We start from the raw sequence: 144,179 nt of genomic DNA, 5'->3' as shown, positions 1-144,179 counted from the left end.
TCTCCACGGTATCTCACATGCAGCCATGCTTAGACCATTAGATAATGTGCAGAGGAGAGCAAAAACAATATTTATCATAGATGTAAGCTGACGGACCCATTTTAGCCCGCTAAAATTGGCTTTGGCACATACTTGTTGCTGTTATTCTCTCGGTGTGTCTACAGCAATGTTTGCCTTCTCTTTGTACTGTAGGTTTTTATCCTCTGTTTTCATTCTCCCCCCTTTTCTGCCACACATCTGCTCTATAACAAAGTCATAAAGCATTCCTCTGCGTTTTGGGGAAAAATCGTTTGTGCAAACTTGTGCTATAAAGTGAGTTGGCAACACTCCTGAAAGTGTCCAAATATTTAGTCAAGAAACAATTAAAACGACTACTTGGTGTCCTAAAATAAGCAAAAAAAAAGTATAACTTTACGTTTGAGAAACGCAACCATACCTTAAGTGCCATGAGCTTCTTTTCGCCCGCTAACCACAAAGCGTGTGTGTGTGTGTTTTGTACGACTGCCAAAGCATACCGAAAGGTTTTAAGTTGACTTCCTACCTTCCAGGCAAACATTGGTTTAAGCTCATTTAAGAAAGGTATGAACTTGCACAAATTTCAAACTCCCCCCCCCCGACATCAGGAATCCATCACAAAATGAACATTAAATCATCTTTATTATTTTTGTTTTAGACACGGGTGTCTAAGCGCAAGCAGGCGCTGATGTGCCGTTACTGGGGAAATTAATCTGAACGCTGCCTAAGGAACAGAGCAGATCTTATACAGCGCTCTAATAATCCAATATATTTGTCTCCTGCCCTGTGTGCTTTTAGGAACTCGATACATTTATTTGGTAAAACATTTCAAATGCAATTACTGTTGAATATATTTCTGCCTTTGGACTCTTCACATATCGAGTCTCACGTGTCTCCGCTCTACCTCCCAGGAACTGAAAATGCACCGACGTTGTTTAGAATAGTTGTCACAAACGAAAGCCAACGCTGCTGGAAGGTGAAATTCTTTAGAAAATAGTTTGGGAGAGTGTGATTTAATATGCTGTCATCCAGACTGCCACTATTTTCCTTTTGGTGATTTATTCAAGATGGACCCGAGCGCTCCCATCCAAACATGTGATCCACATTTTAAAGCATTACAGGGGATATTCCACTAGACAAGACATTCAGAGCTTTATTTTATTTATATTTTTTTTCCTCTTTGTTATAGACTGTACATAAAAAAAAGTGCGACATCGTCTTTTGGTTGTAACGTGACAATGTTTGAAACTATTAGTTTAACAGTTTACGGATTTCAGGCACGTATTGGACGATCCATTTTTCTATAAATGTTGTATTGAAGGGCAAGAAGTTGCCTCATTTCCTTTTAGTCTTTTTGTTTTCATACTACTGTGAAAGCAACTATTCCCCAAGCTAGAAGTCCTGAAGTTTTCACTACAATAGAGGATTTTGAGAGATATCCCAGAAAAGTGGAAGAAGAGACGGCTTCCGAGTATATCATGTACAAGAAACAACTCAATTTCTGGGAAAAAGGAGCACCCCAGGGATTAGAGTTAGGCATGAAGAAGAAGTGAGGTTAGGATTAGGGCCAAGATGACCTGGGAAGGCCATATAACAAGTAAAGGCTATACTTGGGCATCATTTCTTCCCAGTTTGAACTCATTGGCCAAAATTAAGGTCCGGGAAAGGGCTAACCGTTCTTGTTGCAATCCTGGTGGCTAACCGCTAGGCTACATCCATGTCTTATTTACAATCGACGCCTTTAAGGCCACCACTCGACAAATAGTGTGTTCTCAGGCCAGACGAACTTGAGCATCACTTGACTCCAATGAACTTCCAGAGAAAGACGGCAGCGGCCGAGGGGAGACACCGCCAAATAACAAAGGCCCCCGGGGGAGCGAGAACAGAGAGTACAGAGAGTACACATCGGCTCATTGTCTAATTAAATTTACAGTGAGTGGAAAGGGACCAAGAATGGAGACATTGTTTTGGGGGCATCTGGAAAAAGCGTGCGGTTCCTCAAAACTCATTGTTCCGCAGAGGGAAATAGAATTGGTGCGTTTAGGAGAGGGAAGAAAAAAGGAAAGGAGGGAAAGCATTTGTCATCATAAATGGACATGAACACATTTAAATATGGGGCTCACAGCAGACGGTGTGATCTGCGGTCGGTCCGGAGCAGAAAACAGTCCCGACCGCACAGGGAGAGAGCGCGAGAGCTGCGAAAGTGCTTGTAGATGCAGATCATGATAAAAAAAACACAACACAATACACAACCATACCATGACTGATCCAAAACACCAGCAGCCATTTTCCCTTGTACTGCTGAACTCTCTTATCAGCTCTTTTGTGTAATTTGTGTAAATACACAGGCTCAATGGACCGCCGTGGCCTTTTCATTCACTGCCACGGTTCTTTGATGAAGCACAAAGGCCTGCACGTCTCACTGATCATCTCGCAGGGTTCAACACATTCGCGGAGACGTGAGAACGTCCGTCTCAGCCAATTTATCTCCTTCATCGGTATATAGTCGACCTGTCAAAAGAAGCCTGTTCTGATGTCAAAGCCAGGGCGCTGCGTGCGTCGTCGTCGTCTATTGACTGGATGTTTGACCGTGAATCATCATCATCATCATCATCATCATACTTTTAAAAACTTTCCACCGCAGCCCCCCGAGCGCTGCTGATAAAAGCGGGTCATCGAGGACGTTTCTCACTCAGCCCGTAAAAAAAGAAATGCGAGCTTGACTTATCCTCGTCCTCCGAGTGGAGTAACATTTTTCGACATGGAAGATGTCGGTCAGATAGTTAAAAAGGGAATTTACTGGATGGAGAGCGGACACAAATGTTAGTCGCTCAACGAGAGAATAATGCGCTGTTGGTGCACATGTTCATGTAAAACTCCCTTCATGTGCAGTATTTTGTACTCATTGTGCAATTCTTAATACTTCTATATACATTTTACACTTAATGGAGCACATTTGACACTTGTGAATTAAATTGCCCCTTTGGTAAATGAGCTTTGTGTTGTTTCTTCTGTAATTTCATTGTTTTTGGTATTTAACCTCTACCATACGACTACTTCATGATCTCCAGAGGGTGAATCATGTGACTTCGGGTTGAAATTCGAACATATCTTATTAGTAATATGCATTTAAAATATCCTTCGATCTGTCCATCCTATAATAGAAATTGACTGTGGCCACTTTGAGAACATCTCTGCACAAACAGGTTAGTACAAACTATGTACACACAATGTGACAAACACAATGGCTACACAGGCAAAGGCAGAAGAAAACAGAACTAATTAAACCTTTTAAGGGTTTTCATTAAATGCCCTTAAATTCTCCTACTCTGAATCAGATTGTAAAGCGGTGGAAAAAGCTGCTCATGTGACGTTCGCAGGAATTACTCAAGACTGACGCTCTCAGGGTTTGATGCTCACTCGGGTTTTTCCAAGTCTGTGATTTGTCAAGATAAGGGCCGAGCAACTTGTGGACGACATAGTCGAGTTGAGTATGTGCAGGGCTTCTCGTCCGAGGATTCGTTCATGTCATGATGCCTTTAATCTTCCAGAGGAACAAACCCTCTCGTGTGGAACTATCGACTGTAGCTGTGCGGCGCACACAAGCGGACATCATCTTACCCACTTCCGTCACATCTAGGTTACTGCGTCAACCTGCGGCTCCAGTGGGAGCAAAGGAAATTGCCCTACTTGGGTATATTTAGATGCAACAGTTAAAGAAACACTACCTCAGTGATGCGGCCAGTACGACTTGGAAAAAGAAAACAACGTGCTGATGAGCGATTGCACAACTCGCCTCTTCTGTTCTGTGAACAGATCACCCACAGCTCATTGCAAAGGGATTGTGTAACTTTACACTTTTTTTCTGTCTTTCTTTTCACTTCACCCCGGTGTCCCGTCATTCTCTGTCTCCCCCCCCCTCCCCCCACACCCTTTGCTCTCGTGTCTTCTTCCTCGCTAAGTGAGTGACTAAATTGACTTTGAATGGCTTTTTAAGAAAGCCAGGCCTCTGTGGTTTGGACAGTATGCGATGGTCAGGGAAGCGGTGTTGTCAAACATCTGTGTTAAAGTGGATATTATTATTTCTCCCTTTAAGAGGGAAAGTTTGACTTTCATAAAGTGTCCAGATCAAACTTGAAAGAAAGCACGAGCCTCGACTGAGTCTGCAGAAACGGGAGGTCCCGCCTTTCTGTGCCTCATTCCTCATTTTTTGAGGATGAACAATGACATCCATTCACTACTTAAAGCTGTAATAGTGAATATTGTTTGATGTTAATACTTTTTTGCATCATGGTCTACCACTTTGCCATCATGATGGTTTTTAGACATCAATAAAATACATTTATAAAATGGAATGAGAGGATTCCAGTGCAAACTATAATGGTGTGGTGTGATCCGAGCCAAAGGAAATCCCTAAATTCAAGAAAATACCTACACATGGGTTTTAACACATGATGCCAGTGGTGTTCCTTTACTTTGAAAACTATATGATGCATTTCCACAGTGGCTGAAGAGGCAGGTTGCGGCACTGGAGCAGCTGTTACTCCCCTCTCTTAAAAGAATGTAAATGAGTCCAAGTGCCTTCATCTGCTGGGGATCTTTTGTTTGAGCTTGTCAAAACAAGACCCAACTTCACTTTGAGGTTATGACCGACAATACGTTGCATCACAAGGTAAACTGTAGTAGCATCCTATAAAATATGACTCCTCCAGCATCTGCACTGATGTGTCGATGAGATTAGAACACACACACACACACACACACACAGACGTACCCCCCCACACCCCCGCTGATGCTGCATTACCTTCCCTGTCCACACAGGTCCTGCAGGAATTATAGTATCGGATGACACATTCTCACACTCCCATTCGCGCGTGGGAGAGTGGGGTTGTTGGGTGGGTGAGATGGCACAATCTGGCCTCACGTGGCTATGCTGCCTCTGTCAGAACTGGCCCACATGGATAGGGGCGCAGACACCTCCACAGATTATCCGCAGAGATGTCCGTGGGTGTGTGCAAACTGTAAGAGTATGCAGCGTGTAAAAGGTGCATCTCATTGTGCAAAGCGATAAGACCGAAGACAAGCTCAGACGGTCGACTTGGTTCAGATGCTTCGCAGATCCTCGCGAGGGAGAGGGCAGAGACGTTTTCCCACACAAAAAGAAATTGAAGATTAGAAGACAGCAGTCGTTTCAATGTCAGAGTTCACAGAGAAGCTCGATAAATCGAGGTCTTTCATATAATTTGACTTCCAATGGCGATGTGTCGCCTTTCAGCTTGATATTTTGCAGTTGACGTGTCATGTCACAGACCAAAACAACTTGATACTAGCGCATGGATAACCCGCCCTAATTTGACCTGTAACCTTCTTGCTATGCTATGCTATGCTATGCTAGCCACTGCTCTATGTTAACAGCAGTCAAACGCAATAATTTGATATTTTCTGACTAAGCAGCGGAACTGCTGTCAGATTTGTGGTGCTAGAAATCCAGTTGTCTTTGTTTTAGTTGTCAAAGAGCTTTTTTTTTATAGCCTTGAGCACGATATCCATTTCAGTCCATATTTTCATCCATATTTCCCAACTTTTTTAAAACTATTCTGTCAAAACAAAGTTCTTAGACTCGAATGCAGTCACTTAACGTTCAGTGCTGGACTACACTGCTGTGAAGTCCTTAGGTTTTTGTGAATGGTCTGTGACGTTAATGCGACCTTTGTTGGAAAAAAACCAAACAAAAAACCTCCTTGTGCTTTTACAACAGCCCCATGAGACTCATTCCACAGGTCGACAGAAAAAGGGTTAGCGTGAAAGTTCGACCCCATCATGTGAACGGACTGACACAAGGACATTTTACAGTCGGAAAGAATCACACATGCCTTTGAGGGCAGATTTTAGAGACTCCTTTGCACTGCATGCGTGTACGTGTGCGTGAGCGCGAGGACTTCCACTAAATCTGTATGTAATCCATTTCCCACAAGCATCTCGGTACCACCGGTTTTTTACGACACCACATCCACATGCTCAGCGATGGCTGGCAAGTAAACAGACATGTTTGTGATGTTTATTGTTTCTGGCTTTTTTAGTTTCGCCATGAAAAGTGCACCGTCGAACCACCCCCACCGGAGCAGTGTTGATTATAGACGGATCTGGTTGTAACAATAGACCAGAGGAAAAAAAGAGCAACCGCATAGTTGTTAAAAAGCACAAAGCTTGTGGTTTTTGTGTGTGTGGGGGGGAAGTAGGCGGTTATTTTGTATGTCACTGATACATCTTTGACTGTATTGTCCTGAGGCAAGGAATCTATATTGCCGAGGCAAAAACACAGGGGATAAACGTGATGAAAAATAAATCAAATGATCTCATTCTCTGGCAAAAACATTACTGGTGAAAAATAATCCAGTCTGGATTTTTAAGGTAAAGAGTGTAAGGACATTTTTTTTTTTCTTCTTTCTTCAAATTAAGTGGTCCATGTCACTGGGTGGCTTGTTATTAGTGTCACAGACCATCACTCTCAGCGTGGATTAAATCTCCTTAAAGAGCCTGAGCAATGTCCCAGACTAAACTCCATACGACAGGATTTAGTGAAATGTGTCTAAATTAGCGTGTGGTAGTGCCTTAATGCCCTTTTCTTTCCTTTAGCATTTTTTTTTTATTATTCCTAGGCCATGTGAAAGGTACAGCCAGCCAATACAAACTGGATCATGTTAATAGTTCCGTCACTAATGGATGTTATTGTTCAGTAATATGAGAATTCGTTGCCAAGCTCTGTCATGTGTTAGCGATGTGGGATGTGCAAATGCTTGTCACTGTATACCTGGCTTAAAAGGTATTTTACATGTGTTACTTTTTTAGTGTTACAAAAAAGTAACACTTTTTTGAGTTTCATGGTAGTGTTCATCATTATGAAATAAAAAGTCATATAAAGTTCTTTTTAGCCTTCACTGACATGAAATGCTGATATCATGCCATCAAGTTTCAGTAAATTCAAAGTGCAATAAAGTCTCCCTTAAAAAATTGGTACAGATCAAAATAAGTGTTCAAATAAATAATAGTTATATTAAGTAGTTATAACATGGTTTCACAGGTGCAAATGTCGGCCACAAGAGAAACGATATTGCCCGAAACACTGCAAAGGTGTAAAAGACACAAATTGGATGAATTGAATAACACTTATTTTTTACAGTGTATCTGGAGGCTTCTCATTCCGACGCCAAAACAAAGCTTTATCTTGAGATCCGACTCCCGCCTCAAAGCTATAACTTTAGACAAAACCCAGGTTCATGCCAACATACCACAGAATATCCCTTCATCTGACAAGAGTGACACTTAGACTTGAAAATACTTTGCGGAATTAAAGTAGTTGCTGTAATAGAATTAGCCAACTGTGCAGCTGACGGCACCTGACACATGAGATAAGGGCGGAAACATCCATCAGCGTAATTAAATCTAACGTTAACGTTCCTACATCTCCATTGGGATTGGAAACACATGTGTACTGTGAAGGAAACCTTTGTCAATAAGTTGATCATTGGTCAATAAAGGCTCCTAGTTTACCAACTCTAGTCACCTCATTGTGCTTTCATTTTGTGCTTTGCTATAAATCAGTTTCTTAGCGCAGCTGTCACTGTTTTTTCCCCCCAAGTGATAGATAATTTTTTTCATCTTGGAGTTAAATCAACAACAGATACATTCCATGCGTCATATCTTGCACACCTGGTATGTGGAGTTTAATGCACTGAGAGCAAAAGGAGTGTATGTATGTATTCCCTTTCAGATATGCACATCATACATGTATGCAGAAATATTTTATGGAGTTAGGAAGAAACTCACAGATGTATCTTCACTGTCTCCAGAAATTTGTAGCTGGAAAGGAACATTTTATTTCAAAATATGACAAATCTTGGCATCTAAAATGCCATTGTTTAAAAGGCAACATGCTCAAATGAGTTCTTCCAATAAAAAAAAGTGGATGTTATGGGCTGCATTTCCATCACACAAAAGCTGAAAAAGGAGAAAGGAAGAGCATGTCACAACAGATCAGCCATTTCTTAAAGTCGGAGTCGCACACTAATGGCAACAATGTGTTTTTTTTTAATCTCCCTGCAAGACGCCTCTGCAGCCGATCGCCATATGCGCTCAAGGCTCGCTCCACTTGTGGGCCAACCCTGCAATTTTCCCAAGGACAACTGGGGAGTTATTTCCACGCAAGGCTCATAAACATGAGGGCATCATTTGATAGCTGTGAGCAGGTTCACGCGTAGTTCAGGGGAAGAGGGGCATCATTTTCATAATTAGCCCTTTCAATAAACTGCTGAGGGCCTTGGCCATGATTGAGACTTTTGAACTCTGAGTTTATTAGCGCCATTAGGCCAGAATCAAATCTGGTTTGACCAGTTCCTGTTTAATTTTTTGTTTCTGTCCTCAGGTGATAGGTGTGCTTACGTGTCTGTATGTGTTAACTTGAGTCAAGAGTCGATTAGGGTGTTTAGAAACAGAAATTATGTCATTTAATTATATCATGAATTCAAGTGCACATTCATCATCTTGCTTTCATCCGAGCAATGCCGGGCAGTAAAATGGTCGGTGCTGCATAATGGGAATCTCTGAACTACAGTTGAATTGATTGCTATGCAATTTTGTGCAGACATCCATGGTTCCCAGAGGCTTAAATGTAATGATGTAACTTCATCAGTACTTTGTGTTTAGCGCTAATTTGCAAGAGCTAGCATGGTAACGCCCTATGCTAGGCCATACATTTATTTTTCCAAAGTGTTTTAGTTCTGTACCAGAAGTAATACTAATACATCTAAGACAGTGGGTAACTGTGTCATCTTTTCCAAAGGTCTATATTTCTGCATGTCCAGAAAATAGTCAACTGTGTCAAGTCAACTTTATTTCTCGAGCACATTTAACCAGGGTTGACAAAAGTGCTTTACACAACAAGTACAACAAGGTATAAAACATAATTAGTGTTCCGTAGTTTGGGGGCAGCTACAGTAAAGCCTTGATCGCCCTGGGGTTTCTAAAAGCAACCTGTCATTAGACCTCAGAGCTCAGGATGGGGCGTGAAGATGAAGGAATTCAGAGAGGTAAGATGGCGCCAAACCATTAAGAACTTTAAAAACCAACAATAACATAATAAAATTCAATCCTAAAATGAATAGGAAGCCAGTGAAGGCAGTGCAACAGAACTCTCTCTCTCTCTTCTGGACTAGTTGTAGTTGTTAGTTGGTCTAAACCTTAGAGCGTAATTTATCGACTTAACTGAAGAGATTTGCTTAAATAAAATTTAAAAGCACTGTCAAACGGACGCCAAGGCTTTTAACAGATGAGTGAGTCTAATTTTGGGGATAGACGGCTCAATTCACCCACATTCACTTGATCAGGGTGACCAAACACTAAGACTTCTGTTTTGTTCTCATTTAGGTTACCAAAGTTTAGAGTCATCCATGTTCTAATGTCATTAATACAGTCAAGTGAGGGCTAGAGAGAGTCCCCGTTTGCCCATTTAAGTGGCAGATACATTTGCACATCATCAGCAAAACAATGGATACACCTTTGAAATATTGATCCCAAAGGTAGCATGTACAAAGAAAACAGGATGGGACCTAAAACAGAGCCCTGGGGTACACCACAAGTAAGTGGGGCCCTCTCAGAGGAATAATGTGAACACAGAAGCTATGATTTGCCAGGTAAGACTGGAACCATTTCAGGGCAACACCCTTAATACCGACATACTTGTCCAGACGGGACAGTAGGATAATGTGGTTGTCGTCCGTCTTATTTAAGCAACAAGAAAAAAAACAGCCTCAATTAAATGATTTAAAGCATACTATCATTTGCAAGCCACAAACAATTTCATCCATGATGGCTAACCAGTCTGTGTGGGTGACGACAATAACTGAAGCCATTTATACTCTGTGGAGTGTGTCGAGTTTGGTGACGGTAGGATCTTGTCTCTTTTTGCAGATGTGGTCAAACTACGCCCTTCAGCTCTTGCTGGGGATGTTTTCAGCCAAGCATGAAGCGGTTGGGATGAGGATCAGCACCTACAAATCTAAGGCTATGGTTCTCAGGGTGAATTGCCCATTCCGGAACCGCTGCTCCTCCACGTCGAGCCAGCTGAGGTGGTTCAGGCATCTGGTTGAGATGCTTCCCTGGGGAGGTGTTTCGGGCATGTCCTTCTGGGAGGAGACCTCGGGGCTGACCCAGGACACGCTGGAGGGATTATATCTCTTGGCTGACCTGGGAACGCCTCAGGATCCCTGTGTAGGGGCTGGCAGAAGTGGCTGAGGAGAGGGCTGTCTGGGCTTCCTTGCTAAGGCTGCTCCCCCTGCGAGCAAGAAAAGCGGAAGACAACGATGACAACATTTATACTCTGTCATGATAGAAATCTCTCATGTCACATATCTGTAGAATTTTCTTGTGTTGCATATGCCGTCATATTTATATAGACCTCCTTGGTTTCTTGTGCTCCCACTGTCCATTCAGTGATTATCAAAACAAAAAAATGGCACATATATAAATACAAATAAACAAGCTGACACTACTAATCTGAATGATGCAATGTACACTGGCAACTGAAAGGCAGCTGGAGGTTTGTGGTTATACCCGATGACTGAAAAGTTTCGTTGGAGCATAGATTGAAAAGACTTGGTGACAGTTTTCAAAAACAGTGCGAGTATAAATATATAAATTTGGGGCTTCATCTTTCTTCTTGAGGGATGTCTCGGATTATTTGAATGCAGACTGCAATCAGATTTGTGACCAACAAATCACATTCAATTTCCTTTTTTCCAGATTCCGGACATTTGAAATGTCAAGTGTCAATGGAGAACGAGGGTCGTGCTTTAGTCGCTCTCTTAAATGTATGCATTTATGCTGTGCTGTGTTGTCTTGTCTTTATTGGCGGCAGGGTGAAGAGGACACAGAGGCGTCAAGGTGCCTCTCTGTCTGTCAGATGTTTTATTCATTCCCTGTCTTACATCCAGATGGAAGAGCTTTGTTACGCAGCCTGTCGTACAAATTCTTCAGACATAGGTTCAGAGTTGGGTATGGAAAGAAGGAAATTGACAGCTACTGAAGACACGACCATGGAAAGAGAGAGATCTTTTTCTTTGAGACAGCGAAACAGACCGAGTTGAGGAAAGGCATATGGCCCGTCACCTAAACCTTTACTTCATGTAAAGATTTAGGTGGATGTCCTTCTCCTCTGTGTTTGTGCAAATGAAGAAATGAAGGGAGGCAAGATGAGTATTACATGGAGAGCAGGAGGTTTTGGGGGTGCTCAGACAGCATGGAGAGGTTCCAGAAACTGGGAGAGCAAAGGGCACGGAAGGTAGACGACAGTGAGAAAGAGTAGAGGAGTATGGATTGGATGGGAGGTGGGGAGGAAAAAAGAGGAGGGGGGGCTGCTTTCAAGTGTCTGGGACAGATTATCCTTGGAAGGCAATCAATCTTCCCCAGGATTTGGACGACTGCAAGAGGGGGCTAACACACACACAAATACACATGCAAAGATCACCCCTCTTAACCTCGTCCGGCTCTCTTTTTAATCTCTCTATCTCCTTCCACCCTCTGTCACCTTTCCTCTCCCTGAAAGATTGCTCCCTCTCCAAACTTTAAAGTCAATTGTAGATAATAGTGTTTTTCTCAAGGTGTGCGTTTGAACTTGGGGTCCCCTCTCAGACATGTGGCTGCAATTTTTAAAATGTAGGGGAACAAGCAACACACAGACAGGGAAGGAGGGGCTGAGACAGTGTGGTGGGGTTTCCCTTTTTTTGCCATAAGAATGCATTTAGCTGTGTGGAGAATCGCTGGATCCACATGCTGGTAAATAAGGACGGTCTGATCTGCATTTTGTCAACCGCTTGGGCCTCAGTAAAATGTGGCATCCTGGCTGGAGTTCAAACATTTATAGCTCAGAACAAACAGACAAATGGTGTTGTTTTTTTGTCTGTACTTGTGTCCTTGTAAGTTTTTCTTTAAGGTCATTATTATTCCATTCCTCCTTAACAGCCAACTGTCTCCAAATTGAGGAACATACCGTGCACAGTATGTAATGTCTGCTATTAGGGGTCTAAACAACAAAACACCTAGTTTGATGACATCTGGAAGCAGGGTGGAATCATGGGAATTGTTGTCTTGTTTAGTTCAAGAAAGGGTTGGAGAGAGTCCCTGTCCTGTTTCTCCAGAGTGGCAGATACAGTTGCACATAATCAGTATCAAAGAATACATGTACAATGCAGCATGTACAAAGAAAATAGGATGGGACCTAAAACAGAGCCCTGGGGTACACCCCAACTAATGGACAACACAGAAGCTCTGATCTGCCAGGTAGGACTGGAACCATTTCAGTGCAACAGCATTAATACAGACACCCTTTTAAGAGGGTGCAGTAGGATAGTGTGGTTGTTGTGGTGATATGGAAGAGGTTTAAAACCGTATTGAAACTTGTTTTATATACTTATATACTAGGTGACCAAAAGGAAATGGTCCGTTACCTTCAATAAAGATACAGAATTTAATGGATTTAAAGAGTCTTGGAATCGTTTTGGCAAGTGAATGTATACTGCCCAACAAATGACACGACAGAACCTCAATGTTTTTAGCTCTTTTGATGCAGAATATGCGCCATATTATATATTTAAGTGCATCTACTTAATATGGATGCCATGATGACAGGTCATGTACAAAGAAATGAGAGCATTGACTGCAGCTAACAGGACATGGTCCAACATGCAGACAAAATATGCTGAGTGAGAGAAAATTGTTTTAATAAGCCCGACATGTCAAATGAACAAATCATCTTAAAGTGATCAAGATAAAACACTCCATAATCTGGATTATAATCTACAGATTATAAAATACTACTATAGCAATATGTAGTAAAAGTTACAGCTTTGGTGTGTAACTTCTAAATAAAAATCAATGTATGTTGCATTGAAACTTTTGTCAAATGAGATTAAGGCTCCACTATCAGTATGTGGTGTTTAGATCTCATGTTGCCCACGGTGACATATCCACACTGCACACAGGAAGTGATTTGATGCATTTTACACGACAGTACTTCTCAAATAGTGGGGCGGGTCCCCCTGGGGGGACACAGTGAGGTGTCGGGGGGGGCGTGAGAGGCAGGGCAGGACAACTCATACAGTGGTTTATACAGATAAATAAATGAAAATTATCAGGTTCTCAATAGTATTTCAATTTGGGGGGGCATGAAAACATTTCTGTCCTCTGGGGGGGGGCATGATAGAGAACCACGGGGCTACGAGCACAGCACACGACTGAAAACACAAAGAAGTGCCCACAAAAAAAAGTTTTAGAAGTGAATTCTACTGCTTAAAACCCCCAGATATTCAGCAGTTTCATGAAATAAAAGCTTCATGCTGCGCTTGTATTCACACAAATGCTCCCTCACTCAGGTCTGATAGTACTGCTACTACATTTTGCAACAAAAACAGAACATTCATTTGTTTTTCAGATGCTAAAATTGGGTGCTGCTCAGACAGAGGACCAGCCTCAGCACAGCTTACAGACAAACTGGCTCTGCAGACTTAAGTAAGCTGTCATGGAAAGAGAACCAGCCAATCAGGAGGGCGCTGGTCAGAGGCACAAGGTGTTTTTAATGAAGTCGTTAAGTGGACAAAGTCCTCAGGGGGATTCTGAATGAAAAATGTGAATAAAGGGAATTTATTCACATTTTTTAAAGATATAGACCACATTGTCACACTTTATTTATGGTACACTTGCTTGTACTCCTTGTAATGTTTTCTCCATGATGACATGTCAAAACAAATGTGCTGCTAAACAGACTTTTGTATACACACACACACACACGCTCACATAAATATATTTTTCTATTTTTGCTCTGTTTTGGCACTTGATATCAGTGCATGGGCCTTTTTGTATTTGATCGGAATAATTCAGGATTTCTCTGTTCCTCTCAGCAGTGCCACTGATTAACTTCATCAGTTGCACCTGTGCTTTTCTTCCTGTGTGTCTGCTGAGAATTGACTTCATGTGTAGAAAAGTATTTAAAAAAAAAAACAATTTCTCTTATCATATCTGACATTTATTCATTTATACTGTGATTCACTGCTTTTTTTTATACTTTATTAAACTCATATCTTTATATTCCACGTGAAATGTAACCATGTAGTTTGACATCCTCGGCTCAATCTGGCATCAGATGACGTCTGAAGAGTGTTTTTTTTGTCACTAAAGCTGAAAAGTTGAGGTCTGATTTTTGAAAATGTTCAATTCTGAAGGGTTTACTGCACTCTTAAATATGTATTTTAGCATTTTATATCAGTTCATGGGCCCTTTTTGTGTTTCTTCTGAATGATTCCTAATTTCTCATCAGCAGCCATGGATTATAATGTGTAGAAAACGTGACATTTTAACGCAGCTGTCCCTCATGACCATTAACGACGCCTCTGTTCCCCTGCCACTGATTAGCCTCATCAGTTGCACCTGTGCTTTCCTTGACTTGCCACGTCAATGTCTCTGCTGTGAATTCACTTCATGTTTAGAAACAAGGAAATTCAATTCCAGACAAACATAACCGAAGCAGAATTACCAAAAAATATATACTTTACTTTTCTTGAATTTGAGTATATATGATATGAGTGTATATAAACTCATGTAAGAGGGCATTTCCATACTTTCTTAAACTCATATTTGTTATATTCCACAGGAAACATTGTCAAACTTGGCTCAGTCTGGCACCAATTTGTTTTAAAGTCCTGTCTGAGGTCTGATTTTTGAAATCTTGGATTCTGTGTGTGAAATTGGTTCTTAAGTTCTCCAAAAACTTTTGGAATGGAACTTTATAGAAGTATAGGCAGAGGTTTCAGAAATGTCTGTGTGTGTGTGTGTGTGTGTGTGAGTAAAAGTGCCGGTCTGTCATTCTTCGGTGAAAGAATTGTGACTGAATTACACAGATTATGTTCACATTTACAAAATGTTTGCAGAACTGCCACGACTTTGACAGCTGTTAGTGTTTGACCATTCTTGCCAAACCTCTCCTGATGTTGCCTGAATTTGAAAAAGAAAAAAAAAAAGCCATATTTTTAAGGGGGAAGTACAGCACGGCCTTAGCGAAGTAGAAATGTGATAATTATCTCTTGAAACCATGCAAGACCGTGCCAGAATAAGAACTCGCTTTACAGTTACTGGCAACATTTCAACGAAGGAAATATTAATTGACACGTTGAGTAAATGTGTCGCCACAAAGCCGAAGACTCCAAAGTGGTTTTATGCAAAAAAAAGGTCCTCTTGCAACACGTTGTTACTTCTGCGTCTACTTTACAACTCGAAACATGTTCACCTGCTTAAAAAAGCGACCGTGACGGCAACTTGCTTCCAGAGGATTACAACGTCTGAACGATGGCCTCTCAAATGGCGAGACGAGCTCTTTTGATTTGAGTGATGAAATGTAGGTGGATGAGTTTCACGCACGGTCAGTTTTCAGACATCCACTCGATTATACAACTATTCCCTGTCCTTGAAGAATGGACTCCTTGTTGAGAGGCCTGGCCAAGTGTGGCTCGGCACTAAATTAAAGCCATGGATTGCGAGTTGAAAACCCAAATCCCGGGATTAAATATCTCTCCTCTTGCTGCGTCAGAGTGATTGATTCCCAAAGTGGCAGAGAGAGTGTTTCGGGGCTGGATCTGGCAGACGACAAATCCTTTCACTGTGCTCACCTCACTGAGGGATGGATGCCGGTTTCTGCAGGGCAGGGAGATGTTGGGGCAGCAGTTGAAGGAACTTAAATCCTTGGCTCTAGATTTTGAGTGCTTAGATCATTGGGAGCATTTTTAAATGTGCTAATATGAGGAGTGTCTTCAACAGGAAGACCACACACACACACACACACACACCGATTTTGTGCACCTAAAGTGTTATCACCATAACCAGTGAATCCTTAAATTAAAATCTTAGCCCTATTAGGACCAGTGTTGGTCTACATGGGGTCAAGGTCAGTGTTTATGCCAGAAAAGGTCCTCAAGAGATAACAAATACAAGAAAATCTCTCTCTCTCGCACACACGCACACAAACACACATCTCTGTTCAGTTGCCAAGGCTAAGTGCCCTGAATCTGCAAGATCTCTATCAAATTTACAGACTTCAGAGGGCAATTTCGCAGTGTGACTGTGACTGCGCACGCGTGTGTGTGTGTGAGTGTCTTCTTGTATGGGTGTCTTTGTGAGCTCCAAACAACTTAAAAACCAGGATGTTTTGGGCTGCTCCTCGCGTTAAAGGGGATTGTAAGGGTTAGGTTTAAGGCATTTAGCTGTATCGGTTAAGGTTAGGGTAAGGGGCTAGGGAATACACGATGAGTGTCCTCACTGCGAATGCTGTGCAAACATTTGTGTGTGTGTGTGTGTTGAAACTCAGTCTGTGTTCACTCAACTCGGACCTCTGCCACAGCATTTGTTAGCATTTCTTTGTACTCAGCCTTAAGACAAACATCTCTTGGCAGATCACATCACATGGTCTCTCTCTCAGCCACATACACACACACACACACACACACACACACTCTGTGGTCTTCTGTCCCTGATTGATAAGATGTCTGCTGCGAGGTCTATCTGATCATTTCAACATGGTCGTGTTGACTGTGGCTTAACTTTCCCCCCGTCTTGTGTTTCTTTCGTTGCTTTCGCGCTGAATCACCGTTTTTTAGCGTCTCTTACTTTGTCCACTGAATTTGTTTCTCACTCCGCTGTGATCGCTTTGATCGCTGGTTAGGCCCAAAAAAAGAGAAAGAAGAAAGAAATATTTATTCTATCGACTTCCTGGCTGAGAAATGATGCTCACTTTGGATGAGAGCGTCAGGGAGACGCTTAAGATTTAAATATTTATACACTTTTAAAAAAAAAGTAAGGCATCACGAAGAAGCTGGCAAGAGTTCACAAGATTCTCCTTTTTATTTTCATACATTCCGATTTTGTTTCCTTTTTGCGTGTGAGTGTTTAAAGATTTATCAAGATTTTGTTTTCAAAACTCAATTGAGGATCATCTGGTTGCTAGTTCTCAGTCCAGGTCCTTCTTGGAGAACTTGTTCGATTCGCAGTCCTTTTATGGCGCGCACAACTCATGCGACGGTCAAAGCCACTCCATAGAGACGCTCCATACACAGAAAAGGCTAAGTCTATATTCTAAAGACTCTAGTGGTTCAATTGTCATGAATAAAGGAACATAAGACTTTGTACAATGCTTTTATTTACTTATTTAACCATGACCTTTGCCCTGTGATGGACTGTGCCCTGCATGTCACAACACTAAACAAGATGACCGTTAGATAAGAAATGAATGAATTGTGTATCTTTTTCACATTTGAATTACACAACAGTAGTCAACACACACACACACACACACACGAGCCAGGCGCAGGATCAGTGGGCAGCACTTATCGTGGGCAATCAGGCATTGGGTGCTTTGCTCAGGGGCACCCCAGAGCCTTGGTCCTCCCCGGGACTTGAACCAGCAACCATGGGTTGAGTATAGCTGTGTATTTGACTGAAAGGAACCCTCCGGCAGGGAACTACGGTGGCCTTCACATACCAGAAAGGATGGTAAACACCGCTTCCCAACGCTCTCCCACTCTTTTTTGCTGCCTCGGCGATGAAACCCAAAAGGATTTTTAGTCCGAGTTGATATTTACAAGCTTTAAAACACTTATTGCTGTTCATTTTTCTGTGTTTCTGACAAACAACCACACAGGCTGTGCACTGAAACTGTCATCTCACCAGTTATCACTTTAAATATAAACCTAACCTCGCTCCCCGTCAATCCGCTCGTCGGTATACAGCCGTGAACCGCTGCCACTCTGTTTTGTTTCCCCCCCCTTCAACCCGTTTCTGTCTGTCAAGCTCTTCCACGACAGCAGACAGACAGACAGACAGACAGACAGAGAGAGACTGGTTTTGGCTCGTCTAACCGTCAGTATTTTACTTTCCCTCGCAGCTGCTGGGGGGGGTTTCATTTAAAGTTGGGGGAAATTCTTAATGGCAATACCATGAATCATAAGTTGCTGCCTTGATAAATGTTGAGGGAATGCCCCGTGGCCTTTTCAGTCTCACCTCTCTGTGCCCTCTAGTGTCCCCCCCCCCCCCCCCCCCCCACACACACACACACTTTCTCAGTGACTACTCGTCTTCTCTACCAGTGATATAATGATAAGCCGTCTAATGTGACCTTCTCTTCCTCTTTCATCAGTCTGAACTCATTCCTTTATGACAGACACTCTGCAGGGATCTCCCCAAAAGAGGCCCGAGCGTATGTATATATTTGTGTTAGACAACCGTATACGATACGCTCTCCCCCTCATATCCTGGTGAACTACGATTTCCCTCCAACGTCATAAATCCACCACAAAGTGAGACGCCGAAGATGACGCCGCTGGCAAACACAAAGCCCGTGAAGCAGCGGGACTGCGCCCCGAAGAACGACGGATATTGTTGCTAATGTTAATGGTTGTGCTTAATGAAAATGTTTCCCCGTTCTCAGCTTTTCAACGTCAAACGTGATAAATCAGCTCTAAATGTGTGCACGTGCAGTGTTCGGTCATCACTTATGACGACTGATGGTCTTCACAAGGACAGAAAGATGAGAAAAATGGGTACTTATTTATACACACCATGCCTATAAGTCTAAATTAAGCTGGTTCCTTTTGGTTGATATGAGTTTTTTTTTAAAAACCTGCTTGTACAGTACATGTGTTTAGGCAGAAAAAACTATTTCCAAAGAAGAAGAAAAAGATAATTATGATTTCCGTCTCTTTTCATTTTAGTAAAGAGGAATTCTGCAGTATTTTCCAGCCAGACAATAAATCCGAGCAACATTTGTGGAATAAGAAAATGCTTTTCATTTGTCACGAGCAGTTAAGATTTATATCTGACTTTTTATAGAAACGGACGCAAACATTATTAAAGAGATGCCGAAGCAAGATTAAGAAAAACAAATCCAAAGACTCCTGCAGAGACTGTGTGGCTGCGCTGCGTACGTAAACGGTGACGTCGGTGTGCTGACGAAAACCTGGCGATGGTGGGCACACGCTCTGCGATTTTAGCCCATTTTGACCCAATTTTAAGAATTTAGTGAGCAAGAACTGATCGTCCACAGCTGTTTAGGAGCAGAAGATGGAACACCTTTGCCTTTCATCTCACTGTACCTGTGCGTAGTGGCCAACAGACAGCCGATTAGACTTTTATTTTGAGGTTTCGGCACATAAAATAGCCAAAAACAACATGACCAACATGCTTCTGCCTTTTTGACATTGTTGCTTGCAGATGGTACAGAGGGTTCATGGGTCACTTGTACACGCGATCACAAGCTTTGGCTCTACATTTAAGACCATTTACTCTACTAGTGTGAGTTTGCCCATTTTTACTGTGGAGGATGTTGAGTTGACCACTAGTATAGTATAAGCATGCTCAATTTTCCTAATGACATGTGCACTTTAATCAAGCTAAGGCCATAGTCTGACTAAGACCGGCAACTGGACAACTTGCAGAGTTCCTCCACATACATGCGGAGGAAAATAAAAAAATCAATTTATTGGCTGTGCACGCCTGACTCCACCTCCGTAGGTGGCGCTGTATCTCTCTATAAGCGAGTGCATAATGACTCAGTTTGCTGTTGACCTTTTACGTCACGAGATGGACGTTGAGATGGATCGTGCTGTGGTTCTGTAGGTTTTGTACCTGCTGTACAGTCGTGATACAAATTAGATCGAGCCTGGCTCTTGAGAAGAAAGACGCCGGCGTATTTATATATATATATTTATATGTCGTCTCCTTTTACTTCTGGGTCAAAGACCAGGGAGGACATTTTGGCGCTTGCACAGAACGCTAAGTCCGACTCCAGTCCGACTAAGCGTATACATGCAGGAGTAATCGGACTATCGATTTTAGTCGGATTTAACGTATTTAAATGACATTCAAGAAAACCGAATTCTTGTCTTGTATAGTCATTTATCAAGGATGATTGTGCAAAATAATGGATCACAGAATTCCTAATCCTTCATCCTATAATTACTCAGAAATGTCATGTGAACCTCATGGTGCCAAAGAAAATTCTTTAGAACATTTCAGGAAATAAGTCATGTCAATAACACAATGTACGGTCATGTGACTGAATTTCATGCACTCATAGTTATCACTGTCACCAGTGGGTGGCACTTTGCTTAGGGCTGAAAAATGCTGCCACTGCATGTGTTTGCTTTATTGACATTCAGTCATTTTCCTCTAACAATGGAACAAAAAACGAGGGACTGCAGATGATGATGTTTCCATAGCGACAAGGAATATATCTGATGTGAAAACCATGAAGTCGTTTGCGAGCGGGCGGAAAAAAAAATAAAAAGGGCAGTTTGGAAATATGCACTACAGTATTATACAAAGTCAGCTTTGAACGGGGGGAAACGTTTTCACGGCCTCATTTAAATGTCACACCGTGGCTTCAGCCACAGCTTGTCATTCTGTCTGAGTGAAGTCACTTTCAAGTCGCTCTCATGATTTCCCCACTTCCTTTTGTCGTCCGTCTTCTCTTCCTCTCCCACTCTTGCTTTGAGCACCTTTTGTGTTCACATCTGTTTATCCTCTCACGTCTTTCTCGTCCACTTTCTCCGGCTCTGACTGTGTCGCGACGACGACTCCTCTGTCCACACCCGTATTATTGAAGTAGCCCTTGAAATTTCATCAGCCTAATGGATGACATTTCCTCAGACGGAATCCGGACATCATCTCCATGATGTCAACGGTACAAACTGCATGTCAGCACTGGATACATCCGTCTTCTTGCTGTGTGGGCCCCCTTTTCCACGAAGACACTGTCCAATGGACGACAAATATACTTGACAGACTTTTAAAAAGTCCATGTTTTCAGACAAATGTTGACAAACTTGTCCGACTTCCAACGATCAAAACATCGCCATGTCATACCGGCGCGGATTATCTCACTCTGCTGCGGTAACTCTATCAGTCTTTGTGTCTCATTAGGTGCACACACTGACCTCTGACCCCTCTCTGCTGACCTGCTCCAGGAGCTGCGTGTGTGGCGTTTAACAGTGAGCCAGCGAGCAAAACTGACAGTAAGATCGTTATCATGTGAAGTGTCTGGAGAAGAGTTTGGTCACGGTAGCAAATGTGAAGAAGGTGATTTTATTTCCTCCCAGCTCATATTCCGTGTGTGTGTGTGTGTGAAAGGACCAACCAAGACTTGTAGGAAGACATTTTGGCAACTTTAAAGGGCTTTTTTAAAGGTTAAGACCTGGTTTTAGGGTTAGGTTAAGGCACAGGTGTCAAACTCAAGTACGCAACCGCGTCCCACATCCGGCCCACCATGCAGTTGTATTCGGCCCGTGAGATAATACGTCTTTTACCACGGCCTTTAAGTTTAGTTGGGCTCGTCAAAGTAAGGGGCTTCTATGAGTGTACAAGAATGTCTGTGTGTGTGTGTGTGTGTGTGTGTGTGTGCGCCTGGTGTCCCAGTACCTCAAGGTCCGATAATCCACTTGTCAACTGACAGTATACTCAAGAGAGTGTGGTCACAGTGACGGCCGCCGCATGTGTGTGTGTGTGTGTGTGTGTGTGTGAGATGTGGGACATTCCTGCCATACCAGACAATCACGCAGATCAGGAGACACACAGAGAGAGAGGGAGAGAGAGAGAGAGAGAGAGAGAGAGAGGTAATAAAACAACAGAGAGGGGAGAGAAGTCACAAGTTAGTGAGTGAATCCTATCATGTTTCTTGTGCTGTTAGAGGGGAAAAGAAGCAAATGTAAGAGACAAATGTGTGATACAAAGGTGTTGACATCCAATCAGCAAACACAGACGTTGGAGGGGACACATGAGTGAGACTTAGAAAGAGATGGGTCAATAAATGTAACTTTAAATTGGTTCATTTGGCGGGGAGAGTGTACATTAATAAGCATTTCTGCAAATGTAACAGAGGTAGTCACTGGACAGAAAATAAAAGCAGCACGATAAATGATCAGATATCTATTTAAGTGACATTGAAAATAGTGTACGCACAAGACGGAATACAGCGAGCAGCCACAGGATAAACAAAAACAAACTATTGCCACCTGCTGGTAAGAAAAGTAATCAGCTGTCGTCAATGCGTCGTGTGTGAGTGTATTGTCATTGTTTGTGTGTCCTGGGCATAGAATTTATAGAAATAATGGACATAACTTTCTGGTTTGAAGTGACGCCTATAGGAAGTAGGATGGTATAGCAGTAAGAGGGCAACTCCACTGGTTTTAAGTGAAACATAAGACAACCATACCTTTGCATATATGAAGTCTATGGACCTGGGCCTTGCACTAAAAACTGTTTTGATGAGGAACTGATTCAACTTCAGCTCTGTGTATGTTGCATCAAGTAACCAAGCAAAAGAACGACTCAGCTGTCTTTTGGCTCGTCCTTTGGTTTGGTTAGTTTTTCTTTAGAGAACTTTTGGTCCTCCTCTGTAAAAACGCTTGAATGAAGAAATTGCAGTGTAAAGAAAATGAAAAGCAATCTGTGGCTTTCCAGCATGTTAGCAGTTAGCTCAATAGCTCCAGTTAACAAGGTTGTTTTTTTTCCCCCCAATCTCAAATTGAAGCTCCACTGAGGTTCTGCACTTTTGTCAAAAATCCCACATGCTACATATTACCAATTGATTTGATCTGTTACCACTTTATTTTTTGGCTCTTTCGTTCTCATTCTCTAAATCAGGGGTCTCAAACTCAAATGACCTCGGGGCCACATGAGCTTCAAGTCTGGTCAGGAGGGGGCAGCTAAAAAACTAAAGGTCAAAAACTGTGTGGGAAAAACCAACCGTTCAGTAGGGGTGAGCAATACTAGCTCACAATGACATATAATAATGAAAAAACACTTATGATGCAAAATGAATCTATATAAATATAAGAAAAACACACTTTTAAGTGGTCACATACTACCGATTTGGGGGGTTTGAGTACCTCTGCTCTAAATCATGCTGGTTATTTGTTGTTCAGCCTCTGGAAAGTGCATCTGAAAAGCAATCGTGGGCCTTGGAGTGTCATGAACTCACAAACGTCTGTGTGTGTGTGAATTGACAAATGAGCACAATCCTGTGCGAGGCGTTGCCAGGCAACCCACGACAGCCCTAATGTAAGTGGAGACGACAGGATTCCCAAAACACCCGAGAAATCGCGGTTCGCCGTATCATGTCTGTTTTGTAACTTAAACCAGAGATGCACGCACACACGCACACACACACACACACACACACACTGGCTCAGGCTCCGCGGTCAGATTTATTACATCCTCCAACACAACACAGGCAAATGCTCGTGCATAGTTGTGTGAATGGGAAGACGAACGGTGAAGCCATAAAAACGGAGAGACACAGACAAAGCTCAGCTGACACAGTCATGTGCGTTGTACCCAGCTTTGCCATGTGACATGAATCAGATGTTGTACCACTATCAGCGCACATGAACGCACAGTGTTTATGGTTGGTCTTCTCTCCGGCTCATTTCCTCTCCGACTTGACCTTCTTGAATTCAGATGGTAAAACCCACACACACACAAGTTCAAAAAGCTTAACTTTTTCTTGTCGTTTTTATCTCGTAGGAAATGAGAGCCGTGTCAACTCTGATCCGATATCGGGCAGTTTTTGCTTTCATGATCCAGCAGGTTCGTGTCCGCTGCGTCTTTGGTACTTGGCAACAAACATCTCTTTATTGATTTAAAGCGCTCCGAGGTATTCGGCCTGTTTTTAACTGCTCTGTCTTATAAATACGACATCCTCCTCCTCCCGTTACAGTGTCTTCAATCAAAGCGATAAACAAAAGTCTTGTTTCTTGTATTTTCCACTTAAATTGTTGTCTCTCTCATCAACGTTCCCCTAAATCACCCTGTCATTGTCTACCTCCCTCCCTCCCTGTTGCTTGGTTGTTGTTTTTTTTTTTTTAAATTAATTTTGCACCCGAGCTGGAAGTTTCTGGGCAGAGGCTGAGCTTTCACAGCTGAGTGAAAGGAAGAAATACTGCCTTCCAAAGTGTTCCGCAATGAGTCCTCTCCACACTTACTCAGGGAACCAGCAGGACGCCTGGGCCAATGTGAAAAGCATTTCCCTGAAAGTCGTGAAAAAACAAAAACACACACACACATTGGTCACTTTACTGGGTTACACCGTTACACCGTGAGTCTGGTGCCAGAATCCTGTGGTGGTGGGATGACCCCCGTGAGTCTTTGGGAATCCATACAGTGCTTTGCAGTTTTTTTCCCCCTTATTTTCTGCAAAGAAAAGTTAGGGTTGTGGGGTCGGAACATAAAAAAAACTCTAGAGTGCATTAAAAAAACATGAGGTCATACGTGTGAGACATGAAACCCATTTCCAGTAGTCACGTTTGTTCATTAGCGCTTCCAACAAGTCATATTAAAAGAGTTATGACTAGAATAGGGGTAGTTTTTTTGAAAAATTCCCAACATCAGTTTCCCGAGTCGAGAAATATCTTCATATCTTCAATTCCGCACTTTTTAGACGCACTCGTAGGAGGACGGGACCTCATTCCCAGAACGTAAACAGTGTCCGCCATCTTTGCTAACAGTTATGCTAACAGGAATGAAGATATTGCTCGACTCAGGGGAAACTGAGCTTGGGAAGCACACTTTTTCTTATTACTTATTACTATATAAGTACTATTATATATATATAAGTACTACTATATTACTATATATTACTATATACTATACTATTCCACCCTTATTCCAGTAATACAAAGCTAAATGCTAATCGGCGAAGTATTCAAAAGGACAAAACCAAACTTTATCGACACATTAGTGAGGAAACGGCCATCAGTAGTTCAGTGAGAGTCTCGTCACTTTCCTTTCAGTGAGCCAACATGTAATCTCAGGCAATGTGTGGGCCATTAACAAGCTTGTTAGCTGACGTTTTTTTTTTAATCAGCAGCTGATGTGAATTAACAGTTCAAAGACGACAGAATTATAATTGAAATGATATTGCAAGTGAAATTAAAAGAGTAGCTACTTTCCAGACTGGACCAGGGCCAGAACCCTGGTCATACTTCCGGAAAATAATGATCCGTGTGAGCAAACAGCAAAACCATAAAAGTCACAGCGTGCAGGCGGCAGGACGCCTGCACGCTCAACACATGGCGACACACTTCTGACCCAATTTCCAACAATCTTCTTCTAATACTGTAATAATAATAATAATGTGAACAGAAAACTCCTGGAAAACACACATTTAGTGGAGTTTAAGTCAGAAAAGTGCCTCCGAAAATACAAAACTTTACATTTACTGTACTGTACGCGCCGTCGTGAGATTCGGTGTTTGTGAAGGGCCAACATCCCGAGGCATCCGCGAGTCAGTGCGTCTGATATATTGAGGCGAGGAAAATACCTGCCAGAGAGAGATCGTATCAGCTCTTTACCTGCAGCCCATCCCAGTCCATTAGTCCATCATCCTTCTTTCTCGCTGTAACATTCATCATGTTTATGTGGTGGATCATTTGTGCGCCGGCACCTTTCTGACTGCGTCTCCTTCATTCCCCCCCATGTATCACATCAAGACGTTTTTCGCTCCGGGCAATCACTCCGACGACAGTGTTGTTGTTGTCGGTGGCCGTTATTTCCTACTTCGCACAACTTCTCAATTATTTCAAAAGGTTATGTCATGTTTTAATACTGTTGAGGACTTATAATCACTGATTTTATTGCAGTAAGTCTGCTATGTTTTATTTATTTTTTTAAATGAACTGGGACCAGGACACAGGTTTTCTTCTGGTTTCCTCCCGCAGCCCAAAAAAACCTGCAGATTTGAGGATTAGGCTAATTGTAAAATTGTAAATTGACCATATTATGAGAGTGGATGGTTGTGTGTCCCTGTGATGGACTTTCGCCTTTCGCCCTATGTCCCTGCGACCCTCGTGTGGAGGATAAAGTAGTAGAAGAATGAATTAACGAATGAATGGCCCCTTTACTTGGACTTTTATCCCATTTTTGCTCTTTATTTATTTTCTGAAACAATTTAAAGTTGTAATCAACTAATAATAAGCCACTTAATAGACCTTATATACATAGAAGTCACATCAAGGCATAATTAACACATTCATTATTGATTTTAAGACATGCACAAGCTCTTAGTCCTGGTCATAGTTCATTAGTATATCTAGTGTTAATTATGCTTTTGCTGTACTTATTTAGGACTTATGAATAGTCAATTAAAGCTTATTACCAGGACTTTAAAATAAAGTGATTCCATTTAGAGATTACACTTTTTTTTCCCTGACGCCCATGACCTGACTGAACTCGAGTATCCTGTAATTTACCAGAGTAAGAGTCGCTTGGAGAGAGATGGTGTCTACATTTGCAGCCTTTAGGAGAAGCAGAGAGGAGACGTGATGCTGCATTCGTCTGGAATGTGGCACCAGTAACACAGATAAGGAAAAAAGCGGCCGAGACGAGCTACAAAGAGAGCTAAAGGCTTCACACCAATCATGTCGGTGTCTTGTTCCCTCTTTCTCTCCCACGGCACACTCCTCGTTTCTCTCTCTTCCATTTTTCACATCCTACGCTCATGCCCTCTCCGTCACTTTTCACCCCCCTTTTTTTTCCTATTTTTTCACCTCCTTCAAGGAGTTGTGTGTCATTCTCTGAGTCGTGGTTCGGCTGAGAAAGAACAGTCTCACACCAATCCACAGAGTAACTCTTGTTAATGTGGGCATATGAATTATGTCCTTGTGTCTGCCCACACGTTCCTTAATGACCCTGCTGTGACCTTCCTTTCAATGCAAAGAAACGTAAACACCCATTCACAGGTGATGTGTTAGATTGCCGGCGATTGACTTTCATTTTTTTAATTTCTTATGTACAAAACTCCTTGTTCAGAGGGTTCAATAGCAAACCCTGTATTGTATTGGCGACGTAGGAATGAGGAGACGCACCGAAACCGCAAGGAGCGTGAAAGGGCCCCTCCTCCTTTATCTGTCCGTCTTGCCAGCGACCCTCGTTAGTCACCGAAGTGTGCCGAAATGAACTCTGCGGACAATCTTACTCCATGTCGAGGGATTCCTGATGATGATGATGATGATGAATCCAGTGTGTGTACGTGTGCATATGCACATACATGCTTGTGTGTCTGTGTCCACAGCTGGAGTCTTCACACTTTGTTCAGGAGGGTGGGGGGGGGGGGGGGACATTAGTAAATACTAGCTGAGCACACCACATCCTTTTCACCCTAAAGCCCTGCAGGTAATGAGACAGAGGTGGTGCTACCTCTGGAAGGGGCAGCAGGAGATGACAAACAAGATTCACTGCCAAGCATTTCTCCTTCGTCTTATCACCTGCAGGCAAACAAGAGGAATCACTTTAACGTCTTTAACACGTTTTTATCGTGGAGCGTATTAACCTGCAGCTTTATTTGAGTTCGTTAACTCGGTTTAACCAACGGGAAAGTTTTATAGAGAAAAAAAAAACTTTCTGTTACAGTATTTTATCGTCCACGTTTGGTGAGAATGCTCCCAGCTGCTTGTGAAATGAGAAACAGGAATGCGCCGTGTGTGTTACAACAGATGTTGAACGGACCGTCGAAACCCGCTGTCATCAAATTCAGTATTGGAAGTGAATAGAAAATACACCAATCATTGACACGGATCCTTTCTGACCTTTATGACCACTGACCGCCAGCGGGAGTCAAATCACTACCTTCAGTCAGACCAGCGTTGGACTCAACCTGGATATTCTACCATACAGTTCTAGCACAACTCGGCTCGGATTGACTGGACTCAAGTTTCTTTTGCTTTTCCATCAGCGATAGTACCTGGTGCTTCTTTGAGTACCTGTGTGTCGTCACTGGAAGAGTCATGAGTGCCAATGCTGAACTGTAGACCAGTTAAAAAGACTTAAAAAAAATCCTGAAAACATTTAGCAAAGACATTTGTAAAATCTCTACAGTATCTGGCGTATTTAGCATTAGCACTGCCTAAAGCGGGCTAATCGTGAGCCGAATCACACCCGGTTCAGCCGTATTTTTAGTGTCAGGCGGAGTCTGCGCTCCGGTCATGCAGGAAGTACTGAACTAATATAAAGATGACTGGAGTTGCTGCAGCTTTACTGCATTAAGGAAAAATCAAACCGAAGACAATTAATCAACAGTGTCTTGGTGCATCCTGTTCTTTGGCTTCAGCATTAAAAGACACAGTGAGTTGATATTTTCATATTGGGTGCGCGTTGGTACTGAAAATAATCCCACAAAACACCCGGCCGCGTCAATGTCCGCAAATCGCACATAATTCCAAATAAGCGTCCTTTTTCAAAAACGGCAGCGCTGAAAAACGTCAACGCGCACGTCATTCGATATTGAATGGGATAACGCTATTTTGTTTCGGAGCGGTTATGTAGCAACCACATCCTTCTCTTTCAGAGGAGTCTTGTTTTAAATCCCCTCGGTCTGATTTCTCTCCCCGATGCTGTTTGTCTTTAGCTTAGTGGTATAACACTCCACATCCTGTCTTTGAAGCTGAGAGAGAAACAGAAAAACACGGAGAAGAACATGCTTATGTTGTTTGCTTCACGTGCATGTACGTATCCCGGAGCCAGACATTGTCCATCCCGACTGTGCTCTGGGTCGGAGCCAGTGGCTTGTCAAAATGAAAGCTTCAAAAACACATCATCAAGGTATGAAATACCTTCTCTCCTGCCAAGTTCTGCCTTATGGAAAAGCGCTCGCGAGGCAGCGTCGTGGTTCCGATTAATGTTGTTTATGGCACAGCGTGGGCGCCGGTATCCCGCCGTGACTGACATTTTACATTAGCACTGTAACGTAAGTGATGCCAGAGCGCAAACGCTCGTGTTTTCTGTGGCAAAGGAGATGCCAAGTGAGGACAAGGCAGCGGGGAGGAGAGCAGCACAGAGGAGAGCTAGCTGTTAGCAGACTTAATGGGAACCAGACCTGCTGGTGGAGAGGTAATTAAACTGCACAGCACAATGGCGTCACCACTTGTAAAGTCTTCAACAGAGGGTTTTTGTTTTTTTTTTGTTTTACCTCCCAAATCTTCCTTCTTTTCCAATCAATTCCCGAAAAATCTGTAAAACTGAATTCAACTGAATGTGGTGACGGAGCTCGTGTGTGGATTTAAGAGCTGTAATGCCCACCAAGTCCCCGAAGAAAGATTCATTTGGTAAGGTAACACAAATTATGCAACGCTTAGTGTTTGGACCGCTGCTGTTTTCCTTGCTCCATTTAAAACGTCTACACTGCAAGTCAAAGCGTGCGTTTATGGTCACGTCCACTGAAGAAGTTCATTTTGCAGGGGAGCGAGATCTGCCAACATGTTCCTGTTTTTCGTATTTACCAGTCAGAAAACCTCACAAATGTCTTCTCTTTTTCTTTTTTTTTTTTATTCCTCTGTTTGTAATTTAGTTCTTGGAGGCAGACTGTTCAGGTTAAGGTTTGCCAAGTTTAATCCAGTAAATGGATGTCTTGTGAAGTTAGGTTTGCAGTTCAAGTGGCAGCTGTGTTCAATGACGCTTCCTGCAGCACTCTGGTTGTCCAAAAGACTTTAGGTCCCCGTCCCCCCCCCACCCCCGTGCAAACTTAGCCCTCTATTCAGAAAAATCAATGTCGGGTGATAACAGCGTACTAACTTTTTAACAGTGACAAAGGACGGAAACCCAGCAGACATTTTTAGGCCACTGCTACGTTCATGGCCTCGTTTCCCAGTTTTTGCACATTACTGTACACTGAGGGAGGTGGGGGATGAGAAATCAATGGATGCAGCTTTAATGTCTTTTGTTTTACAATAAAAATTCCACGGTGAGCAATAAAGTTATAGTGTACTGTAAATACATTAATCCAACATCTGGCAGGTGATGTGTGTGTGTGTGTGTGTGTGTGTACACATGGAGGGACGACTAAATGAATCTCATGTCAGTTCTTGTTTGAGTTCAGTAAGAAGAGAAGATGAAGTAGAACCAAATTACAATCTCAAGTTCTCCCCGTAAAATGCAAATGCATCATCAAACTAGGTTTTAAATGACTGTTTTGATTGAGATACTCAAGTGGCGGAAATGATATACTCTGTGCATGTATGTCAAAATGAAACAGTCATAAAACTTTATCACTTGCACTTTTCTTCTTCTTCTTCTTCTTCTTCTTCTCACTCGCAGACAACATAAGAACCCAAAGGCTCTATGTGTGTGTGTGTGTGTGTGTGTGTAAGCCAATCACCCTAAGGAGGGTGTTAGGGTTCAGGGGGCATCAGAGGGGTGCAGGGTCATGACCTGCGATGTCACGCTCTAATTGTGATTGTCATGTTGATGGAGAGGAAAGAGACTGGAAAATTAGCAAGCTAACATAAATTTTAACGATAGGTACTGGGATGTACAGGGATATGTGTGTGTGTGTGTGTGTGCATAAGGGCGGGAGTGGAGGAGAGTGAGTTATTTTGTCCCGGGGCAAACGGAAACATTGTTCCACAGCCACAGCTCTTGTCTCTTAAGTGTTTTTGCTGTTGTGGGTGGAATGCTGCGGCGCTGAAGTCACAGGACACAGTTTGACACCAGGAGGAGGAGGAGGAGGAGGAGGAGGAGAGGGAGAGTTGGAGGTGTAGTGAGAAGAAAAAAAAAAAAGAATGAGACAATATGAGAATAACATGTCCCACAATGAGTAACATAAAGACAAAGAGCCAGAAAGAATTATTTGCCTCCAAACCAGAGAGTTGGACATAAAATAAACAAAAGACAGATACGAGAAAATTGCGTGCAATGACAGACAGAAATGAAGAATTAAGGCACAGTTAAGAGGAAAAGATGCGGCGAGACAAATGAAAAGTGAAGACGAGAGAGAGAGAGAGAGAGAGAGCGATGGTTCCCTCCCCATGCCTGTCATTTTTTCCCTGCAGTCTTTCCTTCTCAACTCCGGGCTGTGAATATCCTCAGGCCAGCCCACCTTTGGAATTTACAGTCCGATGGGCCTGCTAATAAAACACATGTGGACTTGTAGAGGAATGGGGAGGAACAGCGGCCTGAGAACAGCCTCTCCTCTGTACCCGAGCATATATATATATATATATATATATATATATGTATATACACACATATACACACATAGTATAAGTGCAGGACATACTGTATACCTGCTAATACGTGGGCAAACTCACTTCTTGACGTGGGTCAAGAAGAGCCTCTCCGCTTCAAACCGAGCATCACAGCTGACTTCAGTGACCTTGAACATGAGCCGTGGTTGTTGGTGTTACAGCAACTGCTGATTTACTGGGATTTAGAGGGATTACTTGACTGGGATTTTCACACACACACACACACAACAATCCCGAGGGGTTTTTACAAGAGAATGGTCTGAAGAAGAGGAAATATCCACTAAGTGGCAGTTCTCTGAGAGAGGGGGAAAAAAAACGCGCGCACACACACACGGCGTGTCAAATCCTAAAGTGCATGAGCTACAGTTTGCGAAAGACAAACTTTACGAGGTGTCCTGTGTAAACAGTCAAGTGTTCGCCGTGCTCGCGACGAACGAGGCTCCCTCTGGTTCGCAGGTGTTAATTTGTGATGAAGGAACTTATCAGCGTATGACATTTTTAGGAAATAAGGGGGGGTTTTTATATTCGGTCCTCTGGGAACAATAAATGTCCGAACCGGATTTAATCCAAATCCATCCAAATGGTTATAAAAACCCAAGTTTTATTCAGAATATAATCGTCAAGGTCTATAGATTGTAACAAGAATAACACACATTATTGCCTCGGTATCAGCCTACAACGGACATAAAAAGAAAGGCTGTTGCATGGGATCAATTAAAAGCATATATTACAAATTTGTAATGGATCACTGGGGTATTAGGCTACAAATGTTCCACACGTGTGACTGATTTGTCTTTGGCGGCGCATTAGAACGCTGACCAGGACAGAGCTGCCCTCCAGTCCAGCTGAAATCAGATCTAATAACAACGGACGAGAGGATCACGCTCAGCACTTCTTTATCCCTCCGCAAAAACGAAGGCCTTTACGTGACGCTAGAAATAAAATGTTTATGAAGCACGTTTTAGTGTTAGAAACAGGTGTTTTGTTAAAAAAGGAGAAGTAAGAAGTGAGGAAGTGCTCTCATGGAAAAACCCTGGAGACAAAAATACTAATAATGGCTGATCTACGCAGGAGATAAAAGATGCTAAAAGAGATATGATGAATTAAAGAGGTAAGAATGTTGAAGGACACTAAAGGGCAGAGCAAAAATAATGTGTTACACCCTAAAATTGAAGAAGAGAGTACAAATTAATAGCAAATCTCAGCTAAAAGTCAGATTAAAAAGGGCGACCCGCCTTTAAGTTCCTTTTTTTTTAAAAACAAATATGAACATGTTCTGCGGCTCTCAGGTCTCCAGGGAGGCTCGATTATTGTATTAGTTCTGCAGATATTGGAATTTTAAAACACGTTCATCTTCCTGCCATGTCCCGGGGGGAAACATGGCAAAATCTCAACGTGGAAAACAACCAAAAACAAAAAGCTTAAAGAATGAAATCACCTTAACCAACCAGTTAAACCAGAAACTACCTTAAATCTAACGATCCAGTAAAGGACAGTAGTAGTTAGGCTACAACCAACGTAAAGGCTTTGTGTCTGTACTGCTCTTGTCTCTCTTTTGTCCTGTCCTGTGATTCATCCTCCAGCTGTCCACTAAATGTGTCCTTGCCGGGCAGGTATACGTTCAAGGATGATCCCCCTGCGTCGAGAGCTTGCAATTAAACGTTTTTATGTACTTTCCTCAAGGGGAGCGTTTTTGTCTGTGACAGAGAAAGGGGGGGTGGCTTCACGCAGGGACCCTTGCTTCCCCAAACGCGGGGCCCTTTTTCTGAGTTTTGTGAGACTCCGGGGGGTTTGAGTGCAGAGACACAGAGACTGAGAGCACTGTCACCAAAAACCTCTCCAGCTCCACCTCGCTCCTCATGAATCTCCCGGGTCCTGGGAGAGTCCGCGAGATCCATGTGTCTGTGCTGCAGGAATATGCTCCAGGGTTGTTCATCTAACCCACATACATACTTACATACATCACCGTCCTACACGGAGTAATGTAAGTGTGGAGGAGACAGAGAGCGACAGAACATGATATGGTAAAACAATACTTTTTTTACATATGTAGACCTGACAAGAAGAAGAAGAAGAAGAAGAAGAAGAAGAAGTATAAAGCCACTATTGCACAGCAGCATTGTCTTAAGGTCTGCAGGGTTAGTCTTTGCACTTTCTTTGAAATTTTATTTGCATTCCGGACATGTTTTATGAGTCGATTTCTTATGGGAAACAAAAGGGGAAATGTCCCTTTTGTTTCCCGAGCTGACCCACATCATCTGGACCTACAGATGGCTGGGATCCAAATGGGGTCAAATCAAGGCTAAGACCCGCTCTGTATTATCATCATTATTATTATTATTATTAGGACGAGGGCAGTGATCGTATAGAATGTCTTAATGTACAGCATATCCAGAGTTGGACATGTTGCCAAAGTAAAAGTGAAAATATAACATTGAGATTATGGAAGAAAAACATAATCTTCCAGTTGTAGTTGGACAGAGCATCACAATTAGAATCTATATATTGAGGTTGGGGGAGGAGGGGGGATGGGCAGTGTACAGTTAAATAGAAGGCGGGGTTTGAATGGTTTTGAGGGGAAACAGTCGAGCCAAGACTCCAGCATGTGGGAAACAAAGCAGGGTTGTTGTCTTCATTCATCGGCATCAGTGGACATTAATTAAGTGAGACGCTTGAATGTAGACTCGGCGGCCCCCTTACGGACATGCTTCCATACAGGCACGTAGAAAGCAATTAAAATGTGATGAAGTGATTTAAAAGGGAATTCATTTGCTCTTGAAGAAGCAGATTTTGGATATAGAAGTTTGAAAAAAATGCTAATTTTTACACTAAATAAAGCACCGAGAACAAGAGAAAACATCCTCAAATTTTTTTTTTTATTCTCCCCCCCGTGTATAAATCATAATAATAACAGCAGCATAAATCACACTATATCTGTAAAGTGTATCTATGGCCAGCAGGGGAAAACTGTGTCACGGGTTAAAGTATGTCATTTTGCCACAGGTGCGCGTGTTTTAACGGCTCGTGGGTTGAGCGACGTGGCACCTTGACAAACGACAGGCTGGGATTGATGGGCTTTCGCTTCGGGACGAATGAAACAGTCAGCCCGAGTTCAGACACATCTGTCTGTCTGTCTGTCTGTCTGTCTGTCTGACACAGAAAAGGCCACCGATGGAAGCGAGCGTGCGAGGTTTGTGCTCTCGGCTCAGCGTGTGTGAGAGATTTTGTCCATTTGAGGTTTAAAGGTCAAAGGGAAACTGAGCAGAATGTAAAGCACATGCAGTCCATCTCTGTTAGAATCTATCAGGGGTGTCCAATAAATCCAATATTGATCCAAACGACCTTCGGAATCGAAGAGTGGCGTCACGCGGACGTGCCAGAGGTTGTGGTTGTAGCCGCCGTAGCGCGACTACAAGTTTCCTCCTCCCACGAACATGGAACTGCTGCCAACTAACAACAACCACCACGGCGACGGCGGACTCGAACCCGCCTCCCGCTTCTCTGAAATCACCGGTGTGGAAATATTTGGCATTTGCCGTGACTTTTGGAAAACCACAGCGTGTAAACACACGGAGCAAAGCACAGGACATCTCCGCGTGCGTCATGAGGACGTAGACGAAACTGCGAAAACAACTCTGTCTAACTCTTCTAGGTGTCGCCTTCCATGTATGATAATGTTATCGGGAGGTCAGAGGTCAGATTTAGTACCTTAACAACAGATTACTGGTTCTTCTATACCAGCTGATAAATAAGAAGGGGTTAATGTGCCGATTATGTAAGAGCGTGTCATACCGTCGCGATCATTCTGAGTGGATTGATTGGCCGTGTCACGCTCACAGCGATACGAGGCACGAGCATGTGACTGGATGGATTCATCGGACATCGACGCATCCTTGAAACTCTCACGTAAAGGCTTTGTGTACAGGGATGAGAGGGGGGGGGGATTAAAAGTATTAAAACAGTCAAAACATCAGCGGCTTTGACACAAATGGTTCCCCTGCAGAAGTTATTGCGATGATTGAATAATGGTGGGAAAACTGCGCACACGCTTAAAAAAATAAGAGCATCATAACAGTTTAAAATCTTTGTTTGTTCTTGCTCTTCGAATAATCACCTCACAGTAAAGCCACGTAATGGACTGCACCCCCCCCCCCCTAATCTAGAACACAAAGGGCTGACTAATCCGGGCCTTGCAGAATTTGGAGCAACGCTTGTTAAAATGCAGCAGTTTTTTTGTTGTTTTGTTTTTTTTCTTCTGTTAATGAGCTCGCTGTACAAGACTCTCTCAGCTCGGTGCCAGGCTTTAGCCACATTACTAACAGTGACTCTCTTAATGTGGTTGACGCGGGCTGACAAACTGGAGTCAGCCCGTTGTCTATCCTGTTAATTAACCTGTTTCTTTTAAAAGTGCTTTTTTTAAATCAGTTAGATGTTGCATGATGTGATGGATGTGTGGTTTCAGCTTCTCCAAGTGCGGCGCAGCACTTTTCTGTATCGCGCTTCGGGGCAACGACTGGTGTGTGTGTGTGTGTGTGTGTTCGCAGAGGTCTGCTAGGATCTATCCGACGTAAATTTCGTCATCTGTGCGTTTCTGCTTTTTCCGATTCGAAAGTGAAGCGCGTGTGTGGAGTAGTGAAACGCTGAAAAGAATACTTCACCAATTTGGATTTAGCGTTGTATTACTAGAATAGGGGTAGTGTTTTTCAAAAATTGTGCTTCCCATCCTCAGTTTCCCCTTCGTTGAGAAATGTCTTCATTCTTTTCTTTGTTACGCGCCCACAAAGAAAGCAGCAAGGGTGACTCAGGAGAGGAAAATAAATGCTATTATAAATAGAAACAACAATCTCTAAACTGGAGAAGAGGAAAGATGACTGACGGAAATAAGCGACAGTAAATGCAAGGGCAAAAGAAAACTTGCATTTCACTGCCCTCAAATGTCAATTCTGTGTGGATAAAAAAAGCAAAAAAAGGTGATCAAATTCATATACTCTGCAGATTTGACCAATTCTCCAAAGCTTGACTAACAATTCCTGTAATGAGGAAAGGATTAAGTAAATGATTAGAATGACAATGCCTCACATATTATTTAGTATTGGCAGATTATTATCTGCGAATCCATGGTCCTTTTCTGCAGCCTCCATCAAAGCCTCTTTGACAAAAAATGTGCAAGTTTTGGATTTTGGAACCAGCAGAATCAGCAAAACCATTCCTACATTCTGCCCTGAGGTGTTTTTTTCTACTTCTCAAATGTCAAAAATGCAGCCGAAACAAAAGTATTTGTTACTGTTTTGTATGTTTTACTTCGACCCCCCCCCGTCCAAACTCGCCAGCGAGTGAAAGAATTAAAAAGAAGTCAAAGAAAATGTGAAAATACTGAGCAGAGTTGTGCCAGAAATGTTGTTTATGTGCCAAAAATAAAGCAAGAAGAAGAAAAAGAAGAAACTGGCTCGTTCCCAATCATGCCAATGAGAGCCAAAGTAAAAATAAATAAATAAAATAAAAAAGGGCACAGGCCGTACCTTATGGTCACCACCCCCCCCCCCCTTCTTCCTTTTTCCGTTACCTCCTGGGCCTGGAGAGTGGCTGTGCTGCTTCATGTACTGTGCACGTTTGGCCCGAACATTCAATTCATTGTGAATCAATGGGGTGTAAATGACGAGCACGGACACAGCCGAGCATTAAGTGATGATCTGCCGTAAACAAAGGATCAGAGTGTGTGAAGGACGGACTGGAGAGCGTTTAAAACCATCACAGAACACAGAGGGCAGGTCAAAGACGAGATTGTGTTCTCTTCGTGCCATCAAATTGATCGCTTTCACGAGTGTTGTATTATTTTTGCTCGCTCAGGACATTTAAATCCATTCAGTCAGGAGTGCAGGATGTTTAAATCAGCACATGTTTGGGTTGTTTTCTTCCTCCGCTGCCTAAGTCAACATTAATTGGGCCAGAAAGTTCAATGAATAGTGTCTTTATCCCACTTGGATCACTGCAGCTTCTACTCAAAAAAAAAAACATCTCCTAGGGTGGTCGAGGCTCGGGAGCAAGAGCGCAGCAGAAGTGAATTACTGACCCAAAAAGCTGTATTTTCATTTAGAAAAGGACAAGATTAGAGATGCACGAAACTTGAAAACCAGATTTGGAGGCAGCGCAGTAACAACATTAGAAGGCCCTGATGCGATTAGCGGCGTGGCTCGGGCACGTAAATGTGACTTTAAGAAGGACTGTGGCGCTTCTTGGTAGCAATTTGTTTAAGTAGCGGAGGTGTACGAGTTGTAGGGCACGGGCGAGCGAGACATAATTGAACATGATGTATGGTTTTCTGCTGGACCGGGAGCCGGCCGGCAGGAAGCGCTCATCCATCAAACCAACGTGCTTACATCTTTAGTGTCTGACCGAACACTTTAAGCTGTAGTTAATTTGATTGGGCATTTCCAAATCAAATTTGGAACGACGGGTCTATTAAGTCGCCCTCTTTTGTGTCTCTGCATTTTGACATTTGAAGGTCATATTGTTTTTTTCAGGTTGGTTATAAAATGTACTGCCAAAGTACTGCGGTCATGAGATACATACAATATACAAGTTTAGCGTTTATGCTAGAAAACACTGCTACGTTTCATGAGAATAGGCTGAAACTGTTTCAATGGCAGTAAAAGCAAGTTGTCTTCTCATCAGAAGTAACAATTCATACAGCTTCTACTGCTTTATCCTCCACATGAGGGCCATGGGGGGGGCGTTGGTGCCAATCCCAGCTGACATGGGGCGAGGACAGGTCGCCTTGGAAACGTCCACCAATGTAAAAGGATTATATAAACAGATACTCACTGAGCATACATGAAAATGCTAATGCTCTTGAAAACCCAGCTCTTCCAAGAGCATCTTCTGTGCTAGCACTTACCTTACCCCTACCCCCTCCCCTGATCGCCTTCTGCACTTGGATCAGTCCACTGTTCCCATCTAGTGGAGTAGCTTATTCCTCGCGTGGATAAAAGCCTCTGCTAAATGCTTAAATGTTAAATTAAAACTAGGGTTAGAGCTCAATCCTTGCCCCCATCTGCCCCTGCGCTGCCACTTGACAGGACCCATTTTCAAAACGTAGGACAATCTTACATTGTTACGCACTGCAGCTTTAAGCGTTGGAGTGAAACTGCTAAATCTCCACCTTTTTCTAAGAACTCTCTTGGCTCAGAAAACAGGAAAGTGTGACCTCAGTGTTTGTGTCACTTCTGCTGCGGCTCCAAAACATTTCACAAGCGTTTAATATCGCAGGCATGACCTCGTGAAAGCCTTTGTTTCGCTGGCGGTGGACTGAGGTCACTCCTGTCACGTCCTCGGGGCTGATCGCACGGCTCGCTGCAAAGAGGGCAACAGTGCACCTGAAGAGACTCTGAGCTGATTAATTAGCAGAGCTGGTTTTTTTTTGTACAATGAATAAATCTGTGGAGGTTGAATTGGAAGACTATTTCCCCCTCTCTCTTCCTTGGTTGGCGCTGTCAAGTTCGATGCCGTTGAGTCAAGCCTTGCCGGTCTGGACTGTCGCCACCGGTTCTCTTGAGAGCAGGTGACCTTTGACTCCGCGGTAGCCTTGAGTTCGTCACCCATTGACCCCAGCAGTTACAAGGGTGCATTCCCAATGAGAGAGGGTGGAAGGCCCTGCAACCCCCCGTGACCACAAACACAAACACATGCGCGCACATTCACAGGCAGAAAAACATATTTTAAATACCTCACTCTGCCACTACAGTCAGCAAAAAAAGAAAAACTGACTTGTTTGAATAATCAAGTTGGACGTTTGAAGGTTTTTTTCAAGAATGTGATTAAATTTCCCCAGAGTCACAAAGTCTGGCACGGCTTTATTAATTAGCTCAAAGAGAGGCAAATGATTTATGACCCGAGTCTTTGGTGTCAGGGCTTAGAGTTGTGCAAATAGGTATCATTAGTGTGTGAGACGCTCTAAGTAGTGGCCATATACATAATGAACGCTTTCATTAGGAATCAGTGTGTGTGTGTGTGTGTGTGTGTGAGAGAGTGGTGTCTGTGTTGTGGCAGCATGATATCCACGGGAGTATGCACGCATGCTTGTGTGTGTACTTTTTTTTTTTTGATTTGCTTTGTTTTTCCTCTCTCTCTCTCTCTCTCTCTCTATCATCAGGGTTACTGTATTTGGCAACAAGCAACAAGGTTTCATCAGCGCACGGCCAAGTCTCACACGCAACCACCGCTCTCTCGCTTTTCCGCCTGTTCTTTCATCCTTCCAACGCCAAATAAAAGTGGGGGCATCTGTCATGACATTAATAGTTTAAGTAAAAGCACTCGATGTTTCTCATGGGAAACCTCTGCCTCATTATGTTTTGGGTTTTTTTTTACACACACACACACACACACACACACCCTAGCTGCAGGCTGCTGGTTCATGGTTATGGGCTTGCAGTGGGTTGATAACTTACCAAGCCTTGCACATACTGTAGCTTCAGGGCCCCCAGGTATACTTCTGCGTACATGCTGCACACGCAGAAGTGCGCGTTGCATTGCATCGTGGACCCTGGTATACAAGCACGTCAGGGTCCTGTCGTGTACGCCCTTCACCATTGGGTAGCGGTACAAGTCTGGGAACGCAGGGAACGGGACGCGTTCCTACTAAAAGAAGAAGAGAGCGATGCTACAGCTCCCTCGGACACGTCTGGTTTGAAGGGCTAAAAAGCAGCGGAAAGATCCGGGGGGGTCAGCCGGTTCGAGGTTCGTCAGGTCGTGGCTCGGATGACTATCCTTTGGCGACTACTTCTTCTGTTTTTTCTGCTTGGTAAGTGGGGCTTAATACTTCACCCATTAGTGGGGTGGAAATTCAGTCCATGCGCAGCCAATAATACGGGGTGACATCATATGACAGCAACTGTGCTGCATCTTGTCTTCCTTTTGCGATAGTCCCAATTGTGATTTTGCGATTACCACTGCAGCCCTAATAGATGTACTCCGATTTTCAGATTTCAGTCCCCCATTTTGCACAAACGTCTTTGTAAACATTCAGATATTAAATTAGCAACGTCCCCATTCATACTGGCGTCAGCTCGTGGCAGACGGCAACAATCTCACTGTAATTTCTCCAGAAACGGCCTACTCGTGTTACACTCAACCTGTCCTCCAACTGAAACGTACATATGGGTCGTTTTCTGAAAACCCCTGAATGCGACGTAAAGGTATGTTTTTACTAGTATTTTCCAACTCGAATATGCACAGATGTTACTGAGGGTAGGGTTAGGGCAAAAAGAAAGGGTTAGGTAGTAAAAATTAAAAAAATATTAAAAAAGGTGGTATAGTTAGGAATCGAACCATTGTCGACCACACTCCGGCACAGTACTCTCACCACTGAGCCGACTGCAGGTGCCGACATCAGCGAAGCCACTAGATACCGTGTCTAAGGCGGAAGTGGTTGCTGTTATGTATACAACCGCTAGGGGCACTGGTTTTGAAAACGTAAACATAGGTCGTAATTCCTGCATACGACCTATATGTACGTTTCGTTGGAGGACAGTCTGGTTACACTATAGCGCGTCCTTCTTCAAATAACACGTCTCATTGACTCTTCTTTACCCCCCCGACTGACAACCCAGTGACCTCCTCACAGCCACTCTTCGGCGTAACGGGAATTTATTCAGCACAATCGCGCTGAAATCTCAATTTCATCAACACGCTCTGCGCTACATTAGTGCTGCTCAGCTGCCTGTGGATGAAACCGCAGTGACACACATGCACCTCTCTCCCAGTCAAACGCTCACGCAGTGACGGCGCGAAAGCGGCCAAATAACTGCAGCCAACACCAGTTTGTCATTGACAGAGTGAGTCGCTCAACGTGTCCGTGTTTGGGTGAATCCGTACATCCTGCAGGCTGGTCCGTCAGTTTCTTCAAGCTGTGCCTCGAGCTGCCTTTTTTATACTCAAGACTACAGCAAGTGCTAATGTTTGAGGTGAGATACAGAAAAATGAAAACAAGCAAAGCACCAATCATATGGTTATTTATAATTCCACGATCTAAAAATATCTGATTCTGCTGCATTTTGTTCTCACCGTGAGACAAACGACATTTAAATAGCTCTCAGAGATAAATTACCAAAATGAAACAGTGACTCCTATTTGGGACACAATTAAGAGCATATCCACAGGGGCATCTTCTGATGGCTTCGGTCCTTGGGGACTCATTGATCTCAGCGGGCAGGTTTTATCTCACTTCCTGTCCTCCCTGCTGCTGCACGCAGATGGTTGAGTGTCTTCAAACAGCTTAATAATAATAATAATAATAATAATAATAATAATAACGCCATTTTAAAAAGCTCTCTTTTACGAGGGTGGGAGATTTGAACTTTCGCAAAAGCATATTTCCTTATCAGTTATTGTTCCCTCACTGTATGTGTCTTTTTATCTTTGCCTCAGAACACACACACACACACACACACACACACAGAGACTCTATGGGAGTTGGCTGCCATGTTGCCTCATTGTGTGTGATGCCAAGGCAGCAGCCTGGTTGCAGCAGCGACTGTGAGTCACAGCTCGCAGGAACACAGGAAGGAGCCATGGCACCCGCTCATTAACAGCACACGTGTAACGCATGTACGTACACAAGCCACAGGAGTCCACGAGGAGAAACCAGGTGCAAGTGCAGCTGCAGAAGTTTCTCTGATTCAGGTCGGATGAGTGTGTGTGTGTGTCTCCAGAATCTTTTTGTCTGTCAGGTCGTGTGTTCCGTGTGTTTATTTCTTCTTCGTCAATTTCCAGGAATCCAAACGCACTGAAGTACTGCGGCCTTAAGAGCCAACGCACACACAATCAACAAACAAAAATTCAGCCGACGACCGCATTAACAGCTCTGGTGCCGTCTTTTGTTTGCATTCTTCGGCGATGGTAGGTACGCCGCGCTTGGGTGCAGAAATCCATGGTGGCACGCCACATGCGTAGACGCGAGCGCCTTGTGTTTACACCTGGGCGACTGCACGCACACGTCAGTGTTTGCAGATTGCATTAAAAGCCCCCATTAGCGATGAAGAGATCCGATAAGACTCATTAGTACAACCTGTGAACCAGCTGACCCACATAGCAGAGCACTGCAGGTTTAGCAGCAGCACCACCATTCAACCGACAAGTAGTCGAATGAGGAACTTCAGATTTAGACCTTTATTAGCGGGAGTTATGACACCACAAATATGACCTAAATTATTCATAAAGTACAGGCAGTAATGCTACCAATGACAAGGAGCAGGTTGAACCCCAAAATGCCCAAATCACTAGTAAGAAAGTCTCAAGGTTTAATACAGCAAACAGTGGTAGAGACTCAGTATCAGAAAACAGGAGGCAGACTTTTAAGTCAAAAGGTAGAAAACTGGTCTAAATACACAGGGAAATACCACAATGAACAGTAATGCTGACACACTTCACCCTAAGGACAAATATGAACTGGCAGAGAGCATGAGGGAAGGGCAGGTATATATGTGAGGGGAGGCAATCAGACACAGGTGAAACTCATTGGGGCAGGTGCAGCTAATCAAAGGGGCGGGACACACAGCAGGGCAGGAAGGGAAGACACCTAAAGGCAACGTGTACATTTCAAAATAAAACAGAAAAAAAAGAAAAATTAGACATAACAAATATGGGAAGCAAGATTGATTTCCATTAGTGTAATTTCATGAAACACATTTGAAAGGATAAGTCTTGCATGAATTACCCTGTAAAGCTGGGGTAGGCAACATATTTTGGTGCTTTTTTTTTAACAAACTAGTCCTTAACAAGAGACTTGAACCAATCACATGGCAGTTTAAAGAGAGAGGATGCTCTTATTGGCTGCTTAAACATAGTCCAGTCGGTGCTCATTTGGTAGCAGATTCTCAGGACAGAACCTTGATTCCAAACTGTTTGTACTTAAATCCTGAGGATAAGTAGAAACTAACGCTAACCATCAGTCACCTAAGGCTCCCTTTGCACAGCAGCCATTTCGACAAGTTTTAGCAGGGAAAGCACACGTGTTACTGATCACATTCATGACTCATGTCCAGTTCATGTAATAACTAAAGAGACAGCGAGCCTGCAAGCGCTCCGAAAATGAAGACGATAAACAGACGTCATTAATTTGATTATACTGTATACACTTGTGCTAGCCATCAAAATGGCTGCTACGCAAAATGTCCGTTATAAATCAAGCGCACTAATTTCGTTCTGCAAATGAAAAAATCATGGATGTACATTAACAAGCCCAGCTTTCCTGTCAGAAGGTCACTTTCCACAGCTTCCCTGTTGTTGTCACACGGAGTCGAGTAGTGAAGTACTTTGGCTGCTCTGCTGAATCGGCCATAAATCACTGTAATGGACGTGTTTGCGGGATGTTAGGATCCAACGAGTCATAACTCATTAATGTGGCCTGCGCTGCTCATAAACAACATACGGGGGCATCTTTACTTACAGGTGCTTTGTCGGGAGATGTGCTGTGGGAATGTGGGTGAATAAAAGGCTCCGGCTCCCTCACTCTCTACACACACACATTCACCTGAGCCCACCTGTGACTGTGTTATTCTACCCCCAGCAGCAGCCCCAGGAGAGCTCAGGCAGGTGTCACATTACATCGCTGACACACTTTCCCATTAGCCACAGCTCATTAGAGTAAGCCGGCGCCTCTCCACACACTAATCACTGTTTGAGAAGTCCTGCTCTCGCTCAGCCCGAGCTGTTATTGCTTCAACTGAAAGTTGAGCCGCCAGTGTTGTTGACTTGTAAAACTGTGCTACGATAATGTCAAGTGTTGAGGGAACTGGAGAACTGTTGGCAATAAATCTGAATAAACCTCTTTTTGGCCTTTTTAATCCTATATCCATCATAGACAATAATAACCCAAGTCTGTAGGGGAAAGAAAGCAAGAGAACACTTGCTCAGGTTATACACTACAGGACCGCCTGTAGTCCTGATTACGGCATACACTTTGTCAATTATGCGATGACACAGCATTTGTTTTATTCCATGGTCGCTTGAATTTTTGCCAACTTGTTAAAAGGTAGGGTTGGAGATCCTGGAAAAACAGTTAGAGCACGGTTAAGGTTTCCTTTCTTCAGACTTTCCCTTCGAAGCTCCGCCTCCAGAGCACAGGATCGGAAGTATTCGGTACTTTTTGGTGACGCCGAGTTTTTTGGGACGCAAATATTCAAGACTCGCAAAGACATAAAGTCCGTTTGTGTCAGTTGTCGCCACCGTTCAAAAGCAGCATCCAGGTTCTCTCTGGTCGCTGCATCAGCCTTTTTCTTGGCGGTAACTTTTACCAAAGTATGAAAGGGTCCATGACTTTGAGTAGAAATATGGATTTCAGTGAGTGTTCAGTACTTCTTTTCGAAATGCTTTTCTCCAGCACATCCCAACGATTCTCAGTGGGACCGAGGTCTGCAGACACATTTGTCCTATCAGGTATCGCCGCATGCACCAAAATTTATATGAAGTTGTCGCGTGCACTGCCAAGAATTCTCCCATCGTGCTGTTACCAACCGTTTTTATATTTGCACACACTAAATCACATGGTAATAACGTTACACATACATGAATTCTTAATTTAATGGAAGGGAACCACATGGGAATGGAATTATTGTTTTATTAGGGTTATTGTTTTTATTATAACTCAAAAGTGGGGGGAGAAAAAAAGAATATTTCCTCTGTAATTTATATATAATTTTAGTGTGAATCCCCTTGTGTTACAACATACCTTCCTATGTGTGCAACTCTGCCAAGAGTTCCAGTGTTTGCTCTTTATTCAGTCCAGTGTTTGTTGATCTGACTCTCCATTGGTCTCCGAAGCAAAACAAAATCCTGCCCCATTTATGACACGTACAAACGGAGTGATTCAGAGTCTGATTATGACGGTGTCCGGACTTGGCTCAGCGGCTGCTTTCAAAACTCCTCAGACACAAATGAGAGATGACAGGAGGTTGGAGAGAGGGTTTGAGACAGAATGATAGATGGACCAGGCAACAGAGGAGACATATTCAGTGGACGCAGGCCATGAGTTCTGCTGAAGGGGGCAACAGGGGGAGCTTTCTGAGCTCCTCCTCTGGAGAGTTCCAGCCCCTCCTCAGGACTGAGTAAGTCTCCGCCATCCTTCATATTCCCCCATGTTCCCTCTCTTTTTATATCTCCCCCCCCCCCCCCTCCCTTGATACTCCTCCATCTGTCTCTTCTCTTCTCTTCTCTCCCCTCTCGCTGCTCTTCTCCCTCGCTCCTGCCCTCCGCACAGAGGTGATGACAGAACATCCCGGGCATGTGTTGCACAGACGAACCTCCAGAGCTTGGAGAGACACACACACACACACACACACACACACACACTCAGCTATGCACAGGCGCAGAGCACATGTTGAATGGATTAATTCTACATATTCACCTTCAAGTCCAGAATATCTTATATACCTTTTTTTGTACTGAAACTAGCAGGTGAAGCTGTTAAAAAAAAAAAAAGGCCATTCCACCTTATTGCCTTTGCGAGTGTTTTTGTTGCACCTCTGTGTCACGTGCGTCACCTGTGCGTGAAATGTAACTTCACAGATGCACCGGAAAGGACTTTAGTGGTTTCTATTTTACGTCTTTTACTTCAGTGTCTCTAAACGTTGATTGTTTAAATGATGTGAATCATGAAATAAAGTTTTAAAATGTAGGGATTAGTATCTAGATTTAAATCCTATTTAATCGCATGACTGTAATAATGTCAATAAAACAAATGTCATGTTTGGGCTTCATTTCTTTTTTATGGGGAGAACAATATTCGTTACACAGCTGGAGAATGAAGTTTTGTTGTGTTGTGTTGTTAACTGCTTCATATTTCATATACTGGTCACAGAAAGCGGTATCATCGCATCCCTATTATAAAAAATAAGGATAAAACCACGTTCAGAGTCATTTGAGCCAGTATAACAGCCCAGAATAAAGTATAGTATAGTTTGTCCCAGGCCAGAGTATATATATTTATTTACACAGTATATTCATTCACTAATATTTATAAACAGGAACAGGAACATGGGTTTACTTTATGGTATAATCTCCATTTTAGCTGAAAATAAAACATGTTCTTGGAAGTCATCATCTATTTTAGTAAGTTTCAACAAACTTTTGACTATCTTTACACAAGAGGGGTATAGTCTGGCCTATAGGCTAATTTATACTCCAAGGCCATAATATACCTGGGGTATAATCTAGCTCTTTAACCCCATGTTTATTCTGGACGGGGGTGTATGCTACACTTGGGTGAATGCTGATTAAAACTGTTATTGCACAGTGAAAACACACTGCAATATTGAATAACTGCCTCATTGCAATTCTACAGCGATAAAATCCTAATAAATCCAGGCGGTCCGATGGTCACAAGAGGTTTAACGCTGATGAAAAACCTTTTCTTCCTTCTAACCTGGGATTAAACTGTTGAAACTGAATGATAGGACATTTTGTGCCATTGAATGAATCGCTTTCTCTCTTCTCCCTAAAGCGAGAGATAAAAGCTTTTTGGTGAGAACAAAACAAGGACATTGACACCGAGCTCTTGTAAATGTGATTTTGAGATTAAACATGACGTGCTGTGAGCTGTGGAGATATTGAGGCGTGGAGGCGACACTGCAAAACGGAGGAGAAGATCATTCCCGTGCAACCGTAGTTGTTCCCGAGTCATTTGTAACACACTTTACGTGATGAAACTTCAAGGTTCCACTCATAAATCAGGAGCGTCCACATTCCTGTGTGTGACTGAACACAACCCGCCACATTGTTATACTGTGTCACCGCTCTGTTATTAAGGTAATGACTGTACTTCCGAGCGAACATCATCTAATCATTATCCGTGCTCCTAACTTCTTAAATATTTACAGAAGGTTTAAAAAAAAAAAAAATGCTACGTTACTCTCCTGTAGCTAAAAGGCCGACTTGGCAGCCGTTGAGTGATTCCTTTGTGTTGACACAGCGCTACAAATGTCCATCTAATGATCTGTGATTCTGCCTTAGGTCGCCACGACGCTGTAATCATTGATCGTTTTTCCCTCTATTCCAGTAAAGCGCAGGAAAACAAACATTCCAGTAATAAAAAAAAAAAAAAAACACTAATAAATCCAAGCCAAATGATCCAAATACCTTCTTCTGGCTTGTTTCTACCTTCTTGACTTTTTAATGATTGATGCAATTGGTCCCCGTGTGTCGAGATGACCGTACAGATGAGAGAAATATTACTTTTCTATCTGGATTATGTTGTTCTCTGGCAGCAATGACACATAAAAAGTCAAGACTGTTGCGCCACGGCACCACAAAGCCACTGGAAAGTCCTGGACTTTCATCAAGCAACTGATACAGCATATGCAAATATTGTTAAAACATTTTCTTAGTCATTTACACTGGTGAGTACCAGACATCATGCAGCAAAAAGATGCATCAAACTGACTCGGTGAACTCCAAACTACACACATTAAATCAACATGATTTGGTGCAGGATTCTGCGCCATTGCCAGACGTATCTTTGTTGCCAGAAAGTGTTTTGTTTCTTCTCAAAGAAAATAATGGCCGCATTATCTGGCCAAAATCTGCACTTGTTTTCCTTCTCAAGCCCGTGGGAGCCTGCATGGTTTTTCTGCTGAACAAGGCTCTGAGTGCATGTTTTCCCTGGGCGTAGTTTGATAGGAAGGCGTAAAACACAGGATTACATCATCACCGGACTTATCCATGTTTCCATATCACGTGAAACGAAACACCTCGAGGAGTCGGAGCGGTCAGCGGTCAGTCCGTCACACATTAGAGAGAACGTCCATGTGTCGGACATGTGTTTCTCATCGGGGTTTCGTTGCGCTTCAATTGCCAATCCGAGCCAGCTTCTCACCTCTAAATCCTGCCGGGGGTTTATGTGCAGACGTGGAAAAGAAATAGAGTTGTCTAAGGTTGCACGATCCGGCCGAAGCAAAGAGAGGCATAACACTTCTGAACACACGCGTCTGAATGAATGAGAGCCAACCGCTCTGCAAGCCATCATTTTTATTCATCATTATCACTCTATATTTTCCCCTTTCTGCTGCTAAGATAGTAAAAGTAGTCTGGCTCTGCATGAGGGGAAGAGAATCTGTTCATAAAAGGTTCAAGCTAAAGAAATGTGTAAGTTAAAGCTGCAGTGTGTAACTTTTGTTGTCGTTATCATTTGGTCTTTATGAACAGAAACAACTTATATGAATTTATTCTGTGTGTTTGTCATCTGGAAACAGGCGTTACTATCAGATAGGGTGATTGTATGTCAATAAATCCAGATTTTAAATACAGTTACATTCCAGTGCAACGTCAACAAGGCTAAATATAATGAAAATCATAATCTTTAACCAAAAGACATTTCTTAAGTTTATTACAAAAACGCATTGATTCTATTAGTCAAAAATGACCCCACTCATGGAAGAGTGTAGGTATTGGTAGGTCCTGCATCCAAGGGTTCATTCGGAATAGTCAAATGACTCCAAGTTTGTGTCACACAGACATGTACCAGAGGTTCCTTGAGAGATGCCGCGAGGAGAGAGCAGAAATAACACAGACAGACTTTCAAATAGACGTACATTTAACTTGATACGATGCAGCTTTATTCATTTTTTTATTGGCACCGACTCTACAGGAGTCCAGAAATGCTCTGCTCTCTGGCAGTTAAGTTAATACTGTGCACTTTGCAAGGTATTGTTCTCGGATCTCAGTTTGTTTGTTTTTGAACTACTGTGAAGAAATACTTTTGTTTCCCCGTTCTGTCACACATGCATCATGATATATCTTGAATGATATGGTCCTACGTAGTATCGTCGTTATCATGGACACAAATTGTATTGTAGTGCAGTCGTGTGGCCTCCTTATAGACCTGGGGGAGCATTTGGGTGTATACAGCAGCAGCAGCTGGAGGCGAGAAAAATCAAACTGCTGAACACGGAGGTTTTTGAGGAGGAGAATGAAACTTTTTCAGAGATTTTCTTTGCGATTTGTTTGCAATTGCCAATAAATCACTCCCTGAGTCATCAGGATTGGCTGCACTCATTTCGCAACGTGGCGTTGGGGCTTATATTTCAAAGTTAAACACTGTTTGAATGACTTTCCAAAAATGTCACCTGGCGGGGCCATTACACGGCTACTCCTCATCAACTTATCACAACATTAAAAGAAAAGAGAGAAAAGTCGGCAACGTGGATGGATAAAATTGCACTAAATGGATACACAGGCAAATTAATGCATCGGCACAAGAGACACGGCAGCGTCTTCCGAGATGCCTCGGTTAAAGAGACCTTCAAAGAGTTTGCAAATTGAATATTTTTTATCTGTCTTTGACTAACTGCAGTCTGGGGGCTGCGGGGAGGATTCGACATATTTGGCTCTACATGCAACAAATTCAGGCAGGAAAATTCATTTCTGGACTGTCAGAGACATTTGTTTTCTCTGGCCTCCCAAGGCGAGAGGGCAGCTCGAGGTCTTTCTTCTCCTCTCCTTTCTTTTCTTTTTCTTTCCTTCTTCTTATTCTTCTTAAACGGTCATCCTCTCCAGTGTTGCTCTCGGCTGACATGTCCCTTGAATATTACGTGTGTCTCTGTGTGTGTGTGTGTGTGTGTGTGTGTGTGTGTGTGTGTGTGTCGGAGAGGAATTCCTCAGTGTGGTCCAGGAGCTACGTGCTGTCACAAACTTCCTCCCTGAGGCCAAACCCTTCGGGAGGAGGGGGAGGAGTGAGTTATTTGAAATATTTTTCAGAAGAAAAATGCACGAAAGGTTCACACACACACATTTGTGTGAAACATGTGCATGCGTCATGCAACCAGAACTGACTAATGGTAAAGATGTTCATGGTGCAAGAAAGCAGTTCCCACATCTACCGTCATTCTATCTGCATGTGTTTGTGTGTCTGATGTTTGCTTTTTAGCTCGCCTCAGTAAGCGCTGAGCCAAAAGTCCCCCCCCCCCAACCCCCAGAGCCCCCCGCACACTAACAGACTCACAGACTCTAGTTTGTATTTGTTGGAACTCCTTCTCGTAAAAGCGTGTCGAAACAAATAAATGACACAACTGTCACAGGAGTGAGTTTGCATTTGGAACGACGAGCCCTCACTCCGCCGCTCAGTCCCCGGACCAAACACACCTCGTGCCACGTCGTGTGCTCGACTCTCTGAGGAGCCACAACACAAAGTTGAGCTGAAGTCCAGTGATATTCAGTTAGTGATTCAGAGGTTGACGCTTAAAAAAAAAAAAAAATCGCTGCCTCCAATTAACATACGCTCTTTTTTTACTGCCCGTGGAGTTGATCATGTACGGTGGTCTTTGGGTCAACAGAGGCTTAAAGATTTACACAATGTCATAGAAGAGCGGTTGTGCATTAACTCAAAGAATGAGGTGCTCAATTCAGGATGCAGAGGAGGAGAGAGTTGCTTTTCCATTAGCGATAGTACCTGGTCCTTGTTTTTAGTGCCTGCTCTTGCAAGGTTCCAAGCGAGCTGAGCCGATACTGTGCGTGACGTCGCCAGACTGCCGTCCACTGATTGGCCAGAGTGTCGTGGCTGGAAGAGTCATGAGCGCGGCGTCCGACTCAAGAATCAAACCGAACAACTGCAAACTGTAGACGAGTTAAAAAAAGTCCTGAAAACATGCGTTAATCTCCAAAGAGCCGCATCGCAACCCCTTCTGCCATATTTGTGTCGGATGGAGTCTGTGATGCGGTCATGCAGGGTCAAGTACTGAACTAATCTTTTAATGAACTGATTCTAACGATTCAGTACACAGAAAACAACTGCTTTACAAGTCACTAGTCACCAGTTTGTTAGACTAGTCTTTTAACATACTGATTCTAATAATTCAGTACACAGAAAACAACTGCTTTTCAAGTCACTAGTCACTAGTTTGTGTGACTAGTCTTTTAATGTACTGATTCTAATGATTCAATACACGGAAAACAGCTGCTATACAAGTCACTAGTCACTAGTTTGTGTGACTAGTCTTTTAATGTACTGATTCTAATAATTCAGTACACAGAAAACAACTGCTTTTCAAGTCACTAGTCACTAGTTTGTGTGACTAGTCTTTTAATGTACTGATTCTAATGATTCAATACACGGAAAACAACTGCTTTACAAGTCACTAGTCACCAGTTTGTGTGAATAGTCTTTTAATGTACTGATTCTAATGATTCAATACACGGAAAACAACTGCTTTACAAGTCACTAGTCACTAGTTTGTGTGACTAGTCTTTTAATGTACTGATTCTAATGATTCAATACACGGAAAACAACTGCTTTACAAGTCACTAGTCACCAGTTTGTGTGACTAATCTTTTAATGTACTGATTCTAACGATTCACTACACGGAAAACAACTGCTTTACAAGTCACTAGTCACTAGTTTGTGTGACTAGTCTTTTAATGTACTGATTCTAATGATTCAATACACGGAAAACAACTGCTTTACAAGTCGCTAGTCACTAGTTTGTGTGACTAGTCTTTTAATGTACTGATTCTAATGATTCAATACACGGAAAACAACTGCTTTACAAGTCACTAGTCACTAGTTTGTGTCACATGTGAAACAAAAGTCACAGCAGTTTCATGCAGCCGTGCTGTGATGACTCCGCCCACATTGATGAGATAGGATAGTGATGGAAAACCCTACCAAACCACGTTGTGTCGAGCCGTGCCAGTTGATGGTGGGCATGAGTCTGATGCTTGGTGCTTCAGGCATCTACTATATGCAGTTTGCAGAGTTTATGTCTCCACTGCGTATCGTGCAAGTCTCCCCCCTAACAGCACGGTGGCATGGTCAACATCTTTATAAGGTGCAGGGAAATCACTGTGCCACGAGCGAATGTTTCACCAAAACAAGAACAAAAAACTGCTGCATCCTGTGTTTAGCCCCGTCCAAAAAGAACACTTGATTGTTTTTAATAAATAACAGCGAGGCTTTGTGTTTAATCCTCCATAGCAAAATGATTAGTGAAGCCAAACCATGATGTGAGAGAAGGAACATTTGAAAACGAAGAACTCAGAACGACTTAAAGTTAATATTTACTGTTAATAGCGTGGCTTTCCCCGAGTTGATTAAGAGTCAGAAACAAAAGTCACTGGCAACAAGTGAAGATGCTTTTACCCACTGTGATGATCCAAAGTCTAAACCTTGCGTTACAAGATCCTGAGTTTGGGATTTCAGTGTCTTACGAAGAAGGCCCGAGGGGGAGACTCCACTCCACTGACTCTGTGAGGTGATACGTTTGCTGTTGTTTTTGTTTCTCACCAATCAATAGTTTATGTGTTTACCCTGCTTTGGATTTACATGAATATTTGACTTTAGGGTCTGGATTGTGGACTGAAAACACGAGTTTTTGTGGTACAACCAACGTCTTTGATGGGAAGCCTTGTTTCCACAGTTGAACATTTAAAGTCACTTTTACTCACATCGCCCCAAAAGCCACACATTTGGCTTTACAACCTTTACAAGGAAAGGAGGCAAAAGGAATTTATTCTCCGAGAATAAAAAAAAAATCATTAACCACATGTCTAAAATATGAAAGAAATTATGGCTCCGCAAAATGTTTCCAGCTAATCAGTAGTACATGTTAAAAAATCCATCCAGTTCTTTTTCTGTCGCACCAGATGATTTGTCAAAAGACACAAATCCAGAACCAGATGTTGGAAAACCCTTAAATCAGAAAGTACAATCTATTCACATTAAAAATGTTGCAGACTTTGCAGTTTCACGCTCCATTTCTCCGCAAACTTTCTCAAAAAAGCTGCCAATAAATCCGTCGTGGAAGTCAAGTGCGAGTCTCTCGGCCACTAATTGTGTCCAGGAGTGGGCAGTTATGTGGCCACTACCGTCTCCTTGAGTCCATCTCAGTGACCACCTGACCTTATATGGTCAATCACTCAAGAGTTCAACAGCCAGACTCTCGGTGGTTCAGATCCCCTGACCTAGTGCTCAGGTATGCCAGCTATGGCAGCTTCACTGCTGGAGGTCCTACTTCAGGTCGGAGGCAGCGCACACAGGGGACGAAGGCGTGTCTTCAGCAATGAACAGCAGCAGCATCTACTTAGCGGGATTAACGTTTAACCAGCGCACTCGCTCGCTGTCGCACACCTGTCTAAGAAAACAGTGCACCAGTGAGTCACAGGAGGCTTTATATGTGTGTGTGTGTGTGTCTGTAGGGGAGCATGCACACACTGTTGATTTACCTCATTCACCAGTAACAACTCAGAGGTGGCAGGAATTTCAGAAATGAGGAAAGACAGTGTGTTCCAGTCCATTCACTCATTCAGAGCCTTTCCCCCCCCCCTCATAAAAATACCTCTGGTGTCATACCTCGTCTAAAAACGCTGGATAAATGGTTGATTGTCATGTTCACTAAAATGCTCCTCTCGCCACACGCACGTGTTTTAAACTTGACATCTTTGCTGAGATTGACACATGTTTTATTGCATTTACTGTCTTTTAACCCTTCGTCATGTCCTCCCGATTGCCGTACACCTTTTTGTCCTCTGGGGTCAAAAATGGCCCCGTCTGGTTTGACTGTTTAAAGAGCACAAAGTATAAACTATCCCCAAACTATCTGTGTTTATTCCAACTCATTATCTGACACATAAAACACGTCAACATTCATTTCCAAAAACATTTAACCCTCTTGTATATCGTCAAATTTATCAAACTACCGGAAAGAATGTCCTACCTACGAGAAAGATGTTCTTACATCATTTAACCATTGGGGTCAGTGGACAGGTAGACATTACCAGAATTTTTTTAATAATATAACATAAAATTAAAATAATACACACATTGAGAAAAAGTCCCATGGTTTTCATATGTTCAATCCAAAATGGCGGACTTCCTGTAGGAGTCACAGGGAAGTTGTCATCGACTTTTTTGATTGTCCCGACCTAATGAACGTGTGTACCAAGTTTCGTTCATGTACGTTAAACCTGACTTCAGATGACCTAATAGAAGTTTTTTTGCGGCCGCTATTAGCCCCTCCCACTTCCAATTTTTGACGAACATTCCCCGAAACCACTTTCAGACGTAAGTTTTCATCAGGTGTGATGTTCAGGTTCTCAAAAAATGCGAAGTCGCAAATTCCTCTCGTTAGATATTTTTAGTTTGTCAATCAGATCAATTAAAAGAGAGACCAAAGCAAAAGACACAAAAGAGCCTTTTAGAAACTTAACAAATGAGGTGAAACAAACTAAATCAGTAGATCAGGTGAAGAAACACTACCATGGCAACAGAGCATGAGGAAACGAGGAACACAAGGAGTGGGAACAGAGCAAACCTGGACAGAACAGATGAACTGACAAAGACTAAATACACCGGGGAGGGAGGGAGGGAGGGATAATTGAACACGGGCGACACTCCTGAGACACAGGTGAATCACATCAGGGTGCGGCAACACAAGGAAAAACAGCCAAACCCCATAGTTGATGAAAACAAAAGAAAATCTAAATCACATGTAAGTTCTTAGACCTTTTTGGCAAACTCATAGAAAGTTCCAATAGACACAACACAACTTTACATCTCCACACCATTTCTGCACTTGTCCAAAGCGACGATTGAATCCCTGGTTTCGTGCGACCGACCGTTAAAGTGTCTTTCTCCCACGTTTGAACACAAAGTCTCACTGCCAACGAAAACAACAACAGCACGGGTATAATATCGTGCATTTATGGCCACAACAGAATTTGAAGAATGTGCCGTTTAGCTGCTGGAGATTCTTCCAGTAAGTGTAACCGAACCTTCCTTGACTCGAGTGCACTGATGCGTCTGATGACAGCACAGTGATAACAGTGATAACAGTGATAACAGTGAAAACCCCCCCCCCCAACCCCCCACCCCCCCGTTCTGCCTGTGGTAACAGAGATGACACAGGTAGATAGACAGATGACAGGGGGGAGAAAGACAACATAGATTACAGGTAGATAAACTTGACGAGTGATGAAATCCTACGTTTGTTTGTTTGTTTTTCTCCCCAAGATAAAAAAAAACAATATGACACATGATTTATTAAAAAATATTTGTCTTTCTCCCTGGGAAAAAAAAGATATAATAAGGGATGTTTATTTGACTGAGACAGTCACGAGGGCGAGGATGATTCAATTTACAGTCTCCTCCTTGTGATGTGTTCTTGGAGAAGTGGATCGCTGCAAAAAAAAAAACACTACTTGATTGACAGTTTTCCTTTAGGCCAAATCTGGAACCACTTTCCTCCATTCTTAGAGGGGGTGGGAGGTTTTTTGAGAGATGGGTTATACCAGGTCAAAGTAAGAAGGGGGCTGTGGGTAATTGAAGACAATTTTTTTTGTGACTATTGCTTCATGATGTCAAACTATTTAACCATGAGCTCAGTCTCAGCTGGCTACTCGGGGTCATACACATATCCACATTCACAGTTTCCCTTCATGGTTGAGGTGCAAGAACAACTCCTGCTGAACATCATTGCTCAGGGTTAAAGGTCACCTAAATGCACAAATTCATTAAACACGTTGACAACTTTCAGATTAGTCCTGAAATCCTCACTGTCGAATCCCAGACCCATTAACTATTAAAAGTATAAAAGTTCATCACCAAGGACTGCTCCTTGACGGCTGAGCGTGGTGCAGTTCAGGCGAGCTACGCTGATAAGGAAGATCATTTTTTGCCTCTCATTGTTCGCGTTATCTCACAAAGCACGCGTTCCCACATCAGTCTGGATTGTTTTCAAAGCAGGGTTCCCAAAAAGAAACAGAGGAGGAGGAGGAGGAGGAGGAGAAACAGCGGAGATAAAGAGGGGACGGATCAGCGATGTACGACGTGCCTCGTTTTCTTTTTTTTTCCCCCAGGATTCACCGGGTGCAGAGGCCCTTCCTTTTGTGCTCGCCATGCCGCGCTGACCCTCGCGCTTCCTCTCCCGGGCTGCATGTGCGGGCCTGTAGGTTTACCCTTTATTGCCCCTCGCTCTCGCGCTGCCTGTGTCTGCTGTAAATAGGGCTCAATGTTACAGATGTCACAAAAGAGCCGAGGCACAAGCACAGAGAGCGGTTGTGTTCTGCGCCGAGGCAGAGGGGGGAACAGGTGGAAAGAGAGCGACCGTGGATCGGATTTCCTATTAAAAAGTCCAGCAGCTATGTGTGTTTTTCAGGTGAACTGAAAGAAAGTGTTCCGCACACTCGTTTGCATCATACAAGCCACTCCTTTGCTCATCTCTTCACTGCACGCCAATGAGCTGACGCTATTTCCACTCCCGACTTACAGTACAGCGCAAGTGCCTCTGGATAAGAGAGCGGCTGAAAGGCTGAAATGCGGGGGTTGTAAATCAAGCTGTCAGACGCTGTTGAGCGCAGCAGTGAGGAGGGTGAGGAGGGTGAACGAGGGCGTCCGTGGGTCCCTCGCTGTGTGGGCCCTGACTGGCTCGCTGGCAGCTTAAAGGGACAATAAGCCATACTGTTTGACCTGCTCTGTCTGTCCCGCTGCCAGGTTCACAGACATTCAAACGTCTCTTGTGCCCCCCCTCGCCTCCCTCCCTCCCCTGACTTCACAGCTCAAACTCCAAATTGAATCCAAACACTCTGCTCCACACACCAGGGACCTGCTGCTGCTGCATTTTGAGACCTCATGTTTCTTTGCTCTATTTTTTTTACATTAAACTATGACACAATTGGACATTACTGCCTCTACCGCCACACTAGAGCATAATTGGCCAGATTTCGGTCCCGATCTGGCCCTTCCGACGATCGCGAGTGCCTTCCGATTAGCCGATTTTAGGCTGATTTAAAGCCTAGATTATTCGGCCAGATTATCCTGTAGCGCAGCGTAGTCGTCCCAATTTTCCTCAACATCGCGACAATGTTTACGACTGAACAGCGATTGGGGCGTGAGCAGAAACCCCGCAACAACCAATGAGAGCGAGTTGACCGGTAAACGGATGTTGCGCACTTTGGTTTAGAACCCTAACTTGTACAAGCCAAGTCTCCTCAGCCAGGATCACGCATGTTTCTGTGAGATTCCAAAATCCCAGGAAACTCCTCCCTGAAATGGTTTGATTAAACGATTTAAAGACGTGTGTGTGGCGCGGCGTCCTGACTGGATCGTCTCGTCCGTGCTTTCCCGGGTTTAGAAACTGTGGTCTCGGACGTTTTTTAAAATCAAGTCAGATTTGAAGATCCTCTAGTGTGGGGCGGGCTTAAACATTGAGTATGTCAGAATTAGTGACATCTAATGGTGAGACAGCAGAATGCAACAAATGGAGGACTCTTCCTCTCGCCAAATGTAGCAAGGTCTTCGCCTAAAGTGCTTCATAAAACTAAATTATTTCGTAATTATACACTAATACACATGTATATTTGACTTCTGTCAATGAACTAAATGTCACACCCTGGACATTTTAAACCTGATTGCACAGTGTAACACAGTGTAATAGATTTCCTGCAAGTCTTGCTCTCGCCGTGTTTTTCTTTGTGGGGAAGAAATGACTCAATTTATAGCACAAAGGGATCTGCAGTATTCAGTTACCAAAACAAATAGGAGAGGACAGCTTTTCCCGGGGGGGTCAACTGTGTCCTTCATGCAGGTTGGCTTATTATGACTAAACAGCTTGAGGGCAAAAGTACCTGCATCCTTATTGGAGTCTTCATGTGTCACAACAGTGACACAAAAACGGAGAGCACTGAGGACGTGATCTGTTGCATATTTAATTGAGGCTCAAACGATCGGCTCCTTCAGAAAAAAAAAAGACCCGTTCACCTGTTGGAACAGTGTAATCTGTCAGTGTCTCGAGTGTGTGGGCGAGTTTGTGTGGAGAAGATAAGACCTCTGTGTCGTTCACTTTCCACGAAAGCGGCAGAGGGTCGTCTGACACTTTAACGCTGATGAATGGGCCGAGTCTGATTATTGAAATGCTGGACATAGCGACGCGGTTTTGTGTGTCAGGCCCGGGCTTAGAATAACTAACACACACACACACATCCGCCCTCCACACATCACGACCGGGCGTCAGCGTTGAGTTTCAGGAGGCTACTGTGCAGGCGCTCGCGTGTCACACGGGTCACAGGCAGGAAGAGAAACCGGTATGTTCACCGAGCGACCTTCGTGAGACTCCATAAATCAGATCAAATGGCTGCTGCTAAACTATTTCTGCTTTATTTATGAAGGAGCGGTGAGCGGCTTTTTTACGGCATAATTGCTCACAAGGCCGGGTTCCCGTCAGCCGGCTTTTATGCAAATTTGCGCACACAAGCGCCGGAGTGGAAACGTGTGAAATTAAAAAAAAAAAGTTTTTCAAATATTGTACGTTTTTACACCTGAGGGAGGTAAAGGTTTAAAAAGGTAGATGCGAGGAAATGGCGGACACATGATGAGGAAACCACAGTATGAAACAAAATAGAATAGAAATACTTTATTCATCCCCAAGGGGAAATTGTTTCAACAATACAATAAAAATATTATAAACATAAAATGTAAAATAACAGAACCAGAAAGAAAATCTTGTTTATCAAAGTTAGCAAGTTGTGCCTGTGGTGACACCATAGACTGTAAGTGGGTGTTGTCTTCTTTGAGGCCAACCAGGAATTAAGAATATAGTGAATAACCACCAGGGGGCACCACTGTCGGGTTGCTAAAAGAATCAAAGTCTGTTGCTGCTTTTCCACGACACACTTCTAGCGGTTTGGGTACCAGGCACGTTGTTTTTCCAGTGTACTGAATCATTAAAATCAGTTCATTAAAAAGATGACTTGAGTGCTTCCCGCGTGACGACCGAAGAGGTTGGGATGCGGCTCACAGTTGCTAAATACACCAGACTCCTCTGTGAAATATTGAGATTTTATGTTGGGATGTAGATTAACTGTAAATGTAGATTAACGCATGTTTTCAGGATTTTTAAGTGTTTTTAACTGATCTACAATTCTGACGACACTCTCTGACCAACGTAGCATTTTAGTATCGGCACCAGAGGTACTATCACTAATGGAACACAAATCGAGTCGAGTCGCGCTAGAACTGTATAATGGAAAAGCGCCATATGGGAAAATGAGCCTACCTCTCACTTGATTTACAATGTTTCCTCGACATTTTGCCGCAGAGTTTATGGTCTCCGCTGCTAGTTCCAGGTCTTCTCCAATAGAACATGTCCATTTTGTAAATGTAGCTCTTGAACAAACTCCCGATATTGACTTTTAAACAGATATTTCATGCACATTTGAATGTAAACATAGCTACTGATGAGCTCACGTGACGTGATGTTTGGTGTTGGTCCTGTATTTTAGTTTTGTTTCTTGGAAATTTATAAACGAAATCAAGAAATGTGAATGTATAGAATGTGCTGCTGTACATGAGAAGAGAGAGGAACCCATTATTGGAGAGGAGGGAGATGGAGGGGTGGAGGCGTTGGGGAGGGGAGACGCTATGTTTGAGCCAATAGGCGCAGAGCAGAACTAATGTCATTCCTCGACGCTTTAGTTCTGTGCCAGAGCTGTGCAGCGCTCAGCCTGGTGTGCGTTTTCCTTCCCTCTCTCTCTCTCTCTCTCTCTCTGTGTTTAACTTTGCACACGACCATGCTCTGAAACACACTCTGCTCCACTCTTCATCCACTGAGCTGCTGCTGAATCAGGACTCCCAACAGCACCTCGCTGTGCCCGCTGCTCCGCAGTCAGCCCGGATGTCTCCTCCACCGGCGTGATTATTATTTGTCCATTTTCCACAAAACCAAAAAAAAAAGAAGAAAAAAAGGGGGAATATTCAACCTGAGCCCGGACCAAAGTGTCGCGTTTGTTGCGAGGTGAGTGAGAAGTTTCATTTGAATTACGTCTGAAATGGTGCAACTTTAAATCGCACAAAGCTGTTTGTGATCCAGAAAAAAACAAGCTTTTTTTTGGAGGGGGGGGGGGGGGGGGTATTCGTGCGCAGGCAAATATGGGAATGATTTGTCTCTGCATGACTTCATGGCCAGACACACGAAAGTTATAGCTGATGATGCGCGGCACAGAGGGAAAGTGGATCTGTGGCGGAGTGACAACAGTTACTTTAAGTGTGTGCGTGTTTGTGCGTAAATACGCACGAAATGAAGGGTTTCGCATTTTGGTGTCCAGATGTGTGAAGTCAGCTGTTGCTTGTCACTCAGGTGGTCTCTCTCTCTCTCTCTCTCTGTCTCTCTCTCTGTCTCTCTCCACACTGTCATTATTTCCTTCTCTTTACGAGCTTCTCTTGAAGTCCTCGAGATCACTTTAAGCGCTGACAGACCACAGCCCAGACCCACAGACATAGAAACATGACGTACTCACAGAGCCACACGGAGCAGATTTTTTCCTCACATTCAGTCATAAATCTACAATTTAAAACAGGTGTAAAAAAAGAAGAAGAAGAAGAAAAGAAGTAAAACTCAGCCCTGTTAAGTTAAATGTTCAAATAGTTTTCTTTTAGTGTTTTATTCACTGTTCTGGCTCCTGTTCTGTTTCTCCAAGAGAATTTCTGGTAAAGCCTTAAAAAAAAGAGAGTGAGTGAGTGCGATTCTTAAAGCACTGTGAGTGTGAGTCCTGTAATGGCGTGTGTTACTCTGGGAGCTGAATTGAAGCCAGTGGTGGCACCTAGTGGTTGGAGAGATTGGTGAAGATGCTGCAGACTGTTGTGCAGTGGTTGTTTTCCTCTCTCAAAGCTCCATTCTTCCATGTTTCTTCACACTCAAAATATAACCTTACTCACATTTGTATTACTACTTACAATCTAGTGGGGGAGGGAGCCTGTGCAAAGCTGATCCAGGATCAGTGCAGTTGAGGATCAGGTGACCGTGAGGTGTATTCTGCCTCTGTGGGAGGTCAAGTCAGCCTGACTGTGGTGCACTTTGCTGGGGGTATGTGAGCTGCAACCGCTAAGCCCTTGTTAATGAGTATATATCTGCGTGTGTGGTAGCGAGCGCGAGCGGAAACTGCATATCGGTTACCTCGCGTTTGTGCACACCTGTCGGACCGGCAACACTGACTAGGAAACTACCGGGAGGAATCGGGTCCTGATGACAGACTTCCGACAGGAATTTGATATTTTTGTTTTGGATGGAAAAAGGCAGGTGTGTTTATGTTACATTGCTGATGCCCTTTTTTATGCATTTGTGTGCAGAAGAGAAGGGGGGGGGGGGTGTTTTTAAAAGCTCAGGAAGTGGAGCTGCTGTTAATTGGTCAGCTATTCGGACCACAACGACTGGTGTGTTTGACTTTTATTATAGGACAAACCCAGAGTCATTTAATTGATGCCCAAGAAGAAGAAAAAGAAGAGAACATTTCTTTTAAATGGTGAAATCAGAGAGTCGCTCAACATTAATGTGGATTTTTGTTTAAAAAGGTCAAAGTGACTGGGGAAAGGCTTGAGCCAAGTTGGAATGTGAAGCAGATCTCGAAGAGATGACCTTTTGAGTTTCAGCACAGAGCGACGAGACGTGTGAAGTCGAACACGGTCCCGGCCGAGAGCTGCAGGAGACGTGGACGGATTATTAAAAAAGAAAAAAAAAGAAAAAACGCTGTCAACTTTTGGGATTTCATTGCCGCCTTCAAGACCCCGCTGCCTTTTTTTCTTGTGGTCGATTTTAGAACCTGACAGACTCATTTTTCAGCATCCTCACATCACAGTTTCTTCGTTTTCTCATGTGCAGCCCAGATTTTTCTTCTCAAGTGGGGTTTGAGTGCCAGAGAGGAAATCCAGCCTGGAGATTGTTTTGATATTGTTGGACATTCTCCTGGAAAACCTTTTTTTTTTTTCCCCTTTTCTTTTTCACTCTGCAACCAGTGGTGTTCTGGATTTAGAGCCGCTGGCCTGTGTAGTTAAACACCTCATCTGATCGCAGCAGTAAAACAGTTTGAAGACCCTCAAGAAGAAGGATCTTGTCGAATATTCAACAGGGAGAAGCAGATTATCATGATTTTACATCACATAGGGACAACGTTTGTGCAGAATTTTAAGTGTTAGCTCAATTGAATGGCTCCTAACTTAAAGAAAATATTGTGTTTAATGCTGTTTACGGTACATTAAATCACATTAATGTTGTCTACATTTAGAATAGTTTACTGGTTCAGGGTGTTGTGGAGTATTCACACATGTCTGTCCCTGTGTTTGAGTTGGAGCACAGATGGGCTGCAGATTAAATAAATGGAACCAATAAGAAACATAAACACGAGTATGCACACACACACACACACACACACACACACATATAGAAGCCTCCATCTTCTCGTAAATCAACACCGATGTCTGTGCACTTCTGTAGGCTTAAAACCTCAGACCAACATGTGTACACACAGGCAAGTTTGTGCTGTCATACAGAAATTAATCGAGTGTGTGGGGTTGTGTAAGTTGTTCCAAACCTCAGAAAACACACCCTCTCTCTCACACACACACACACACACACACAGCACACTTGCTTGCCAAGCAGCCATCCCCCTGTAGTTGTGTGTGTGAAGGGCCAGTCAGTGAACAGAAGATGCAGAACAGTGAACAATGAAAAACAGACATTTCTCGGAAGAGCAGAAATATAAGAAGCCTGGAGGTAATTCTCCGAATTTAATCGTGGAACCACCCAGCTCTAGAGTCCATCAGCTGTATTATCACTTATGCAGTGGGGGGGGGGCTCATATGTAAATAGAGCTGGAGCCGGGCTTCATCCGTCTTAAAGTACAATTAGACACCAGGCACAATGGTTCTGAGCAGCTTTGAGCAGCCTCTTCATCAGAGTATCACTGGCTGCAGCCCTGTTTGCTGCTGTTGCTCCTTTTTGTCGTGTCATGAAAGAGTGAGTTCTTTTTTTGGAAAAGGAAATATCACACTGTAAACGGTGAAAGAGGAGCTTACGTTGCGTGTGCACGTCGGCTTACGGTAACCTCAGAGCATTTCTCTGGCAACGGGGAGGCGAAGGGTGCAGCGTGTGTGAGTGTGAGCGTGGGGGGGGAGGGGGGGAGGTTAGCCCGGAGCGGCCGATCCTTGATGTTACCAACACTAATCATGATCCTCGTGCTCGCCGAGTGGTTTCAGAGCAAACCCTGCAGGCCGCACTGGCTCCACAAGCCTGGTATTATGGTCAACTTGTGGGCAGGAAGAGTAACACGGGGGCTTAGGAGAATATCAGACGTTGAGTAATGGACTCCCGAGAGGGAGTTGCGCTCCTCTCTGTGTCAAAACTTGCACATGAAATAAAGTTGCCTGCAGCGTTTACTCGAGTGATGCAAAAAAAAAAACCAAAAAAAAAAAAACCAAGGTGTTGGTGAGAGTTCCTGACTCGTGCCTGCAAGTGAGAGTCGATTTGGCACCAACTTAATTACCCATACACACAGCTCTATTTGATGATGATTAAAGCCCCCCTCTCACACACACACCTGCCCAGACACTGCCAGTCTCCAGTGACGGTTGCCACGGAGACATTAAGAGTGACGATTATTAGATGATAATAATAATTAGAAGGCTTTCAAGCTGGAGTAAAAGGTAAACAGTATAGATAGACGCAGCGTCTCGTATAGGAAGACAGGATCACCGTGCAACAAACCACATAATTATTCGCGGTGAAATGACCACCCCGAGGCGCGACACAAATGATAGCTTTCCCGCTTTGTTTTTGATATGGAAAAACATAAAAAGGTCTCCACAACACATTCTGGGACTTTTTGTGTGTGTGTGTGTGTAAAGGGGGGAGGGCGGGAGGTTATACATCACAGTGCTTGCTGTTGTGATGTGTAAAAAAAAAAACGTTCAAAGTCAAAATTCTGGTAATTCAATCGGTGTCGCTGCCATTATCAGACAGATTTGTCACGTCGAGAGTGAAAAGCTAGACATTTGGGCGTGTGAATGTGGCCATAGCGCAGTCAGCCCCTGTTCTCTAGCCGCCGTTTTAGAAATGTTTTGAGAAATGCTCCTCTGAAGTGTAAGCAACAGTCACTCTTTCTGACAGGCGGAGTAAGAAATAAAATAGCTCCAGAACCGACTTACAATAAAAAACAATACAATTGTGTAATTGTTCGTAAATGTTCCAGAATAATAAAGTAGGGAAAATAAGAAACACTTTTATGTGTGATCCTGGGATCAGTGTTTGGCAGTAAAACACAGCCCTAAATCGGTCTCACGTGGACTCATGTGTTGGACGTTGTGTTCCCGCTGGCTTTGCGTCATTTACAGTTCAAACACATGTAAGTAAGTGTGACTGAAATGGTCATAAATCCCATTTCTTAAAGTCAGACTAATGCAAATGGGGATTCGAATTACGACTGCATGTATACGTTCAACTGGATCCAGATTGGTGCTCTCCTCTGCGCATGTTCCGCGGGTTAATCCCATCTGGATTAGACAGGAAGAAGAAAACAGCAAGAAAAATGTAGAATAAGTGCTAAGTTAATAAATGGTAGAAAGACACGGCTAAAGTTGTTTTGGTCTGTGATTTAATAGGTCAACCAGAACATGCCTAATATTAATTAACTAACTTATCACGCGTTTCCTGCTAGTGTTTGTTTTCAGGGACGAGGAGAGTAGTCTAGTTCAAATCTGCATGGAAGCGTATGGACTGAAACAAAGCGTACAGCTGCCCTAGTTGTGATTCTCAGACATCGATTTGGCTCTTTGCCCAACTCCACTGCTGGCGTAGAGGCAGAACCCGCCAATAAAACGCCTCACTTTTCATTGGTTGTACCTTTTTATATAGAACTGGGAGGTGTAATAATAATAATAATAAAAAAAGTACAACATTCCCGCCTCAGGTAGAAATGTCTGACGTTTGAAATACAGCGTAAGCCCGAGCAGCTGGGTGGTCGTCTGTCTCCGTCTCCGAGGACATCCCGGCGCTATCTGTCGCTGCATCTCTACACGGCCTCCCAGAGGAATACCCAGCCTCTTAATTCTTCCAGAGGGGAAATGGCTCCATCCAATCTGATGCCACCCGGAGTCAGGAAATTGCCTGTTGCTGGGATAAATACGGTATAAATGAGGGTGTGGACAATTACAGGATTTTCACCAAATTCACCAAAAGTTGCACATTTTGCTCAAGCATGAGCATCAGTCTTCATTTCTGGCTGTAAAAACTGCTGAAATGATCTGGACTTTGTGGTTCCTCCCTTCTTTTAGCTCTTGTTGTTTGTTCTCACAGTTTTGTTTATCACCGCGTGTACGGAAAAGGGAGTACAGACCCCCACCAAGGCGAGGTCTCAACACATTCCCCAATCTCATAGGATCGCCACCACCATTATCTCATCATTTCCTCCTTGAATCATCGTCCAACCGCGTCCTTTATGCTTCTCGCAACCAGGCAAAAAAAAAAACGCTGCTATAGACGCGACCTCTTTGGTGGAAATGTGGAGACATATCAGCTTCAAGTATGACGTCATATGTAAATATTATTGTGTCCATATCTCCCTCGATCCACCACTGGCTCATGCAGAACTTGTCGCACATTTCCTGGACATTTCTAGATGCTCTTCTAAGTGAAAACTACACTTTCTTATTAGGAAGGTATTACACTTTTCGCATGAACCACCCCCTCCCCACCCCTGTCCTTGAACAAGCTCCTGATTTGAGCGGCAGCAGTCAAGTGTTTCCTCCGGGAAAAGTCCATCAGCGAGAGAGGGAGAATGTAACAGATACGCGCCCATAGTGATTAGCTGATGAAAGCTCGGGGGCTTCCCGAGTGCTCTTTGCAAAAACCAATACAAACAGTGATTAGAGAGTTGTCTGGGTTTCGGTGTTGTGAGATTTGCCCCGTTCCCTTTTTTCTTCCTGCCTGTGAAAGGGAGCCAAAATTGCCACTTGCATTAATGAGGGTGTCCATCAATGTCTTTTGTGTTTATACTAATGACCTCGAAAACTAGACAGTAAACGGACGGCTAAGGCGCTCATTATCTGGAACCAGCCACCCGTGAAAATCCAACATGTGTGCGGTTGTTGTTGTTGTTGTTGTGTTGGCACGTGGTTTTATTTAACGTACATGTTACATGTACATGAGTGTGTGCTGCCTTTCTGGAAGGAATGACCCTCGGGAAATGAAAGACATCTGCTTGTGGATGGACAGTAATATGTCCAGTTAAGCCCTTGAGAGCTGCTGTGGTGGTGCACATCATTACGGCCCTTCTTTGGCTTTGCTCAAATCCTCACCGAAACCCCGATTGTTTGGTTCAGAGGAGAATAAATACGCCTGGTGTATGCTTTTATACCGCTTCCTCCCTGGTCTGACTCCCCATCTGTTGTAGATTAGTGTTCAAGTGTTTGGAGCGGGACTGACAGTAAACCCAGGAGGTTTTAGTCAGAACTGTAAAGGTAGGTCAGGAATTAAGAGGGGAGGCCAAGAAAGGACAGAGGGTGATACAGGCCTTCAGCCCTGCACACCCAACCTCAGGCCCGCTACTCGAGGGTCAGTGTGGAATGCCAAACAGCGGCTGCCTGGCCAGATTCAGCCGCAGTCCCTGGGAGGAGGAGGAGGAGGAGGAGGAGGACAAACAGGCCACAAAATGGCCAGCCACACCACCCTCCCCTGTGATAGTGAGTTTATTTAAGCGCGGAAGTCAAAGCGACTTTCATATAACACGCAGCCTCGACATCTGTCGCCCTCGTGGCATCCAAACCCGTCACCAAAATGTTAGTGCTGAGCTAAGGCGGATATCGCTCAGTTGTTTTGTTATCGGACGTGATTCAAAAAGCAACACGGTTCCAGGACTGTGCCGGTCCATGTGGGCCAAACTGTAGCCGGAGTGTGACACAGCGCCTGCGGCGGCATATTTGGTCAGACGTGCCGTTCCCAGTTACTGTTGTGTTTCCAGTGGTGAGTTATGAGAGAGTGAGGCTGCTGGATGTGAACGCGTGTGAGTGTGCACTTGTCTTGTCTGCTCGGCTTGACTAATGTGCCAATCCTTGCAGGATCCTGTCATTAAGCCGCTGTGTACACAGCCCCAATCCCTGGCCTACATTTGCTTTTTTGCTCTTATTCAGAAATTCCCCATTCAAACACACATTTTCCCATGTCAATGTGATGCAACACTCTCGCTCATCTTGCCTGATCATGTCGTCATGTTTGACTGTTTTTACAGGTGTCTGTCTTCAGTTTGTTTTTATGGTCATGTCTTTCAGAGATACAGTAATGCTCACATGAAGTTGGAGTGTGATATCTTATCATATTCTGGTTTCTCTTCACTCAAGTCCGGTTTTAGTCGGACTAAGACAATTATTCGAGGCTAGTTTTAATCAGACTAACATACTTTTTCATAGCGACCGTGTGAGTTGTTGTTCTGGGACATTAAAAGGTCAACAGGAAACTGATTAAATACGCACTAGTTTATAGAGATGCAGTGCCACCTTCACAGCCAATAAACTCGGACTCTGCAAGTTATCCGATTGCCTGTCTTAGTCAGACTATGGCCTTAGCCTCAATTAAACTGTTCTTTGTAAATCAGCCACATACAGATGAATGGAAGCATAATGACAGTTACTGTTCCAGTAGGACAACAAGGACAACATGTGTCGTCAAATAATAACACGTGAGTGCAGTATTTCACTCATTTCCTTGTGTTTAGCAGCTTCACTTTATCAGCCTTGCAGCAGCAGCAGCCTAATTGTGCCCCCCGTGCTTATATTCACTTTCCAATGAAATCACAGTGATGCATAAAATTGTCCCCGTCAATAAGAACAAGACAGTCCAGTTCTTGACATTTTCCGTCGTCACCAACGGTCACACACACACACACACACACACACAGTCAACGTCTGTTCCATTATTCAAGTCGTGAATTTCATTCTCTTCTGTGCGAGACCGTTTTGAACCACACATTGTTTGCAGCAGGCCGGGTTTTTATTAAGATGCTTCAAACACACACGCACGCGCGCATATTTCACAGAGGTGGTTGCGATGACCTTTGCTTTTTATTAAAGAAGGAATGCATCACTTAACAATATCAAATTAGTGTTGGACGGCATGCAAAGGACATTCCTTTTTCCCCCCCCCTCTGTTCTTCCACACACACACTAATGACCTAAATGATTATTATTCTTTCAGATAGGTAACATTTACTTATTTAGTTGGCGTCTGTTCCTCCAGTTTCTCAGCAAAGTGGCAAAGAGTACGGCGTTACGACCCCGGCAACATAAATAACCAGACATAGAAAGGTAGTTTAAGAATGAAAAAGTATTTTAATGAGGAGGTAATTACATTTTTTGTATTTAACATGACACCAAAGAACAGGAAGGAACTAAGGGAGGAGGATGCTATGCAAAACAAAAGGGTACAGGAAACAAGAGTAAAACAAAACAAAAGCACTAGACTAGACACTGAATAACTAACTAAACAGATCACAACAAATACACTGCACAAGCAAAAGGGCTAATAACTAGCACTAATCCCCAATACTAGTCTTCATCTAAGTCAGTCAAACTACATGAACAACACAGTGCCAAACTACTCCCATGAAACCCCATGACCCACTGAGTGGGTCTCAACTGCTGGTTTATATACAGGTGTGCTGATGATGAGGAAATGAAGGGCAGGTGAGCAGGAAGTGAGGGCCAACCAATCCCGTCTCTGTGTTGACGACTTTCTGTGTATGCAGATTGCTGTGTGCCATCCCTCCTTCCCCATTGGTGCCTCCCGCTTCCTGCTTCCTGCCTCTCTTCCACCATTTCCATCCCTCGGCCGACCCGCCTTCCTTCCACTGTGATTGGAGGGATGGCACACAGCGATCTGCATACACAGAGTCTTCCACACAGAAAGCACAGCAAACCCTTCACATTATTAAGAACAGTCACTGGGGAGACTGGGGAGGGGCTCACCAATGTGGCCCTGGCAAAATAGAACTAAAAATAAACACGGAGCATGAATCCGCAGTCGTCGGATGTGAAGGATAGAGAATGTAAACACGGTGGGAAGAACACTGCGCGCACTGTGTGCGTGGCGCTCTGCTCGCCACACGTGTTATTATTAGCAGCACATTCTGGAGATAAAGTACCCGAGAAGAGTGCGTCAATCGACGCGTCACCCACTGCAGTATTAATAACACTCAGGAGAGACAACCATGAAATAAATGATAGCAAAATACCCCATAGGCAGGGATAGTCGTGTATTGGATTAAGGATGTAGAGAGCAACAAATAAGGGAGACATGTGAGACCGTTGTTTTTTTGAAACGCAGAATATGAACAGTTTTTATATGCGATAAAATACTTGGGCCTGGCAAAGCGCCGCTGCCTACAGGGGCTATAGCGGGACGTGAAAGGAGTCAGATTCAGGTAATGACACGTCTCATGCAGGGGAAATAAGGTTGACTCTGCCAAAAGAAATAAAAAGAGAAAATTAATGATGATAATAATAATAATGAGCGACTTACCTCTGGACATAAGGGAAAGTGAGCGATGCTGTTGTTTTCGAAATCCCACTTAGCCGCAAAACAGCGTAATTCCTCGACCGAGTCTAATCAGCCTGTGAGAAGTGAGGGGATTTTTTATTAAATCCTCTTGAATGTCAGAATAATTGGCTGCATGTGCGGGGGATAAAGTCCTGTCAAGAGGCGTGATGAAGACTGACAGATACACATGTAAGGCTGAACAGTAGCTGCAATTATTTCTCATCTTGCAATCATTTATCCACAATTAAATACCGACCGCCTTTTGGAAGACGGGGAATAGATCTCCCCGGCAACTCCGCACAAGACTCGATTAGTTCTCTGTGGCCATGTAGCCGCGTGCACATATACGCATGTATATTGTCCAAAAATGGTCTTAAGTACAAGTAGAAATGTGACACAACCATTCAAAGCTACTAAATGGTTCCAAGAACTCACATCCCCAGTTACCTGACAACTTCCTGAACTTTATAGCACTTTTATTGCCACTTCCATTGTCCCCGGAGGTGTGTAGGTAACACCCAGAGGTGCTTAGCGAATCTGGGCCCAGGGGTTTTATGACTCCAGGCTTAAATCACACTCATCTAAAGGGAGCGTGCGAGCGCAGATCGCGACTTCCAGCCAGTGGAGCTTGTGGGCCTTGTTGGCAGTGGCTAAAGATCCATTTCTCTGTCGGTGTGAACTGGCCTGAATGGTGGGGAGCATAATGGGTGTGAATTGAGATGTGGATCTAAGGGATTGTCTGTGAATGTGTGGAAGCCGGTTTGTCAGCCCGGTGCGCATATGGACTATGCAGGTGGGACGTGGCACCTGATTCAAATCAGACACGGGACACATTGTCCTGTAGGTGCTGCTAGGTGTATATACAGTCAATGAATGAATAAGACAAATGCCTGGAAGAGAAAACTAAATAAGTAATGTCTACAAGTCTGTTCCCCTCTGTGATTATTTGTCTGGGCTTGTCAGCTTAAGATAAGATAAGATAAGTCCTTTATTTGTCCCACAGTGGGGACATTTACATTGTTACAGCAGCAAACACAGTAAAGATAATAAACAATAAACATTCATTACCAAAACATGTACAATATATAAAGATATTAACACTAAGACTAGTACTTTGTGGATAGTTTTGTGCAGAATATACACAGTATGGAGCGGGCAGAAGATGACGACACATGCATGTGACACAGGTGGGAGTGTGGGAGACACAAGAAGCACAAGAAAGGAAACAAAGCGTCAAACAATAGTTAACATATGAAAGCAAATCATATCAGATACGCTTTTTAATCTGTGAGCAAATAGAAAGCGCTTGAATTTCATGGTCAGCTGTCAGAGAGCAACACCCTGACCTATGCAGACATGCGTCACTATCACAGGCACTCAGTCTGAATGTGACCTTTAGAAGATCAGAAACAATTAGTCGGTTATTCATCGATTACTAAATGAATCTCTACAACTATTTTGATAATGGATTCCTCAGTTTGAAGCTTTTTTTCATGATTAAAACGAGATTTCCGACAGTTTTTTTGCCTCTCAAATGTGAATATTTCCTTCATTTCTTTGCTCTGGATAACAGAGAAATCATTCAAAGTGAATAATTTTAGTGTGTGCACAAAACAGGACATTTGAGAACACCGATCAACATTTTTTAAGGTTTTTAAGATATTTTATGGACCAAACGATGAATCGAGAAAATAATCGTTAGTTGCAGCCTAAACTACTGTTGACTTCTCCCACTTTTACAGGTCTGTTTGACTGTTTTATGACAGAAACTGCCTGGCGACAAGTGGAGACATGTCAGTGTCCTTGTTGATTTCGGCTGCGAATAACCAGAGGGACGTTCCCCCCCCCTGATATTTGCATCGAATAAACCCCCCTTCTTTTACCTCCTGGGGATGAAACACAGTGCTGGTTAGTTGAGTCCAGGTGTGAACGGCTCTTAGAAATGAAAATGAAGCTCGTCGCAAAGGTTGAGGAAAGGTCAGATCCCTGTTCCAAGGGATGAATGAGAATGTGCAGCCAGAAGTGAGTATGTGTGGCAGACAGGCGTGAGTGTGCGTCGTCCAGACTCGGTCTTGGATTTCAGGTAAAGAAAAGGCTATCAGATCTTGTCTGCGGCACAATCCGAAGCTTTTACTCGCATGGAAAGAAAACTCTGCCGAGAAAGTCTTTTGAGGGCAGAGGGTTTCAAACTCAATCACTTGTGACTGAACTGAAGTGCACCGGGTCTGGAATTGTCCTTTTATTTAACACTAGATTGTTTTTTTTGGCGATTTCAATGATGGAAAGTTTTCCATCGTTTCAAATCTTTACTCTAGCCGCTCGTGCAACCCGCGCATCTGTTCTGCATTGACGTCGTGTGCATTGTGCCTCTTGAATATGAGCGGCGTTAAAGGTCACCGCATAAACCTGCCATTAGTTGCCGCTGCACATTAGCCCCGGACACGTGAATGAGACCCGAGCAGCCATCTATTCAGCTCTTGTCAGGGTTCTGATACATCAAGTCTTTCCGCTTTTATTATCGCCCGAAGATCCATTTGAAATGCGGCGGTTACCACGAGGAATGATCCTAGAAATGAGACTCAAAATTAGTTTTTTTTATTTTGCTCCATCACACACTCATTCCCTTTTTTCTGAGAGGAAGCATAAGAGACAGCAAGGTCAGCTGTCCTCTCGTGTTAAACAGAAAAAAAGGTGGCTTCTATGGCCACAAGCCCAGTCTGAAGGGCCCCGTATCTGTCTATTGTCTGCAGTAAAGCCACTCATCCTCGGCCTTGTCCTCCATTCACAGAGGAGCATTCCTCACCCGACCCATTGTCTGTTTTTGTTATTTGAATGAAGCACTCGTCTGTCACGAGAACCGGTCCGCCCACCGCAGCAGTTCCGCAGCTTTTGAAATGTATATCCGAGATAGATATCTCAGGAAGCTAAATGCATATCTTCGGGAGGGTTAAACGCAAAGTGGCTTTTGCAGAGCGGTGCCAAGACCCCTGGAAAACCTGAGAGCTCCTCTGAAAGGTTTACTGTCTGACTGGACTGGACCGTCAGAGCTCCTTTCACTCCCATTTCAAACAAACGGCCGCGGCGGCGGAGCGCGTCGGTTCATCCGATCTCTACGGAACGCGCAGGACTCTCACCGTCTCATAACTCATTCCGTAAACTGGTCATTTGGCATGTGACAAGCAGCGCCGCTGCCCTTTCTGCAAGTCACTTTGTGGGGTTGTCAGGGGAGGAGGCGGCTTTGTCCGCGGGACAATTGAGCAAACTCATTTGTCATTTTAGACGCTTTAAATGAAGCCATTGCGGCCTTTCAGCCTTTCACGGTGACAGATGACGCACCACTTGTCCAAATAAATCACGGGGCAGACCTCCCCGCCAAAGTAGCAAGTTAGTTTTTCGTAGTTTTTCCGCACACGACGTCCAATTTTGCACAAACAAACCTAATTCATATTTGTTCCGCCAGATCGTCAGGAGTGTCCTGATGAGAAGTCCTTATTCAGATGTCCAAAACAGGAAGGGGGGCATGAGTGACGGGGCTGAGAGGACAGGTCTCCTGTGTCTCTGCGTGAGAATTCCCTGAGATGGATGAGGTTGATTCAGGAAGACGCTTCCGGTCAATATTTAACCAGACAAACACCAACAAGACGTGTGGAGTTTGGTTTTTGGAGAAGATAAATCATTAGCAGCCTATGAATGAGTCAATACGCACAACATGTGGAATCTGGTTAAAGTTAGAGTTGCACGGATCAATGTGTTAGTCATGTTCAACACTTTGTTCTTGTTTTTCACCATTTTCACACAGTAATAAGTGGCAGTGAATTTGACCTCTGCATTTCACCCATGCTTTTTCACACACCAGTATTGAACACACACATAATTAAGGGGGGGTGGGGGGTATGGTTAGGGTACCTTGACCTGTACCCAAGTTTGAACTGGCAACCCTCCAGGGACATTAAATCCATGTAATGTGTTGAGATTTTGGGTCTGGACAGACACACTGGATAAGTGTGGTGCATTTCACTTGTTTCTCTTTACACTGTAGGCACACATGTTAAATAATAAGGCCTTTCACTTATGACAATATCAAAGTATTATATTATAAATATTATAAAAAATCTGATTTCTGCTGCCCTCAAGTGGCCACAAAAGTTATGTTATTAGATCTAAATACATTTACGAGGTGTCATTTCCCTGCGTTATGATCAAATCCTTGAGTTACATTTATATTATGAAGCACATGCACATGCAATTTGCTGTGTGAAGAGTGTGTGCGAGTATGCAGCCACTTATTTGTGTTCTGATTGTGTTATAAATAGACAGTTTGTCTCGGTGGGAGATAAAGAGGATCAGAAATAACACTGCCTCCAAAACAAATGCCAACTCCTTTCTTCTCTTTTTTTTGGTTGCTTTGTTTCTTGGCCAGTAGCTCGATCCATAGAATCTGGATTAAAAAGAAGAAGAAGAAGGAGCAAACGTGTTGAGGAAGAAATACAAACACATATGGCAATAATAACAAAGAGGGGGAAAGTGGGATAGAAGAGTGGGACATGTCATCTGGCTCTCCGGGGCCGTGCAGCCAAGTTGAGGGCGGAAAGAGTGGGTGGAGGGCTAGGTGTCACTCTGGTGGAGGAAGGGGCAAGATGGAGAGAGAGAGGCGTGGGGGAGGGGGTGTTTGTGTGTGTTTGTGATTGAGGTGCAGGGTGATTTTCTCTGGAGGGGAGGAATGAGGGAGGGGCCAACAGTTTGGCTGCCCTCAGAGTTCAGACACACACATGCGTCCACACATATCCACTTACTCCCACACACTCACAGGGATCAGAGACACTCACAGATAGAGACATCACCTCTCTGTCGTCCCCCTCCGCCCCTCACAACTCCTTGCTCTTTGGACCTTTGCAAATTCTGGACCGGTAAATGAGTCGTTGGGAGCCGCCGCGCCACTCCACTCGTCACTGCTGACATTTTTCAGACTTGACTTGAGTGGGACCTGGATGCGATTAGAGGCTGAAGCGGGCTGAGCCTCATGCTGCAGACATGTAACCGAGGAGGCTGTGGAAGGGTGGATGAGAGTTGGTGTGGTGGCCGGAGAATGGAGATGCTTTTCCTAGAGGTAAGAAGAAAACACAGATACTTTGAGGGATTGTGGGAGATCTTCAGAAGAGGCTGGTTTTATACCGATTGCATCTTGTGTTTGTGTGCACAGACAACAGTGACTGGTGTGTATGTGTGTCCAGGTGGTCTCATGCCAGCTGTGTTAAGTCTTGGGTGCACCCCTGACACCCATTTGGCCTTAAAATAACACAGGGAGCAATGACCTCGGCCTTTGAACTACACAATTAAATGGTTTTTCTTCAGTAAATTCCACATTCAACATTTGCTTTCGGTGTAATCTCCTCAGTAAATTAGGAAGTCCATGTAGTTTGCTCGTGTTTTTGTATTGAACTGACTTCTTCCTCAGAGGGACAGGCCTTTTCTACGTGTCAGCTGAGAGACAAAGATACACACAGCTCTTTCCAGTCTTCATAAAGACTTGTATGTGTCTTGAAATTTTTTTTTCCCCTCTCAGGGACCAAAACTGTCATATCTCCACGATGGCTCCGACTTTTAGACGAGTAATAATAAGTGGACGTCTTTCTTGTTTGTTTTGCCACAAAGAAGGCATTGTGTAATTGCCAAGAGGTGACATGGTGAAATGTGAGTTGCTGTGTGTATGTTGGCTCAGGAATTTCGCAGGCTCTGTGACTTGTGCGGATGAGAGACAGGAGATCTGCCGGGCCAGAGGGAGGTTGATAGAAATCCTCAAGCGTGGTGAATTAAAGGTTGCCGCAGTGGAACTGGAGTGATAATCAATTCAATGGATGATTCGGTATCAGTTTAAGTCAATTTATTTCCCCCAAGCAAAAAATGCTCCAGCTTCTGTGTTGATTGTTGTCTGAACCAAAGAGAATATGTATATTAAGGATGATTTGTTTAATAACACGTCTTACAAATAGCCAATTTGACTTCTTAGATTTCTAAAAAAAAAAGCATCCAATTGCACCACTTACTGGTCTTAACTGGGCGAGATAACACAGGAGAGGCAAAGAAAAGCTTCTGAGTGATAACATTATCTCTCCCACCATAAAACCTGATAGATTAGTCACCGAAGGAACAAAGCAACAGTCAAATACCCTTTTATCCCCCCCGTGATAAGGGCGTTCGCTTGACTTTTAACAGCATTTCTCATCTGTAAATGTGGTGTTTTGAAGCCCCTGGGCTTCATTCAACTGTATGCTAATCGCAATGCTAATATTTCCTCATTTCTCGTCACTGTGGTCTGACTATACGAGGTGTGGGAAGCCTGCAGGGTGAGTGGTTGTTTTTTTTTTTAACAGACACAGCTGACGTTTTTGTCAAGGATGGGGTTTCACCCCTCTGAGGGGTTTGGGTTGTGAGTTCGGTTTCGGCGGGCTGTTGTCTTCTGTTCTAGCAACAAACCTAGCACTGTGCTAGCAACGAACCTAGCACTGTGCTAGCAACGAACCTAGCACTGTGCGAGCCACAAACCCAGCGCTCAGCCACCGTAACGCATAATCACAGTTTGAAAAAAACATTTAAACACATTTAGAGCTTAATTTATCCTATCAGTGACTGCTCCGAAATAATTTAGTGGAGAGTGGCATCAGGAGAGAAGAGTGCCCTAATATTTGCCATCAGGGAGATTGAATAGTCGCATTAAAGTTCGTTTACTTTCACTTTGTTTGCCTCTTAAGTTTGTGTAAAGAAAGCTTCCGTTTGGTTGGTGGCGGTCGTGTTATATTGTTGTCAAATAATGCTACAGTTTATATCCATTAATTATCTTATTTGTTCATTACCTCGGGCTTAATAACCACACACACACACACACACTGTTATTTAGACCCCCACATAACTGGTTATTACCTGGCACAAGCAATTTCAGAAACTAATTTAACGGCTCTAAAGCTGTGGACGTAATGCCGACATAATGGGGGGTTAACAGAAAGTAATTAAGGCCTTAATTGTACCTGATAGCTTTGCTATTCAGACCGTCGGACACAGTGTGAACAGTCGGCGTGAAGTTTCCTGACCGTTTCCACCCAAACAAGTTCCTTTCGGCTCCAAATTTACACGTCAAAAGAGCGGGACAAAGCACAAAAGAAAAGTGGCTCTTTCACCACCTTGAGCACTGCGTTATCAGTCAGACAAGGCCCAGAAGAACATGGCTGGAGAGTGATAAGAAGAGAAAGGCTACCGCTCAAGGCGGGAGAGACACACGGCGACATATCCCTAGTTACGTAACAGTCCCGTAACTGTCACAGTTAGCACAGCTCGCAAATCGCAATGTTACCTGCATTACACAACCCTCAGTTCTCGGCAGCACCGCGGATAAGAGCAACAGATGTTTCGTCTGGAAGTACTCAATGTACCCTCATAAATGTAATCCGCCGCAAGTATGTTCACTAATTTGACCTCAATCTCAATAAAAAAGGGTTAAAGACAGACTCTTTAAACTGTCAGTGTTCACGTGTCATTCAGTGAGCTGAGAGTCGGCCAAGCCTCGCGTGTTTTTTTCCAGTATTTATCGTCCAAGTTCGTTTGCACACTCCTGTAATGGGGACAAACTATTTTGGGAACCTAATCAAGTGTAATTTTGTGGTGGAGCAACAAAAGGAAGTATGGCGCAGAGCCCTAATGGCGTAGAAATAAACGTTACGTGTTGGCATTGTGCAAAAGATGATGATGTTGTCTTTTCTGCTGCCTCTCTGGTCCCTCTGTTTCACCTCCCCCCCCTGCAGCTGACGTGTTTAAGTGTTTGCGAGGATCATAGCACTTGACTTGTTAAGAAACACAGATTAAAAGGAAACTGCTGAGGAATTTACAGTGAGTGCAAGAAACTCCTGCGGCCCAGCCCACAGCTTTTGGCGGTGCAATTACAAGGAGAACTAAGAGAAAGCTATGTTATGCAACCGTGATCCTTAAATCCTGAACCTTTTTGTTTTTTTTCTTTCCTCACAGCGCCCGTGTGTGATGAATCTAGAGCGCAGCGAAAGAGGGGAGTGTCCTTCTCCTCGAGGCCAGGACATGGAAGCCCGACCTGGGGGGAAGATGGGGAAGGTATCAGTTGGCTTCCAGAGGAGCTCCACCTCAGATGACGACTCCGGATGTGCACTGGAGGAGTATGCCTGGGTGCCACCAGGACTCAGACCTGAGCAGGTTAGGACCATGGCACATTATGTCACATCAGATTAAAAAAGGTTATATAAAACATATCAGCAAACATTTCCAATCCCTTAGTCTCTTGTATGCAGATATTTAACTGTCAGACCCTGGATGGAGATTGACTTGTTTATTCTATAGTACCACGATACTTGACAATACACCCTAAGAAACATCCTCCTTGGCATTAAATGTATATTATGCTTGACACGAACAAAGATTTCATTACTCACAAAGTCCATTCAAACGTCTCTATCTGCAGGTCCAGATGTACTTTGCCTGTCTGCCAGAGGACAGGGTGCCGTACGTCAACAGTCCCGGCGAGAAGCACAGGATTCGACAGCTTCTCTACCAGCTGCCGCCGCATGACAACGAGGTAAGGGATAATGAGGCTGAGACGGTGACGAGCACAGTCTGCGGAGGAGTTGCTGCTTTTTTTTAAAAAAACAGAATGGCAACAGTATTGGCGAGTACAATATTTACGTAACCGCCAAAACAGTATTTAGCTGTAAATACAGCAGCCATCTTTGGTAGTGAATACTTTTTTTTTTAAAGAAAACAAAAGTAGTTTGTTTCTTAAGATGTCTCGGGGACAAAAATGCCCTTGTAGCCATAACAAATGGCAGCACTATACTTAAAAGCTGCTGCCGCATTAAATTGAACGTAAATGGAAAGCGGGCGTTTAAAAAAAAAAAAGTATAGTTTTGGAGCCATAATTGGATTATAATGGCAAGTCAAAAAAAAAAAAATTAACCATAATTAGCACCAACTGAGCTAAAGCCAGCAGCTGAGTAAAGCTGAGACAATCTCGCCAGCCTTCGCCTAGTAAAACTCAAACAATGGTCACATTCTCTCAAGTGTCTGACAAAAAAAAAACAAAAAACCTTCTCCTGTGACAATTATAGCTTTATGGTGTGTAAACCAGCACTCCTCTCACATCTGTGTTAATAGAGTTTACATTAGGAGATATGGGCCGTGGGGTTATCACAAGAGAAGAGGCCTCCTCTGTCAGACGTCCTAGATACACAATGGGTACACTTAACACACACACACGCATGCACTTGTGCGCGCGCACATACCGTTAAACTGTTTTTTACGATGTTTGTTGGCAGACGTCGGCGGTTGAAGACGTAAACTGCCCTCGGGATTCCTTGCATGACAGTGGTTAGGAGGAATAATCGTTTAGTGCGGGTTGCTGTGGGGATCGGCTTTGTGTTTTATCTGAGACCCTCGTCAACTTCTCTCAAAACAGAAGGGAGGGTTTGTGTGTTGCTCACGCCATGCTCTCTATGCAGCCTTGAGGGGAATCAGCCTGAAACCCCTCTGCAGCCTTATATGGACTGGCTGGTTTAAAGCAATACAGTATATTGCTATCTATTCCTTCTCTGTACATTGACCTCTGTCCTTTTTTTTCTTTACCAGGTGCGTTATTGCCACACTCTGACAGAGGAGGAAAAGCGGGAGCTTCACATGTTCAGTGCCCAGAGGAAGAGGGAGGCATTGGGAAGAGGAACACCCAAGATCCTCCCTCGAGCTCTCCAACACACCCGCTGTGAAAATGTAAGTGCCACATATGGACAGTAAGCGGGGCACAAGCATATACACACACACACCGGGGCCACCTGCGTCATTTAGAGCTCATATAACCGTAAAGTAAGCTCGGAAACCAAATGGCGAGGGTCTGAAGTTATTTATATCCCGCGCGGCTAACACCCACTGTTCCGTCCCAGTGCATGGAAGCCCGAGGCGCAGCCCCCGATTGGCTAATACGACGGTTTTAATCACAGACATAAATGGAGTCATTAGGGTGAGAGAGGAAGTGGGGGAAATTGGGGAGGCAGATGCCCGCGCCACACAGAGATCCAGCTCCTAATGGAGGAATTCGGCCAATTTCCTGCCACCAATTTATAGCTCAGCGCGAGTCACAGTAATGGACAGGTTAATCAGTAAACCTTGTGCGGAAGTCGTAACAAATCACTGTATGTTGCAGATGGTTCTATGGATCAGGGCAATGTGTTCTTTTGACATGTGTAAAGAGTTTGGGCATCTTTTGACATATTGTGAGGAATATACAAACCACACTGGAAACAACAGTGAAAAAGCTGAACTTTTTGTTTCTTGGTGTTGCGGTGATGGTGTTCTAAACAAAGCATGTATTCAATATGTCTGTCATATTTCTGAAAAGCTTCCTTTCAATGCTACAAACATTACTATAAATATTATTGTGTTGTGGCTTCCGGGCAAATTCACCCCCACTGACCAGAGAGTCAACCGTATCCTCCACCAGGGGATTCACAGCAAGACTGTCGTCACTCAAACACAGACGCAAACACAGGGATGCGAGACGACACAAATAGGAACACACACACACACACATACACACATGTTCATGTCTCCTGTGCAAACATTCTGCACATGCTCCTGTTCTGAAAAAGATACATCACGGGCAGCCACAGATATTTACATACATTCACACGGCCTTTTGTCAGACTCTAGTTTCCCCGGTGCTGTAAATCCCAGTGACACACAACACCCCTCGAACGGGAGGCTCCAGTCTGTCCGCGCTGGTAATAATGCTTAACAGCTGGGCATGCGATCCCGTTGCTGCCTACGGGGTGTCTCATAGGTGCACTGGGTTATATAAAGACTCATGATTGCACGTTTAGGCGCATTTTGAATCTGCAATCTTGCGAGTCCAAGGCCAGTGTATTCGGTGGTATTTAGTGGACAAAAATACCACTGGATTTCCACAGCAACACCCAACGGAATCCCCCAAGCCATGAGAATTTAGTTTTTTAAGTTGTACATGTGTCACATAGTTATGCCAGAAAAGGTTTGGCGATATCCATCTTCTTAAGCCGTCTTTTGTCTATGTGTCCCTTCTATCCCTTCTATGTCATTTCTATATTTGTTGGTCTCAAAGCGGCATCATTATTGACATAAGCAAGGCGGTAATGCTCAGAGAAGAACGTGCCCAGCCCGTACGAATTCCCCTGTTTATTAAAAGCCACCACGAATTGGCGCAACAAGACGCCAGAATGATAAATCACATGGGTCATAGGTCACATAGGTCATACTATTTTGTTTGTGTTTGATTGTCAGTGTGTCGGAGGCATCAACGGAGGGGAGATGGCGATTTTTGCCTCCAGAGCAGGGCCGAGCCCCTGTTGGCACCCAGCGTGCTTTGTGTGCGCCACCTGTCAAGAACTACTGGTGGACCTGATCTATTTCCACCACAATGGCAAAGTCCACTGCGGAAGGCACCACGCTGAACTTGTCAAACCGCGCTGCTCTTCCTGTGACGAGGTGAGTTAGTAGTTGTCGTCGTCGTCGTAGCACTAACCCACGGACGATGAACTAAACCCGCAGCAATGGCAAGGTGTTGGTCTCGTTACAGAACTAACAGAAGCTGTGTTTTCAACCCTCAGATCATCTTTGCAGACGAGTGCACAGAAGCCGAGGGTCGTCACTGGCACATGAAGCACTTTGCCTGCTTCGAGTGTGAAATAATGCTCGGTGGGCAGCGCTACATCATGAAAGACGGCCGACCGTATTGCTGTGGCTGCTTCGAGTCGCTATACGCAGAGTACTGTGAGGCCTGTGGCGAAAACATTGGTAAGCTAAGAAGGACAAGATATATCTTGGTTTTTCTTGGGTCTTGAGCTATAACTAATGGTATCGTCCCTTTCTTTTCACATCATTGTCCTCTAGGTGTCGATCATGCCCAGATGACCTATGAAGGTGTGCATTGGCATGCCACAGACCAGTGCTTTTGTTGTGCCCAATGCAAGACCTCCTTGCTGGGTTGTCCGTTCCTTCCAAAGCAGGGTCACATCTACTGCTCAAAGGCCTGCAGCCAGGGAGAGGACATCCATGCCTCCGACTCGTCGGATTCGGCCTTCCAGTCAGCACGCTCGCGTGAATCGCGGCGCAGCGTCCGTATGGGGAAGAGCAGCAGGCCTGCCGAACAGTGGAGACAATCGCAGCTGTTTAATCCCCCTCCGACCGCGCCAGCGTTCGACTACAAGTTCGGGAACGGCGGCAGTGAGAGAGACGGTGACGGTGATGTTGATCTCGTAGGGCGTAAGCTGGCTCATCTTGGCATAGAGGAGAGGTTCTGGCGGGAGCGGGAGGAGCAGGACGCCTGTGGAGATGAGGACCCGGAGGAGTGGGCCCAGCATGAGGACTACATGACTCAGCTCCTGCTCAAGTTTGGTGACCGTGGAATGTTACATCAACTACAGCAGCCATCTCTGAAATCCCCCAGCCCCAGCAGTGATCGAAATGGTCTCATTAGCGTCTCTGATCCCTGGCTAAAGCCCGATACCACATCCATTGGGGTTACTGCCTCCTCTCCCACTCCTGCCAGTCCCACTCAGAGCCAGACTTCCAATCAATCCAGAGGAAACAGCCATAGTCCTGGACTGATCAGTAAGAAGCACCTGCCTGAAATGTACTGGGCCCAGTCCCAGGATGGGTTGGGAGACTCTGCCTATGGGAGTCATCCAGGTCCCGCAAGTGCCAGAAAGATCCAAGAGCTGGAGCTGGATCAGGACCAATCTGGCACTGGAGGACAGGCCTTCTGGCCAGACACCAGGCAGTGGTATGAAGACTCCCTTGAGTGTATCGCCGATGAGCTTAGAAAGGCAGAGCAAGGTGTTGGAGACTCAATGGACTCCCTAGCACTCTCAAATATCACTGGTAAGGAGACCCGTTCTGATGAATTCATTTAAAAAGGTGCTTTTAACGTGTCGGTCATTTCAAAATGTTCTTTTTCCTCCTTTCCAGGTGCATCAGTGGATGGAGATGGCCGGGACAGACCCTTAGTTTACACCCTTGCGATGCAGGATCCTTCCGTGGTAGATGACTCTGAGAAGATGAGCAACATGGGGACATTTAATTCATCTCACTGTCACCACAGCACTAACTCTTTGAACCTTAATATGGAGAAGGGAGACGAAAATGAGATGGCAATGGCAATAAGGGGAGGCATGCCAGGGGGTCTTATCTCATTGCCCCCACATTCTGAAGGTCTCCTGACCTCCTTTGTCCACGCGCCAGCTCTGAAGAGAAGCAAGTCCCAATCCAGGCCTCCTCAGGTGGTCAAGTTCTCAGACGACACTGTGGACAATGGATATAATGATGGGTTTGACGTCAGTATTAGAAAGCCTCCCATGAGCGAGCGGCCACAGCGGAGGGCGTACTGTCCGGACGACAGGGGGGGCCAAGAGAGAAGCCGCCCGTCGAGCCACCATGGGCGCAGCAGGCGGCACCAACAGAAGCAGGGGCGACACCACAGAAGTCGCAAAACCCGCTCAGACAACAACCTTCACATGGTTCCTCTGGACAAAGCGCAGAGGCCATATGAGCACCAGCAGCAGGGTCTGGTAAACACTCAACGCGGTCCAATGCTCTTACAGCATCCCCCGCAAAGACTGCCCCAGACCATCTCCCAAACTCGATCTGACTATATGCTTCAGGGTGCAACACAAAGAGACCCTCCGGTGGAGCATTTCATGGGTCTCTGTAAAGAAGACGACGACTGGTGCTCTACTTGCTCCTCGTCATCGTCGGACTCAGAGGAGGAGGGCTATTTCTTAGGACAGCCAATCCCTCAGCCTCGACCGGCCGGCCGATACTACGCTGACGATTTCCCGACAAGAGTCACAGCCCTTCCTCCCCACTATCACGGCTCAAAGACTGGTCGCAGACGGGGCCACCGCTCCAAAAACTGCATCATCTCCTAACAGTTGGAGTGTAAATTACATAGTAACCTGCACTACAAAAAAGGAATGTCATATTTTCTGATGGTTTACATGTTAAATCTTAGGTTTAGAAAGGCGGTTCAAACATAGCATCTGCATCAACTATGTATCGGAGCACAGCGACACGACAAGGGTCGATCTACTGAATGAAGAGATAACTGTTGAGTGTTAAGACATTAAGTGAAAATAACAAAAATGACCACATTTTGTATAAAGTTTGGCCGAGATACTGGGTCTATTTGAATTTTAGCACTAATATGACGCATGGACTGGTACGTTTGGAAACCCTTCATTAGTCAGTGTTGATGGATATTAGGCCGTTTTGAGACATTTCACTTTTTTCATATCAGCATCTGTCATAACAGTTCTAAATGTCCACGTAAATATTTTGCATTGAAATAGCAACACTGTATAGACAGGTTGATACGGTAGAAAATAGAAACTAACCAAAATAATTATTTAATGCATATTAGTAAAAAATGATAATGTATATACTAAGTTAAGATTTTAATACTGGTATTTTTATATACACGTTTTGAAAACTGTTTCCTTTTGAAGTGTTTTGAGGTATATAAAATAAAATAGCAGTTATATGTTGAACAAACAGACCTCCTTTAATATTTTGAGAAATAAAAGAAGATGCCACTTTGGGAGCTGTGTTCGCCACAGTAAAGTGCCATTATACCCGGTAACAGTCTAGTTTAATGTATATTCCACAATGCTCACTGTTGGTCTGTATATGAAAAACGCTGCAGCTGCTGCCACCGTCTTTATTTTCTACACCAGCTGTTCACTACCCTCGCTCAGACATAACCAGCTGAATGCTTTGTGATGTAATAAATATTCTTCCCCAAAGCTAAAACAATGATTGTTTTGACTCATTTCTTTTTTGTGTGTGTTATTATTCACAACTATCATGAGTTGGACCACGTTAAAAAAAACCTCTAAACTATTTATAAATAAGAGCTGTCATAATAATATTTAAACATGCATCTCGAGTTAACGACAAAAACATAGTAACCAAAATGATGTGTACTAAAACCTTCAGAGACATTTATTTGTGCAAAGCTCAGTCTCCATTTAATCACAAATAATAATAATAATAATAATAATAAAAAAAAGCTTTGTGCACATTTTTTTTATGAAGGATATAAACTGTGAAAAGCAAACTGAGACAACCTGGCGTTTCTTGACAGTACAAATTTATACAAGGATGTTGAACTGTTGCAAATTTAGCAGCATCAAGTCATATTTGTTTGAGAAAAACACATATATTACAAAACAAATCAATCTCGTCTGGATTTTCTTACAAACAAAAGAGATCATGCCCAAAAAAAAAAAGAACATCATACCCATATTAACCATTTTTTACCACTGTGCCGTGAGAAAAGTCACTTTTTAAATAAACAAAATGTATTTTTGACTTATTTTAACATTGAACACCTTTACACGGAGAACCTGACAGTGAAAAAAATGCTCTGATCAAAACTAACACTGATAATTCCCACAGATAATTCTCTTCATGCCGCGATGTTCTTCAAATTGCCGTGCCGTTGAATTGCCTTCCACAGTCCAAGTTTATCAAAAGATGTCCGGCTGTTAAGTCTGGCGGTTCTACCACCTTCAGTCTTGTGTTGACGGGAGTGGGACGGGCCAAACGTGTCAGTAAGAGGAGCTGTGGTTCACTGTCGTCTTTGAGAGTTTATGACCTGCCAAGGATGTGGACGGAGTGGTTGAGTCACAGACGGAGGGCTCCGTCTGCCGGACCACGTCGTCCAGCTCGCAAATGAAGAGTTTCAGGTCCTCGAGGCAGCGCTCGCGGATCTCTCCGAGGTTCTCCCTGAGGGGAACCTGCAGCTGCTTCTCCAGGTTGGGGTCTTTCGCGACCAGCATCTTCACCACAATGCCAAACGTGTCGCAGTCCTGGCGGTACATCTGGGGCGTAAACAGGATATGGACAAATAGTGTGAAAATTCCATGTAAAAAAGAAAAAAAACACATTTACAACCATTTATATGTTGATTTAGGTCTAGAAGGTGTCGACGGGCAGTAGGTAATGAGCTGCAGGAGGAGAGGCTTTAACTGAGGAGATGAAAAGTTGCTCCCTTCCTGTTTCACCTGTCGCCTAGGTGTCAATACTCGAGTGTCGCCGAGCCCGGGCAGATCACGCTGGTGTTAACACGCATCATCTGGTGTCAAACGATAAACACCCATCCTCTCAAGTTTAACGAGGCCCTTTATATAGGACAGGGTAGCCCAAGATGCAATAAAACCTTTCTTCAGGAGAAGCTCAGAGGCGCATAATAGGTGTCTGAGGGACAATGAGGAAGAGGTGTTGGGTGTCTTGATAGGAAGCTGCTATTTCACACCAAATATCCCCCCCCCCAAAGAAATGGAGGGAGTCTGCTGCTTCCTCAGTTTGGTTTTGCAAAAACACTAAAATAGGCTCGTGTCAATCTCATATTCCCACACATGAGCTGGCAATGAAATCACAGAGAGAGAAACGAGAGTCATTTCAAAAGGGACGGTAAATGCTTCCATTTTCTAGGGCAACTCGAACCTCTTTAAAACACGGTGTGTAAACGCCTACGCGCAGAAAAACAAATCCACACCATGAAGCACCACTTCATGGTGTGGATTATAAAGAATAAAAGCAACTTTCAAAGTAATTATAAACAGACTTCGCGAGACAGGACTGCAGCTAATGACTGTTTTCATTAGTGGTTAAGCCCTCAAGGACTTTTCTCCTTCAAATCCACAAGTTAAACTGTTTATTTTCCAGTGGACAAGAGGTTCTGCAGTGTACTTACAAAACCTTAGAAAATAATGTTATAATTAGTAGCTGAAACAACAACTATTTTGATAATCGACTCATCGGTTTGAAGCTTTTTTTCATGATTAAAACAAGATTTCCGATTGTTTGAGCTTCCTAAATGTGAATATTTTCTTCAATTCTTTGCTCTGGATAACAAAGAAATAATTAAAAGTTAATCATTTTGGTTTGTGGACAAAACAGGACATTTGAGAACATCATCATTTGCGTTGATAAATTCAATTGAACACATCAAAACACATACGACTATGGTGCTTTTTTCAGATGAAACCAAAATTGCTCCACATATCTAAAACTAACACGCATGACACACAAGGACCTTCTCTAAAAAACCTCTCTTGAAAGTGCAAATTTCCATTTCTCTTCAGGAATCGGGAAACAAAATATACAACACTAACAATCTCTGGACAGTCTCCTCTGCTTCTCTGGGAATGAAACTATTTGTATCTCCACCAAGTGAGGCAGAGTTTCAGTCATTCCCTGGATACAAACCACCTCGTTCTACCTCGCTGGCTGATAGCTCAGCGAAACTGTCAAAGACCAAAACAATTACAGGAATCAACGCAGACGGCAGACGGCAGCCCCTCTTCAGGGCGTTTCTATACATTCCTCGTGTACAACGACTGGTCACAACAGTCGGACTAAGTACAGACGTCACGTTCTTGTGCTCTCCCCCCGCTGTGTTTCATAAACAAAGTCCTTCTAATCTAGTCGGTGTCCCTCAGTCACCTCCAACAGCTGATTACAGTGAATTTGGTCAATTATCAGTTCTCATAAAAGGAAGCATCTAATCAAACGTGCCGACAACAACTTCTGAGGATGCGAGGGAGAGTTGTTCTTAGACAACAGAGTGCTGATAATGTATATCCTGTATTTGAGCACGCTTCCTGAAGTACCACCCTTGTTATCCAATCAGGAAGGAAAGGACCGGTTCTTGAGCTATGGGCGGGGTCGATTGAAAACGCCCCCTCTAAAAATGTTTTCGAAATTAAAAGGCGGGGGAATTGCTTTTCATTAATGCAGAATGAGCGTGTTATATATTCCTAATCAGGAGCTGGGACAGCTGTACATGTGAGGAATATCCAGCTGCAACGTGCAACTTTCACTTATAAATGTTGTGAAATTGTGCATTAAAAATAAAATCCCTCTCGTTTTCATGGCCTTAGAAGACCTTTTACACGCTAGACCTTTAGAAACTTTAATTTCCCATCAGCTGTTCAACGTGCATACTGTGAAAAGAAATGAGAGCGATCATGTCTGGCATCAGAGATACAAGGAACAAAAGAATGAAAAGAACCGCTTGCATTAAAATTAAGTCCTCGGTGAGACAGGGACCGTCTGACTTCACTCACTGCTGCCAAATGCGTTTAAATTCCTCAATAAATGAAATAAAACGCCCTTTGTATCTCGGGCCTAAGGTATGAGGAGTAAAAACATAATACCCTTTATTGCCTCTCATGCCTTGTGACACTTCAAGCAGTTAGTCTGTGCGGCAGCCAAAGTCAACGTCGACAATGAGAGCGGATTCAGGTTGAATTTCAGCTGAAGAGTTGCACACACACACACACTGAGGCAATGGTATTGCACTGACCGGCCAATGAGCCGAAGCCCAGCTTGCGATCTGTGAAAATACTGGAGACACACGAGAGGAGGAACCACCGGACAGAACTGTGTTTGTGCCCCCGTGTGTGGACAAGATGGCTAGACCTGATTGGGCGCGCGGAGCTAAACATCTGGCTGACACTTGTCAAGCGGGCAAAGCGCTGGGTGCAATGACTTGGCAGAGCACAACGTGAAAGCGCCGTTTCAGACTCCAAAAGAAAAGTGCATTCTGAGCGAGATGACGATTTAATCACGCCAGCCACGAGACACGAGCATGTTTGTGAAACACTTTGACCGGTAACCAGCCATGACAATTTGAAGTGTCTCAGGTTTTTGACTGAAGGTCTATGTACAAATCTAGTGGAAAGTTACACCCCAGAGGAAAAAGCAGATACCGGGGCCACATTCTAAATCTGATTACTTCTTTTTCTAATCTGTGCAATGCTGGATTGTCCGCACTCTCGGCTGGACAATCCGGCATTTCAGAATTCCGAGAGAAAACTGCCAAGTCACACGCTGCTCACGCAAGTCTCCAAAGGAAAACTGCCGAGACTGTTGGTCGTAGAAAAATGGATATTTATCTAAACAAATCAGGAACAGTGGAATGAAAACCTGAAACTTCAGACGCCTGTGAACGTGGAACACACTGTTCCCCCCCCCCGGCTTATCAGTTTAAACTGTTGTGGTCTTGCTGGAATTGAAGTGAAGATTACGTAAATGAATAAGGCGATCACAAACGAATACCTGATAATGTGACTGAAAAGTCAAAAACAACCGAGCTCAAAAGGTTCGTTCGTCTTCTGAGGGGGAACAAGGAGGCACAGATGGCGGAGAAATAGACAGGCCATAAAACGCGCTATAGGCTGCAGCGTCAGCGGCGGTGTTAGAACAGCCTGTGGGCTCTGTGGTGCAGCTCCATGTGTGAGCAACAGCGAGCGCTCCGGGGCAGAGCAGGCTCAGGTTTAATGGCCCCAGTAAAGCAGCGGTAACGCTCACTGGTGCAGGAATTGCCTTCATTAGATAGCCGAGCAGAGCTGGAACGCTGAGCCTCGGGGTGGTTTTGGCTCAGTTAAATGGTTCGCCTCCCAATTTATTGAATGTGCAAACGTGTAGTCTGTCTCAGCTGCACTTGTGTTTCTGTTTACGTGTCCGTGTGTACGGGGCTCCAAAATGTTTGTGTGTGTACTGTCTGTGCACACATGTAAAGTATAATGGTTAACAAGAGCCACCAGGGAAGATGCTGGAAGAATTTGATATCCACACTGTACAAAAACCCAGTAACTGTAAAAAATGACGTGCCCACCACTGTGGCTAGTCATTTCCTGCCTTGTTCTGTTCACGCCTGTCCAGAAAAATCACACACGCGTGACTCAGAAAACCCAAGGCCATCGTATGTGCAGCAGCATCGCACGCCGGAGGTGGAGTCCGTCTCATGCGCGGACCGTGATGTTGACGTTTATGGAGGCGTTTTACAAACGATTGTAAAAACCCCATAACACTACCAGACTGAATAAAATGCATCACTTTTCATCAGCTCATAATCAGTATAACAAGGCACTGTATATGTCATGTCATGATGAATGAGTGGTCAAACCTTTAAGGGAACATAATATGGAAACGCCAGTTGCTGAAGTGTTATTTCAACAGTTATTTTAACCCGTTCTCCAGTCAAATGTACTGTGTCAAGTGTTTCGTAAAGCACCTTCTCAATCTCCAGGGCTTTAGCTGCAATGGCCAGGGCTCGTCTCTCTTGGAAACTTTCTGTCGGCTTCTGGCTAGACTCCTCCTCCACCAAAGACGCTACTACGGGCAGCTCCTCCTTTTCCGCTTCTGGAGGATGGTTCTCCTCCTGAAAGAGGTTAAAGATAGAGTTCTTATGACTGAATAAATCTCCAATCAAGAAGGCAGAAGAGACACAATGAGAGCAGAGAAGAGAAAAATGTAGGTTAGCAACTTGAACGTACAGCCACAGATCATCGACGCGGCGCCGTGATCTGACCTACGAACTACAGAAAAGACGCGGTCGATGAAGCGTGTCGTGTAGGAATACTGGAGCGGATAGCAATCGCTGCAAAAGTCAAAGCACACTCTTTGGAAGCTGAGTGCAGAATAGATGTCGAGTTACATCTACTGCAAATTGAAAAATTGGGGGATTCGTATCATTTGCGGCACCGAGACCGACGGCGTGTCACGTGACACGACCTCCGCACAGTGCACTGTTATTACTTAGCAGATTATGACAAGAGCCTGGCTTAGTCATCAAGCGGATGTTGTCAATGAAACAGACACGGGAGCACTTTTTGTATCTTAAGAGAATCAAAAGTCTGGCCAGATAAGCCATGGTGGGCCTTCTAATGGGAAGACTGGAAACTAGACTACCCATAAGTAGCAGTGTGAATGCCAAAAGAAAGAGCAAAGGGGATAAATGAGCCCAACATTGGTTTACCACACTCAGTTTTTTTTCTTTTCTCATTTCCCCGATACTATTACTAGATGAAGGCCAGGGAGCAGAACTGCCGGGCCGTGACTAAAGTCCACTCAACGTTAAGGGAAACGTTTGAAATCTCTGTGTGACGGCAGGGGAGAGAAATTACAGGCGACGGTACATCACAAAGCTGAGTGCGGTCTTAAATACAAAAGGCACAACTCGTAAAAGCGCCATCTAATTATTCCTCCATCAAATTCCTCCCCTGAAGCGAAACTGCTTTATGTACATGTACAATTCTGCTCGTCGGCCTCAATCCCTCCTTCACCTCAATGAAAATAATAATCCGTGTGTGCGTCCTTGTCAGTTGACAGGACTCAGACCTACCTGGGAGAGATGTTTTAGTCTATATTTATAGCTTGGCAGATGAAATGTACATTTAGATGAAAATGGCGGTACGTGAGGAGTAATTTAATTTCAATGTAAAAAATTGGACTTTCACATTTTGATTGTGCAGGGTAAAGAACATTTGTTTTAAGGCAATTCCTGCGCAACAGGGAAATTAGACATCTGAGACACATCTTTCCTGTTGGTGGCTTAAGATGAAAAATCCTGCGCAAATATTGTTACACTGTCAATTGACAGGAATGTCGCTTTGTGTAAAGTTGCAACCTTCCAGTGACCTTTTCCCAGTTCTAGCCCATGCTCTCTTCACCCACACTAGACCACCCTGGGGTCACAGCCAGAGTCCAGGCTGCTTTTTCATTCCTCTCTTTTTAGTCTTCTTCTGTCTGGGGTGGCTCCAGAAAGCCTGCATGTGTTTGTTGAAACACCGCAGCAGGCAGAGAGAGAGAGGCCAGGGCCATTAGTGTGAGCTTTACTGGGGGCACAGAAACGGGGCTTTCATCTCGGCCAAGGTTATGGGTTTGTGCCCTCAGAACAGAGGAACAACAATGCACCACGGGCTACATCAAGTGTCCGTGTGTGTGTGTGTGTGCGCGGGGAGAGGAGGAGGATTTCGCGGAAAACTTTGATCACAGCAGTTGACGGGGTGGAGGAAGGTGGCTCTTCCAAAAAAAAGGCACATTGAGAAGAAGAGGAAAGGACCGTTTTCTCCGGAGCAACGTGTAATTTTGGATGCATCGCGGGACGTCCATGAGCTCACGCTTGTTCATTAGAAACGAAAACAGAAAAAGGGTCAACTTTCAAATGACCAGCACGCCGCCCTTTAGAAGATCTATGGGCTGCTAATAAGATAAGTAACGACACATTGTGGACATTAAAGCAACATTGAACCATAAAGTTTTATAGGCTTTGTGATCAAAGTGACGATATAACTTGTAAAAAATGTTACAACTCAGGCACATTATGAGAATGTTAAGTGGTTTTGCTATGCAAGTGAACCTATATCATTTTAGACATTTACTGCAGTGGCTACAAAAAGGAGCATAGCTTAAAAAAAGGGGGGAAGGGGCAAAAACGGTCCATCAGCAAAGACCGATGGACCTTTTTGACTCAAAATTGTTTTTAACCAGCAACAATCACTCATAAAGTAACTGTTACTTAGGTTACTTTGAATAATACTGTCAATTTTAAATTGCCATAGTGTGAAAATGCAAAAAAGTCTAGTTTCTATTGTCAGTAGTTTAAGAAATTAAACTTTGATTTCAATTAAATCTCATGTTTTCTCAGTGTTTACCTTGTTATTTAGTATACAGTATTAAATACAATTCTGCTAAGCTTCAGTAGCCACCTTTTTTGTAATATCATTTGATATTCTAACAGCAACATAGAATGCACTGACTAATCAGTCACTTTGTTTACACAAATACAGGACAATCACTTCTCTCTGCTGCTATATTTTGTTATCTTGCTGCTATATTTTGTTATCTCATGTTAATGTATACATAGTCATAGTTTCTGGAAAAAATGTAAACAACATTTCTCATTCTTATTTGATTGTTAATATTTTTATTTCTCTTTTAAAATTGTTATTTATATATTTGTATTTTGCACCAAGGGAGTGGCACCCAAATTTCGTTGTCCACAAAATAACAACAATAAAGGCTATTCTATTCTATTCTAATCAGGTTAGTTCATCAAACTCAATTTCTGCTTGAACAAAACTGTGTGTTATATCAAGAGGGAGCTAAATGCACATATTTGGTCATAATTAGTCAAGAGTCTTTTGTTTTGAGATAGATTTTGGATTGCTTGTCTTGGGCTTAATTCACCACGTTTAAAACAGAACGACTGCAAAGGATTCAAGTGATCCAATTGAGCACTTAATACTGTCTCTGAAAAAGAACCCTGTAATCACCACAACCTTTTTAAAAGTAGTCAGATGATGCAAATGCTTGCCATCTATACTTTTTCTTCTCTTCCATCCATCACGTGTGACAAGAATACGGTCTGAGAAGCGCAGTTAGCCAAAACACATCTCAATGAGTTCCTCTGGGACTAAGATCATGTGATAAAGTTTAACTTGGGCTAGTAAGTTACTAGCCTCGTCACTTCTGGGTGGCCAGTGCCAGATGCACCACGCTAAGCCTAATCACATCTGATTCTATTTACTCCTCGGCATTGGTTATCAACAAACAAGCAGTGGATACCTGCACTCAACACTTTCGCCCAAACAGTGAAAGTATTTTCTTTCTAATAGCAGAAGAGGAACAAAATGTCGTCGTCACACGAGCCCTCTTTCCCTCCGCCATTACTTTCTTTGTGTGATTGAGGTCTGCTTACACCACAGGTAAACAAAGCTCAGGGACTTGGCTTTCATGCTCAGTGCGAGTACCACTTTAAAACCCATTAACACACTTCAATGGGACTCCATGTTTATTAAAGGGATGGAATTTAAGAAGTTCCAGGTGCATCCTGCTGTACATCGACAGACAGAGTCGGTGGTACACACACACACACACACACACAGAAAAGTAGTTGGCTGGATTTATAGTAGGGCTGTCACTTTTTATCTGAAATTCAGATAGCCGTTTGAACTTGAGGGACTACGTTAAAAGTTGACCCTTTAGACCTCGGTCAGTTAAAATTATAAAGCACAGAACCACACCAGACCACGTGAAGTAATTACCACATTGTCCAGCAGGGGGGGGGGGCTGTGAGAAGTGGTCTTAGATCCACTTTGAACATGAAAACTAAAGTAACGAACAAATCTGTGGACTCGCATGCTCACTTAGCTTTCACTTAGCCACCTAAGTGAAGCAGCGGAGGCATCATAACAAGAGATCAATCAACGGTAAGATTAATGATAAATAATGAAGTCACATGTGGCCGGTGCACAAATATCCATACGTCTTCAGAGGAAAACAATGTCACGTAATATTTGTTTCAACTCAGCTGTTGGAGTACGTGACAGCTGTAATTTATAGTGTGGAGTTCAGAGATTTATATTCATGAAAAGAAACAAAACGTTCTTGTCTTTTTTTTTGTTCAGTCAAGTAAACGTAACATTGCAAGTACAATAACACCAGTACTGCAATGTCGAGAAACCAATACTTGTGAGTAAAAGATCATCATCTCACCTTGATTGATACCGCACTGTGTGGCGAGCCTTCTCTTGACAGGCCAGGAATTTTGTCTGAGGAAAATGAGAGTGACACGAAAAGGTTTAATAGGATGAGACGAGAGTGGAGGATAAAAAAAACTAAAAAGATACCAGCAAGAGGCAGAAATTAGCGAAATAAAGTGGAAGATTAGTGAGTCTAGAAAGTGACGGGGTTGGGACTTTTTGGCGACACGGTCTGTAAACATGCTGAAGTTTGGTTTCGGGATACAGACAAGTACCTACGGCTTGAACATCTGGAACAATAAAGTGGTGGATTCACTGTAAAACATTATGGACACTGCCTCCTCTCTAGTCACTCCAGTACCAACAAAGAACAGTCATTTTGATAGCCGAGTCCTTCCAGCAAACATGAACTCCAAGCACCTAGCAATAAAACCAAAAACCCCCGGGGTGGAAAGGATGACTTCAGGAATATCCATCAGTCACCCTATACCCTCTCTCCTCTCCTCTCCTCATCCACACACGACCCGCTGGCATCTTTATTAGGCTTGACAAAGTGACAGACAGAACGGAGAGGAAGGACGGCTGCTGGACAGATTAGAAACGCTCTCCGTCTCGCTCAGGTTACGCAGAGCGAGACTAGGTTAAGTTTAACGATTTTAACCTTTGTATTTTTTTTTGCACAACAAATCCTCTGCGTGTCCTCTCATACTGTCGTCATGACTTTCTATTGAAAACAAAAAAAACAAAAAAAAGGCCAGAAAATGGTGACTGATGCAGCTTTTCCACCCCAACCACTCGACTGTACTCACCGGCCATCTTGCTCTGAGAATAAGACTCTTCATATCCTGTAGGAAGACCAAACCGTAAAAGGTCACTGCATGTGCACATGACAACTACACTAATTGATCCCACAGCAAACTTGCAATCATGCCAACTGCTCGGACAGACCGGTAAAATAAAACATGATCGATGGATGGACCTCCAAGAGTAGAGCATTCCAAAGCGTTTTAAAACATCGGCCATCTAGGGGGAATCTGTACCATGGTCGACTAAACTTCACAAGCAAAACGAAACTAAACAAATGGAAAGTTAAAAAGAAGGAATGGCTAACACTGAAGATGGGAGAAGGTTTCAACGCTTGTGGAAACGAGGAGGTTGGAAGATGAAGCAACACAATGTACAAAGAACATGCAGCAAACAGGGAGATACTTAAGCACTTTTATACTTCACAGTCCAGTGTCAGTCAGATCAATAATATAGATATATCAGTCTGCCACTGATCAATACTGCTAATAAGATATTTCCTGCTTTGTCCAAATACTTTGACCGCTTTGATATCGACTGTAAAACATACTGGGAGATCATTTTCAGATCAGATCAGATTATAAATGATTTAGTGCGTTGTTCAATGAACGGAGAATAATATGGAACAACATAAGTGCAGCTTGCACATTTAATCAGAAAAGAACATTTAGAGATATAGGAATCGTAAAAAGTGCTAATGTATCTCCCTAACAGGAAGTAGAAATTGTTTCCTAAATAGAACACACAACAGCAAAAGTACCACATTTTTCAAATTAAAACAAAATTGGTGAAGCAACTAACTTCAGACCTGGGTGAAATAATTGTAGGACATTATTATTTTTGCTTTAATATTTTATATAGGATTCAATTTGAATGTAGTTAGTCATTAAGTATCTTCAGGTATTTTGTCTTCTGTCTTTGCAGCTTTAAAATTTAGAAAGCCGAAATCGCAAAAAACAAAAAAAAGCATGCGAGAGACAATCTCCTCTTCACCCAGGTCTAAGATCATGTGCTCATGGCTTCATGTACAGACCCAAAGTGTCATGTCCACTCTGTTGAGTAAAGAGCGACCCCCAGAGGTGCTCAGTAGCACCCGCGTGACCCTCTGGACCATCTGCACCTAAAAAGCCAGTGAGCCAAATCATCAGTTACGGACAGACAGTGAAGTAAGAAACAAATAAATAGGTGGGGAAATAAGGGAGTGGGGCAGACACTTATGCGGGTGGTTGTACTGAACTGAAAAGGCTCCATCGGACGATGGGGAAACTAACAATTCTACATACTCTTGCCTTGCTGTGAGGGAAATGGCAGGCCCTTGGCTCTGTCGGGTGAGTAGCCTCTGCTACTGACGCTGGAGCCTGAGCGGCTGTGAGGGGAGCGGGCCGCCTCACGGCGAACCGGAGAGCGTTCTCTGAGCGGAGGGAAGGGAGCAGCTTTTCTTCTGTAATGGTCTCTCTCCTCTCTGCAAATGTACAGGAACATGTAATCTGCCATAATCTGAATTACATCTAGTGTTTCAGTTGATGACAACATGTATTTCCCCCCCTGTTGTCCTATCCACCACTACTGATATTGTTCTGCGACTTTCAACCTGAGCCCTTTCTGTGCTGACAAAGAACAATGCTGCCCTCTAGTGTTTATAATGTTCACTGCAAAAAACACATCAAGCAACAGATTCAGTATCTTCTACTGTATATAGATAACATTTCGGCCCCTATACTGTTACATGCATTTGGTTTGAAACATTGCAAGTTTTTCATTTCATCCAAATAATAAACCAGTCATTACAGACATTCGCTGACATGAACGAAATGCACATCTTTAAACAATTATGGCAAATGGATTACACATGTGTAGATGTATTCACTCATACCCTCTGTCCAGGTTGAGAATGGCCTGCACTAGTGTGTCTTCTCCACTCTCTGGAAGCGACCTAGGTGCTGGGTAGATGCCCTGATTTCGTATGTTATGAGGAGGTGGAGCGCGGGCACTAAGGAGATAAAAACACATCAAACAAGTGCCATCTCGTGCAGTGATTAATCATTTAAATAGGAACATTTATGACCTAAAACAGAATTTATGTCCACACGTGTTGGTGGAACTTATCCCCAATCTCTGAACAGAGATTAAATCGCTTTAGTCTCTGTTTGTGAAGTTTTAAGCTAACTTGAAACATGAAAGCCAAAGTTAAAGAGGGCCTTTTTCTAATGTCATTCATGCTGAAGAAAGAGAGAAACAATAACATAAGTTACACTTGGACCAGTGTCAAAAAGACCTCTACTTATACCAAAGTCACAAATGAAAACACAGATATCACGTATGAAAATGAGTTATTAGCCTGCTAATAACTGAAGGCCATTAAGTTATGAAAAGAAAGTCAAGAAGTCACCATCGGAAGTATGCACTTGCTGGTCTATTCTATGTATATTTTTAGATTTAACAGGTCATGCAAAGCATGATTTACTGGCACTGAAGGTTCAACCCTGGCGAAAAGACGCCTGTAAATCTGTCAATTTAAATCTCTTGCCTGAATTTCTAAACACCCTGACATTGCTCGTCTGAACACTTGTCTAATGGTGTGGAGCCGGGCGAGACGTGAGACTGAAAGAAATGTATATAAGGTGCGACGGGCCAATATGGGTTCGAGCAGACGGTGATTTATGGCTGCTGCTATGTAAACATGCATTTAAAAACAGGGGTGGTGTGAAAACAAGACTCCTGCAGAGATCCTGCCTCCTCAGCTGAAGCAGGGGATTTGTGGCAAACATTGGGAGAAGGAGAAGTTTACCTAAACTCCATAGGCCTTCCTCCTGTGTGAGGCTCCTCCCTGGGTCCTCTGTAAGGAAACTCCTCCTGCAACAAATATGTCCAAGGTGCTTTAAAGTGCAGGTTTTTCTACATGAGTTGATGCGTCCTTAAGTAAAAACTAACATTTAACTTACATCAATCCATGTCAGCTTTAAGTTACTTTAAATCTTCAGTTATAAAAACAAATGCAACAGAATGACAATGAACGGAATACAGTTTAACAACCTGTTCAATTAACAAGTCAATCAAATGTTAATTGTTTTGCCATCTTCACAATTGCTTATAAGAAGCTGTATGCGAGTCATATATTGCCCTCACCCTTCTCGAAGGTGGAGGGGCGGCTCGGCGTTCGCCAGGGAAATGAGCGTTGTCGCCGTGGAAGCCCCTCTGATCTTCATGGTAATTTCGGGGGCCGCCACCATTAGGGAAAAAGCGGGGCCCTCCTTCGTAATCGTACCGGTTGTAGTCATCCTCTGGCCTGCCAAAGGGGCCCCTCCTGTCCACTGCTCCACCAGCTCGTGGATATGATGGCCCCTACAACAATGGATTTGACATTTATTATTGTTGACCACTGTTCAAGTGAATTTAATTGTATTAGGATTATAAACCTATTGGCCAAAAGCTATTAAAATCATACATACAACACCGTCATCATGAACTTAAACTTTAACTTGGTCGACTTAAACTTTAACTGTTCTAATAGTTTAGGACATTGTGAACCTCCTCTAAATGACACATACTGGCTTCAGATACAGATCCTTATTGTGTTTGCATGTGCATGCACTAGAATATGATAAGCGAAGGTCAAAGATGTTATCAGGATAATGGACTCGGTTCACACTCACTGGTCTCTCGTTTAAGAACCGGTCCTCATACACCTCCCGTATGTTGCGGTCTCTCCTGTATGTCACTGAAAAAAGCGAAAGAGTGAAAGATGTGCAGGAGTGGGAATCACAGGGTACCTCACAATATGATATGTGATACAACGATTCTGTGATAATCACTATATTGCAAGACAATGATATCGCAATACATCACGATATCAATCTAAATATTCACAACAGAGAACAATGTGCATAAAGTCATGTATTTAATGTGGATGGGGCATCCTTGAAGTAGGTTTCTCCACCATTCTCCACCATTACCACCATGATATCATAATGATAAAATAAAACCAGGACAACTATTTACAATTTCACAATGCTGACTCTGCACCCCCCCCAAAAAAAATTAGAAACTCACTTTTTGATTTAAGGAGGATGTTTCTGTGCGTTATTTAGGATTTTAGGCACAACCTGGAACACAGACAGGGGAAAAGGTTTGAGATAAGCTTTCACTCAAGACATTGTAAGATAACTATGCTAGCATCACACCAAATGATTTTGAGACTATTTCACAGTTGTGGACACATTTCCGTGCTCTAATAAAATTAAGAGTTTTGCTGGAGTTGTCCATTCATCTTCATTCTCGACTCTAGCCAATAGTGATGTGACATTTTCAACAACAATTGGATGAGGTCTAAGCAAACAGAAAAGTAAATAGGACTTGGCTAACATACAGGATATACAGAAATGTGTTATGTAGTAGTAGTAGTCTTGTAAATACTGACCACACAATATAGTATTTGCAAACAGTTTAGACATAAAATGAGAGACTGTGGTCTTTAGCAAAAGTATTTTCCAAATCGTGTGCATAAGTTGAAAAGTGCTCTACTCAAAAAAAGTGCATAAATGCATAGTATAAAGAGTACATTGGGGAAAAAACATAAAATAGGTAGCAGTGTATGACTGGGAGATGAAACACAGTTAAGAGCCGGATGTGGTTTATCCCTGCAAACTACATTGACCGATAGACTAACATCCTTTTAACCAACGGCGCTTATATTTAAGGACACAACACTACACCGACGAGTCACAAAAACCAATACAACATTCTCTGTGGCTGATTGAACCGCTATTTACAGTGGCAGCGAACAACTAGCCTGGCTAACTAGCTATCATCCATGTCTATAGCAACACTTTGCACGTTCAATTTATTATGAGGTTAGCTTAGCGTTACTGCAAAACAAAAATGACAGATAAATATGTGGGATAAATTACGGTCTTGTGTGATAAATACACGTGGAATAACCTTCGGCCAAAACGCAAGGTAGTCCACATAGAATAGCAAAACAATCTTGCCTTCTTCTCTCGGCTAGTTAGCCTAGCATAGCCTCTCCCGGTGGGACATCGACATTTTCGATTGGACGAGAGCTATTTGTACGTCATCACATTGCGACGTGCAAATGTGATGGTGTTTGTTTTCGTCTGCTACAAATAAATACACGATATACTACTATACTTTCGGCGAATTTTGATATTGTTGGTGGTGGTGTTGGTGAGTAGTTTAGTTAATACAATTGGTACCAACTCTTTCAAATTACTAGTACTCGGGTGACTAAATGTTTAACGATACTCTAAAGCTATTAGCTAATAGTTAACAGTTCATTTAGTAGATATTTTGGAACACTTACTTTGTCCTGTCCTGTTCTTTGTCCTTACAGTCCGTCTTATGCGTCCAGTATGAGCGGGGGTTTAGCACCAAGCAAAAGCACAGTGTATGTGTCTAACCTGCCTTTCTCTCTTACCAACAACGATCTTCACAAGGTAATTTGTTTCCATGTCAAAGTGAAAGAAAACATTAATTAATCAGAGTCAACTTGCATACTAAAAAAGATCACCGTCTCATTTTAGCTCTTCACCAAGTATGGAAAAGTTGTCAAGTAAGTCATGGCTCTGCCACTTTATTTTATTATTGATAAATAAGATAATATGATAAAATAAGATGCACTTTAACTGATTCTCCACTAATTCAAATTGACACAGCAGCACAAATGGTAGTAGTAATGTCTTATAAGGGATACATAAACATGTTAAGACTAGAAACAAAATGTTTGCACATTGTGCAAAATAAACAGAATGGAGGTGCCAGTTTTTATGCATTATGTGCAAGAACAGTCTTTTGAGGTTTAGTTAAAATTAAAGTCACCAATGGAGGATTTGCTCTTGGCTTCGCCCTGAGTTGGTAAACGGAATCGTTTGTTACAACTGTCGTTAAATAATATGTATATCATGGTAATATGCATTTGTTGACAAGCCAATGATAATGGGGAAAGCAGGACTTCAAATGTACTAACAACCTTGACTTCAGACCAAGTACAGTTGCCTATGTTATAATATTTTATACAAAGATGATTACATTGTTTTATTTTTCAAGATATTAGACACAAAAACTAACCCCCCTCAAAACAACAATAGTAAACTATTTTACATTTTCAGCTTGGCTTTTATAACCTTTTGCTCATTGTATGCACATTGTTTGAATAACTTGATTTATGAATGAGATGGACAACAGGGCGAGATGACTTCAATAACAAGTCCTCACATACAGCAGGCTGAAATGCTCTAGATACAGATGACAAGCAAACTATTTACACTTTCTAGTCCAACAGTAACAGGACCAGGTCACCAATCACTCAAGCAATGCAGACCTGCTCAGGCTTTGACAGAGGTGACATTCACCCTGTTCATGAGTTCATGTACCCTCAAAATAATCTTGACAGTATTTGGATGTTGAAATCCTACACTGTGTCTCTTTAATACCTTTCGCCATTTTAAAATATGCATTGATGGTTATTGAAATCTTTTCCAGGGTCACAATTGTCAAAGATAAGGTCTCTCGACAGAGTAAAGGGGTGGCGTTTGTTCTCTTCCTCGACAGAGAATCAGCTCATAACTGTGCACGAGCAGTGAACAACAAGCAGGTGAGACTATTTCATATGTAGACCATTGGTTTTAACATGTTATGTCCTTGTTAGTGTTGGTTAGTCACTTGTCAGATTTATACATTTGTTTGTCTCTCAGTTGTTTGGCAGAACAGTCAAGGCGAGCATTGCAGTCGACAACGGACGGGCAACTGAGTTTATAAGAAGGCGGAACTACACAGACAAGACTAAATGTTATGAATGTGGGGTTAGTGAAAATGTTGTGGCATTTTTATCCTTGTTAAATATTAATTCCAAATCAGTTTTCTGTTTTAAATTCTAATGTGCAGGAAAAAACCTGGCAGATTTGTATGAGGTCTTAAAGAAATGTTTTGTTTTTGATAAAAAATTACAGGATACAGGTCATCTGAGCTACGCTTGCCCCAGTAACATGCTCGGAGAAAGGGAACCCCCGAAGAAGAAAGAAAAGAAAAAGAAAAAGGCTAAAAAACCTGAGCATGTGTACGTTTTTAATCGCTCCCATTGTGAGGTGTTGTATAATGGTCGGTTGCTTGCTTGCTTTAATTCCTGCATCTTTCCCCTTGTAGTGAAGAAGAAGAAGAAGAAGAAAGTGAAGAAGAGGGAGAGGACCCAGCATTAGATAGTCTGAGTCAAGCTATAGCTTTTCAGGTGAGTGTGCAGGTACCAAAGAAAGACAGTGTTGACATGTGATTAAAGGTTTTTGCACGACACAGAGTGACCTATGGAAAAAGGTAATATGTCCTCTTTTCTTTGTTTCCTTCCAGCAAGCTCGTATTGAGGAAGAGGAGACACAAAGGAAGCCGGCACCTGCTTTGTCTCAAGAAGCACACACTTCAACAGACCCAGATTCTAAAAAACCAAGGATTAAGAAGAGCGCATACTTCAGTGATGAAGAGGAGCTCAGTGACTAATAATTATGATGACTAACATCTATTCAGCACCTAATTGTTTTGTAAATATGGGTTTGGTTTTTTTGTGGTGTGTTGTGTTACATTATTTGTCATTCGAGCGCTGAGACATTTGTTTACAGAAGTACTGTAAGAATGGTGATTGTGTGTGAGATTTTAAAAATAATAACATTTATTAAAACAATGAGTCTTTATTATGACAAACCACTTTCGGTTACTCATGCATTCACCAAAAAGCGTTAAGAAAAGGTCACTACTTTTAGTTCAGTGTAGTAGATTTGTGTTATAGTTGTAGAACAGTGGCATCCTTTGACATCTTATGACAAACATAATATGTGAAATAAAAGTGGTCCAGGCTACACTGAATATTAACATTTAAAATACATAATAAATACATGTTAGGGCCACTGTACCAACACTAATAAAAACTAAATAAGCAAATCGCAGTTAATCTGTCAATCACTGCGGAGAAGGATGTGCATTTGTTAATTACTGACTTGGTAGGTTATGAATACGTCTGTATATAGAAAACCAAAGGATGATTATTGTTCATTTGACTGAATTGTGCATCGCTTTCCTCGCATGCATGATATACACATTCTAATAGGAGTGTAAACGAATTACTCCTGTAATAAAGACCAACATATTGGAACAGCCATCATGCCACAATCCAGGCATCAGTGATGTGCTGTCCTTGAAATGAAGAGTTGCGGGAACCCCGAGCTTCCTGCTCTCCCCCGTCTCTCCATGTTCGCTAGGGATCATGGTCTTTGGAGTCGGCTTGCGTCAACACGCAGACAAAGCGAGGGATTCCCTGATGTCTTTAACGCGTCTGTGCGGCATGTCTGCAGCGAGCGAGGCCAACACAAAGATGGAGGGGTGTGATGATGAAAGCACAGTGAACGGATGTGAGTGGGCTCGTGTTCACGCCAGGCTGCTGCTGCTGCAGACGCTGTCGGAAATGGACATTAAAAGGTTTGGAGCTCGTGGCAATGACAATTCATGATTCAAGATTGCTTTTTATTGCCAGTAGAAACGTGTGCAAACACACGCACACACACATAGAAAAGAAAAGAATGACATGCAAATAAAATGTATAACACATAAATAAAAGAAAGCGACGACTAGTACTCATTATTATTAATGAAATGCATTTGTTATTGTCAACTGCTGCGGTTACATTCGTGTCATTTTCATTCCAGTATTTTTCACTTCCGGGATAATTAAGTAGCCAAAGTGAGTCAATAATGTTTAAAAACGTTAAACGTTTACATTAAATAGGTCATTGTCCTTATCAGTATGCCCGTTTAAATATAATAATACATTTTATTTACATTTTGAGCATGTTATTTTCGGTCATTATCGTTACCTGCATGTCTTTTGTCTTTTTATTTTCGCGATGAAAGTCATTAATATATTATATTAAAACAGTGCTGCAGTAATGGATTAGAATGTACATAAAGCTGCAGTTGTATTAACATATATGCAGATGTGGAGCACAGCCCCTCCTTCGTGGAGCTTTGATGGAATAACAGCGTATTACTGGTTATTACCAAATAACAACACGGTTATGAGCCCAATAACACAAAAATACCAGCTCACAGAGGGAACGTGAAGGCAACAACGATTCATCAAGATGAATGTCAGCCTCGGGAAGTAACCCGGCCTCTGATTGGCCGCGGTGCGTCACGTGACCATTTCCCAAGCGGAGTTTCCACGACAGCTGGAAGCCGAGCGGCACAGACGCATCGCGTCTTCTTTTGCTGAAATTGTCGGAAATAACGCGACTTTGTGCTCGTCTCAGCGCCTTCACAGGAACCCTGGTCTGGCATGGGCGACAAGAGGAGTCCCACAAGGTAACAAAAATGAAACACCCACTCGCTGTGTCCCGAATATTCAAGCTAGGAGAGGGAGCGGTAATCGGCGAGCGCACTGGAAAAAAAAGGCTTTTTCTTCACCGTGTCTCTCTCTCTCCCTCGCTCGCTCTCTGCTTTTGAGTGTGTGCGCGCGTGCGAGATGCACGCGCGGGGGTGTTAAAACCTCATCGCCAATTACAGTGTCGGATCTCAGCGCGCTCGCAGATGATTTCCTAAATCCTACAAGGCTGATTTACCCAGATGTTTTCTATCGATTGTCTGACATGGAAGCGATCTCAACTCACTCCTCTTGTCTCCATTTCTCCCCTACAACATTCTAATCTTACTCCTCCTCCTCCTCCTTATTAATCTTATTTACATTTTACTGTTTTAAAGGCCGAAGCGTCAACCGAAGCCCTCCTCCGACGAGGGGTTTTGGGACTGCAGCGTGTGCACATACAAGAACACGGCCGAGGCTTTCAAGTGCATGATGTGTGATGTGAGGAAGGGCACTTCAACAAGGTAAGACGATGGATGGATCTGAGCTTCCTCGCATTTTTAGTGACTTCCAGTGTGTATGTTTGGGTGGGAGGGGTCCTCGGGGACCCAGTTGCTCCTCTTATAACTCCACTTAAACAAACTGTTCTACCTGTTCCTTAAGAAAATGGGCTTAACGTAGCACATGTATGCACTCACCGGCCACTTCTTTAAGAAATTGTGTGTACCTAATAAAGTGACCAGTGTCTACTGCTGTTGTAACACATCTGCTTTAAGGTTTGAGGTGTTGTGTGTTGGTCAGAAATGGTCTTCTGCATACCTTAGTGCTAATGAGTGGTTAGTTGAGTTACTGCTGACTCTCTCTTAGAGATGGCTCAGTACCACAGACCATATATGAAACACTCAGTGCGCTTACGTGCATGTTAAAAGTTAGGGCTGAACAATTAGTCCAAATGTTATCGAAACCGCAACACGGACTGAAGAGAACATCGTGGTTTCTCACACATTTGCAAAGATAGCGCACGGTAATCGTTTTGAATGTGTTATTCAAATAAAAATGAGAATAGTGCCAGTCTCTCTCATATCGCAATAGCAATTTCAGTCAAATCAATCGCAATTAGATATTTATTCAGCCTTATTAAAAGTCAGATTTGACCGACTAAAATCGAGCTAGTCTTAGTCGGACTAACATACTTGGATGACGCGATTCATAGTCCGATTACTCTTGCACGTATACGCTTAGTCGGACTGGAGTCGGACTTGGTGTTCTGTACATGCACCGAAATGTCCTGCCAGGAAGTAAAAGGAGATGATCTACGTATAAACAACAGTACTGTTGCTGGAAATCATACGGTGGCGTCTTTCTTTCGGACAACACAGCAACCACGAGAGCCATGCTCGATCTAATTTGTATCACGATTAATTCAGCAGGTACAAAACCTACAGAACCACAGCACGGTCCAGCTCACCGTTTGCCGTTTGTTTTTCTGTGACTGATTCAAATCGCTCTAGCTTGTAGAGAGATACAGCGCCACCTACTACTTCTACTCCGCATGTTTACTCGGACTCGGCATGTTGTCCGGTTGCCTGTCTTAGTCGGACTACCGCCTTAGCCCACTTGAACTGTGCTTGTAAACGTACTGACTGATGTCCTCGTTTGGTTTCCTCCTTGAAGCCAACCAGGAAATACGAATTATTGAACAGCCGCTAGGGGGCGACTCTGCCGTTTGCACAAAGAACTCCTTTGAATGGAAGTCTACGGGGAAGTGATCCTACTTCCCACTCGATTTATAACGTCAGTAGACATTTTCCTGAGACGTTTATGGTCTCAACTGTGAGTTTCAGGTCTTCTTCAATAGAACACAGTGTCGATTTTGTAAGTTGTGTTCCCATTTAGAAGACAATAGATGAGCACTGCACCACTGAGTGGACATCATGTGTGATTGACAGCTGGTATTGTTCAATAGGAGCCTGGTTGCAAGTAATTTCTGGTTGTAGATCATCAATACGATGCTAACCGAACCGCGAAGCTTGAGGCCTCAAACTTGAGTTCAGAGTTCCATGGGTGAGGAGACGAATGATTGCCACGTTGTACGATACCACTTTTTCTAATATCACAGCCTCGAGTATCTACTGATACCAATGTGATACTGTGCTTTTTTTAAAGAACTCACTTGTTTAGCTTTTTTCATTCTTTCCCAAAATAAGTCCACATAGAAACACATGATCGCTGCAGAAATGTGCATTTCTATCTTGCATTCAGGTCTCATGATAATGGTGGCACATGTCTCTTTATAGCCTGTGCTCAGGGAAGCATTTATGTAATATTTAGGACTGATACAGATACTTAATATTGCATTGCCTCATCCCTACTTTCTACCATTTTCACCAGTCTGGTCATTCTCCTCTGACCTCTGGCCTCAAACAAGGTATTTTATTCCTCGCGAAACTGCCACTTTCTGGATATTTTTTTTTATAATTTTCAGACGATTTTCTGTAAACTCGAGAGGCTTGTGTGTGTGTGAGAATCCCAGTAGATCAGCAGTTTATGAAATACCTAAGAGCAGCAGGTCTTCTTCACCCTGCCTACATGCCTAAATGATTGGCTAATTAGATATTTGCAATGACAAGTAGGTCAGCATGTGTAAATTGGCCGGTGAGTGTATCGTCATAAATTCAAATGCTCCAAATGCAGTTCAAACATAAACATAACCATGGTGCCTGTGTTTTTCTACATTTATTTCTCCTATATTGATGTTTCCCCTCTTACAGGCAACATGTTTATTTGTTAGTCCTTGTCGGCTCACATCTCCTCTCGGCTGCGCATTAGTCTCCATGTGCCGTGCCCAAGTGCTAACACTGACCTCAGTGAGATGAGGGACAGGCGTGGTGCTCTCTTTAAGCACACACATCAATCTTGTTGCCCTGGAGATATTCGCAAGAGGGAGGTGGCGCCGTGGGGAGTGTGTGTGTGTGTGTGTGTGTGTGTGTGTGTGTGTGGGGGGGGGGGTTACACGGGTACTCAAGCATACAAATACACAGAATGTATGTGCTCACACACACACACACACACACGCACACACGGTGCCCTCTGCGCATGAGGTGTCTTTTTTGAGCAGGAAATGACCTATTCCTGAGAGGAGTTCAAGATCAGGATGAAAAAACAAGCAGACGTAGAAGGATCAAGGCCGTTTCCTCCTGTTATTAACGAACTCTTGTGTTGTTATATGATCTCCGCCTTTAATGCTCCACTAATGACCCTCTTCCGCATTAGCACAACTTCCCTTTCCCGGTGATTTAACTCCCTACAAAAAGACAACAACAACCACAACACGTCGGTTTTCAGGACTGTTGCGTCATGTTGGCACAAGTGCAAACTGCACAGTGTGTGTGTGTGTTTGTGCGTGTGTGTGTGTGTGTGTGGGAGGGCCAAGTTGTGAAAAGAGGTTGTCACAGCAGCTGCCAGACAGACAGCCATAGCTCATTACTATGCAACAGCTTAATCAGCCCTCTGTGACTCACACACACACACACACACACACAGATATACGGATGCACTGAACATGCATATTTTACACATAAAAACACACAAGCCGAGTTGCTGCACACGCTGACAAAAGAGAAAGCGCTTCAGACAAACTGTTGTCACCGGGTCTGGCTTCCTTGCGCTTGCGAGTGGCGATTGCCGACGATGCTTCACTCGCTTGCGCCGTGCTGTGTTTCCATAACAAACAAGCAGCCGGCAGCTTTGCCAACAAACTGTCCAAACATCCACCGAAAGCTTTGTCCTCCCCATCTGGACATTTTTCTCGGGGAGGTAAAACTGCAAGGACACGGGGAGGCCCATGAATTTCCCGCTACACCCTTGACACCCGGTGCCAGAGTGTGCATGAGGAAGTCTTATTTAATGTTAATAGCTCCCCCATCTTTCCCGCTGCAGTGCCGCAGAAGTGAAGTAGTAGTAATAGTAGTAGTAGTAGTAGTAGGAGGAGAAGGTAGTACAGTTGTACAGATCCTACGTAAGCACTCAAACACGGGGGCTAATGCTGCGACAGCAAAATGGCCACACAGGTGGTCGCTGCTGTTAATGAGCAAACACAACAGACAAGTGGGTTTTCTCAGTGGGCGAGGTGAAAGCGCCAAAGGGCAAAACAACACGCAGAATATTAATGCGGGGACATGGCAACATTTTCTCGCCGCCGAGTAAACAAGCATGACTAAACTGGAACTGTGAAGTAATGTATTCATACACGGCCCAGTGCAGCCATTAGGAGCATCCGCTGGACAGAGTGAGGCCTCGCTCACACTAACACCAGTGTGTACACGCAGGGGTTGTTGAACCTGGGTCAGCCCACTAAAAAGTGGGAATAGTTGTCATTCCTATTTCCAGCGGTTGGTCTGCCCTGTGGTCTCTAGTCCCCCCCCCACCCCCCCATCATCTCTGTGTCCCTTTTGCATGAAATGTCATGGAGCAAAAGCAATGGAAACATAACAAGTTGGAAGAAGAAGACGAAAACGCCAACACTATTTTGTGTCTTGTGTTCAGTTTCATTCAAACTGAACAGAAAGTAAAAGAGTACCACTCAAAACCGCTTTACACTACACTACACTACACTATTGCATCGTGTACAGCGTTTCCTTTCATACTCATCCACACGCCGTCACGAGCAACTTGAGGTTAAGTGTCTGCCCCGGAGACACAAACGGCATGTACACGAGGAGAGCTAGCTGGAAATTAGAACCCCTGACCTTTACATTTGAAAGACGACTCACTCTATCCCTTATACGCCATCGCCCTGAAACAATTAATCGATTACTAAATTAATTGACAGCTATTTTGATAATCGATAATCGATCGGTTTGAAGCTTTTTTCATGATTAAAACAAGATTTCCTATTCATATTCATATATAGTATAGTATTTTATATTTCTTTGCTCTGGATAACAAAGAAATCATTTCAAGTGAATCATTTTGGTGTGTGGATAAAGCAAGACATTTGAGAACCGGTTTGACGAACACCGATCAACATTTTTTAAGGTTTTCTGGTATTTTATATACCAAAACGATGAATCGATTATGAATATAATCGTTACTTGCAGCTCTAATGAGTTGAAAAGTTAAGATGTAAGATTGACTGGAAACAGCTAGAAGATGAGTTTGCATCTTTAACGCTGTGCCAGAAACGACGGCATGGCAAAAAAAGAAATGAAGCAGACAATAAAGAAACACACATGCTCACACAGGTCTTGCAGTTCCATTAATACCTCCGGGAGCTAGCGCCAATAAAAACCTGCTTTTTTTATTGCAGTCATTTGACCCGGGAGTGAATGTCAATTAAAAACATTCTCACCGGTCAAAAAGCTGTTAAAACACAGATTTTAACGGCTTGTTTGACCAGTGGGGATGTCCTGAAGGTCACAGGTCGGACGGCGAGGTTGGCTTCAGTGGGAAGTGGCTTAAAAGTCAATGAAATGCTCGCCGAGAATTAATCGAACGCATAAAATGTCTCCTTTCCTGTCAGGATCGGTGTGTTCCGAGCAAGTGCGAGAGGCGATGGAAGCTGAAAAAACGGGGACATTTTTAGGACAGAGTAGAGAGGGATTTGAAGAGGAAGAGAGTTTGTATGTGTGTGTGTGTGTGTGTGTGTGTAGCCACCAGTATATGAAGATTAATGCATCGTGAAGCTGAGGTGTGAGGTGTAATGGAAGAGATTTGAGACAAAGAGGGAACTGGCCGATGTCCTGCTAATTCTGCGCGCGGCTTTCGGAAACTTCTGCAGCTGGGAAACCAAAACACAAGTGGAGCACGGCATGAAAGAGAAACAAGGTTTTAATATTCTCTCTACACTCGAGTCGTTTGTGCCGATTCATGTGAAGAAATAGTTTTTGCTCCGTGACATTGAGCTGCGAGTGTTGAATTAAAAAAACACCGGCGATGAGCTCGGGGATCGCACACACACACACACACACACACACACACACACACACACACACACACACGCACTCCAGCCTCATTACCTTAAGACTTCCCTATTTGATCTTCATTGACTCTTTGGCCCCAGTCCCAGCTTTTGCAATCCGGGCGCGGTAGATCAAAATGTGTGTGTGGTACTTAAAAAAAACAAAAAAGTGGCAGTTTGATCGATGCAAGGTCACAGGTGTGATTCCCTGCATCATCCGCGGGCAGGAACTGCCCTTGAGCAAAACGTGGTTCGGCCATTACTGCGCGTCCCGGATTAGGGTGTCATGCTAATGATTAAAGACAAAGATGTGAATGCAACTGGCGAGAATGCCAAGTGAAGCGGCGCAGACAGACGCACAGTTAAATCCAAATCTAATCTGTGTGTGTGTGTCTCTCTCTCACCTCCACCCTCTGTATCTGTTCACTGAGCCGAGCTGTGACAGGTCAGGTCCACCAGGGAAGCACGTGCTTGTGCATGTGTGTGTGTGTGTGTGCAATCTCCAGTGGAGAACTTGTTTAGCAGCATTACATTTCCACATCTCAGAACAGCGAGCTCGATCATGTTTCTACTGTGTTTTCTCGCCTCCGTCTCCTCGTGTTTATGTTTGAACCTCTTTCTCCCGAGCCTGAACCCTTTTCCCTCGGCAATCTCTCCATCTCGCCCTCTCCGCCTTCGGGCACCGAACTTAACTTAAAGACAGTCCACTCGGTGACAGATTGACTGATGTGCAACGGCTTCATCGGCTCCACCTAAAACAAACAGACCCCTTTTCTCTGGCTGGCTGGGAGCATTTGGCTTGCAAAGATGTTTTTTTTTTTTAAAATCATCCTCTGCACAAGCTCATATGCAGTGTACACACCCAGAATTGACCTGTAACTGTGCATTTGGCTCAACACCAGCCGGTTTTCGTGCGGCAAAAAGACACGTGCGACAGTCTGAAATAGTGGTGTGTAACATGTTGTCTAATCAAAGGGCTGCAAGGATATCATTTTAGTAGAAAACAAATGTATACGTATGCCAATGTCCAAGGTTATGTCCTCAAATGTCTTGTTGTGTCGCCTCGACAGTCCAAAACATTAAAGGCAACACAGGAAATGGCAACGAAACGATTGAAACCTGGGGTTGATACTCACTAAAAGTACTGGGTCAGGGACCTGCTGTTAAGAGAGATGTCCATCAACTATGACGTGAGGGAGGAGCTACAGATGTCTGGAACATTATGTTTTTGAAATGGCTGGTTATAGCTGCGTCGGCACAAGGGCTTAATGAGCGGTTACGTTCCGATATCACGGTTGTGATAATGAGACATAAAAGTAGTTCTGAGCAATCCTTATATGAGATATGACTGGATTTATGTGTCCATCGTCGGTAAACGTCTAAGCGCAGCTCAAAAATATCATCATACGCTTGTGAACGAGATAAGTTGAATTCAATTTTATTGCATATCTTAAAAAAAGCACGGTAGAAGAATCGCACACAGATACTGACAATAAAACTAATGCCTTCTCAAAGCCTTTCCCCCATGAAACTAGCCAGTGATTAGTTTTAGTAGATATCATCATAAACATAAGATAGTGATCAGCCTGCTGGTGTTGCCTGACTCATGTCAAATGGCGGTTTGGAGCCGTATCAGACAGAGGGTTGTGAAATTTGGCATTAGACTCGCTCCAAATGCAGAGAGGAGTAATTATCTCTCCGTAACGTTTAATATTCTGTTCCCAGAAGAGCTGCATTACCGGAGAAAAGCGCGATTGCGGTGAAAAGTAATGCACGCTACAATGCTGCTGTATGTGCATACCATTAAGCGTTGCCTGGAGAAACAGTTCTGCAATTGAAATTTATAGAAGGAAGGTCTGCGTGTGTGCTGCATTGTTCCAGAACCATGTGTGCACGAGACGTGAATACGGGAATAAAGAGGTTTATTTGGCAATGAAAAGCAGTTACTCCAACAAAACAGATGAACATGCAGGTTTTTGAAAACATTCAAGTCGTGTTTAATGACTTGAATTTACATCTTCCCTTCAGTCACTCCTTCAATCTCAGCAATAATTTGAGATTACGATGTGAATGGCGGATGTGTTATAATCAGGGCTGTGATACGGCCAGAATATCGTTGAGGTGCTCTTTGGATGTGGCAGCAAATGCTTTGATGGTAGTCTTGAAACGTAAACAACCCCCTAAGGTGCAGTGTGGAATAAAGCCAGTGTGTGGCATATTTCCCTTGCTGTCAAAGATTAATGAAGCAACTGTTTTGTGTAGGACATGGTAAGGATACAAAAAAACACTGTATCGCATCGTGGCCTCTATATTAAGGGCCATTTATACTCCATTTTTAGCTGTTTTACATCTGTTTGTTCCAAACATGATCTCCATCACTACCCTACATACCTTTTGCACTGCTATGAGCGTTTGCACAATACTTCCTATAGAGGGCAGTTCCGAGTACCAAGTTGCAGGCCAGGCAGCAACATAGCGTCCAGTAAAATGGGTTAATTTCTATTGTTTTTAATTCGGAATAGACTGAAACGCAAGTGGATTCCGTGCCGGTGGAATGCAAGACCACTACATTTAAGTCTGGGAATTTTACTTGTTGGTGTTGCCTATTAAGGAGATCGATGACAAGCAATATTAGTATAAATGGGCCCTCAGTGGCGACTTGGTAACGCACGTTGTAGCTTAACTGTGTGGGGGAAAAAGCCAATTTACCAGACATTGCTGTGTTTTGCTGCCTGTTTTTTTTTAATGGTAGAGTTAATTTTGCATTTGTTGCAGGAGCATTTTTATTGCAGCTACACAGGATGTGTGCGTGGGGAGGGAAGAGTGCAGCAATGTTTTGGTTGTTTTGGGTTTTTTTTACAAATTGCATCAAACCTGCAGCAGCGATAAACTCGGATTATTATCGCGACCAATTAAAAAAAAGAAAAGGGTAAAATAACAGCACTATAAACAAGTGTGCTGCATGTAAAAAAAAAAAGAAGAAGAAGAAGAAGAAGCAAACTGCGTTTTTATTATCCCATCTGAATTATTACATCCTCTGTATGTCGCACGCACAGTGCATGTGGGATGTGTGGGTTACTAGTGTTGGCGCTCGCTCACGCAGCCTACAAAACCGAGAGTACACCGGGGACAATGAAGCTGCCTGTTATCACGTCAGTGCGGCTCGAGATTATGGCGACATGATAAGCCTGTAATTACTATGGTGACACTGATGCATGACATACTACCCTGTATGTGTGTGTGTGTGTGTGTGTGTGTGTGTGTGTGTCAGGGCAGGTGGGCGTTTGTGTTAGAGTGTTGGTGTGGTAGAGTGTGGCTAGCAGGCTGTAGAAGGTGTCATAAACCACAGGACGTGGAGAGCCATCTGTCTCTCTGTTTTTTACACACACACACACACACGCACACACACACAGACACACACAGGAAAGCATGTATGGGCAGGGAAAGACATTAATCACTGGGCTGGAGGAGCTCCCAGGAGCAGTCCTACAACCCGCTGATAGAAAACCTTACACACACAAAGCACCTCCACCTGAATGGAGACTGTTCAACAGGGCATAAAATCAGCTATTTCACAACGATCTTATAATCATCACAGAGCAGTAAGGTTTGTTTATGGCATCGGGCGTACACACACACACACACACACGAGTGTGTATTTGCAGTCCATCAGGTATCGTGTGGTCCGTTTGCTCATCACACAATGTACTTGACAAATGTTAGCAGGCAGTTTAAACATCGGCAGAGTCCCGTGCTGCTGACTTTGGATGCAGTAATCAGAGCTTTCTCTCAGTCGGCCATCTTGTGTCTGTTTGGTCTTCATCCTCATAACAATTGCTTTGATTAAATGTTTGCTGCGCACGCAAACTAAAATACGAGCATGACGATTTGCCCAGCCCCTCTCTCAGTGCTCCTAACTCAGTTAGTTGAGAGGTTATGTCCTGTGCTGCAGAATGGATACTTCCAAATATTAGCAAAATAATTCATTCATTTCTACATATACTGCACAGAAGTGCTAAAAATTTAAATTGCAACTGTATTTCTTTCACAACAAATTGCTATTTGGCTTAACAGTTTGTTTATTAGATCAAATAAATCACTCTGAAATACTCTATTTGGACAGAAACGCGTTTTGGAATGTAAATAATTCCTTACATGGTTCATGTACCTTTTCCCAACATCAAATTCAAGCACTTTTCAAGGATTTCCAGCACTTACTGCTGTGGTGAATTCCATATTTCAGTCAGTCAGTAATATGTGCGTTTTTTTCTACATATTTTAATAGTTGTTTTACAGACTGGGCACTAAAACACACAAGGTCTAATTTACCTTTACAGTAATCATTTTCATGTTTGTAATTGTGTCAGAAAAGCCATTAACTATGCAAGAATTAAATTAAGCAAAGCGTTTATCATGGAATAGTCACAACCAGTTGTGGCTACGGCACATTTCATCTTTGCGGAAAGCTCTTGGATGTAACACGTGACTTTTTTAAACAGTTCATAGAGCAAATGCTCCAAATAACAACTTTATTTTAAGTCAAATTCCAAACTGGCTCCAACCTTCAAAGCAAATTAAGCTTGATTTGTAGCACCAACACCGCACCCACTTCGGCGCACCTCGTCTGTAGACCTTGATGTCCTTGTACGGACGTTTCACCTGCTGATGCAGCCCTTGCAGTGGAGACGGTGGAGTTATTACAGCACATGTGTTCAGGTTTATTGTGGCCCATCCGCCAGCATGTGTAATAAAACTCGATAAATCATTTGGCAGATGCACTTTGGTGTCGCGTCCGTGTTGCACGGGGATCAAATCTGAAGCGGCAGGAAGTTTGCGGACTCGTTTTTTAATATGTAGTCCATTATAATCCTGTTTGTTTAGATTAAAAAAAAGGAACATTGGCTCGTACAGTGGTCGGCATCCCATCTGTTCAAATTGCTGAATTGCATCAAGCAGTGGTGTTGACCCCGTGTGTCCACTGTGGCAGAAACAGGACATATCTCATCACTTGAACTCCTCCAGAAAATCTGTCTCGGAGAAACATTTTCCATCTGTGACACATTCAAAAACTGGAGAGGTTATTAATATTTTGTTGCACTGTTGGACCACAGGGAGCTGCGGTTATTTGTCTGTTCACAAGCACAGGCCAGAGGAAGAGAGAAATGTAAGGTCAGTGGGTGCATCGCAAGGAGACGAGTTCCAAAAGGATAAAGAAGGGAGATAGGTCTGTGTGTGATGTGTTCGGGAAAGTCAGCCAGAGTTTCCTCGTTCAAGAGAACGCTGAGGGATCAGTGACAACGCTTGTACTTGCCAGCCATTCCAGCTCACGGGGTGAGACAAGTTCATCTTTAGCTTTAGGTTTAAAGCCGGAAAAGGACAGTTTCACATTTTTTTGCTGATGCATTCACCACCTAAATCATAACTAGCCATTTTAAAAACCTAATGCGCCATAAGTCAGCCTGCCTCATTCCAGTACACCGTCAGTGCCTGCAGAGGTTACTAAGAGTAGCGCTGCGACGATTATTTGATTACTAAATTAACAGTCAACTATTTCGACTAGTTTTTCATGAACCAAGACAAGCTCTCTGATTTTCCAGCTTCTTTAATGTGAATTTTCTGGGGGTTTTCTTTGCTCCATAAAACAAAGAAATCATTCAAACTGAATAAGTTTGGTCCATTCATGACATTTTTCAAACTTTCTCTGACATTTTTCGGACCAAACGAGTAATCAATGAATCAAGAAAATAAGCAACACATTAGTTGATTATGAAAATAATCGTTAGTTGTGCACAGATTCCCCCCCCCCCCCAAGACGCTGAAAATTAAACATTATCAATTTACATTACAGTTTCATTTTAGGCCATGTGGAATCCCGGCTACTAAAAGACCGCATGCAATTTTTTGAAATCGCCAACATTACCAGTCCAAGTCCAAGACAAGTGACCCAAAGTTGGAGTCGGCTCATTTTTAGTGGAAGTCGTAATCTACTGCCTTAGAGAAGAAATAAACGGCCCACATTTGTATAGATTGTGCTCAGTGAAGCAGTTATATGAAATGTAGAGTTTTCCGATATTATTGGATTTTACATTTTTGCATTTTCCAATATCCAATCCAGTGATTCTGATCAGTATTAGACCAATACCGATAGTATTGGATAGTACCTCCTCACAATATATCTGATTTCCTGATCACATTCCGTGGAAAATAAAAGATTGGCTGACAGACGTCCATTGTTGCCTTCACCCTCGCCTTTTTCGGATGCCTTCAAGCCGTCCTCATAATGTCCTAATTTCTCAGCGTGGGACTCCATTAGCTGCTGTAAAACAGATGGCATGAGTGGAGCAAGTATCGATTTGGCACAACGGCTCCAACGCGCACTATAAACGTCAGAGGGAATAGGCCGTTACATTAGGCACAGAAATTCCTGTTGGAATCAATAGACGGACTCACACAAAAAACGCAGGCAGTCCGCTTGTGAGGCATGCAGTGAAGGCCTAAGTGCTAAGCTAATAACTGTTTGATTGGGTTAACAGAGGCAGCTCTGTTTAGGTCTGCTGCTGCCTTGGCTGTAATATTAGTTTGTCTCCTCTTTAACCTCCGGGTTATTGAACTGGCTCCGTTGGTGAGAATCGACTTCATTGTTATGCACGGGGAGGATAGGATGTACCCAAATATGTTTATATTCGGCCCGCCGTTCGCTCCGAGGCACGGCCTTTCAGTTTCACATAAAAAAAAAGATTATTAGGTTCAGATGACATTACCCAAAAAAAAAAAAAAAAAAGATACAGTGCTCATCTGTTGCGTTAATAGGCCGCACTAATTCATGACAGGAACATCACACAGGCGCCACGTCTTCAGCTGGATTCACCAAAACAATCCCAGACCAAACGCATGGTTATGAATGAGGCAGACGCAGGCTTGGTTTTTTTCGTTTTTTGTTTTTTTGGAAGCTGCTAACATTTGTCCCGAGGGCAGGACGGTCGATTGTGTTCAGACAGCCGCTGCTCTGTGTACGAGCTCCAGCGAAATTCACAAACCCCAGACAGTGTTGCTGCAGGAGGAGTGCCGCGGTGTAAAGGATGTCAAAGAGAGCGGCAAATTACTTGCACTGGAAACAAGGACTTAGTGATGCTTTTTTTATATTTAAAGAAAAAACCTTGTCAGCAGTTCTGCCTCTTTCTGCTGACGGGACTGACATATAAGAGGATCTCTACATCTCCTCCACATCAGACAGACAGTCATGTTGGCCAAGAGACCCATTTGCATTTCACTCTCTAGCATCCCTGCATGTTCCGTGAGGGTTACTCGGTAACTCAGAGCTAAAAAAGAAAAAAAAAAAAAAAAAAAACCTCCACTCCACCGACTCCAGGAGGGACTGTTTTGAAGCCAGGGCCCAATTTAGGTCATCGCAGAACTGCTCAACAATAGCTTTGCCCCGCAGAACAAGACAGTAGCGTCGCCTTATTTACACCATTTCCTCAAAGAAACAGAACCCTCGGAGGACACCCGGGCTCTTATTTGGGCAGAAATGTGCCGCAGTGTCTGCAACACTTGGCTAAGTGCTCAGACTAATTCTCTGAATGGATCCTGTTAAAGTCCAGTACATTTGTACAGCGTGTACTTGTGCTGTGTTACACTCCTCGAATTGCTTCAGGCAAGTGCAGAGAGATTTTTTCATGGAGCGACCGCGAGTGTTTTTTAGAATTCCAGTAGGTTTTTAAAACGAGTTCCGAGACAGACCGGTCCACTAGAGTGAGACTTTTGTCTCGTCTTTGATTACACACTTTATTTTGGCATCCGTCAAGTGCCATTTACTTCATAAGCAGATCATGCATTTGATGTTATAATGTTATTTAGTACTTTTGTATAAAATACTGCACGTGCAGATATGAAATGCAGTTTGGAGAGAAAGACTTTAAGTGTTGTTCAATTAATGTTTCAGTTAAGTCAATCAATGTCATTTGTTATTAATAAACTGTTATATTTCATCAGCGGAGGCTGCACAGTCACCCTCTTACCATTAATACCAACTGTTGATGTTTTCTGGGCAATAGGTTAACTATTTTGATCAATTAAAATTTTAAAAGTGAATATTTCCTGCTTTATTTTCTTCATATAACAAAAAAAGGCAGATTAAACAACAACAAAAAAGAATTGTTAGTGGCAGCCCTGCATGAAATAACAGCTCAGTTTAGTGAATTCAGCAGAGCTTAGAACATGGAAACTGTTCTCATCATTCCCTGTGACGATCACACGGCTGTGTGTGTGTCTGTGCACAGTCATGTGCCTCAATGTGCTTTTGTGCACATGTGTGCTGGTTGCACATGTTTTTTTTTCTTTTGTATGCACACTTTGTTGTTTCGGTCAGTATTTGCATGCTGTGACGTGCAAAGGTGCAGAACGACATAACTGAGTGTGTGTGCATGCAAAGGTTGGCCCCAGGTTGCCTTGACTCACTCTACAGATATCCTTTGTCAACACCCTCACCTTTTGGCTGGGATTCAAAGCACACACACACACACTCTCACAGCAACACGATCACACAACTCGTGCAAACTACTGCAAGAGCAATTGAATAATGTATAATTCTTTTTTGACACCGATACTCCTGGAGAATGGAAATATGACTGGAAGGGGGGAACATTGAGTTCGGTATGTTCCGAATCGCTATTACTTGATATCAGATCAATGTTGTGCGGAGCCTCTATTTGAAGGCACATCCTCCTCACTTGGCAAGTGCGTAAGTGGACTGAAGCCATGAACACAACACGAGCCATTGTTGAAAAGCAGGAAGTGGGGGGGGATTGTTGCAGCAGTAATGAACAAACGTGTCAGGAGATACCAGTCGAGGCTGTCTACACTTGGACTTTAATGTTTCCCATTTGAAAAGAACGGCCTAGGATGTGACCTCCAGTCAAAATGTGACATTGGGCTTTCAGTGAAGGCTGATCCTCAGTTTTATGCATTTCTTGGCCAGTTTGCCTTTGGTTTTTGGAAGACAGAATAAGAAGGAGCATGCAGCCGTGAAATGGCGCGTACTTGTTAAGTATTCTGAGATCAGTGTATTATTCATCCCATTTGAAATTCCGATCACATCTTTGTTCTCAGCGGAGCAGATCTCGTTCTTGTCAACGTGCATCCCTGTGGGTGCAAACGCAAGCCTCTGCAGGTCTACATATCTCTCAGATGGCTGAATCCTGAGGTTTATTGTGGATGCACCCTGTGTGCGGTGCCACTTGCTGCCAGTGTGAAGAACACTTCAGCAACGCCAGCCTAACCAGCACTGGCAGCAATTATTGGTCTTGATGATGGTGGAACGTTAGCATGAAGCCATGTGTTCACTGTGATTTTCCCTCTCATTAATCTGCCACACTCTGTCTCTCCTCCTCTTTATGTCTCTCTCTCTCTCTCTCTCTCTTTACCCTCCCTCCCCCCCCCCCCCCCTCCCCGGATCAGGAAACCTCGTCCCGTCTCCCAGCTTGTCTCGCAGCAGCAGGTAACGCAGCAGTTTGTGTTACCCTCGCAGCCCAAGAAGGAAAAAAAGGAACGGGTGGAGAGGGAAAAGAGCGACAGAGAGCCGGCGCTCAAGAAGAACAGTCACAAGAAGATGAGGTAAGCAAACTGACACCATTTTGGGGCATCAGCAGGAACCTGATACCAAAAGGGATGAAGGGGTAAAACACTAGAACCTATATATGTTAAATTTAAAACACTTTAAACACATGACCTAAAAACACCTTCTTTTATTGTCTCTCATCAGGCCAAGATTAAAAAACATTGACAGGAGCAGCGCCCAGCACCTGGAGGTGACAGTTGGGGACCTGACGGTCATCATAACAGACTTTAAGGAGAAGGTCAAGCCCTCGTCCACCTCGGCAACGTCCTCCAGTGCTGCGTCGTCGGTGGTCGACCACCACAGCCAAAATGGCTCCAGCTCAGAAAACACAGAGAAGGGGCTTTCCCGTTCTTCCTCACCCCGGGGCGAAGGGAGCTCAGTCAACGGCGAATCCCACTGAGTCACCCCCCCCCCCCCCCCCTTCAAATCCCCCCCTCCCCCCATCCACAGTCTCATCCGCAAGTCACTGGAAAGGAATCCTTACTTTCATGTTTGAGCTGCACAACACTTTTTATGTTCACTTCCCTCTGGATTTGTGACAGAGGGAGGTGCCAACCCGTCAGATTCCACAGGTTTAAATCATTTGAAAAGATTCTCCACGTTTAGAAAGCAATATGAAATGTCCCAAGCTTCATCTTAAAAAAGTTGCAGTAGCCGACATCACAAGTCAGCGTTTCGACCGTGTGCTGGGGACTCTCGGTTCGACTCCAGCTGCACCTGCCTTTCTGAGATTTCATCGTTTTTCCATATTTTTGTCCAACCAAATGTGCAGCCCCCACCCGTGGTATCATCTTCAGTGGCAGGCAGAATGACCTTTTCTCCCCCCTGTGGAATTCTCAGCCTCTGTCTGGATTCTTTACCTACCTGTCATAAACCTGAAGCCTCTAGTACACAGTGTCCTTTCACTGAACTTTCACTCCGACAGTGTACCTCCAACTCCTGATCTTGATGCTCCCAAGCTTTTACTTCTGAACTGTGTCTCCCGATGAGTGACTTTTTTTTCGACACAGCGTAGTTGCCACACCTCCGGCACCAGTCGTTGATTCGCATCATGTTTGGAGCAGCTCGTTTAGTTCAGTCATGCTTATGTCGTACGTAATGGGACAGATAAAGTACAGCAGATGATTTTTAAAAGGTTAATACCGGTGTCATTTTTCTTGTTCAAATTTGTGCCACGGTCACTGCGAGACGGTTATTTTTCTAACTTGGCCGACCATTCGATGTGTTCATTATCTTTACGATCACTAGCGAACTCGCAGTGCGGAACTTTAATCACCTCCTCTCGCAGTTAAGGTAATGACACAAACACGGTTGTGCTCTTAAGCTGTACAGCATGCCCATGCCTTTGATCAAGTTCTCTCTGAAAGCTGAATTTCTTTTCTTCTTTTTTTTTTTTAAAACAGAGCAGCAGAAACGTATCTTGGATGCTACCGCTAGTAGCTATAGAATTCCATATCACTAAGGCTGTCACCTTATCTTTCAAAATCCCATTAATCTGGAGCTCATAGTTTGTGTTACCTTAGCAAGGGCTTGAATGTTCTGACCATTCATTTATGCGCAAACCCCGCATTCCAGCGTTAGGTGATATTTTTGATATAAAACATAGGAAGAAATTGTGATTTTGGAAAAAAAAAAAACGTTAACTGGCTAGCAATTTGTTTTTAGTTTCCACACCTCCACGTACTTGTAGCCCAAACATCGATCCTTCATGTCCGGCAAACCATTTCAGAGAGGCTGCTTTTACTTCCTGTCTAGCATGAAACGGCACATTTGCAATTAGCGAGCAGCTAATAGAGAAAGTCTTTACCAGATACTAGATAACTAGCAAGGTATTTTGTCAAGCTGTTATTCTGCCTTTAAACCCATGCTGCCCAACATAGAACTAGAAAGAGTTGCAGCGCATTACGCTCCATGTGGACAACTTATGTGGCTGAGACATAACAGAGAACTGGCTAGCTAATTGTTTTTAGTTTCCACACCTCCACGTACTTGTAGCTCGAACATCGATCCTTCATGTCCGGCAAACCATTTCAGAGAGTCTGCTTTTACTTCCTGTCTAGCATGAAACGGCACATTTGCAATTAGCGATTAGCTAATAGAGAAAGTCTTTACCAGATACTAGATAACTAGCAAGGTATTTTGTCAAGCTGTTATTCTGCCTTTAAACCAATGCTGCCCAACATAGAACAACTCAATGTGAACAACTTATGTGGCCGAGACAACAGAGAGACAAACCACTCAAAGAATCGCCCGTTTTCAGCAGCGCTGTCGCTAAATACACCAGAATCCTCTGTTAAATATTGAGATTTTAGAAATTTCCTTGCTAAATGTTGGAGATTAACGCATATTTTCTGGATTTTTTGAGTCTTTTTAACTGGTTTACAGTTAAAAAGACATCCAAGGTGGGATACAGCCTGGACAGGTCGCCAGTCATTCCTCGCAGGGCAAGCACACACAGAGACAAACAACCTTTCACCCTCACATTCACACCTATGGTCAATTTAGAGTGTCCATGTAACCCAACTGTGGGATGTAGCCGGAGAGAACCCCCGCAGACATGGGGAAAAAACATGCAAACTCCACCCAGAGGCCCATGGTAAATCCAGGATTTGAACTGGCTTCTTGCTGTGAGGCAACTGTGTGACCCCTCTTGAGGAATCCCATGATGGCAAGTACACAACTCTGTAACTTGTATCCTGTTTTGGGCCAAATTCAATACATTCTATACACACTTTTTAAGCCCTAGTGACCTCTGAAAGTGCACTTTTGGCTTTCTTCCCATTCCCTTAGATGGGAGCCTGGTCTAGTTAGCCTGTAATAACTACCCAGGGGTATTGCCAAGATGGCTGCTTCATAAAGAGACTTACATATAAGGACTTGGGTCATGCTTTTACCCATTTTACTGAAAATACACTATGTCCACAGAGCCTTTTACTAACCACGTTTATTGTTGATGGCATGATTTCAGCATTTTCACAGCCTTCCAAATTCACATCATTGGATCCCTGCTTTTATTTTCTATAAATAGGAGCCAATTTTTGAGTCCATTTTCCGTTCACTGCTGTAAATTTTGTCTAAGAAACGGTGAAGGAGCAACCGTCGGCTAACTGCGGAAGACGTGGAAGCTGCGAATGGCACCGGTATTGTCCCTTTAATCTCTGCTGCACAAATGGAACTGTCCCAGTGGGAAAACCACAGTGCGCTCACACTGTTCTGCTGCCACGGAGGACCCAGTTTTGGACCCAGGAGGGTGCTTGTACAACTGAAAAGGGGTTCTTTGAGCTCTGGACATATTTATGAGCTATATAGAGGACATCCTATGGTGTGATGGGACGTCACAAACTGTTTTGACTTCCTCCGTTTTGATGATACAAAGTAGAGGAAACTTTAGAGTATACTAAACTCCCAGCAGAACTATAGATCAACCTAACGTCACAATAACTTATAAAAAACCTGTAGATTAACTACACAAATAAAATGAATATTTCTAAAAAAAAAATAAAAAAAATATTGTACTACAATGTCTTGACGTGGCTGTATTATCCATCATATCAGTGTTATTGACTTTTGTTTTTTTTTACTTAAAAAAACACTTTAGCACACATGGGGAGAGCTGTCAAAGCATGATAATACTACAGTCTGTATATTGTGGGACAGGTAATGTCTCTTAGTTTGTTAGTTATCGTTTAATGTGTCAGATGTACTCTCGTAGGTGCACTACACTAGCTGGGACTAGGTGTGTGGGCTTGTGAGAATTGTTCAGACAGACATTTGTTATTTGGTTGTTACCGAAAATGGAGGACACTAAACATGTGTGTGAGTGTCATGCATTGATATGTTTTTGCTTGTTTTCTTTTGGTTTGGTTTGCTTTGCCATGCTCAATGTGTGAACTGTTTATTACTTGTCTGAATAAGAAAATAAGAAAAAGAAAAAAAGTCCTGTTCTTATGCTCACGGTTTTATTTTTTTATTTTTTGGTCACTTTTCTTTACACGCAGATGCGCATACACACCCTTTAAATGTTTGTTTGCCCCCCTTTTAAAGCAGGGTACTTTTTATTTTATTGTGCATTATAGCTCCACCTGGTGAATGACTCATAACTTGCTGCTCATCTTCAGCTGTGCATGAATGTTCAGAGTTTACATAACAGATGGGGCCCATCAGGCAGCTCAGCATGCCCACCTTTTCATTTAATTTTTTTTTACAATTTTTTTTGCTTAGCCATGCAATAGTTGAGGCATAAATATTCACGACATACATATATATGAAGGAGTAGCTATTAACATATAGGGTATGGTTTACACATGAATGGATTAACCACAACATCAGTTAATAACCTTGTTTTCCCCCCTCACTAAATGAAAATACAATTGACGTTCTGCTGTTTGTCTAATGCAGCCACCTCAATAAAGACGACCAGTCACTTGAAGCCAGGCTGAATGAGTCTTTTCAGAGGTGGAATCAATTCAAAGCAAAGTTGTTGCCGAGAGAGACTTGGGGGGGCGGGGTGAGGGGTCAAACTTAGCTGATGGATCCCACCCTTCCCCCATGTTAAGGGGTCTCGACCTCCTGCCTCTGTTGCATGAAGAGCGTCAAGAGAAACGTTTTAAAGAAAGACAAGAACCGGATGTTTGTTCTTGCCTTCAACATAAAAGCACGAGAACCTGGGATGTGGGGAAGTGGGTGCACAGAGAAAAGGCTGAGGAAAATCGTCATGGACAATAATAGTAATGTAAAATATGTTGCCATACAGTTAAAAGACAACACATTTGATATTATTTCACCACCAGAAATGTCCTTAAAGTATGACCTCATACATAAACATGGTACTTTGACACACGTGTCTTTTAAAAATCTGATCGGAGGAATCCTAAAATCATAATGGTAACAGAAAGGTGGAAATGATGTATGATACAGTCTATAATCATAGAACTGAAACTTTAATCATTGCTCAAATCAAATGTGTTATATCTGAAATAGATACATGCACCCTCTATAACAGTGAATACAACTATCGATATCACAAACTGTGCCATGTGACATCTAAGTTACTAAAACAAGATTTAAATGTATGAAATCATCAATATAGTAACAGTAGTAGTAATTATATTGACAATAAAGCACATTTCATGCAGGTGCAGGTGTTAACACAGTTTTATGGCAGCCCATGAACAAGTAGAAGGGAAATGGACTTCTAATTGGAGGGTCGTAGGTTAAAATCCCAGGAAAGATCAACGGCTGGGGCGTCCCTGAGCAAGGTACCCAACCACTATTGCTTCCCTGATGGAGGTAAGTGCAGCCCACAGACGTCAAATCACTAAATGGTGTGTGTGCAAATAAAACGAATTCTATTCAGTTTTTTTTTTGTTTTTTTTTTTGAAAAAAGAGACAAACAAATAGAAACTATTGGTCTAATCACAAAGCGAAAAGTAATCAGGACATCATTTTAATAAAGAGTATTGCAGGACCAATATTTGCTCGCCAGAGGGCGTAGTTGCTCCGCCTGCTCATCCTGCACCGAACTTTTATTTTCTAAACCGTACCGGAAGTGCGTCCCCATTGCTCCTGCTCCGAGTTATTGTTAAACACTGGTTTCTGTGTCATGACTGTAGCCCCGAGTTGCGTTTTCAAACACGAGAATGCGGCGTTACAGTCGTGCACTAATGTTGTGCACGGTGTTTGCCGTGTTTTCCGGCTTCTATGTTTACAGTAAACTGCTGAACTCGGACGCGTCGCTCGGAGGGAACCACGGACCGAAGAGGAGTTTCATTCCGGCCGGAGCCAGCCGAGGGGCCGCGGACAAAACGGGGCCCAAAAACATTCGCTGGTACAACAGGTAAATCTGGATATTCAGGTCCGCAGTGAAACGGTCGGGACGTAAACTGTAACTGTACGTGACTACAAGTCAGTTAGCTGTAGATTTTTAACGATACAACTCGGAGTTTACGTGTATGGCAACCCATTTAATATCTGTAATTTGATTCTTCCTTTTTCAAAAAGAGTGTTTCAGATATCCACAATGACACACGTCTTCGGAAAAATGATGTCACGCTTTCCCATTCATGTGTATGGGGTTTCTCATTACACATACACCTTTATTTTAATAGTAGGTGTCATAATAATGTAGATGTGAATATCTACAGCAGCTAAATTATGATTGTCCACAATTTAATATAATTCCACTCTAATTTCTCAGTAATTTTGCACAAATGTGATTGGAAAGAATTCACAATTTGTACGCAGGTCACCATCAACAACTAGCAGTTAATTCCTTAGGCCAAAGTCCAATATCCTTTCAAATCTTTTATTGAAATCCATTAACCTTTTGTTAAAGTATGCTACTCACATTGAGTCAGATTAACACTGGTATAAACCATTTTTCAGAGGTAATAACATTTATATAGCACAATTTTAATTGTTCAAAAATATTACGTATAATATTAATATTATAAACGTTACAATCTGAAATCAAGCAAAAGCAGAATTAATACTTAATGTCCTGTATACTCTATCTGAGATGATGTCATAAACAATCAATTTACAGTACATAAGATAAAGGAATGTATAATTTTGCCTCATCGTGGATGATGATATTTGTGTCACAGCTGAACTTTTAGAGCAAAAGTTAATATAGCAAAGTTTAACAGACTAGTAAGAAACCTTTTTGTTTTTGTTTTACTTACAGTGACAATGCTGGGTTTAAACATGCAGGATGATTCATTACATTGCCAGTAGAAAAAGGGAACTTTTCTTCTTAATACAAAGTGTCACACAAATCATTAGACTGACACCAAGTTAGTGAAACCTTCTGATAAGTATTACAAGTGTATTATGTTCAGGACTCCTATTATCTTGGACTGGGTTAGGGTTGAAAACATTGTTGTTAAGCGTCTCCTTTGCGATCTCTGTGACACTGCATCTCTGTCTTCCCTACACAGGTACATCATGCGCCAGAGGGGTCAGGTGGAGGCTGGTGGTGGAGGTGGCAGCGTTCAGAGTGGACCCAAGCCTCCCATGCACCTGGCCGTGGTGGCCTGCGGTGACCGGCTGAAGGAGACTCTCGTTATGATCAAGTCTGCTGTGCTCTTCAGCGTTAAACGCCTCGACTTGCACATCTTTGCTGAAGATCAGCTGCACGCCAGCTTCATTGAGGCTGTGAGTATGAGCTATTTGATATACAGTAGTTCAAGGTTTTTTTATTTGCCGTTTGTGCGTAAACTTACAGTACAGGCACATGTTTTTAAAGGAAAAGCAAAGAACAGTATAATAAAAAATATTATAATAAAAAAAGTACAAGAGATATAGAATACAAAACACTATACACAGTTTTTAAAGCACTAAAAACAAGGGGGTTTAGTGAGTATTGCACATGAATCTGAGGGTTGTGTAACACATAAATAAATCTGTTTCACAGATGGTGATACACCACCAATTCCACATAAATAACGTGAGGTTGTGTGGTGTTGTTATTGCATGTGTTCCGTTCTGTTTTGCCATCATAGTCAAGGTCCAGTGTGTAAGAATTAGTCACATCTAATGGTGAGAGTGTAGATTGTTACAAATGGAAGATTCCACTCATCCCTCCCCTTCCCGTGTGCCTCAGGGAACTACAGTGGCCTGTACATACCAAAAAGGATGTCATTCTTCTTGTTGTGTAAACGCATGCTGTGTTCATTTTAGTTGAGTCAGTTTTTGTCAATAAATTCTCCATCACAACTGATCTGCATATCGATTACTCTCGACTGCGAATTACCCCACGTTTGTCTTGACTGTGTCTTTTATTATTGTGTTTCCCTTGTAGGAATTAAACATGCTAGTTTTTGTTTCAGTTGGAGTCGTGGCCTGGCTTTATTCGCTCCCGGTTCAAGTACACAGTCTATCCCATCAGCTTCCCCAGTGAGAACGCGGCCGAGTGGAAGAAACTCTTCAAACCCTGTGCATCTCAAAGACTCTTTTTACCTGTGAGTTTGAGATAAACCAACGAGGAAATAACATAATCTGACACATCATAATAGAATAATATGTTTGTTTCTATTACTACATGGTATAACATGAAACCCATTGAGCTTTGCATAATTGTAATTATTAAGTTTTTGGATGGTTTCACATAAAATTGAGATTAGTCACTGCAAATTATATTAAAAATACTCGTTAAACCCTTGGTATGAAGTCAAATGCTCCATTTCCAAATCACATATTTACTCCATTAAAGTGACAAATGTGCCTTTTTCTCTTTTAAATCAACGCAGCTAATCCTGAAGGACGTGGATTCGATCGTTTACGTGGATTCAGACATCCTGTTCCTGCAGCCCGTCGACCGCCTGTGGGCGTTCCTGTCTCGGTTTAATTCCTCTCAGCTGGCGGCCATGGCCCCCGAGCACGAGGAGCCCCGCATCGCCTGGTACAACCGCTTCGCCCGCCACCCCTTCTACGGCAGGACGGGCATCAACTCGGGCGTCATGCTCATGAACATGACGAGGATGAGGAGCGTGTTCTTTAAGGTCGGTCTGAACAGCGAAGACACGACACCACTAGAGAGAGATGAGTTGGTGTGTTGGTTTAGTGTTGTTACTGTACCACCGTTAATGGCCACAAGATGGCCTCCTTCTGCTACGGTTGATAAGAAGTCAGTAGAGCAGTTGTAAAGTGAATCTTCTGATGAACACACACATTAATATCAACCACTTTTATGATGATGAACATAAACGTGTGTTTACAGAATGACATGACGTCTGTGGGGCTGCGTTGGGAGGAGCTGCTGATGCCGTTACTGCAGAAATACAAACTTAACATAACCTGGGGCGACCAAGACCTTCTGAATATTATTTTCCACCACAACCCAGGTCTGGATCACGTAGTATTCTTCAACATTTTAAAAAAGGAGCAACTAGTATAGATTTTTCTCATTTTTTTACCCCCGTGTTCATTGCCATTGTCAGAGACGTTGCTGGAGTTTCCGTGCCGGTGGAATTATCGCCCAGATCACTGCATCTACGGCAGCAACTGCGCCTCAGCCGAGGAGGACGGTGTTTACATACTGCACGGAAACCGAGGAGTTTACCACGACCACAAGCAGCCGGCCTTCAGAGCCGTTTACGAGGCCATACAAAAGGTGGGTGTGCTTTGTGGTGGTCCTCAATTCCACCTTTAAGAGTGTTCGACACACCTAATAAGGCTCGTCGTCATTTCCCCCCGTACATTCTATCATGTTATAGATTTAACACCGAGTGTGCTACACAAATTAACACGAAACGACAGAACTCTGCAGTACATTGGCCCATATGCTCCCCTCTGGTTATATAATTAACTGCAGTTCAACTCAGGTCACATGTTTGTCCACACTTTGTCAAAAGAGTAGCTGTTAATATGCTTGTGTTTCTCGTTATTTGGGGTATTATTATGAGAGACAAAATGAAGACATTATATGATGAAATGTACAGCGTGTCTGTTTAAACTTAATGACCACAGATGTCAGTTGCCTAAAATATTAACTGGAAGAATTAAAAGTCCGCTTTTACTGTCGGCCTCTCTGGATTTACGCCCTCAGGAGGCTTTGACCCTGACTTTTATGCTTTAACAACCCACAGCAGTTAAAACACGGCGATATTGATGGCGGAAATGAAAGAGCAAAGGAAGTTTAATCGCGCAATCCATCACGAAATAGAGGACGTGACTTTTTAACTATGATTTCACTTTGCCTCACAAGTTTTAAGTTTGCGCGTTTCCCCCCCCCCGACACTTCAAGAGCAGCAAATGGAAGAAACACTCTCGCTCGTCTTAATGTCTCTCTGGTGCACGCGGGTTAAATTGGGTACGTTGAGCCTTTTCAAAGTGTCGTAGCTTTAATTCAACGCAACATCTGATGGGAGTCGACCTCTTATGACCTCCGTGGCCCCCCCATTTCTTTCCCCTCCCAGATGAGATTTTGAGAACATCAGATTGTCTCGCTGTGGAAAGACACAAATCTCAATCCGCTGGCAGACAATTGGGAGTGAGCGCTAATTTCCCCCGTGAGGATCTTTATGTGTTGTTTACCAGCAGTGTAATGATATTGACGGCAGGAGTGGCATTTGCTTAATGAAGCCATCAACGCTCACTGTCTCATTGCTTTCCTATTAACAAACTATTGAGCATAGATCACAGCGATGGCCGATCCATACTGTATCTACTGGCCCGCAGTTTAGATTGGGTTTTATTTGCCAATGTCAATTACGGCAGTCAACGCACGTGCCCATAACTGAATAGGCTGGCACAAAGACCATTAAATCCCATTATAATAGCAACAGCATGCATACAAACACTGTTTATATGCATTTATTCTTTCATACATGTGTGATTAAGTCAGGTTTGCCTGTAGGAGGCAGGAGTAAAGATTGATTTCTATGTGTTTAATCTCACTGGCCAGACCATTTCATCTATTTGAGCGTGTTCATCTGCAGCAGAACCTCAGGCTATCTGTGAAGTGTAATGGTGTGAATACCTAACAACACAGCACAACACTGCACTGCACTGGCAGCTCAGGAAAATGGCTCAGAAATCAAGTGGGGAATTCACACAGCGATGTTAAAGAGCTGTTTCATACCCTTCTACTTGATGTGAAACGTCCCCCCAAGAACACAGACAAGTAACAAAGAGGTCACACGTGCTAAAATTGGAAGTTTCTGCAGAGCTGTGTTCGCTCTGACAGTCTGGCGAAAAGTGTGACCGCTGCCTGGAAAGCACATTTATACCGAGGCTGGTGAACGCAGCGCAGGTGTGCTGTCAGGTGACCAATCGGGTGAGGCAGCTCGAGCAGAGGCGGGGACTGACGGCAGGTGTTTTGACTTGATTGTTTTAGCACAGGTGTCGCTGAAAGTGTTGAGTGTGAGTAAGCCACCACTGTGTCAGTCGGCACACGAGATAACTAAACTGAAACAGCTTTTAAATCAAAATACAAACGTGTTTCTCTGAAGCAGGAAGTGTATTTTGTTCTCCCCACTAGTTTTTATTGTTTCATCCTCTTATCCCAAAGCATTTCGAGTGCATCTAAACAACATTAAACAAACAGTTTAGTCTGTTTTCTCATGTTTACACGTGTTGTTCTATGAGTTACTTTAGCTAAGTTATCGCTCAGCTTATCCAACTTAACACCAACCCACTGTCAATGGAAAAAATCTCATACATTTAACTGAGTTTTATCAAAAATATCGAGAGCAAGACAACACAATAAACTCATATTGTATGTAAGTGATCTTCTAAACATTTTTGATTGAAGATTTCATAACTAAAGAACAAAGTAGCCTGTTTGCCATAGATCTAAGGAGGAGGAGAGTCTAGTATCCCTCGCATGCTTAATCAATCTCATATTCCATCCCAGTGGTGGCGAGTTCTCACCTGGAAATCACCTTCATTTGTGTTACCTTGTACTCTTTGAGTTCATATGTTGGTAGTGGCCACTTTTTGACTACAACAACGCCAAGTCATGTTATCAGTTTGCTTCTTTTGTTACAAAAAAATATTCAGCAAGCAAAAATTTGTGATTCTGAGTCATTTGAGTAGAGTTTTTAGACCTAAGCCTGGCCCACGCTAGAGCATAAATAGCCTAATTTTGGTCCCAATCGACTGAACGAGAATTCCACAATAACCAACGAGAACGAGGGAAACTGGGGAAACAGATGTTCCGTACTTTTGTTTAGATGCCATAACTTGTACAAGCCGAGTTGATAACGTCTTCTCCAGTCCACCTCCATATCTGGTTTGTATTCTGACGTCAAGTTAAATGACACAAGTTTCTGTGAGATCCAAAATCCCCAGAATCTCCTCCCCGGAGTCGTTTGATCCAAACCCAATTGTTTAATCTCGTCTAATCTTTTGTCTCCCATGTTTGTAAATCAAGTCAGATTAGAAAATCCTCTAATGTGGGTCAGGCTTAAGCCTTAGACTTTATTACTGTCGTTCAAATTGTACACCAAACTCACTCACAAAATAGGAAATAAGTTGTAGTTTTTTTTTTAAAAAGTGGCGATTAACATAAATCACCGCTATTGTTCTGTGTCCTCACACAAAGAAACGGGAGAGGACTCCTCCCTGTCTGTCCGCCTGTCCGTCTCGATCCAACCACAGCAGTCTGTCCATTATAAGACGTCCCCTCCCTCCGCTACAAAACACGGAGCCCAGGAAGCAGCAGTTAAATTTTACAGCCGACGGTACATTTAGAGTCAGAGTCTGCACACCACACAGCGCCCCATCAGCCGCACAAAATCAATACGGCAACTGTAAATGCAGCTTTATGACAGGCGGGGGGCGTGTGTGTGTGTGTGTGTGTGTGTGTGTGTGTGTTTGTGCTCATAAAAACACTCTCTTTGTGACCCAATATCAGGGACCGAACCACAAGCAAATGAGCCGGCATAAAAAATGATAATTCCCCTTTGATTTCCTCGGAGCATTGTAAAGGCTCCTTCATTACTGGGAAGACATGAAATTTCGCCCGTAATCCCCGGTTATCGGACGATAAGCCTATAGCGTAAAAAACAGACTCCAGCAATAAACGCGGACGCCTTTTTTTTTTATTTTTTTTTTTTACGTTTCACACGGCTGAGTGATCAGATTAGATTCAGGGCGTCATCCACGTTCAGAGTAGAGTGCCTCGTGGATTTAGTTTTGAATTTATCCAAGGAAGGGGATCGTCCGAGGTCAAACGCTGCCCGCCCAGAGCAGCACTTCTGATCAATTCCACTTCTGGGCGTCTGCAGGAGGGGAGTTTTGACAGTAGTGTAGTTTGGGGACGTGTTCATTTCCAGGAATCATATTACTGCCACTCTTAAGTCACCACTTTACTCTACTACACTATTTTATACCTGGAATCATGAACCCAAACAGACTTCCTCATGCTTTTTTAAGCTTTCATTTATAGAAAAATAAATAAAAGTGTGTTCTGTAAACTTAAATCAAGTCAAAAGCTGAAATATGTCATTCACAACAGAATGAAGACCCCTTTTTTCCCCCTGTGGCACTCCACAGAAGTGTCCTTGAGACCAGGTGTGGCAAATTGGATTGATTGGACATGATTGCACAGACACACAATGACACACACCTGTGTTCAGAAGGTCACGCCACAGGCCACTGCAATACAACTGCGACGTAAGACAGACTAAAGGCAAGAATAAAGACCTGTTTATATATATATATATATACATATATATATATATATATATATATATATAATAAAGGATTGTTTTGGAGGTTTTCGCGCGTTCCCACAAGCACAGCTGTCTCAGTAAAGAAGTGAAGAAGTGTGACACAGCCAGGAAGTCTTTCACAAGAGCTGGCCACACTGAACAAACGGGCAACAATAGCCTTGGTCAAGGAGGTGACCGAGAAACTGTGAGCGGTAATGGAGGTTTAAATGTTTCTTTGCAGCAAGGACAATGGTCTGAGCAACACTTTAATCCATCAAACCTTTGTAAGTCCACATGAAGAGGCTCGTGACAACGCTGCTTCTTGGAGTTTGTCATCAGTTTGTCGTAAAAAATAAACGTCCAAATCAAATCTGGTTAAAGCCAAGCATTTATCACATAAAACTAGCCTTAAAAGGTCTTAAAAGTATTAAATAAAAGCTGTAAAAAGACTTATAACAAGTCTTTTATCCGTGCTTTAGGCAAGGGCTTTGCTTTATAGAGGCCTCCTGTTTTTTTTCTTTCACAGCCAGAAAACACAGATGAGCCAGAAACAGACGTTGCGCTTCATTTATGAATTCAAAACAGTCCATAAAGTGATTTTCCTACATTTATAATTGCGCGTGCGCTCCCACCTTTCGACTGTTTACACAATCTCGCCAAATCTAACCACCTGCATTGTCGTTGTCTTTCCAGTTCTCCTTCGGTACAGACCCAGTGACTTCTCTGTTGGATCCTCTCGAAGAGGAACTGTTGAAGACGACACACACTTATTGTGGTAAATCCCACGCACTCTTCACAAAGAACCTGGCAAGCAGCCTGGCAAACGCCAACAGGAAGTCTCCCGGCGGACGGTGACAGAATGAAATCCAACATTGGACAGATGCCACGTTTAGGCGCTAAGATAAGCAGCAGTGCTTACTGAGGCTAAAAACCTAAATGTGGTGTTCTTGAACAGGAAGTTGAACTTTCCGTTATTGATTTTTTTGAAGCCGAGTTCTTTTTTGGTTGCTACCACTATTTTTTTTAGTAATTACACTGAAAAAACACCGACGTACCTCTTTCACGGTGGAAGTGTGGAGTTAGTGGACCTGCGTGTTGTGAAAACGTGAATCGGTGACAGTTGGAGTGAACTGTTGCGTATGTTGCTCTGGATAAGAGCGTTATGTAAATACGTGAAATCTACTGTAAATGTAGCGTGAGCCAGTTGGAGCAAAAAAAAAATAACAATCCTTCACGGCCTTTGGCGACGTGAGTGTGAAGATTGGAGATATCTGTATTCAGAAGAGGATTTCTTGACTTTCCATATTGGAGAATTTATTCAGCCTTTTGTAAAAAAAGGGACCATATCAGAACTGTTAAAAGGCTTTTTTTTGCTGGACCTGTTTTATATTTTTTTAAGGGACGCACTGGACCACTTTTGTAGCCTCCAAAAACCACTCTGTAGAGGAAAGTAATCGAGTGGAATGAGTGGCAAAAAAAAAGGAGGGTTTTCTTGTGGTACAATGCAAATTTTTTGCAGTCTCTTTTTAACGATTGTGATTCTGCATAGTTGTTTATTTGTTTTTTTTTGTATCTTTTTCTCATGTTTGAATTTTTAAAAGGTAAATGCAGAAATGACAAAAGTTCTATAACAGGCAGCATAGCTGGAATACATTAGCATCTAAAATGCTTTTGCACATATGAATAAGCTACAAGTTCCCTCTTGATGCCAAAGTCTTTGTTTTATTACTGTAATTACGGGCACCGGTGAATGTATTTTGAATGTTGTAAATGTTACGAGTGTCAGTGGTGTGGGTGTTAAGCGAGGACGTCCATTATCACATTTCTATGTTGTTTACTTGTCAGTGCTGAATTTTTATACATATATATAAAAGATCATTTCATTTATGGTAGTATTTTCTCCAGCAGTGTGTCCTGTCTAACCACTAGAGGGTAGCATTTTTTCATGTGACCGCTCGTCTTTCTCTTTTATGTGACTGTTTTGAGGAAGGAAAAGTACTTGGAGGAACCAATAAATGTGGGCGTTTTGAAATGCATACTATTGTTCTTTTTAAACAATTTTTTTTCTCATTTGTTTTGTGAGAAGCCTCCAACTTAAAAGACTGATGCCATGTTTCTATCACGCACACAGGGGCAGATCAATGAACTTGCCAATAATCTATGACCACACCGCCCGAGATGCTGCGCCATCTCTGCCTCGGCCCCGCGTGCTCATAAAGTGTAAGTGATGGACCAATAACGCTGCCGTGCAGATGCCCGTCTGTGGGGTTGTTGCGGCATTGACTGCGGAGAATGAGTTTATGCTTATCCCCATTAGACGGCGGATATAACTGTCCATTTATGGCTCTGGAGCGAGGTTGATTTACCGTGCCAGAAATAGCCTTCATTCATCACCATATATCGTTATGAGAGCTTATCAATTAACTTTATTGACCCGTGTGCTTAAATGCAACATGCAACAGACCAGGGTCCCCGGTGGGGGAGAGAGAGAGAGACACACAATGGCTTTGAATTGAGCACCATGTCGAAAATTCAATATCGTCCATCCTCCGTGGTTTCATCTTTCCGAAATGACATGTTTTTATGTTGTCATAAATAACTCGGGGATTTTATTCCTTTTGTGCCAACACGTCTGAAAAAGAGAAACTATTTAAAATAAATATGTGACCCCAACCCCACCCCCCACCCCCCCTCACCCCCTAGCATTTTGAGTGGCTGAGTGAAAATAGGGACATCAACGAATAATTAAGTGTACTTCAGTGTGAGAGACGGTATATTTGATGGACAATAACGCGGGTAAAAAGAAATACCGAGGTGAGGTTGGCCATTTTCCCCTCCCATTGTAACAGGACAAAATGTTGAAGAGGAGAGATGAGTGCAAAGTGGGAGGACAGAGAAAAGGCTGATGGAGTGCGTTAGTGATGAAAGAAAAGAACAAGGCTGTCACAGGCGGTATAGCAATTAAGGCACTGTGCGGCTGCAGAGCTCTCTCTTTTGGAATATTGCTTGCCTGAAAACAGTGTTGCACTCAAGACTGTGCCACTAAAAGCAAACAGTTTCTTTTTTTTTACTAAAACAAGCATATACCTGGTATATGCGCCGTCAATGTAACACTAAATGCAGCAGCATCAAGTGTGTTAAATGTAAAAAAAAGAAAAAAGGTTAGATAAGTTTATTATACCCACTGATTTATGGCCACATATTCCTTTTCTTTGTCAAAATATGGCACCTACGCACGCCACACACACTCCCGCTGACAGCTGTTAGCTAGTTGAGAGGCATAGTTATATGAGTGGCAGCCGCCGTCTTTAGCTGCTATTCTTCTGCAGATGAAGTGGGGTGGATTTAAAAGTTCAGTGTGAGACATGCATAGGAGGAGGGCTTATTTGCAGGTATTAAATCAATTATGGAGAAAATCGATTACTTGTACGTGCACGTATGGTGGATGGTGCTGTGTGGTCCTGTATGTTTGGTACCTGCTGTACATCCGCCCAAAAGTAGGATTCCTCCTCCGTAGCTTCATCGTAACGCCATCGCGTCGTTTCTTCTTTTTCCCCCGGCAACAGTACTGCAGTTTATAGGAAATTTTGGTGCATGCGCCAAGTCCGATTCCAGTCCAACTCTAGTCCGACTAAGCGTCTACATACAGGAGTAAACGGACTATGAATCGCATTATCCAGATATGTTAGTCTAGACTAATGTGGTTACATTAAGAAAACCAAATTATTGTCTTAGTTCTAACTAAAATCGGACTTTTAACATGCATGTAAATACAGGGTTTCGGATATTCAACGGTTCCCCGAATCACTTGGGAAAGCTAGTCCTGAGGAGTCCCCCATTTGCCAGTCTCAATCAGAGGTCTCAAACTCATGGCTCGAGGGCCATATGCGGCTCTCCAATCAATTTCATGCTGCCCACCACTTAATATCAAGTTATAATGAGTTATTTCTGTGTGCTTTCTTTGTAATATATTCATTTTGCATCATAAAAACATTTTTATTTTGAATTACATATCGGTCCACACTTGAAATTTTGAAATTCTGCAAAAACCACCGCTCCTGAACAGTTTTTTCCCCCAAAAGCTTTGATTTCTTTTCACTTGACCGACACCCTACAGGCCAGAGTAGATACCCATTGGCCCCCAGGTCTTTTACGGACCCTTTTTTCCAAATTCCCTTTCCACTTGTCCAAGCAAGCTTAAGGACACTTAAACATGAATAAATCCTCAGTCAAACTGCAGAGCTGGACAATAACCTCATGGTCATATTGACATATTGATTACTGTTGCTTTAAAAATGGATTGTGCTCAAGATGAATTGTAGCTTCTATTGACAAAAAGTGGCCTGTAAAACTACTACTTTACTTACTCCTTGCAGTATAAATAAAAACAAAAAACCCCTCCATGAGGATGCCTTATTATATTAGGCTCTGTTATATGTGGGGCTTTATTTGTGCCATTTATAGCGAGTACACTTTGATCTAAAGGCACACTCGTCTGTTTTGACAGCTTCAATCTAACACACATGCAGCATATGGATGCGTAACACACACACACATATGTTCAAAGGGATACAGTAGATCCACAGCCAGCAGGAAAATTAGTCGCAGTGGCACCACACACACACACACACACACACACACACACACACACTCACATATTTAATGCTATATGTGACTTCTTGCTCTGCACATTTGAGCGCGGGGCTATATGTCACGTCGCACTCCCAGATTGCACAGCGGGGGGGTCATTTACATGTTGTAATAGGGTTTACATGTCACTGGTGGAGGATGAGAGAGAGAGACACGTACAGGCCGGAATGTTCCCCACAAACAGAATGTCATGTTCTTTTTATTTACATGCATGTGACTCCGGGGTGTGTTTGATGTCCAATGAGATGGAATATGACATCTTTCCCCTCAGACTGAAACCGGAGTTCAAGCAACAAGAGACAGCGCGTGTCTGTCGTCGATATTGTATTTTTTTGGTCAAATTGTTGGATTTTCCAGATTGAAGACGCACGAAACGCCATAAAAGGGCATGAACCTCTCTACCTCTGCATTCAGGAATACACCATTTTCAGGCTTTCTGCCAAATGTGGCCTTCAAATCGACCTTGTTTTTCCCTCCTCATCACTTTGTTTCCTTCTTCCATTTCATGTTTTCATTTTTAACCAATCCCTGTTTTCAAAGAGAATTCCTGAATTCCCGTCAGCTTGTGACCCAGTTATATTTCCCTGCTCTCTTCCAATGGCACATTATCTTCTAAAAAAACAAACCCCAGTGTGAATACGTAAACACCCAAGCGTACTTGGAAGTTCTCACCTCACCAAAGTTGTTGCAACCTTGGGAATATGAGCTTCCCTTTGTGCTAGACTGCAGACACACATAAGAGCAAAAACAAGGCCGTCTACAGTAAGACGAACACATCCAAGGACAGTAAGGAGATACCGTCTTTGCAAGCACGTGAGGTCGACGTCTACAGTAGCGGCTGCGCGCAACAAATTGGTTTGTTCTGTGGGGGTTTTATTGGTTTGAGCACATGGGATTTGCTCAATAAAAGCTACGCCAACGGCTCCGTGCTTCTCCGCGGAGAGATTACTTTGTCTTCTGATTTCTGTTTCATTGTCAAAGTTTGACGTTTTGGTGGACGTATACTTTTTTTCTTTAAGCGTTGAGGGAGGGATCTATCGAAAACACTGAATACAAGATTTATACACTGCACAGACATTCGCTCCACCTCCAACATAGCTGCTTGCTTAGGGACCATCAACAAATTACTGACCCAACATATTTAAATAAGTCTTGAAACATTAAAAAAAATTATTTGTTCCACACGGACTTATTGGTGTAATTTTTTTTACGACATATTTGTTAAAAGATATTTATGTAACTTGTCCACGGTCCCTAAGTGAGGCTGCTCGTCAGTGGGTTGCAAGCGGATACGACAGCTCTCGATCGTGCCGCAAACGCTGGGTTAAATAGGGCTTTGTTTCTTCTTTGAATTATTCAAAATACACTTTTTTTCCTTTTTTGATTATCAAGTTAGGGCAAAACCATGACAGAAAAGTGACAGATTAGGAAATTAAATCATCGTCATGTCATTCATGACTATCCAACAGATAAAGGGCACTTTTAATTGGAGTCCTGTGTATTGTAGCAGTGGAGACGCGGCGACATGTGAAGGTAAAGTGGCGACAGGAGGATACTGCTGAGGCGAAAACAACGAAGATTGCAAAGATATAATAAAACGATTCTATACAGTGGATAATAACAGAAAATAGGACCATAAAAGTGAAATTGTATGCACCCACGGTCAGAATTCCTCAGCTCCACTACCATTCAGTAGAACAGCATGTCCAAGTACCACCTGAGGAAGCTTGCGTACCACTGGTGATATACGCTCCCCAGTTTGAGAACCATGGCATTAGATTAAAATATGACAAAGCAGAATAACTTTAACATGAGTGAACTTCAAGTCATGCATGTTATATTTTCTATTACACTGTTTCTGTTATACTTCTATTTATTATACACTTCCTAGTACATTTCCTCCACAGAATATTGGATGGGACATGAACACAGCTATGCACACGGGGCTCAATATTAGCATTCATATAGGAAATGCATGCACGTGCGCACACCCAATCTCCTCTCCTCTCCTCTCCTATAGATCCCCACATAATACTTGAGGCTGGAGCGGAGCGGGCTCCGACATCAGAAATGGGAGTGACCCTGCTGCCTTTATGTCCGAACTCACCCTGACCCTCCTCCTCTTTTCTGTGTCCCATCCTCATCGCACAACAATAGATTTCCCATTACTGTGCTCTCTTTCACTCCATCCTTCAATCATGTGTGTGTGTGTGTGTGTGTGTGGTCCCAATGGTAGTGTATTTTGGGTGTGCTTGAGGGCAAAAATTGCTCGAGAGAGGGAGAGAATGTGAGTATACGTGCCGTCATGTGAGGGTTTAGTGTCGCTTTATCATATTCCAAAAGGCCTAGAGCTTATCTTTCCCCTCGTTCCCTCTTTTATTCCACTCTCTCTCTCTCTCTCCCACACTCTGTTACTCCGAGTTTTTCAATTAGATAATTACAATGGCGGTGAATAGAGCCTGTCTGGACGCCACTGTGTATTGTACAAGTTTCTGTCCCCTCACTTCCAGCAGTTGGCTGTCAAGGCTGCAGGGGAGTTGCAGGCTATTGTCTGAAAGCGTGATGTGTGTTTGTGTACCGTGTGCTCAGCGTGTGTGTGTGTTTGTATGAAATGCAAGAGCACCTACGTGTGCGTGTGTGTGTGTGTGTGTGTGTGTGTGTGGCATTTTTAATATCAAGCAAGCAATAATATCGAGCAATATCACACATTCATATTCAGTGACAGTGATGGAGGGAGTTTTTATAAGGTTGCTTTTTATTTGAATTCGTGTTTATCATCATAATATCTGTCTTCTATTGCCAGTGTGTGTGGTTGGTATCTTTTGAGTACAGTGGGACATCAGAGTTGTGTGTGTGTGTGGATGTGAATTTTTCCTTTCTCATTCAACTCGGATTGGTTTTGTTTTCCTACGACCATCAAATTAATTTCAAAACACATCACATGACTGCTTTGCAGCTACAGTACACCTTTATTATTGATTGCCATTCTCCAGCAGCAGCGCGGGCGATGGTCGGACACGTGTGAAGCCTGCGAGCTGTAGCAGTTCACCGGGATCGGGCACATGTCAAATAATAACCAGTTACATGACATGTGCACCGCCCCGAAACGACCCCCGGGCCACCAGGAAATGTCCCGGTGCTTTTCACTTCTGACCGACAGCATAGAGCAGCAGCCTCGCTGATAACTCTAAATAACTTTACGTATAACAAAAAAATATAATCGTGTGGCAGGAAAAACAGTAAATAGCAACTAAATATCGACTGCCTCTCTTGAACGTGAAAATAGAACAACACCCACACAATAACGTATGTCTTTTTCTGGAAGCTCCCTGGTGTGTTAATTTACGCCTGCGTCCATTTTCTAGTGAGCTCCTATTGATCTGCCTGGACACATACTGTATGTTAGGCTCTAAAGCTCTGTTAAGACACGGCAAAATGTCTGCTACAAATTGATGGGAGTGTGCATGTGCACGTACATGTGCCCGTTTCACACCGTATAATTCTCAAACCTCTCACGGTGGCGGAACACATCAGTAACACGCTATCACATCTGTTCCCATGACAATAAAGATCGACTCTGTTAATTAAAGCCCCCTTTTACGTGCCGGTTATGTCGCGTGATGGACAGGTTAAAGTGTGAAAAGTGCCAAAGGGGCGCACACACACACACACATCTACAAAAACAAACACAAACACAGTGATTATTAAGTGAAAAAACCTCATTGTCTCACAATCTATTTATAGCTTCAGTGTTTCCCCAGGTAAAATCCGAACAGACAACACAGAGGATGATCCGCCGTCGCCGAATTATGTCAGTGAGGCAAAAGGTACAGCAATCAAATAGTGATCCATCAAGGCAGAGGTCCAAGTCTCCGACGCATTCGGAGTTCATCAGTGACGTTTATCTGGCTCAGTGCTCCTGATGGTCCGGGTGGAGGATGTGAGGCAGGATATGAGGCTGATGGGTTGCGATCAATCACTGATAGCATCGGGACTAACGAGGTGTCCTAACGAAAGGAACACGGGGGAAAGGATATAATTGGGGAAAACTCATGATTATCTCGCTCAAAAGATTGATTCGCACTGTCCGGGGAGACATGGGAGGGCGTGTCGGAGAGGAAGAAGAAATAAAAGGGTTTCAGGAAGCGACCGCTCGAACGTAAGGACACAAAAAAAAAGAAATCTGCAGCCCAACAAATCTTTAATCACAAAAACACGTCGGGCTTTTTACACCGGAGACTCTTCAGGTCCCCGACCCAGCACGTCACGAAGTGTTCCGTCAAGTATATAATTCCCCCCACCACTGCAGGAGAATGTGAATGTAAGGGAATGATAAATCTGGTGACAGTCCGGTCCACACAGCAGTAAATGAAAGGGTTAGATAAGGTTTGGTTTATTATTTCTGACGACCTTTAAAAAATTGAGCATTATCATAACAAAAGCTAAAGACAAACATGTATTTACATATTGATACTGACCTAAACACAAGCTGGTTACTGCTAATATGTTACTGCTAATTCACTGCTCCTTTGTGGAGTTTCATTTAAAACAAAACAACACACACAAACTTCAGGTTGCCTATAATGATTGTCTATGGATATTTCTATAAGAAACCTTAGCGCAGCAGTACAATTATATTATTCTGTAAAGCATGAATCAGAAAGCTTTGCTGTAAAACCTGACGCATAGATGAAATGTGCTGAATGTTGTTGTTTTGCTGCTGGCAAATCCCAGCGTTAGTGCTGAAAGCTACCAGTCATACCAGTTGCTTTAGTTATTTGGACTCCTGGCCATTTAGCCACATTTCGATCATGGTACAGATCGGTTTGGTACAGTACGGTACAGTACGGAGCGGTAAAGCCCTCGGTCAGGCTTGCGTAGACTTGGTAGGCGGGGTAAGGCGAGATACGTAGCGCGGCGTGATACTGGTGCGACGACAGCGAGCGTCGACGTTGAACGCGTCACAACAGACAACAAAGGAGGAAATCCAGCAGCTCTTTTTTTTCCTCTGCTCGATTGGTGGCCGTTCTTCTCAACAAGACGTCAAGCTTTGTATGAGAATAGACAAGGGAGTGACGCTTCTCTGTCGCCCAATCAGCTGACTGTCGTGGGTCTAGCTCCACCCATACAGTCCTGTCCCATTACTCTGGGACCCATCCACCAATCCTGATCCAAAACTTAGAAGCCTCTTGAATGAGAGTTGCCACTAATTCACTGTGTTTTGGATAATTATGACGTGGACGAATGAGAATCTACTGTTTTTTGTGCGAACTGCTCCAAAGAATCATTAGCATAGCTGTAGACCATTGGTCACCAACATGGTGGTCAGCCAATAAGGTTTTAATGGCTGAGTATGTGTGTGAAAGACTGACAGAGACAGTTGAATAAAACAAAAAGTGTGCATGTCTCCATATGATCACTCCATACCATTGATATCGTTTAGAAAAACTGTGATAATCGCTGGAATTAATGTGTATGCAATTTAATGCATAATAAATGTTAAATTGCATAAAACGTGTCCATATTATTCTCCAGCTGTCGGTCTTTAAAAAGGTTGGTGAATCCTGCTGTAGACTCTTGTTCCTGAAAGCATCTGCTGATTCATTTTTAAAGTAGGATTACTCCTACTTTTTGCTTTAACAACATGCATATAAAATATAAAGCCACACATTTAATCAAAACTGTCCCCCCTTGAGACTTCAAATGACGCAGACGGAACCAGCCTCTGGATCCTGCTGCTCAGACAGGCCTCACTTTGATGTGGGAATACACAGAAGTCCTCAGAAGTGACAGCTTACGTAAGCCCGTTGCTCACATCACCGTCTCGCTGGGAGAAAGACAAGGGCTAACAGAGGCGGATAAAAAAAAAAAAAAAAAGAAAGAAAAGAGACACAAAACTGTAGAACATTTCATTTGAAGAGGCGCCGAGGAGAAGCCTCGGGCATTTCAAACAGTCACACTGCAGTCAAGGTCGCGCACAGCGGGACGACTTCTGAGGCTTCACATCCAGCTGCTCTGATGGAGGAAACACAAGCCAAAAGTGACACAGTGAATCCTCCAACTGTCCGGCAGAATGATTCCACTTTCCAAGCGCTCATTCATTAAGAGGTTAACGGCACGAAATGGGAAATTAATTTAATGTCCGGCAGGAACGTTCTCGGGAAGAGTGTGCGAGGAGGAGTTGGCCCAGTGCTCAGCCACCGGCCTAATGCTCTTCAAAGTCAAGACGAATCTTCAGTGAACTCCACCGCTTCCGTAACCAATCATACTGTAGACATGAGCCATTGCTCTTTTCACAGCCAGAGTGGATTTATGGCGTCATTAACATTTTGGTGCCAAAAAGACAGTCATGCCTTCAATGGAGCAGGTGGTCCGATACATACTGATGGACGGAGGGGTTTGAAAGTGGAACAAAAAGTCTTTGAATCATCAGAGATCATTAAATGATTTGATTTGAGTGTATGAACTCAGAAAAGAAACTTCCTTGTTCACGGGGGAGTAATAAAAACCTGACGGAAACTAAAGCAGCTCATGTATGCGGCATGACGACAATAAAGTCACAATTTACTCGGCGCTCATTGCGGTTATGTTGTGTTTGCAAAGTGTTTTAATTCCTTTATGATTCAGTGCCGTCGTAAAATGACACACTCTCCTGCGGCAGCGGACAGTATTTCAGTTGTCAGGAGAGCTACAGGCTTATGTACTTTCAGTGTCGTCGTCACCCGCCGGTGATTAAAGCTCTAAATTTTGGTCAGCGGTGATTCAGACTCTCATTATTGGACAGCGGTCATTTCCACTTCCTGGTAATGATACGGATATGGCTCTC

At 43.2% G+C, this 144,179-nt stretch overlaps 5 protein-coding genes across 11 annotated transcripts; 4 read left to right on the top strand and 1 right to left on the bottom strand.

The window, feature by feature from the left end:
- The first annotated feature begins 59,586 nt into the window (after positions 1–59,586).
- Positions 59,587–84,298, top strand: LOC131456533 (prickle-like protein 1). 2 transcript variants are annotated; one of them, XM_058624942.1, is made up of 8 exons: positions 59,587–59,884; positions 77,459–77,656; positions 77,922–78,035; positions 79,082–79,219; positions 80,762–80,965; positions 81,088–81,274; positions 81,371–82,360; positions 82,448–84,298. In XM_058624942.1, the coding sequence occupies exons 2-8, from the start codon at positions 77,471–77,473 to the stop codon at positions 83,404–83,406; spliced, it is 2,778 nt and encodes a 925-aa protein (XP_058480925.1). In that variant the 5' UTR covers positions 59,587–59,884; positions 77,459–77,470; the 3' UTR covers positions 83,407–84,298. The 2 variants fall into 2 exon arrangements, with proteins under 2 accessions (XP_058480925.1, XP_058480924.1); XM_058624941.1 differs by lacking the exon at positions 59,587–59,884 and adding an exon at positions 74,158–74,552.
- A 155-nt stretch (positions 84,299–84,453) lies between these two features.
- Positions 84,454–99,824, bottom strand: pphln1 (periphilin 1). Of its 5 annotated transcripts, none has more exons than XM_058624945.1 (12): positions 99,606–99,824; positions 98,668–98,720; positions 98,271–98,335; positions 97,744–97,959; positions 97,406–97,470; positions 96,491–96,607; positions 95,901–96,079; positions 95,651–95,737; positions 94,623–94,658; positions 93,827–93,882; positions 89,562–89,708; positions 84,454–85,359 (listed from the first exon to the last, which is right to left on the bottom strand). In XM_058624945.1, coding segments are annotated over exons 2-12 (1,242 nt in total). In that variant the 5' UTR covers positions 98,669–98,720; positions 99,606–99,824; the 3' UTR covers positions 84,454–85,086. The 5 variants fall into 5 exon arrangements, with proteins under 5 accessions (XP_058480928.1, XP_058480926.1, XP_058480929.1 ...); XM_058624943.1 differs by having other exon boundaries at positions 99,556–99,660; XM_058624946.1 differs by having other exon boundaries at positions 95,907–96,079; positions 99,556–99,660.
- A 128-nt stretch (positions 99,825–99,952) lies between these two features.
- zcrb1 (zinc finger CCHC-type and RNA binding motif 1) lies at positions 99,953–102,321 on the top strand. The gene is made up of 7 exons (XM_058624951.1): positions 99,953–100,070; positions 100,158–100,186; positions 101,116–101,227; positions 101,328–101,435; positions 101,583–101,689; positions 101,776–101,857; positions 101,974–102,321. Exons 1-7 carry the CDS (start codon positions 99,987–99,989, stop codon positions 102,118–102,120), a joined length of 669 nt encoding a protein of 222 aa, XP_058480934.1. The 5' UTR covers positions 99,953–99,986; the 3' UTR covers positions 102,121–102,321.
- A 606-nt stretch (positions 102,322–102,927) lies between these two features.
- Positions 102,928–123,975, top strand: LOC131456535 (YY1-associated factor 2-like). 2 transcript variants are annotated; one of them, XM_058624949.1, is made up of 4 exons: positions 102,928–103,092; positions 104,370–104,495; positions 119,387–119,542; positions 119,691–123,975. In XM_058624949.1, the coding sequence occupies exons 1-4, from the start codon at positions 102,935–102,937 to the stop codon at positions 119,944–119,946; spliced, it is 696 nt and encodes a 231-aa protein (XP_058480932.1). In that variant the 5' UTR covers positions 102,928–102,934; the 3' UTR covers positions 119,947–123,975. The 2 variants fall into 2 exon arrangements, with proteins under 2 accessions (XP_058480932.1, XP_058480933.1); XM_058624950.1 differs by lacking the exon at positions 102,928–103,092 and adding an exon at positions 103,128–103,973.
- Positions 123,976–125,107: 1,132 nt separating this feature from the next.
- On the top strand, positions 125,108–134,739 carry gxylt1b (glucoside xylosyltransferase 1b). The gene is made up of 7 exons (XM_058623492.1): positions 125,108–125,382; positions 126,485–126,701; positions 127,376–127,507; positions 127,796–128,047; positions 128,266–128,389; positions 128,486–128,658; positions 133,397–134,739. Exons 1-7 carry the CDS (start codon positions 125,186–125,188, stop codon positions 133,556–133,558), a joined length of 1,257 nt encoding a protein of 418 aa, XP_058479475.1. The 5' UTR covers positions 125,108–125,185; the 3' UTR covers positions 133,559–134,739.
- Positions 134,740–144,179: the final 9,440 nt, after the last annotated feature.

This window comes from Solea solea, chromosome 3 (assembly GCF_958295425.1).
Source record: "Solea solea chromosome 3, fSolSol10.1, whole genome shotgun sequence".
Classification (NCBI taxonomy): Eukaryota; Metazoa; Chordata; class Actinopteri; order Pleuronectiformes; family Soleidae; genus Solea; species Solea solea.
The sequence above is the reverse complement of the archived record's forward strand: the minus strand, read 5'-3'. Positions and strand labels throughout refer to the sequence as shown.

Bases quoted from the DNA above. Each gene is read 5' to 3' on its own strand.
- LOC131456533 (XM_058624941.1), top strand. From the start codon at position 74,466: ATGCTGCAGACATGTAACCGAGGAGGCTGTGGAAGGGTGGATGAGAGT. The intron at 78,036-79,081 runs GTAAGGGATAAT...TTTCTTTACCAG, and splicing joins TGCCGCCGCATGACAACGAG to GTGCGTTATTGCCACACTCT. The intron at 80,966-81,087 runs GTGAGTTAGTAG...TTCAACCCTCAG, and splicing joins GCTGCTCTTCCTGTGACGAG to ATCATCTTTGCAGACGAGTG.
- pphln1 (XM_058624945.1), bottom strand. The intron at 96,608-97,405 runs GTAAACTTCTCC...TTATCTCCTTAG, and splicing joins GGAAGGCCTATGGAGTTTAG to TGCCCGCGCTCCACCTCCTC. The intron at 96,080-96,490 runs GTATGAGTGAAT...GTACATTTGCAG, and splicing joins ATTCTCAACCTGGACAGAGG to AGAGGAGAGAGACCATTACA.
- zcrb1 (XM_058624951.1), top strand. From the start codon at position 99,987: ATGAGCGGGGGTTTAGCACCAAGCAAAAGCACAGTGTATGTGTCTAAC. The intron at 101,228-101,327 runs GTGAGACTATTT...TTTGTCTCTCAG, and splicing joins GAGCAGTGAACAACAAGCAG to TTGTTTGGCAGAACAGTCAA. The intron at 101,858-101,973 runs GTGAGTGTGCAG...GTTTCCTTCCAG, and splicing joins GTCAAGCTATAGCTTTTCAG to CAAGCTCGTATTGAGGAAGA.
- LOC131456535 (XM_058624949.1), top strand. From the start codon at position 102,935: ATGTCTTTAACGCGTCTGTGCGGCATGTCTGCAGCGAGCGAGGCCAAC. The intron at 104,496-119,386 runs GTAAGACGATGG...TCCCCGGATCAG, and splicing joins AGGAAGGGCACTTCAACAAG to GAAACCTCGTCCCGTCTCCC. The intron at 119,543-119,690 runs GTAAGCAAACTG...GTCTCTCATCAG, and splicing joins AACAGTCACAAGAAGATGAG to GCCAAGATTAAAAAACATTG.
- gxylt1b (XM_058623492.1), top strand. From the start codon at position 125,186: ATGCGGCGTTACAGTCGTGCACTAATGTTGTGCACGGTGTTTGCCGTG. The intron at 125,383-126,484 runs GTAAATCTGGAT...TTCCCTACACAG, and splicing joins AACATTCGCTGGTACAACAG to GTACATCATGCGCCAGAGGG. The intron at 128,048-128,265 runs GTCGGTCTGAAC...GTGTGTTTACAG, and splicing joins TGAGGAGCGTGTTCTTTAAG to AATGACATGACGTCTGTGGG.